This window comes from Ascaphus truei, chromosome 5 (assembly GCF_040206685.1).
Source record: "Ascaphus truei isolate aAscTru1 chromosome 5, aAscTru1.hap1, whole genome shotgun sequence".
NCBI classification, from domain to species: Eukaryota; Metazoa; Chordata; class Amphibia; order Anura; family Ascaphidae; genus Ascaphus; species Ascaphus truei.
The window spans coordinates 77107590-77251768 of NC_134487.1; the positions used below are offsets into that span (position 1 = coordinate 77107590).

Genomic DNA, 144179 nt, shown 5'->3' on the forward strand with positions numbered 1-144179 from the left:
CAATATGGGCTTTTCGGTTATTATAGAGTAACCAAATCAATATGTAGATCTTCTTACTGGAGGGACAGGATACTCCCAGGGAAGAAACAGAGGAGAGGACAACAGGATAATGCAGAAAACTTTGTAACTGTAACGCGTAGCTCACCGCAAATGAGGCGCGACCGCAGGGCTGAGGTAGGGATTGGTATAGAACGCTGACCACAACCGCGAGGGCACATCTAGAATGTAGGATGTCAAGTGAGAGGGGATTTGGCCCGGGATTAAAGGGGTTACACCTCATTTGGCCACCCCCTACTCTCACCTGGGAAGAAAGGGGTTAACTGGACTGGGGTCCAGTAATGAGTTTTTGCCTTGCTTCAGCCATCCAACTGTTTATTCCCCTGTATAAATATATTGTCTCATTCTAGTGTTTGCACCGACACATACACTAGGGTTGATACGGGAGGGAAGGGGTTAATGTTAATTTAGTGATTATAGCCCTTTGTTCCCTTTTCCCGCCTTTTCAGGCTCCATTTTGCAGCCTTCCATAGGTCGCCATTGAGACTCCGTGCATTCTAATGGCAGAAGTAGCGGTTTTGGACCTGTTTTCCAGCGATGACCAGCAGGTGGCGTCCGAAAGGAGGAGCGGCGGTTTCCCATTGTAAGTCAATGGGGCCATTGACTTCAATGGGCTCATTGACTTCAATGGAGATTCCTCGACGCCGGCCTCGAGGAAAAGGTTGGCAGCCATCCAAACCGCAGACTGCAAAAGCGGATACAATGTCTTTGAAAAGAGTTTAATCACTTCGGTCAAGTTCAATGACAATTGGCATGGGAATCTTAGGTTCTAGGGCACCTGGGAATAAAATTCTTGTTGCCCCTAGCCCCTAGGAACCCCCACACACAACCCCCACTGGGTCCAGGAATGAGGGACCCCCATAAAGGGTCGAGCGGAGGAGGGTCGCGCCATTGACTTTAATGGCGGAGCGGAGGTCCCATTGAATCCAATGGCGGTGTTCGCCCATGCATTGTCTATGGCGGCGCCGACCATTGATTCCAATGGGAAAAAGCCGCGTGGCGTGAAAACGGCTAAGTGTGAAATTATGACAAATGTAAGTCCATATCTCCGGTTCCGGAATGAGATGGGATTTGGGTGACATGTAGCCACAGTTCCGGCTTTAATGCATGGCCATTCCCAGCTCTCTCCGAACAACCAGACGGAGTATGGGCGAATGTAAAGATTTGTGGTTTTTCCCATAGACTTCAATGGCGGCGGTTTCCCCATTGAAAGTCTATGGCGGGGAACTCCATTGACTGCAACGGCGGAGTTGCTCCATTGAAACCCATGGCAGCAGAGCCCGTTGTTTTCAATGGGGAAAGAGTGAAAAGCAGAGATTCATTTTTAAAGGGACGAATCCTGTATTTTAAAAATGTTTTAAAGTGCATTTATGTATCTCCGGTTCTGGGGGTCACAGAGAGTTGAAATTTGGCCACTATGTAGAGTCACTGTAGGCATTAATAACTGGCAATGTTCGACCCACTGAACCCACCAGAACGGAACCTATTCATATGTGAAGATATTAAACTGTATATGGTATTTTGGATCTGCTCTGAAAATGCAGACCCCATCTGCTCTGCTAATAGGTCAGGAAGGGTAGCCGGATGGTTTAGCATAAGCCCTCTGATCAAAGGTTAAGTGCCCTGATTGTTTACACTAGGGCCAGGAATAAAGGAAGCTGAGTGGTTTGCAAGTGTCCTAGTTTACACCTGCAGGGGAAGAAGAATCTACATCAAAAAGATTTTGCTAGCCAGCTCGGCACCTAGGGTTAAGAGATGGTCTAGAAATTGTATTTAAACCAGGCTCAGCCCTTACTCATTGTCTTTGTGATTTTCAAGATTGCTGTATGAACTGCAAGTCCAGATTTGACTGTTTCATCATTCCATCTTAAGTAAGTGTCTATATTTTGTCTGTTATTCGAATATATCGTGTGTTCACCTTTTTCAAGGAATAAATTATATTTGATCATATCTCAGCCGTGTTCAGTTCAACCCAGGTATTTTTGGTGTAAATTATATCTTGTCATAAATTACCGTGACATAGGATAATCTTGCAACCGGTCAGGGTTATAGAGGACAGCGTAAACGTGGTACTTGCCGGGTCTAGGAGTGGAGAGTAGCAGATCGTTTGGGTATGTAGCAGGAGTCAGGATTGGAGAGAGTAGAGTCGTTGTAAAGCCAAAGCCAGTGCAGGAGAGTATCACAAAGTCCAAAGTCCAAGGCAGGGTCAGGCAGCAAGGTAAGAAGTAGGCAGGATGCAGTGAGGTTCAGCGTCACAAACAGAAGTTATGCTCGGCAATGAAGGAGAGTTCAGACAAGGTATTTAAAGGACCTCCAACCAATGGGAGGCATCCAGGAAGCAGAAGCGCCCTCTCTGATAGGCTGCTGGATCGTGCAGGTGCGTCCTATTACACAGCCGATTGTGGTAGAGGTCCCAGCCGATTGTGGTAGAGAGCGCACGTGCCCCGCGCATCACGCTGGCGACCCATTCGCGCGCCATTCGTGCGGGGGCCGAGACCGGAGGCGGGACCTGCGGAGACAGGGGAGGAGCGTGTGGAACTGCTGAGCCGCGTAGCTCTGACATCAGAGCGGGGGCGGGATGGGGAGACGAAGAGACTGCAGGCTGCCGCAAGTAGGAGTGCACCCTGGACACGGGAACTGCGGAGCCCGCGCGCTGCGCATGAGCACCACCGCTGAGATGCCCTCCTTGAGTGCCACTGGATCCAAACGAACAGGTGAGGGTTAAGGGGACAGACCCGCCAGAATGGCGAATCCTCACAGTAACAAATGGTAATAAAATATAAAACACAAGCATGTAAGCCAAATTGGGCAGTGGGACCCCCTGGGTCATGTAGTGAGGGAAAAATGTCCAAGAAGAACCCTTTGCACAGCAACCCTCGTGATGGCCCTCCACATCCAGCTGCTGCCTTTGGGGGTTCAAACATTCGTGGTATTCTTCCCCAAACCTCTGCTCCAATGGCTCCGTCAAGCTTCCAGTGTCGCCCTACGCGTTTCGTCACATGGACTTCCTCAAGGGGCATAATAATTAAGTCCCTAGTGTCCTCTCCTTAAGAAAGACCCTCTTGCCATTATTCCTATAGTGGGTTGGATCGAATCCACCCAAGTTGCAGCACCCATTACAGGACAGTATATATAATTTATACAATACCTACTGTTTTAATACACAGTATCTTGCGCTCGCACTGTTTTCATGGTTCTAAATATAATATCATATTCTTTGTAATCCTATTTAAAAACATCCATAGAAGTATAAATACACCCATGTAAACATTAAAAATAATGTAGTTCCCAAAAGATATTGAGGAAGACGCAGCGAAGGAGTTGCTGAAGACCCCACAGTGAGGCAACTTACGGCAAGACAGTCTTTGCTGATGTCAGTTTCGGAATGGAAGAGACGCAGCGTCTACAGGGGAAAACTCTTGTATTCCATTGTGCTGTATTTGTGAGGCAGAATGGCCCTTTTACACTTCACTGTATGTGAGTGGAATATATATATTTTTTATATTTAGTAAAAACGAATAACACTATATATTAATTGATTTTTTTCTGTGTCTTTACCCCGGCTATAAGGGACATTGGTAGGAGGAAGAAGGCACCTACCCTGTAAATCTGGCTGCAAACATTTAAGAATATAACTTTTGAGTGCATAACACTACAGTAACTTTGCTACTACTAAAGGGGTTGTTACACTATCACACTTTTTCTCTTTTCTGAAATGCACCCGCTGAACTTTTTTGTATGGACGTTTGTATAAAGAGGAAAACAAGTGCATAGTCCAGATTAGAAACACATTTTCCATTGAATTATTAATTGAATGCATACGTTTTGCCATCCGAACTGTACTTTTATTAAGAGATCAGCTACCTTCCTTGAAGGAAGGGCATCAAGGGAGCAGAACAACACATAATAGGGTCTATTAATTAGAAAAATAAGAGATTTGTTTGGTCTTTGCTGGAGTTTTTCTTGTGAATATGAATGGGAACGTGTATTTGTTTTGATTACATTTTATTGATAGGTCTGGCTATAGAGAAAGCAATTTTACAGTTTAAAACTATTCATTGTATCAATCAAAAGTGAAACCTGCTGTGCACAAGGAGATACCACAGAGAAGAAATAAGAATCCCTTCTTGTTAAGCATCCAGGATAATACATTGTGTTTCAAAGAAATTCATTATATTCTCTAAAATCATGTAACACGGGCCCAGGTAAAGCAAACACAAATTATGTGAAGTACTATAATTATGCTTTTCAATTATGCTATAGTTTTTCTAGCAAAGTTATTTTCTATTACTCCCACACATTCTTAGTCTTTATGATTATTTTCAAGACACATACTGTTAATACATTGAAAGACTCAGTATATTTATTGCAGATGCTTACAATGTGTCAGTCACTATTATCAATTCTATTTGTAACCCCAGGGTGCAGGCACAGTAACAGAGTTCCTGTGCTGTTAACTGTAGATTTTGACCTGGGCAGGATGCAGGTGGACTGAGGGCTGAGTCCAAAATAATCAAATCAGGGATTTGTTTCACAGAGTGCAAATAGTTAACAGCTTTTATCTGGTCAATGGACTCCCAAGTTGGGTTGTCCATGAGCACAGTCTTTAGGGTTGTGGCGGCAGAGATGAAATATGATTTCCTTTCTCTGTAAGAAAGCTGCTCAGCCGCCAGAGAAAATGCTTTTCTGTACACCGGTTTTTGCACTGCCACTGTTACTTACCCATGCCTGTAATGTATTGCCCTGCAATTCCTATATATCCCCAGTCCTTATCCGAAGCCCCCATGTTAAGTATAGGATCCTTAAGTATGGGCATGTCGCTTTGGTCTTTCGGGCTGGTGCAAAACATTTTCACACTTGGGAACCTGGCTGGGTGTGAAATCCTTGGTGTTACCCCAGACAGCCTGGCGCCTTTCTAATTAGGAAAAGGTGTAACTGCTGCCTTGGCCTGGGGCTTGTGTGTGTCCCTCTGTTCTGGTAACTCAGTCTAGTGACCCGTGTGATCGGGTTAAATGGGTGCACACAATCTTTGTAAAGACTGTTTGTCTCTTTGTCCTGGCACAAGCTTACACGCATGAAAGAAACACTTCTTGTTCAGGTACTAAGAAGACCCAAGGAGGCAAGCTAGCTACAGCACCTAGAAAAAACAGAAAAGTGTGCACAAGAATTCTAACTTAATAAAAAGTGTTATTGTGATAATAATTAAATCAAATACACCGAACCACGTGATAAAAGTGCATTAGGTAAATAAATAAATACCAATGTAGGTGATCGTCTGCTGCTATGGAAAAGGGCAGCCCAAGACCCTAGAATCTAGTAACAAAAAAACAAACAAAGCGCACAACACTCATCGTGAAAAATGTAATAAACAGTGTTTATATATAAGGTGTTTCAAGGTTATGCGTACATCATGAATGATTTTATCAGGCATTGAGAGCCACAATGTGGCAGTTACCAACAGCTGCAACCAGGAACCGCCGAGATTTCACTCCCCCTTCCACGAACTCAGGTCAGATGAAGATCAGACACACTACCGGATCATTGACGTTTCGTAGCTCAAAGGGCCACTTGAGCTACGAAACGCGTTGGAGAGATACCATTCAACCTATATTCTTTTATTATTTTGAATTCCAAGGTGTATTTTAATTTTGTTAAGTCTCTCGGTTTATTTGGAATACCGAGTTGATTTCCATTCCTCGGCGCATACACTGGCGACACACTTTATTCGAGCTCGGCTAGTCCCACGAATTCAGATATACCCGGGTGTATTGAGATTTGTGACTGTTTTCTGCCCGAGTGCATTGAGGTATTTTCCAGGCAGGGATTGAAGCATTTTATTCCCGCTGGCTGCAATACTGCACAGTATATATATATATATACTGCATTACAATTCATGAATTTATGCCATCTGGTAGACACGCGAAGCATTGCAGCCTATTAAATCCTAATCATTATCATTTAACAGATCAGCCGCCCGTCAGCCAGGCATAAACCCAGGCTGGGAAGGCAAACGCAACGGGGCTTGTCAGAGGTGAGGAGCGGCGCATTCCAGGTATCTGCCAGGTACATACTGGGTATTTGCTCGAATAAAGTGTGTCGGTGCAGTATGCTGTGACGTTGCTGGCCTCTGTGACTGTACAGTGAGGTCTGAAGGAGGACTGGCAAACGCCGCTACACAGAGTAGATTTGAACACTCTGTGAGCCTCATCGGGCGCTCTGACGTCACAGACGGGACCACGAGTCTACGCCATGCTGCTCGACCTGTGCGGATGTGCAGTGAGGTTTGCAGCAGGGAACCTGTATGATATCTGCGGGATAAAGAGAACCACACCCCAGGATCCACCGGGCGTACTGACGCCATATACTGGACATTGAGACTGTGGCAGAGACATCAATGATCCGGTAGTGTGTCTGATCTTCATCTGACCTGAGTTCGTGGAACGGGGAGTGAAATCTCGGCGGTTCCTGGTTGCAGCTGTTGGTAACTGCCACATTGTGGCTCGCAATGCCTGATTAAATCATTCATGATGTACGCATAACCTTGAAACACCTTATATATATATATATATAAACACTGTTTATTACATTTTTCACGATGAGTGTTGTGCGCTGTTTGTTTTTTTAGCTATGGCACCACCTTTCACCTAGTGAGGTTGTGTTCCCTATTGACCCCGTGTTGATAACGTATTGTTGTGCATTTATGTACTGTGTGTTTTTACTCTTGTCTCTGACTAAATAAACTAAGGATTGTTAAACCTCTGGGTTCTGTCTGGCAATTCAAAGATCCTCGGTAATCCGGTCAAACCTGAGGTACTGCCAAGTAGAAGCTTATCCCAGGGCCAGACAAAACAGATCTTTCAATAGTCAGTGGCATACAGCTCAGGGGCCCCCCTACTCTGAATCCACGCTGTGTATCCTACGCTTCCCACCTTGGAAACCGCTCTATTATACAGAGGTGTTTGACCTGGGGTCTCCAGCATTTTGTTGTCCCTCTAATTTTTCCCAATTAACTTAACACAGACACTACTTCTTATAGCCTAGCCTAAAACCACTCCCTCTACAGCTACAATTGGCCAGTATCCTACTGAAGAGAAACTATCCCCTTGTGTTGAGGAATTAATCCATTAGTACCCTAATGGGTGGCCACATCTTTTTAGAATACATTAATAGTGGTTTCTAAATGTTGCATTAGTAATTGTTTTACAAAGGAACAACTGTAAGTAAAGCACATTAGGGTGTACTAATCCTGAAAGTGTCCTTGCATTCACTTCCATTCTGAAAACCTTTGAAAAAAAATATGGTGCTTTTAAAAACATTAAACCCAGTCTATGACATTTTTAAATTTCCCGCCGGGAAACGGTTAAATGTGTCCCGGCTAGTGGCAGCCTCGCTGACTGTCCGGGCGCGCTCACAAATGCAGTCGGAGCTGCGGCGCATGGTACCGTGACTGGGTCGATCCAAGGACATTTAAAGATGGTGGATGGTGGAAGGTGACGAGGTGACTGGCGGCAAAGGTGACCTGCAAGGAATAGTCTGGCGGCGGAGAACCGTTTGGCGATTTGGTCGAGGCCAAACGTCCCATTCCACCTTCAACCTGTTTGTATTTACTGTGTCAAACGAAATACAAACAGAAAAAGAATAAAGACACGTAGTGCAGCTAAATGAATCGCTATAACAAATCCTTTAGGGCCATTTGGTTTATAGAAACATTTTATAGCCTATAAAATGTATAATAAAGTGCAATCTTTTTTTTTTTTTTTTATTCAACATCAATTAAAAACAATAGTACTGAGTGAAAAAATATACAGGGTAAAGAATGAAAGGTTATCATTGATTTTAATGATTCCTAACAAGATCTAATATGTTTGTAATAGTAATAATCCCTTCAGGAATAGTTAGGGGCTAGACAAACTTCATCTATGTACTGTACATAAACTAAGAATTTATGCAACTATTTAATTTAAAGTGCAAGATAAATAGTATTTACGGTAAGTGCAATGCAATTAAATTATAACTCAAAATACAAATACAATGTTATCTTTAACTCACATTCAGGATACAAATTTGGTAGTCTTTTGTGCAGTATTTGCTTTTTGAATTAAAATAAATTGGTTCAAATAGATTATTTCTGTTGTCCATTTCAAATGCATATGTAATATTCCAAGAGCAGAATTTGTTTTATTTCAGAATGATTAGCAGCCTCTCGTGTTGCTTTTTAGGGTCATGCAGATATTTTTTTCTAATAGTTCCTGGATTCTCAAAAAGGCTGCCACGTACACATTCTTTTCCCCCCACCCTCTTCATTTTGCCCATAAGAAAAATGTCTTTCTTGCATGAATTTCTCCTGCCTTCCACTCCATTATTTAACACAATAGAAAATATTCGTTTGAAAAATTATGTAGTCAAAGTTTTATGAAACCATATTATTTTAAAAATTACTGCCCCAAGATTAAGTCACATAGTGTACATCTTGTAGAATATGACTGGCACCATTGCCACAAAGAGAAAACACTACCAACAAAGCTGCAATATCCTATCACCAGCTAGTTCTTGACACTGCTCTTCCTATCAAGTTTTCATTTGCCTTCGTGCAGCTCATTCAACACAATTTGCTAGCTGTTGGATACACGTTCGGTTTCCTGGTCTTCACTCTTGTGATGACCTCTGGTCCGACATCCTTCTTGCTAACTCCACTGTGTCTACTCTCCGAAGTTCTGCGTCGTCTCCCCATATTTTTGATGATTATTATTTATATGGCACTGACATTCCACAGCGCAGTACAATGTGGAAATAAGGATAAAATCAAAACATAAAAAACATACAACCTAAAACATAACAATAGATTATTGAAGTCCCTGCTCATAGAATTCTTCAAGTTGATTACATTAGTCCACTGTGCTGTATTGGTTGTTTTCTTTTTTCTTCCATCATCTTTCCAACTTGTGCATGTCTCCAAATCCTTCAAAACTTATTTCAACTTCATTTTTTGAATGTCATATTGTATGATATTAAAAATCGTGAATGGTCTTATTTCCATTATTTCCCAGGTATAGCAGCAATCTATGGTTGCAGTAGTCACCTACTGCAGATGTCAACCAATGTTCATTGACTCCATGTACAAACAAAATTAAAAGCCAGACTGGAACTTACTCTAGCCTAATCTTCAGGAGTTTAGAGTTCCCAAGCCCAATGTTCTGACCTCCATGGTTCACACTTCATGTACTGCAGAAAAAGTGTTCTGGAGACCAGCACTCACACTTGCTTAGAAAGCAGAGAAGACTCACATATTCCTCTAGTCATCTGCTTTATTCCATCAATGAGCACAATACTTAGATAGACAACATGTTGCTGGAAAATAAAAGTTTTGGGGCATCCTCATATCTCGTCAGGCTTACTCACTAATGGCTGCCAAGAAGCAGCGCATGTGGGATATACAGTATGGCAGACCCACGTTAGTTACTTACTTATTTTTGTGACAGTTCAGTACTCAACCAGATAATCTTAAAGCTGCAGTTCAGTCAATATCCTGCATGTGTGTTTTTTTAAATAAATCAGTTCTGTACTGTGAGAAAATACTTGTAGCATTTTCTTTTTAAAAAACAACTTTGAAAGACAATTTTTTATGTATTCTAATGTAACGAGCATTTTTGTTTCTATAGCAACCCTTTAGAAAGGTACAACCCCTTCCTTTAATGTAACAGGCTCTGGCACACCCCTTTGTGAGTCCTGCCCCCTCCACAGCCGTGCACGAGCACAAATGTATCAGTCATTGCCTGGTCACATGATCTTCCCCCAGAACTGACAGAGCAGCAGAAAAGGAGAGTAGCTCAGAATTAATTAATTAAACATTATTCCATTGCACGTGTGTAGTTAATGTTAAATATTAACAACTAATTTAAAATCAAATCTGTATATATAATACTGTAAACAATATGTATATTTAATTTTATGTGAATGTGTACAATTCAATGTGTGTTATTAAAATTAATAATGGCTTGTTCTTGTATAGCGCTGCTAGTTTTACATAGCACTTTACAGAGACATTTTGCAGGCACAGGACCCTGCAGAGCTTAGGTGTGTATGTATGTGTTTGTATGATATAGATATATATGCACACGCACGCGCACACATATACATGCACGCACACATACATGCGCACATATACACGCACACAAACATGCGCACACGCACGCATAAACATGCGCACACGCACACATAAACATGCGCACATGCACACATATACATGTGCACACACACATGCGCACATATACACGCACAAACATGCGCACACGCACACATAAACATGCACACACGTATACATGCGCACATGCACACATAAACATGCACACACGTACACATACACACACACACAAACATGCGCACACGCGCACATAAACACACACAAACATGCACACACGTATACATGCGTACACGCACACATATACATGCGCACACGCACACATATACACACACACACACACAAACATACACACGCGCGCACACGCACACAGATACACACACACACACACAAACATGCGCACACGCACATACATGCACACACGCACACATATACACGCAAACATGCGCACACGCACACATATACACACACACAAACATGCGCACACAAACATGCGCACACGCACACATATACATACGCACATAAACATGCGCACACAGTGTGTATGTATATGTGTGCGCATGTTTATGTGTGCGTGTGCGCATGTTTGTGTGTGTATATGTGTGCGTGTGCGCATGTTTATGTGCGTATATATTTATGGTATTGCTTGACCTGAGGAAGAGGAAAATTCTTGAAAGCTTGTCCCATGACACAAATTGTTGGTCCAAATAAAAAAAAGGTATCAATAAATACTGAAGAACTCATATATTCTGGTGTGTGTGTATGTATGTATGTAATATATATATATATTTTTTTAAATTTATATATACTGTATGTATATATGTATATGTATGTATGGATATATAGCGAAGGTCAGCAGCCGGCGGCGGAGGGAGAGAAGGACGGCATCCTGCAGCGAAGCTCGGCAGCGGCAGAGGACAGCAGCCGGCGGCGGAGGGAGGGAGAGAAGGACGGCATCCTGCAGCGAAGCGCGGCAGAGGACAGCAGCCGGCGGCGGAGGGAGGGATGGAGAGAAGGACGGCATCCTGCAGCGAAGCTCGGCAGCGGCAGAGGACAGCAGCCGGCGGCGGAGGGAGAAGAAGGACCATGTGAATGGGATAGGAGCGGGGCAGGAGGGCGGTAGGGAGGAGTTACGCTGTAGCAGCGGCAGACACCGGGATACTTCTGTCAGACCGCTGACCTCTATCTAGACAACTCACCCAAAAATCTACTCGCCCCATTGTCCCACCTTTTAAAAAAAGAAATGGAATAAATTCCTAGTAAACACTAATAACATTTGTTTTTGACATAACCGTTTATTTATTAATTGTATTACATTTATACTTTACTACAACTAGTCCTTGTTACTGTACATAGTTCCTTACTAATCTAGTAAAAAAGGTGAGTGGGTGGGTGGGTGGGTGGGTGGGCGGGAGAGGGTGAGTGGGTGGGTGGAAGAGGGTGAGTTGGGTGGGCGGGAGAGGGTGAGTTCGGGAGTGGGTGGGTGGGAGAGGGTGAGTTGGGTGGGCGGGAGAGGGTGAGTGGGTGGGTGGGAGAGGGTGAGTGGGTGAGCGGGCGGGAGAGGGCGGGTGGGAGAGGGCGAGTGGGCGAGTTTGAGGGCGAGTGGGTGGGTGTGGGTGATTGTGGATGACTGGGTACTTGTGGTGACACACACACACACACACACGTATATACATATACACACACACACACGTATATATACATACACACACACACACACACACACACACACACATATAATCACACATACCTTGCTGCCACCACTGCTCCGGGACACAACCCCTCCCCCCCCCACGGGGGCAGCGCAACCCCCCTGCATCTCCCGCACGGGCAGGGAGGCAGGCACAGGGATCGGAGCAGAAGGGGGCACATCTCCCGCTCCCCCCTCCCTTCCCCGCCCCCCACGGGGGCAGCGCAACCCCCCTGCATCTCCCGCGCGGGCAGGGAGGCAGGCACAGGGATCGGAGCAGAAGGAAGACACATCTCCCGCACCCCCCTCCCCACCGGCGGCACAAGCCCCCTCCATCTTGCGCAGGCTGACAGCCACAGGGATCGGGCAGAAGGGGGCACCACACCGCGGCAGATCGGGAGCGAGCACACGTCACTGGGAGACTCATGAATATTCATGAGTCTTCCACTGACTGCCGGAGGCAAATTATAAACAAATCCCAGCTTTAAAAATGTCGTCAAATTTTGCCGATCAATATATGGAGAACGGATTGACCTGCAGATATACAGTTCTTTAGGTAAATAGAGATTGCGCACATGAAGCTATTGAAGTAAAAAAAAAAATTCAAAAAAAAAAAAAAAAAGACTGAACTGCAGCTTTAACCCTTACTGGCTCGATGCATATACAGGAGTTCAATGTAAAAAAGACAAATATAAGAAGAAGTCCCCCAACCCCCAAAATAAAAAATAAATGGGGAAAGAGGTGTAGGGCCCTTAGGTCTGGTGCATCTGTTTTGTCTTTACTCTGCACAGGCCAAGTCTCATACACAATCCCCCAATAGACATTATACACATATTTGTAGTAATGACTTTAAAACATATTAATCTGTACACAAAGGATGCAATCAAAATCCTAATCAAATACGTAGATCAAATTAAGACAATGAGATACAACAGACTCATGGACATTACACCATCTCCCCTGATACGTAGATCAAATTAAGACAATGAGATACAACAGACTCATGGACATTACACCATCTCCCCTGTTTTTCATGGGAGGGGAAAAAAAATACTAAATTTGTTACAGTACTGTTCTCTCTCTCTTTTTTTTTTTTTTACATTTAACTCACTTTTCTATATGGCATGTCAGTAAGGAAGGGGTTAAGACAATCTGGTTTCCATAGCTTCGGCAAAAATGCAGGACAAAACCATCACAAACGTGAGGGCACCGCTCACGTGGGTCCTCTGCCGTCCCCAATACTGAACGCCCAGGATACACGGGAACGCCCAGAATACAGGATCAAGGGGTATGACGGCCATTTGTGAGTAATGATATAGTGGCAGGACAACCTGATACGTTGCTTTTCATGCAACATGTTGTCTGTTGAAGGCTGCGCTTATAGTGACAGCAACGGCAGTTCAAAACAAATGCATTGCCGTCGTCGCGTGCCCTTATTGTAAGCTCGATGCGACAGAGCAACAGCTTGGTCGCGCTCACTGGAAGTCATCTCAATTTGATTTTTTCAGCGACCGCAGCCTGACGTCACCAGCACTATAAGCGTTGCCTAAGTATTGTGCATGTTGATGGAATAAAGCAGATGACTTAAGGGAATTAGTCGGTCTCCTCTACATGACCAGGGAGGTTGCCAGGCAATTCCCCTCTCCCCCCGCCATGTGCCCACATGTAACGTACGAATAAAGACAGGAAACAGGAACTGGAGGTAAAATGGCCGTGGCTATTTATACAGAAACCTAAGAGGGGTAAATGCCACTCCCTGCCAGAGTGCTCCTTTGACAGGAGGGGGAGGGGATGGTCAGCCGTCCCTCGAACCGCTGACCTCTTGTCCCCTACGCGAGTGGGCTCTCGAGGTCATGGATAACTGACCTTGCCCATTCGTACTCCCCCTGGGCTCAAACGACCCAGCTCCCAGTCTGGCAAGAACAAGCACCTACCCCCCCAAGAGCCGCCGCGACAAAGGCAAAACTGGTCAATGACCCCTCCTGCTCGGAACCTTGTTCCTTTCATTTTCAGCATTTCATACTGCAACAGAACATATAGACATTAACACCGTATACAATGAATATGTTCACCTTACAGGGAATACAATGGCACTGCTAAACATTTCGCTGCAAGTTGTTACATGATTGCCCTTCACTAGCTAAGGCGATGGGAGGGTGGGTATCGTCTGGCGGGAAGCAAAGAGGCCGTGCTGCCCGCCAGCCTGGCCTTACATGGAGCCTCCAGAAACTCCTCCCCTGGGCAGGGGAGGGGGGTATGGGGGTGGGCCAGTGAGGGGAATGCCAGCCCCCCCTGGTCATGAGACCCCTCCTCATGGCTAGGGGGCCGCTTGATCAGGGAGGCTGCCAGGCCGTTCACCGCTCCCCCCACCCTGTGCCCACATGTAACGTACGAATAAAGACAGGAAACAGGAACTGGAGGTAAAATGGCCGTGGCTATTTATACAGAAACCTAAGAGGGGTAAATGTCACTCCCTGCCAGAGTGCTCCTTTGATAGGAGGGGGAGGGGATGGTCAGACGTCCCTCAAACCTCCGACCTCTTGTCCCCTACGTGAGCAAGCTCTCAAGGTCATGGATAACGGACCTTGCCCACTTGTACCCCGGGCTTAAGCGGCCCAGGTCCCAGTCTGGCAAGAACAAGCACCTACCCCCAAAGAGCCGCCACCGACGGGCCTATTTAACCCCCCTTAAACTTGGACCGTATCGCCAACCACGCCAAAACCCTCCTGCAAACTGTTGTTAAACAGGTCTATCCCGATATCTGACATATGGACCCCATCTGCCCTGAGTAACACCCCCCTCCCCTCGAGTTAGAATCGAAATCCGGATGCCTGATTTCCCAGCCCCCGCACTGCGCCACGAACTTGCCTACTGCCCTATTCACCTTCTTCCACGCCCTGTCTACCGCGCGCGCCCTGAAGACAATGTCCGACCATATAACCTGTACCGCCGGCCGACAACAAACAACTGCACCAAGTCCTTCTTAATGGACTATTAGGTCAACTAACCGCACTGCCGCCACGTCGTTCCCTCCTGCGTGAATAAGCAGGATCTGCGGCGTCCCCCTGCCCAGCACCAAAAGACACGGGAGCAGCTGGCACCACCGGAGCCCCCTCCCCCGCCCCCCACCAGAACACTCTCGCCTGATCGACTTGCAAACCGTGGTTCGGTCCGCAAGGCCGCCACACCGCCCAGTGTATCAGGGAGATCGCCGATGATCCACACGTCTGCTGCTGCCTCTGCAGGGAGGAGAGGAAAGAAAATCATACCAGCCCAACACGACCCTCGACTAACACGGGCCTGACCTAGGACCGGTACCCGTTTGACTCCCAGCACCCAATCTTCTGGATCACCTCCCCTGCCAGCCCCGCACGCTCTGCCTGCGTAGCGGCCCCAATCCTGAACGAGTGGGTCCCGAATTGTGCTGCTTCCAACCCCAAATGCTGCATACCCGGAACACCCGTAAGAACTGGTACCTGGATAACGGAACACCATCCGCATCCCCGGCAGGTCACGCACTTAAATATGCCCTAAACACCATTGCTGGGCAAATCTCGCTTCCCGGCACACCTAGCAGCGGGACCCATGCTCCTCTACCCGCTTGGTCTGTTTTCGATCGACGGTTGTGAACCTGCAGTGAGCACAGCGTCCCCCGCCTGTAAGCCCCCACCCCCTCTCTTGGAGGCACAGACTAGCTCCCTGACCCGCAACGCCCCGAAGATTGCCAAGGTGAATGCTGCTTTAAACAGCATCGCTTCAAAAACTGAAGAAAAAAAACAGAGTACCTCGGTTATCTGACTAACCTTTCCAACATTGCCGGGGTCACTGGCATCCTGGTATCGCAAGGCAGGCCCCCCTCATCAATCCCGCCACTGCCCTCTCGACTAGAAAATGCCTTAGTGATATCTGACCTCCAACCTAGCTTCAGGAAGAATGATACCCCGCTCAGCTTCTTGCCTACCGACCTACCAGCCAGCCCCCTGCTTCCTAGTGCTACCACGAGTCCACCCCTTCTATGTCTCCCCCCCACCTCCCTTGTGAAGTCCGAGTACTCGCGCTATGCTGCTGCATAAGCCTCCAACGTACCCGGAGCCACAGAAGCCTGTATAAGTTCGTCACTTCGGGGTCCCCAGCGCCCATAAGTCTACCGGACAGGGTAAGCCGACTTGGTCCGCCTCTGGCGCCCACTTCCAAAACTGTCATCTGCAATCGTGACAAAGAATCGGCAGTGTTATTTAAGACCCCCGGCACATGGCGCGCTCTGAACGATATGTTAAAGCGCAAACAAGAGCACGAAGCTGCGCAACAGATTCACAACCGGCGCGTGAACCAAATTTATTCACTGCTTCGACCACCCCCATGTCATTCCAGAATATCACTTCCCTGTTCGCGAACAACTGTCCTCAAATTCGTACCGCGGCCAGCAACGGAAAAAGCTCCAGGAACGTTAAGTTCCTGATGTGCTCGAACTCGTGCCATCTCGCGGGCCAGCACTCTGTGAACCATGCGCCATTGATGTAAGCCCCAAAACCCACTGACCCTGCTGCATCCGTGAATAGCTGTAGTTCGGCGTTCCGCGAAATACGACCGCGCCATAAGGTCTGGCCGTAGTACTTCCCCGGGAAGTTCAGCCAGACATCCAAGTCCTTGCGTATCTCGGCAGTTACCCGGATGAAACGACTAGGACGCCTGATAGCTGATGTAGCTGCCGCTAGGCGCCTGGAAAAAACCCTCCCCACCGGCATGATCCGCTCAGCGAACACGAGGTGGCCCAATAATAACTGGAATTGACGCAGCGAGGCTTTCCTCAGGCCCATGAATTCCCTTAGGAGCTCCACTAGAGCCACCAGTTTGTCTGGCGGGAGCCTGTTCTCCATCCTTGCTGAATCAATCTCAATCCCGAGAAAGCTAAAATTACAGTTGTAGGTCTCACCGTTTATTCTTCCGCCAGCGGGACCCTGAACTCGCACACCATGGCCAAAAACTCAAAAAGCCACCTTGCACACAGCTCAGATCCTGCTGGACCTACGAGAAAGAAATCGTCCAGGTATTGCATGCACCCTGCAACACACCACCCATTCGAGGAACGTGCTAAAACTTTCCAAGTAGAAACATGGTAGCGCGCAGCCCATGGGCAAGCACAAGTCGACGAAGTACTGACCGTCCAGCATGCAACCTAACAAGTTAAAACACTCGGGGTCCTCCGGCAGCAACCGGAAAGCAGACTTAATGTCCGCCTTTGCCAGCAATGCCCCCCTACCCATCCTCCACGCTTGTGCCGCTGCCTGGTCGAAGCTTGCGAAACTATGAGCACAAATCACGATCTATACCGTCATTCACTGATGTGCCCTCGGGGTAGGAAAGGTGCTGGATTCTCCTAGACATCCTGCTCCTAGCCAGTTCCTTTTCTTGTCCACCGGGTGTGCTGCTGCTTTCTGTCTGCTCTGGGTATGTCTGTCTGTCTGTTTCCTCTTATTGCTCCTGTTCTCTGTCCTTATAGTTCCTGCTTCCTGTTTGGGTCCTTGCCTTTGCTTAGTGTCAGACTCCATGCCTATGCTTCTGCCGCAGCCTGTTCCTGTACCAGTCCTGTTCTGTATTGGAGTCCTGTTCATATTAAAAGCCCTTGCTATTTAACTAGATTGCCCCAGTCTGTTTCCTGCTAGCAAATCCCAGACCTGTCCCTGCTCCGTATTCTCAGTTCCTGCTCCCGTCCTGCTGCTGCCTTCATGTTGCTGAACCTCTGCATGTTGCCACGATGATCCTGCTTGCTGCCTGCCACTGACCCCTGCTTGCCCACGACGATCCTGCTTGCCTACGACGATCCGACTTGCCGCTTGCCACCAACCTCAGCCCGTGACCCCAACAATCTTGCCTGCTCCTGCTGTTCCGGCGACCGAAGTCCTACCCGCTTCTGGAGTCTCCCTCGTGACCTCCCCGGGTCTTTTTTGGGAACCACCCTCAGTGGCGAGATCCTCAAGTTGGGGAGAGGGCAGTAGGCGAATGGACCAGCCATCCTTCCAAACTCCCCCTCCTTACCTATTTTCTCCCTCGCTACTTCACTGTGGACCCTGTCCGATTTAAAATTCAACCCCGATCCCGCTTGGTGCACAAATTTTGGACGATGGCGTACACCCCTCCTGGCACTGCGTCTCCTGCTCCTAAAGCATTTTGCCTGGGGATGCGCCCCTCCACAAGTGGCGCACTGGTGCTTGCAGCGGCAATTAGCGTATGAGCACCGGTCGTCATTGAAGGCCCAGCACACCCCGGCCCAACTATCCCCCTGCCCGCACTGCTGGCCGGGTGCCCCCACCCAGACCCTTCTTGAAAGGACCCCGGCTTGTCCGACACGCCAATCCAAAAGGTCCATCTCTTTCATGTCCAATGCTATTTTACCTTTGTGCAACGCCATCTTCTGCCTAAAATTTACATCATAAGACCACCAGCCCATACCGCCGTGTCTCTGGTAGGCCTGCCCAATCATATCCTCAAACTTAAAAAAGGGCCGAAATTAAGTGGGGGGATTTCTCCCCTAACACTCCGGCCAGGATTCTGAATGCACGAGACCAATTGGCGAATGTGCGTGGGAAGAGACATCTCTCAACGTCGTCTTTCCTAGCGTCCCCTTTCTTGGATGATCGTGCAAATGCCACCCTGTATCTGGTAGTAGGGATAGGAGCTCTATGAATTCTCCTACCCAATTTTTTTCCCTCTCCTCAATCAAATGCATGCCTAACACGTTAGCAATACAGTGCACATCTGAAAAAGCCTCATCTGAGACCACCCCCCTCCCGCCAATGCCGGAGCAGCTGCATTGTCAACGACCCCGACGGTGGTTGAAGCTGGGTTGAGAATCACTGGTGTCGGGCCGGTGGCTGCTGGGGCGGGGATGGGATCCCTCGGGGGGGGGGGCTGACGACTGCCTGGGCTGAGGTTTGCTCTGGTGCCGCAACCCCAACACTGCTAGGAGCGCTTTGTATAACCAGTCCTGCCCCGCCCTGGGAGGGGATCCCTGTGGCTGCGCTGTGCTCCCCCCAACCTGCTGCAACTTCTAACGCTGCGCCAGTATCCCGTGTTCCCACCGTCGTCCCTGCGGGAACGGTGCACGTGTCATGTGAGCGCGTCGTGCGGCACAAGCGGAGGGCCGGAGCCAAGCTCCATAGGAACTGTGAAAGCCCTACGTGGGCGCTCTGTAATGTGCGTGGAAGGCTGCACAGCAGGAGGCGAGGAAGCACGCTGCGGGGGACATGCTCTTGGATCACTTGCAGCGGGATGCTGTGCAGCAGGAGGTAAGGAGGGAACATGCTGCAAGGGACGTGTTCCCCGATTCCTTATGGACAGGACATTGAAACACGTCTTATTAAAAGAAGGGCTCACTGGGATGAGTGTCCTGTGGGCACAACTGCACCAGGGCATTCAATGCCGGGACCTCGCATGCGCACCCACCACCTGCCCCGGGGGCAATTCGGGGGACCAATAGCCCGCCCGCATGCTCGTGCCGTGCACGTCTTAACTAGGTGGGAAAAAAAATCGGTGGGCAGCAGTGGGAGGCGGCGCCGCGCAGGAACCTCGCTCGCCAAAGGACGCCAGTCGGCCCCTTCACTGCAGACGCAGGATCCAAACCCCAGCTTGTCGAGGAGGCTGCAACCTGCACGACAAAGCGACGAGCGCCCCGCACCGCCCTGTGGACAGGATGGGGGGAAAACCAGCCCACCAGACCCCGCACCCCCCCCCCCCGAGCCCACCACCCACCCGGGGCTGCCGCCGCGGAGACCTCTGGCGGGTGAGGGACGACCCACAACCACCAAACGAGCCTCTACCTGCACAACTGCTTCCAAGTCTGGTCAAGGAGATCGGATCCCAGGGTCTTGTTGATCATCTGGCGGGCAGCAAAGAGTCTGGCCTTACATAGGCCCTCCAGAAACTTCCCCCCTGGGCGCGGGAGGGAGATATGGGGCGGGCCAGATCCCCCCCCCCCCAGTCATGAGACCCTTCCTCCTATGGCTAGGGGGCCGCTATCTATGCAAGTGTGTGCGCCAGTCACCAGAAAACTATGTTTCACTGCACATTAAAAAAATAGTAACAAACTAGTTATGTACTGCCCTAGATATTTTACAGTCTAATGCTGCCCCTGCTTAATAATCTGGGTCTAATCTAGTCCTGTAACTCAGGCAAGAAACCACTCCTAAGCCGCATTATAATCATCATTTATACAAACATACTTTACATCAGCCGGTTTGCTTTAGGGCATCAGGGCTGTTCAAGTCAGTCTTGTTCACCTTCGTTCTATCCCATTGTAAACTCTCGGGAGCAGAGCCCTCATTACCTTCTGTATCTGTTTGCACTTGTCTGTTCTTACTTGTGAGTCACTCAGTTTATGTGTATCACTCTGTACCGCACAGCGGAATGTCGGACTGTAAAGGATAATAATAATAAACATTGTTAAGTGTTGACAGTCTGTGTGACACAAACTACTTCAACAGAACACAGTGACAAAGTGGCGTAATGCGCGTCACAGTGAAGTCAGTTAACCACCCTTGTTTTTAATAACTTAATGGCAATAAAAAATAAATATGTAACAGTTAATCTGCGATGATTAAACATATTTTAATCAAAATCACAATCCATGAGCTAGTAAGTTATTTTTTTTTTTAAACTTTCTTTCCATTTCAGTATTTTATACATGGGATACAGAAAGAAAAGAGGGGGTTGGCAAAGGTAAGCAAAAAAGCATTACACTTTACTTGTACCACTTGTGCTATTAAACAGAGGATACATATCACATTTACATTTTCGTAATTATTTGTTTCCGTGCCTCAGGTCCGGAGCATAAAATATACTATCTGGACCATCATGGTTGACCCACTTACATATATTATATTCTCGTTTGGGGTATCCGGGTTTGTCTGCTTATCACTTCCAGACCGATGACTTGAGTATTAAAATATCCATCTGTCATATCTTGTGAAAGATTGTGTAACGGTGTTTCCCCCACCCGGTGGGAGATTTGGCCATTACTGATCGTGTGGTGCATGATACCTGCTGGTAACGGGAGGGCTGAGTCGTCTGCCGGTGGTAGTGGGGAGACAGGACTAGGCTTCTGGGGTTCATACCCTACATCAGGGGTGAGCAAACTTTTTATGCCGAGCCCCCCTTTTTATCCATGAAATTTCTCGGGCCCCCCTGCCTGATGTAATCAAAATCACATGAAAAAAAACCCTTTATTAAACGGTATACAATGTAAATACAAATATGTCTAAGGCCGCGCATATAGTGCCCGCGACGTCACCCGTCGCCGCTAGCGAAAGTTGTATTTCGCTTTGCGGCAGTGTGGGCGATCAGGCCATTGATTGGTTCAGGGGCTGTCACATGAGGCGACAGCCCCTAAAAAATCAAATATTGCCGGCTCCAAAAAATCGCGTCGCCACTTCACGCTTACTATAAGCACACGCGGCGGCAACAATACATTTGTTTTCGGGCGACGTCGCGTCGCCGGCACTATAAGCGCAGCCTAAATACTTACATACTTCAACAGCTCGCGCTTGCAAAATTAGGCTGCGTCCACGCTGCCGCTGGGAGCGGTGACATCACCAACTCTCCAAGCATGAGCACAGGGTGCCCTGCATCATTTTGCAAGCACGAGCGGGGAAGTGTTTACACTTTTTTTATTATTATTTCTGTACATTCATATTGATTGATATAGGTGCAGCCTACCCTTTCACTTGCAGAGGATCGCAGCGAAGCAGGTTGCCAGCGGAGGAGAGCAGGAACACAGCGCTATTGTAGGGCAGACACCGGAAGGAGGGACGTTTGACATCACAGCGCTGGGGCGTGCTCCTCCCCCGTACCTCCGAATCACGTGGCCCCACCTTGACTATTCTGTTTGGCCGCGCGCACACATCTTTTTTGCCTGCGCAGCCAGGTTTTGCTGCACGCGCCCCGCCTAAATAATCTTGCGCCCGGGGCGCCCCCCCCCCCTCAGTTTGTGCACCGCTGCATTCAATCACAACACCTACACACACACACACAATCACAACACACACACACAGACAACCAACAGGCACAGCACACACACACTCAAATCACAACCAACACAGCACACACTCAATCACTACACCCACACAGTCACAACCAACACTCACATAATCACCACCAACACACAACACTCAATCACAACACCCACACACAGACAACCAACAGGCACAGCACACACACACACACCACACACTGCAGTCCATATACACACACACACACACACACACACACACACACACATATATAAATGTATATACACACACACATATACACACACACACACACATATATATACACACACACCTACCTGGTGGGGGGAGGGAGTAACTAAACCTGCTCCGGTCCCCCCATTAGCTGCTGAAAACGGGCGGGTAACAGACAGGAGGAGGAGGGCTTGTCTGTGTGCAGGGAAGGCCCCGCAGCAAGGCCCCGCCCCCTCTGCAGGCAGACACAGCAGGGAACTGGAAGCAGCCTCTGCACGGAGCTTCTGGCCGCCCGTGCACAGCTCTGCCCGCCCCCAGGTTTCCCCGCACGCAGCCTGCGCCCCCTACATAATCTTGCGCCCCCCCCAGTTTGCGCACCGCTGCCCTACATATTCTTTAGCAGTGCAGCTCTGCAGTTCTGCCCAATACAGCAACTGTCAGCTACCACTGAAGGATGTTCCCTGGACCTTCACTACAGGCCAAGGGCACCTGCAGCAGTCCCAGCTCTTCACTGCCTCTCTAGCAGAGGCAAAGGTATGGTCAACACTCACTGTCCCCCAGAGGGAAGAGGACCAGAGAAGGCCCAATAATCAGGCTCTTGGCTGTGTAACCTGTCCCTCTCAAGTGGGTAGAGGCACTCCCGAATTTGGGGCAGCACTGCCCTTAAGTACAGCCAGGAGGAGGGCACCAGGTCTGTCTCATGATTGGTAGAGGTGAGGGAAATAAATCCCAAGTGGGTGCTCTAATAATGAACAGTGTAAACGTGGATCCTGTGAATAATCCAATATGTCCCAGATAGGGATAAATCAATGATGTGGAACATTTCTTAGGGTCAATAATCAGTAGCTCAATAACGTGTGATGCAGAAAAAGTATAATCACTTCATAAGGTGCCCGGAATATTTGTAAATGGGGATAAATGCAGCTGACCTTGTGTGTTATAGTGTGAGACCCGTGTCTATCTATCCTCCACCTTAGCCACTCCGTCTCCTCCTGTCTCCCCGTTGTATGCAGGCTTCACTGAAGAGAGCCTATCTGGCTCTATGCTGCCCGGGGTCCGAATAAGTGGGAAGAAGGGAATACCGCTGACTTTATCTGGAATAGCGTGAGGTCTGTGACCACTGGGTTCTCCTGCTGGGCTATGCCGTCGATCCCCATAATGCCGAAGTAGGCAAGCTGTCTCGGTGTACCACAGAACCTGTCCGTCTTCATATGATGTCTGTGTCTACGGCGTTCTCCTGCAGGGCTGGATCATCCACTCCCGCAGCTCCGAAGACGGCAGGCTTATGTCGGTGCACCACACTGGCTACAATATAGCAAACAGAGTCACTGATAACACATATAGGGGATATACTCACCTCCCGACCTTCTGTTCCTTGGCATGCTATCAATCCATAGACTAAGTAAATTTGAAAAGAAAAAGGAATGAGCACTGCAAGTATAGAGATTAGGCTGGTAGCAGGTACAAAATTATTTGTTGGGCACAACAGCCAAAATCTAAAAGCAGGAAAGGGATCCTCTGATGCGTTTCCCGCCTCTGGGGCGCTTTATCAAAGAGATTCATGTCCGGCATAGAATTCTATAAATAAGGTCCTCCCCGTGGACAGGGGTAACCGACACCGCCTCTAATTCACCTGATCCGTGAGAATCAGGTGCAACTAGATGTAAAGCTGGCTAATGAGGATCCACCAGCCCACTGGAAGTAATACTATCAGAGTATCATGGAACAAGATTTATATCTCTGTTCACCCCCCCCCTTCTTTGCAGCTTCTGCTTGTCAGTTCCTTAAAGTTCAGCTGCATGTATTTTGCTCCACACACACACACACACACACACACACACACACACACACACACACACACACGTCTCTGCTGACAGTTGATTTAGCCTGCCCCTATTCCTGTGTCACAAGCGGGACCCTCTTTCTTTTACTTCCTGACCACTGGCTGAGTGAGTTCCCCTCTCTGTTACACTACTCCCGGCAAGGCCTTATCCTTTTCACCTGCCCTTAACTACGAAGCACCTATAGAGAAGCACTCTCTCACAACACCATTACATCCACAAGTGCCTGTATATAGTGCTCCTTTCCCAATAAAGTGAAGAAAATATAACAGGACTTTGTGTGCTTTGGAAAGGGGACTGAGTTGAAGCTATCTGGGTCCATTCATACCATAGACATGACCCTGGGTCCAGAATACAGAGACATAAATAGAAAAAACGTAAACAAATAACAAACCTAGTGACACATTGTAATAATAGCTTTCTCAGAAGGCACTGCTATCTAATTGTCATAATAAAGCACTTGGAATACATAACCAATGTTAGTATAAACGCTATAACACATTCAAATGTGTGTATAAGGCCATAGATAGAACAAGCTCTCATTCAGCAGTGCATAAGAGAAAACATAATATCATAATAATACTGATATTAAAAAATGAACTTTGCAAGAGAGATATAACACAAACAAGAACTATACTAACATATACAGGCATACCCCGGTTAAAGGACACTCACTTTAAGTACACTAGCAAGGACATATCGTCCAATAGGCAAAGAGCAGCTCACACATGCGCCTGTCAGCACGTCCTGAACAGCAATACCGGCTCCCTACCTGTACCGAAGCTGTGCGCAAGCGGGGAGACTATTACAAATGCGTTATTTACATCAGTTATGCACGTATATGACGATTGCAGTACAGTACATGCATCGATAAGTGGGGAAAAAGGCAGCTCTTCAAATTAAGTACATTTTCGCTTTACATACATGCTCTGGTCCCATTGCGTACGTTAATGCGGGGTATGCATGTATACAATAAAATAGACCCAAAACAACCATAATAATTCACCATATAAGTGCAAAATAAATAACAAATATAGCATGCAGTATAATGGTGTTGCAAACAATACAACACCACCACACTAGAACATGCTGTGCAGCAAAAAGATACAAAATATATCTAAAAACAACAAATGCTGCAAATATTAGATAAGGTAACAGCCTGATCATGGCTGAATGATCAAATCAATATGACTCATTTTCTATACATATGATATGAACAGGAAAATACAGCATTTCCACATGTAAAAGGACCAGGCAGTCCTCGGTTATCCAACACAATGTGTTACTCAAAATGGCGTTGGATAGCGAAACGTTGTAAAGCGAAACACATTTTCCCATAGGAACACTGTTTAAATGAAAGGTTCCGTTGCTAAAGGCATTTTTAACACTAAAATACACAAAATATTTTACACAGGCAATAAGATATGCAGCACATACATAAATTATATAGTGTATATACTGTATTATATATATATATAACATAATAAATAATATATTATATAGTATAATATTATGTAGTATAATATTATATATATACGCTCTTACGACGCTTTGCAACGTTGTTTATGTGAATGTGTATATGTGTATATATATATATATATTATATATATATATATATATATATATATATTATATATATATATATATATATATATATATATATATATATATACAGTGTTCGACAAATCACCCAAAAATCTACTCGCCCAACCAAAAAATCTGCTCGCCACCTAGTCCCGCCCCCAACTCCGCCCCTAATCCCGCCCCTAGTCCCGCCCCCAACCCCGCTTTAAAATAAAATATATAAATAAAATACATTTAATAAATTCCTTGTCAGAACATTCGTTTTTGACAAATTTATTTATTGTATTACATTATACTACAATTAGTCCTTGTTACGTATGTGTGTGTGTGTATGTGTGTGTAAATGTCGGATATAGAAATAAAAGCCACAGGTGAATGACTAGTTTCCTGAACCCCTTAACCAGTGTCTGGATGCCCCCGCTTCACAATATCTAAAGCAGAAATCCCACCTGGGATCTTACCTGATCCGCAGTCCCTCAATGTCCAGGTACCCTCATTCTCGCAATGTTATACATTGGAGGGGATGTGTTCCCTACCTGTCTTCTGGGTTAGGGGGGTTCCGATGTCTTCCGTGTGAAGCTTGAGTTAGATCTGGAAGAAAGCAGTATAGGTTATTTCGGTGTAGTATAGGGCAGTTAAGATATATAGGGTAAATAAGAGATCCAGATCCAGAGTGTGAGAGAGTGTGGAGGAGAGAGAGAGTGTGGGGAAGAGAGAGAGTGTGGGGGGAGAGAGAGAGTGTGGGGGGAGAGAGAGTGTGTGGGGGGAGAGAGTGGGGGGAGAGAGAGAGAGAGTGGGGGAGAGAGAGAGTGTGGGGGAGAGAGAGAGAGTGGGGGGAGAGAGAGAGTGTGGGGGGAGAGAGAGAGAGTGTGGGGGGAGAGAGAGAGTGTGGGGGGGAGAGAGAGAGTGTGGGGGGAGAGAGAGAGTGTGGGGGGAGAGAGAGAGTGTGGGGGGAGAGAGAGACAGTGTGGGGGGGAGAGAGACAGTGTGGGGAGAGAGAGACAGTGTGGGGGAGAGAGAGTGTGTGGGGGAGAGAGAGAGTGTGGGGGGGGAGAGAGAGTGTGGGGGGAGAGAGAGAGTGGGGGGAGAGAGAGAGTGTGGGGGGGGAGAGAGAGAGTGTGGGGGGGGAGAGAGAGAGTGTGGGGGGGGGAGAGAGAGAGTGTGGGGGGGAGAGAGTGTGGGGGGGAAAGAGAGAGAGTGTGGGGGGGAAAGAGAGAGAGAGAGTGTGGGAGGGAGGGAGAGAGTGGGGGGAGAGGGAGAGAGTGGGGGGGAGAGGGAGAGAGTGGGGGGAGAGAGGGAGAGTGGGGGAGAGAGAGAGAGTGGGGGAGAGAGAGAGAGTCTGGGAGAGAGAGAGAGTGGGGGAGAGAGAGAGAGTGGGGGAGAGGGAGAGAGTGGGGGAGAGAGAGTGGGGGAGAGAGGGAGACTGACTGACTGGCTAGGTGACTGACTGACTGACTGAATTGGGTGGGTAGGTGACTGACTGACTGGGTAGGTGACTGACTGACTGACTGGGTGGGTGACTAACTGACTGACTGGGTGGGTGGGAAGTTGACTGACTGACTGGGTGGGTAGGTGACTGACTGACTGGGTGGGTAGGTGACTGACTGGGTGGGTGGGAAGGTGACTGACTGACTGACTGGGTGGGTAGGTGACTGACTGGGTGGGTGGGAAGGTGACTGACTGACTGGGTGGGTGACTGACTTAGGTGACTGATTGGGTGGGTGGGAAGGTGACTGACTGACTGGGTGGGTAGGTGACTGACTGACTGGGTAGGTGACTGACTGACTGACTGGGTAGGTGACTGACTGGCTGACTGGGTGGGTGACTAACTGACTGACTGGGTGGGTGGGTAGGTGACTGACTGACTGGGTGGGTTGGTGACTGACTGACAGTGTAGGTGACTGACTGGGTGGGTAGGTGACTGACTGGGTGGGTGGGAAGGTGACTGACTGGGTGGGTGGGAAGGTGACTGACTGGGTGGGTGGGAAGGTGACTGACTGGGTGGGTGGGAAGGTGACTGACTGGGTGGGTGGGTAGGTGACTGACTGACTGGGTGGGTAGGTGACTGACTGGGTGGGTAGGTGACTGACTGGGTGGGTAGGTGACTGACTGACTGGGTGGGTTGGTGACTGACTGACAGTGTAGGTGACTGACTGGGTGGGTAGGTGACTGACTGACTGGGTGGGTAGGTGACTGACTGGGTGGGTGGGAAGGTGACTGACTGGGTGGGTGGGTAGGTGACTGACTGACTGGGTGGGTAGGTGACTGACTGGGTGGGTAGGTGACTGACTGACTGGGTGGGTAGGTGACTGACTGGGTGGGTGGGAAGGTGACTGACTGACTGACTGACTGGGTGGGTAGGTGACTGACTGGGTGGGTAGGTGACTGGGTGGGTAGGTGACTGACTGACTGGGTGGGTAGGTGACTGACTGGGTGGGTAGGTGACTGACTGGGTGGGTAGGTGACTGACTGGGTGGGTAGCCACACACACACACACACAATGTCTGTCACACACACACACAATGTCTGTAACACACACACACACACACACACACGTTAGCAGCACCCAGACTAATAACACATACACCAGATAACCACTAAGACCACTACATGCACCCCTCAGGGGTAAGAGCAACACCTTTAGGACCACTTGCATGCAATGAGTGACCCGACTCACCTCCTTGATCTTGTCCCTCTGCTTCCTCACTGCTGGGTCCTCCGGCTCCTTCCCCACCGCCCCCACCGGCGGCCTGAACACCATGCCGGGCAGCTGCTTCCCTGCCCCCGCCGCCCTCGCCTTGCTGTCCTGCGCCAGCCTCTCCTTGTCCCTGCGGACGTCCCTGGGCTGCCGGTGGGGGGTGCCCTTGGCCTCCCTGAGCGCCCTCTCGTGCTCCTCCCGGATGCGGGCCAGGCTGCCTCAGAGCTGCTGCTGCTGCTCCTCCCCGGCGGGCTGCGCTGAAGCGGGGGCTGCTGGAAGAACACGACGCTCAGCAGCTTGGGCGAGTCCGGCAGGAAGAAGATGGCCCCGAAGCCTCTGAACACCAGCAGCAGCTTCTCCCCATAGCTTCCGCGCCCCCCGGGACCCCCTGTCTGGCAACAGGCTGCCGCCCGGCATCGCTCACACGGCCACCAGCTCCACGCTAGGACCTGCGGCGGTGGCGAACCGCTAAGACTCGGGAGGGGGGACACGTGTGCAGCTGCCGGACTCCGGTCCAAGCCACTAGAGATTTGTAGGAGGAGGGAGGGCGCGCGGGTGTATCGCTGCTCGGCGGCGCACCGCTATGACCGGCACATGTGTGCTCTTCTGGGGAGTAGCGAGACCTGTGTAATTACATGGGAGAGCGACACCTTCCAGCAGATATGTGTAATAACACCAGGAACAGAAATGCTTCAGATAATGGCTGCTACTCTAAATTTGAGCGCGAGCAGGGAAAATTAAAAAAAAAACACGTGCGCTGCTTGGGCGGCCATAAGGAGCTGCTTGGGCCAATATTTACTCGCCCGGGGGTTAAATCCACCCACCCCGGGCGTGTAAATGAATAGGATTGTCGAACACTGTATAAAAATTAACATAGGTATGCATTGCACAGCGTTGGATAAGCCATTCGTTGTAAAACGAGGACTGCCTGTATTGTATAAAGATGCACAATGTAATTCCAACCTACAGGTTGCCTAATTTTAGATACAATATGTACGATTTTGAATCTCGTACCATTATAACCTGTAGATATATATAAATGAAACAATAATGTAGCGTGATTAAATGATACCATAATATTAAGTATCCACGTCCATCCCCCGATGTACCCTGACAACCACAGCATAGACTAGGAACATATGTAAGTTATGGCTACAACAGACTACATCAGGGATCAAAGTGGTTTGAAATCTAAAGAGGAAAGAAGTAACCACCAAACACATGATCATACATACTGTATCTAACAAAGATATTATCCATAAGTAAACTCACTCTAAGGCGCAATCCAACCTGGAGGGATGAGTACTAATATGTAACATGAATATCATAAGACCATAAATCTTACTATGGAAGGACACAAAATCTACTATCTATAAAAAGTGTGTGAGTTCCAATCCACATTGATACCCATCAGGTGCAAAGAGTCCAAGCTAAATATCCAGAACATTTCTCATTTGTTGAGCCTGTTCAGTCTGTCCCCTTTCTGAATGGGGGCCGTGAACATGCCCAACACCCGAGAAAGTGAAGCCCCGGATACCACCCCATGGACATTCAACAAAAATGCCTAGAGACTGGGTATAAAAGATTACCCTTCTTAATAGCACGGACATGTTCCATGACCCTCTTCTTGAGGGGTCTGATCGTCCGCCCTACATATATCTTCTGGCAACCACATCTAAGCATATATACGACATGGCTTGTGTTGCAAGTAATGAATGTCTGCACTGTCTTAGGCCGCGCTTATAGTGCTGGCGACGGCGACGCGACCAATGACGTCACCCGTCACCATCGCAACTGGCGAAAGTTGTAATTTGATTTTTAGCGACGTCGCTGGCGACAAGGCTATCAACCTCATCCAGCCAGCCAGCCTTGAGGGCCTGGCTGGCTGGCCTCTCTGTCACATGGAGAAGAGACAGGCTCCACACCTCCACTCGGTTGGAAGGGTGGGAGAGAACTAACTAAATTTAGCACTGCCTCTCTGAGGAACCAGAAGGGGAGGGCTCAAGGTCTGTACCTATACCTGATAGGCTATACACAGGCCATGAGTCACCACCATACTTCAGTCACTCAGAGAGGCGCATGAGGGGGAGGGGAGTCAAAAAGCCCACAAGATAGCCTGTCACAGCCTAGACTGCTAAGGACTTATGTGAAGGGTGAAAAAGAGAGGTAGAATAGACTAACTATGTTACATAGTATTATATTTTTAAGGAATAGGTCTTTGTTCCCAATTTGACTATAGATCCCGTAAAAAAATTTCTAAGTGTTTTCATCATTCCTTTTTTTACATTATTCCCTGTAAATTTATATATTTTTCTGTATCATTTAATATTTTCCAGGATATTCTACGTGTTTATATAGGAATCAGGCCCGCCAAGAGGAAGCCTCAATACACATGTATGCAGATGACACAATCCTATATGCACACAGCCATAGCCTCTCTGACCTTCAACACATACTTCAGTCTGACTTTTTGAGACTCGAAAACTGGATTTCCCAAAACAAACTGTTTTTAAACACTGACAAGACTGTAACAATGGTATTTGGGACCAAGACTAAATTTTTAAAGCTTCCAGCGACTGATCTCCTGATTAGAACCAACGCTAATACCACCCTAACACCTGTCACTAGTTTTAAATACCTGGGCTTATGGTTTGACTCCCACTTAACATTCGGGATGCACATTGATACCCTGACAACCAAGACCTATGCCAAACTAGGGGTACTTTACAGGAACAAATCCTCCCTAAGTTTCCTGGTCAGAAAGCGTATTGCACAGCAGATGCTAATGCCAATTATTGACTATGGAGACATAGTATATGGCTCGGCTCCTCAAACCCACCTTAGCAAACTTGACATCCTCTACAATTCAATTTGTCGTTTTGTTCTCCAATGCAACTACAACACACATCACTGCGAAATGCTCAAAGAACTACTGTAGATTGGTCATCACTAGAGTCTAGGCGCAAAGTTCACCTTTCCTGTCTCACCCTCAAATACTTTCTGGGCAAGCTACCCAGCTACCTGAACAAGCTCCTCATCCCTACCACATGCAGTACCTATCACCTGAGATCAGACTCCAAAAGACTGTTCATGGTCCCAAGGCTCAACAAAGTATCCGGACGTTCCTCCTTCTCCTTCCGTGCACCCCAAAACTGGAACAACCTACCAGAGACTCTCATAGCCACCACCAGCTTAAGTTCTTTCAAATCTAAGGCTGTCTCACATTTTTACCTGGTCTGTAACTGTTTCATACGCTCATAATATATATTTTCTTTAACTGTGCACGCAATGTCTTGTATATATTGTATACCCTGTTCATTTATGTAACTGTATTTGTAACCATGTATTATTTGTCTTACTCTGTGCCCAGGACATACTTGAAAACGAGAGGTAACTCTCAATGTATTACTTCCTGGTAAAATATTTTATAAATAAATAAATAAATAAGGGGGGGACAAAGGGCACTGGCGTCCCGGGCCCGTGTGTCAGGGGGGCCCGGAATCCCGGGCCCCCTGCGCCAGTTAATTTAAAAAAGCTTCCGGTGCACCAGCGGAGAGGGAGGCCTGGCGCATGCGGGAGCAGCGTCGGGGAACAGGTGCTTGCCCCACAACATGGCGCCCTCCCCCCCCGCAGAAACGTCACCCTCACCCCCCCCGCAGCAACGTCACCATCCGTAGTGCCGCTAGGCTGCTCCAGCCCCCGCACCAATCACCACCGTGGCGCCCCCCCCTCCCAGCACCGCTAGGCACCGCAGGGCCCCCGCAGTGCCGCCAGGCAGCTCCTGCCCCCGCAGCTCACAACTGTGTACCCCCCACCCCCCCCAGCGTCGCCAGGCCCCCGCGGTGCCGCCAGGCTGCTACCGGACTCCCCTCCAGCACCGTCATCCCCCGCGGCCGGCAGCCTTCCCGCAGTACGCCAGCCACCGGCCCTGCCCCCCGCAGCAACGGGCTCCGACGCCCCCCCCCCCCCCAGTACAGCCAGTCACAGCCCCCTCCCCCCCCCAACAACCAGCCCTCTGCAGCCACCGGCACACCCCCCCCTTCCCCCCTCCCCAGCCACCAAGCCTGACCTGAGACCACCCCCCAGGTAAGTCTGATTTTTATATATATTTGGGGGGCGGGGGTTGGGGTATTTTTTATATGTATTGGGGGGGGGGGGGGGTTGGGGTATTTTATGTATGTATTGGGGGGGGGTGTCGAGTATTGCGAGCGTTCGGGTATTTAATATATGTATTGCAAGGGCTGGGGTATTTAATATATGTATTGCGGGGCTTGGGGTATTTTATATATGTATTGGGGGGGGGGGGTTGGGGTATTTTTTTATATGTATTGGGAGGGTCTCGCATATTTTAGCATTGTGTCCAGTATTTTTGGACAAGCCACCTGGCAACCCTAGCTTAACTAAGTATGGTAAACCCCATCCTCATTGCTTCATTGCATAGCCAGTTAACCAACCCCACACTGATGAGACCCATTAAGGTCGAAACGGCTGTCTGTGGGTGAGTTTTCTGGCTAAGCATCTTAACCCTGGCTGTGCTTAAAGCTCTGACCATGCAGCAAGCTTAAGCCTATAGGGAACCATGTTAAAAATGGTTTTGAATCAAAAGGTGACACTGTGTAACCATTTGCAAGTCATTTCCCAGAATCCCTTGCTGCAGTGGAAGTGCTGTGTGATAATGGTAAAAGGCGGGGTTGCAGACCTGTCTTAGACATGCAAATGAGCATACAGGAATATTTCCATTTGATCTATATCTATATATATCTATATATATACATACATACATATATATATATATATGTAACGGGTATTCCCCCATCCCCAATTGCATATAGAGTGCATGTGAGGGGGAACCTATATGTTACCAGGTGTGGTGCGTATACGTGCAGGTTCACAGGAGGCCCGAGCCTCCGCTGATGGGAACCTGGTGTGCTTCTCTGGAACGTTCTCTCGTCGGTCAGCGCCTCCACCTATGTAGGATTCTAGGAGTGTAGAATGTACCCCACACAGGAACTCACCCAGAAACCACATACACCAGGGTTATGGCTAAAAGGTTTACTGAACGAGCAACACAACACAGAGTATCATACTATAACAGTGCAACATCATCAGCATACACAACCATATATATGCCACCCTCTGCCACTAGCTGGCAGCTATAACCTTGCCCCTACTGGGCTATACCCTTACACCCCCTTCCCAACCCCGTGTCCAGATAGTCCAAGCCCACCCAAGTGTGTGAACAGGCCTGTCACATGTGAGTAGCAAGGTAAAGTTGGTGCACGTGTGGAAGGTTGTAAATACCTGCCCAGGTGCTCCGGCACCTGGGTGTCTTCGCAAAGGGTCTACCGTCGCCGCTTGGTCCAGCGCTGATCTGTACCTCCGCGTGGGATGGGGTCCCGCCGGACGTCCCACCGTAAGGACAGTCTCTGGATCAGCAACACAGCTTACAGGAACATGCAGCAAACCCTTTCACTGGGTCCCTGCACTAAGGAACTACACAGGGTCTCTCCCTGCTCTAAGGAACTGCACAGGGTCTCTCCCTGCTCTAAGGAACTACACAGCTGAAGGGGCACAGGGTCCTTACCTAAGGGCCTGTCCCTATGAACACCCACCCTCACTAGTGGGGAGTCAGGGCCTCAACTCTAGCCCAGGGGATTTCTGGCCTAGGGCAGAAGCTCGCAGCCCCCCTTCCTTCCCCCCACTGTCTCCTTAGCCTAAGGCCTCGTTCAGGGTGCCAGCTGCAGGACTCGGAGGGATGGCGTGAGGGAGGCAGTGCTGCAGTTTGCTGGGCGATATGTGTTTATCCCCCAGCAGACTTTTCAGCATTGGGGAGGGGGCGGGGTTACACACAGCAGGGTAAGTATCCAAGTTGCAGTCATGAAATCATTCTGAAGAATGATTTCATTGGCTGCCTTGGTCCCTGTGACGCTGCTGCAGCTCCAAAAAACGAAATTTTCGTTTATTGAAACTGTAGTCAGCTTCAACTCCTGGCTTCGGAGACAGGGCGGTTGCTACCTTGAAAACCAGTATTCAAATTGAATACTTTGTTTCTCACGGCAGCACGCTCTCCCTCCGAAGCCAGCACCCTGAACGAGGCCTAACTGATTCATGTGCTTCACAGTCTGCTTCCTGACTCTGCACACAACAATGTATCCTTCTCCAGCAGGAGAAGTTGCAAGCTCTATTGGCTGTCTGGCTGCCTGTGACCAAGGTGAAAGGGCAGTCCCCAGAGGCTGCTGGGAATTGTAGTCCTTTATGGCCCTCTTTAACATTGGGGCCGCGTGCGCGCACTATAATGGCCACCGCTACTCTCCATGGAGCCTGTGCAAACCTGTAATGGCCGCCGCATCGCCCTAACTGCGCATGCGCGACTTCTAGGGGTCCCTGCACTATGGAACACCTCTTGTGCCAGTTCTTCCCACAATAAAATGGCCACTGTGTCACTCTCGCGTGGACATAACAAAGATGGTGGTGCCCTGCCTCCGACGCCACCGGGAGACGCGATCGCCCCCGCAACTGCCTTCTCACACACACACGAGCCAGGAGGAGGGGAGACAGGATAGAATGAACCAGCGAGCACTACCAAAATCAGCTGAGTGGATTGTGGGGGGATATTGTGGGGGGATGAGGTGGGGGGATGAGGTGGGGGGATGACAGGGGGGGGGGATGACAGGGGGAGGGAGGGGGAGGGGATGACAGGGGGAGGGAGGGGGAGGGGATGAGAGGGGGGGGATGAGAGGTGGGGGAGATGAGATGGGGGGGATGAGATGGGGGGGGATGAGATGGGGGGGGATGAGATGGGGGAGATGAGATGGGGGGGATGAGATGGGGGGGATGAGATGGGGGGGATGAGATGGGGGGGGATGAGATGGGGGGGGATGAGATGGGGGGGGATGAGATGGGGGGGGATGAGATGGGGGGGGGGGATGAGATGGGGGGGGATGAGATGGGGGGGGGGATGAGATGGGGGGGGGGATGAGATGGGGGGGGATGAGAGGGGGGGGGGATGAGAGGGGGGGGGATGAGAGGGGGGTGCCGGCTGTTTAGCAAGCCAGGAGTGGAGACAGGGCAGAGGGAACTCACCTGTTAGTCTGAAGAATGGTCTCTGTCGGAGTCGGGGAACTGAACAGCTGCGGGCAAGTTATTGAAATGAAGTGATTCCTCCTGTCCTGCTGTGACTGTCTGTGTCCTCCTGTGTTCCCCTCCACAGCGTGCTTGACCAGTCAGCTTCTTCCATCCCCCCCAGATGCGGGGCCGCGAAGGTGAGAGAGTTGGCGGAGTGCCCAATTGGGCGGAAAACTAGCGGACCTGGCAACACTGGCTCAGGAGACTGGCAATGAGCAAACTGCTGCCCTGAATATCTTGTGGGCGGAGCTACAACACTTCGGTTTCTGGCCTCTCCGCCTTTCCATAGTCAGCGGGTCACGTGACCAGCCGAGCGGAGACAAGCTGTTTACACCTCAGTGGGAGAGCGGCCGCTGCCGGGCCCGGGCTCCTGTCAGAGGCTGCGTGACGAGCTCGTACACCGCTGTGTGAGTGCTGCGCTTCTGTTATAGGCGTATTATCCCTTTCTCTGCCGGAGGAGGCCCGTCAGCATGAAGACGCTGCTATTGAGGGGGTTTGTGCTTCTCTTGTATAGCAATGTGTATGTCGCGAAACAAATGAGAACAGGAGTGTGAGGCTTGTCTGCCATTGTCATCTTGGTTCAGTGATGGCCTATGAGTGTGTAGCTGGGCATAGCCATGCCAACTGCAGCCTCACCGCGCGCTCATCAGCGGTCCTGGCCCGAACCGTACAGTATCTCCATGCTATGCTGACTGTAGCCTCTCGGTAGCCCCCGGGAAAGTCTGTCACCGCGCAGGGCCTGCGGGGTACAGGAGAGGGAGGGGGGTACAGGGCCTGCGGGGCTCAGCCTGAGGCAGCGCGCGGGGTACAGGAGAGGGAGGGGGGTACAGGGCCTGCGGGGCTCGCAGCGCGCGGGGTACAGGAGAGGGAGGGGGGTACAGGAGAGGGAGGGGGTACAGGGCCTGCGGGGCTCAGCCTAAGGCAGCGCGCGGGGTACAGGAGAGGGAGGGGGGTACAGGAGAGGGAGGGGGGTACAGGAGAGGGAGGGGGTACAGGGCCTGCGGGGCTCAGCCTGAGGCAGCGCGCGGGGTACAGGAGAGGCAGGGGGGGGGGGGGGCAGGGATGCGAGGAGGAATCCTATACTAGCATCAGGTGATCGGATATCGGCACTAGCAGAGGCTGGCATTGAATATAGGACATACAGTAACGGTGCTGGGTCTATAGACCCTATATAAACTCTATAGACCAGACCCCACACTCACGGTGGCCCATATTTACTAAGCAGTGCTATTCCACAAGACATCCTAATCACCCATTTACTTGAATGGCCGATGAGCTCTCTTCCGGTGTCTTGTGGAGTAACACTACTTAAAAGATATGGGCTAGTCTCTGCACCCTCACGTGTGTCTGTATACAGGGGTGGGGGGGTGTTTCTTATCTTATTAAACTTAAAATAAATGACTATTGTTTGGAAATACAGATTCTTTGTATATAGTTTACAATTAATTATTTATTCTAACAGTATGCGGGCCCCCTCATGTCGCTCTCTCCCTTTGCGCTCTGTGCGCTCTCCCTTTGCGCTCTGTGCGCTCTCCCTTTGCGCTCTGTGCGCTCTCCCTTTGCGCTCTGTGCGCTCTCCCTTTGCGCTCTGTGCGCTCTCCCTTTGCGCTCTGTGCGCTCTCCCTTTGCGCTCTCCACGCGCACTCTCTCTCCCTTTGCGCTCTGCGCGCGCTGTCTTTCCCTTTGCACTCTGTGCGCGCTCTCTCTCCGCCTTTCGCGCTCTCTCTCCCCCTTTCGCGCTCTCTCTCCCCCTTTCGCGCTCTCTCTCCCCCTTTCGCGCTCTCTCTCCCCCTTTCGCGCTCTCTCTCCCCCTTTCGCGCTCTCTCTCCCCCTTTCGCGCTCTGCGCTCTCTACTCTCTTTTCTCTCTCGCCCTATCTGCTTGCTCTGCTCTCATGTCTTTCTTTTCCCTCTTATGTATCAAATAAGCTTTATTGGCATGACGAAAGAGCATTTCAGTATTGCCAATGTGTGAATAATAGGGGGTGGTGTACAATGATTACACATTACATGAATTATAGGGGGTAGGGTATAATGATTATACGGTACATGGGTAAGTTACACACAGGGATGTGGGGGTTAGTGGGCGTCTCCCAGCCTGTGGCAGGTGCTGATATAGTGTGCAGCCAGTTCTGCTGTGGTTTCATCTCTCCCCTGGGAGCATCACTATTTTTTTGTTCTCTTCTATATTATTGAAGTTCTGGATAAGAGCTGTGAGTTTCTCCAGGTGGGCACTCCTTACTTCAGAGTACTGTGTGCAATGCAGTAGGAAGTGTGTTTCATCTTCTATCTCTCCTAGCTCACATCGCTGGCACAGTCTCATCTCCCTGGGCTTCCAGTTCTGTCTGTGTCTACCTGTTTCTACTTCCAGGCTGTGGGCACTCATTCTGTACTGGCCCAAGATCTCTCTGCTTTGAGTCTTTTACCTTCAGTAGGTAGGGTGCCAGAGTGTATTCTTTCTGTAGGCTGTAGTACAGGGGTGGGCAACCTATTTTTCAATGTAGCCACAGGTGTGGCGAATTAGAAGTGAAAATAGCCACACCATGTAAAAATTGAGGTATTATGTTGTGCATGCGAAAATTTTAAACACACTGTTTGAACAAGTTTATACATTCTCAGTGCCGTTCTATAGTGTGTGCGCCCGTGCGTGCACGTGACGCATGCTTTTTGTGTGTATGCTGTGAGCGAGTGAGGTGCAATGTATGTGTGTGTTATAAATACGTTTGAAATAAATAAAGAAATACTTTAATAAATTATTTATTAACATTGTACATACACGCACACACACATTTCAGTGGCGGTAGCGGCGCAAAATCTTTATTTTCCTCATCTTCCCCCTGTCAGAACACTCACTGCCTTGCGCGTGGCACCATTATAGAAAGGCTGACTAACCTCAGCCAACTATAACTGCTGCGCGTACGGCGCAGCAAGCGCACGGACTATAGAACGGCCCTCAGACCGCAACCCTCCTTATCCTCTCACGCCACCACCAATACCCTCCTCATCATCATCTCCTCACCATCTCATTTAACCCCCCTCAACACCTTCTCATTTAACCCCCCTCATCACCATCTCCTTTAACCTCCTCATCACCTCCCCCCTGCACCCTTCATCTCACCCCTGCACCCTTCATCTCACCCCTGCACCCTTCATCTCACCCCTGCACCCTTCATCTCACCCCTGCACCCTTCATCTCACCCCTGCACCCTTCATCCTCCCCCTGCACCCTTCATCCTCCCCCTGCACCCTTCATCCTCCCCCTGCACCCTTCATCCTCCCCCTGCACTCTTCATCCTTCATCCTCCCCCTGCACTCTTCATCCTTCATCCTCCCCCTGCACTCTTCATCCTTCATCCTTCCCCTGCACTCTTCATCCTTCATCCTCCCCCTGCACTCTTCATCCTTCATCCTCCCCCTGCACTCTTCATCCTTCATCCTCCCCCTGCACTCTTCATCCTTCATCCTCCCCCTGCACTCTTCATCCTTCATCCTCCCCCTGCACTCTTCATCCTTCATCCTCCCCCTGCACTCTTCATCCTTCATCCTCCCCCTGCACTCTTCATCCTTCATCCTCCCCCTGCACTCTTCATCCTTCATCCTCCCCCTGCACTCTTCATCCTTCATCCTCCCCCTGCACTCTTCATCCTTCATCCTCCCCCTGCACTCTTCATCCTTCATCCTCCCCCTGCACTCTTCATCCTTCATCCTCCCCCTGCACTCTTCATCCTTCATCCTCCCCCTGCACTCTTCATCCTTCACCCTCCCCCTGCACTCTTCATCCTTCACCCTCCCCCTGCACTCTTCATCCTTCACCCTCCCCCTGCACTCTTCATCCTTCACCCTCCCCCTGCACTCTTCATCCTTCACCCTCCCCCTGCACTCTTCATCCTTCACCCTCCCCTGCACTCTTCATCCTTCACCCTCCCCCTGCACTCTTCATCCTTCACCCTCCCCCTGCACTCTTCATCCTTCACCCTCCCCCTGCACTCTTCATCCTTCACCCTCCCCTCTTCATCCTTCACCCTCCCCTCTTCATCCTTCACCCTCCCCCTGCACTCTTCATCCTTCACCCTCCCCCTGCACTCTTCATCCTTCACCCTCCCCCTGCACTCTTCATCCTTCACCCTCCCCCTGCACTCTTCATCCTTCACCCCCCCCTGCACTCTTCATCCTTCACCCTCCCCCTGCACTCTTCATCCTTCATCTCCCCCCTGCACTCTTCATCCTTCATCTCCCCCCTGCACTCTTCATCCTTCATCTCCCCCCTGCACTCTTCATCCTTCATCTCCCCCCTGCACTCTTCATCCTTCATCTCCCCCTGCACTCTTCATCCTTCATCTCCCCCCTGCACTCTTCATCCTTCATCTCCCCCCTGCACTCTTCATCCTTCATCTCCCCCCTGCACTCTTCATCCTTCATCTCCCCCCTGCACTCTTCATCCTTCATCTCCCCCCTGCACTCTTCATCCTTCACCCTACCCCTGCACTCTTCATCCTTCACCCTCCCCCTGCACTCTTCATCCTTCACCCTCCCCCTGCACTCTTCATCCTTCACCCTCCCCCTGCACTCTTCATCCTTCACCCTCCCCCTGCACTCTTCATCCTTCACCCTCCCCCTGCACTCTTCATCCTTCACCCTCCCCCTGCACTCTTCATCCTTCCTCTCCCCCCTTCACTCTTCATCCTTCATCTCCCCCCTGCACTCTTCATCCTTCATCTCCCCCCTGCACTCTTCATCCTCCCCCCTGCACTCTTCATCCTCCCCCTGCACTGTTCATCCTTCATCTCCCCCTGCACTCTTCATCCTTCATCTCCCCCCTGCACTCTTCATCCTCCCCCCTGCACTCTTCATCCTCCCCCTGCACTGTTCATCCTTCATCTCCCCCTGCACTCTTTATCCTCCCCCTGCACTCTTCATCCTCCCCCTGCACTCTTCACCCTTCATCTCCCCCCTGCACTCTTCATCCTTCATCTCCCCCCTGCACCTACCAGATTGCAGCGCGGCGGTGACTGGCGGGCGGGCGGCAGTGACAGACGGATGGGCGGCAGTGACAGACGGATGGGCGGCAGTGACAGACGGATGGGCGGCAGTGACAGACGGATGGGCGGCAGTGGGGGCAGACGGGCGTCAGCGCGTCACGCTGAAGCGTGTTCGGGGGGAGCGCATCACGCTGGAGCGTTCTCGTTGGGGAGGGAGCGCGCATCATGGAGTGGCCTCGGAGGGGAGGGAGCGCATGTGTCACGCCACTAGAGAGCGCTCCTTACCAAGGAAGGGGAAGGGGGGGTGTTTGAGGGGGCCGTTGCGGGTCGCACAGAGTGTCCCGGCGGCCCTGTTCGCCACAGTTTTACTGCCAATTCACCACAAGTGGCGAATGGCGACAGTGTTGCCCACCCTGGCAGTAGTAGATCTCCAGCTTCTTTGAGCGCTGGACATCATTTTCCCACATAGTCACATAATTCTCCTTCATTTCGCTGGCGATTTGATTTTTTTTTTCCGGCAGACTGTTGATCTGTGTGGGGTTTTGTTCTTGGAGTGAGAGGATAAGTTGTTTGATGGCACAGGGTTTAGTGAAGAGGTCCTGGCTTTTCATTGCTCTGTAGCAGTACGACTGTGGATGGCTGCTTAGGTGAGCCCAGAATGTATTTCTCTCTTGTACTTAATTTTCTCTTTGTGTCTCTTCCTGTATCCTTTCCTTTTCGTGTCTGTTTTTACCCCTGTGATTTAACCCTTCCCCTCCCTCTCACCTTTCCCATTCTGTCTCTCAGGCTGCCGCTCCAGCCCCGCCCACTGACTGAGGTTTCACTGTTACGGTAGGGGTAGCCGGCCTTCATAAATAAAGGTGAAGCCCGGCTGGCTGCCCCTAAAACCGTATGTCAGGGGTTGAAGTGTCAGCTCTTGAGTCTAGCATTGTACCCTAATATGTTTCCCTGTACCTATGTTCCCATTATACTGTTCCCTGCAGAATTAAAAGCTACGGATACCATGTGGGGTTAGGGATCCCTTAGGAACTAGCTGCAGGAAAGGGACGTTGGGAATGGAGGTTTAAGGGCGGATATTGGGGGGCAACTAATAGCAACTCTTCTGAATCTGAGTTGCAGAGGCCTCACGCGATCCCCCGGCATTTCACTTAAATGCCTCGGGGTAGAGCACGCGACCCCCCCACCCCCCCAAAAAAATCCCGTGCCCCCCACTTTGCGCACCTTAAGTCTATGCAGTCAGCCCGGGCATCTACATACGTGCCGAGATGTCTGCATAGACATCGGAGTTCAAAGGAGGGAGGATGTCCAGAGGTAACCAAACCATTTGGTGAGCGAGGAAGGACGATTTACCAGGTCAGGAGAGCAAAGGACACCCCATTGGGATACCTTTTTGAGAAACTTCCAGACCTGGTGGAGCCTGCCCAGCGGGTGGCAATGGGTTAGCTGGGGGAAGATGCCGCTGTGACGTTAGGGGGTAGCCAGCCTTCATAAAAAAAGGTGAAGCCCAGCTGACTGCCCCTAAAACCATGTCAATGGCTGGTGTGTCAGCTCTTGGGTCTAGTAATGCACTCCGTTATGGTTCCCTGTAATTTTGTTTCCATCCTATTGTCCCCTGTAAGCTCCATAGCTAGGGATGCCATGTGTGGTTAGGTTACCTGGTAAGAGATGGCTGCAGAACAGGGACTTTTGGAACGGGAGTCTAAGGATAGATATTGGGGGGCAAATAGACTTACTGGTATTTTACACGCAAATCACGTATGATTTGCAGAGACCCTTCTGTTGATGAAGACGGGTATAACATCTGTTTCTGGGACGGTGTTAAATGACAAAGGGGCCAATCCCATATATAAAGGACATGCTGCAACCCTATTCTGACCACTGGTAGGTATTTTGGTATTTTTGGAAGCCGTGGAGGGGGAAAGTTCACTTAACTGTAACTTGGACAGATAAAATATATATACACACGCACGTAGTTTGGTTATATTCTGTATGACATTGAATATGTGACATCGCTTTTTTCACAATTTTCGAAAACGTATCCTCGATAAAAGATGAATCTTATGGGTTTTTTTTTTAATGAATCCGTTCTGTAGTATTAGATAAGTGACTTTTTTTAAATTCAACTATTAATGCCATTTTTAATGAGTTTTAATTTACTGATTATACTTTGATTTCTGTAGTAGGTTTTAGCACACTTCCCAAGCAATGCAAGCTCTTGGTAACATTTTCCTGTTTTTGATAATTTCCACATTCCCCAGCAGTTTTGGCTGCAAACTGTAACATAGATAATGTTACCTTCGTAATATCAGGATACATTGTAGCTGCTGAGTTACACTGACTGACTGATGGATTGATTGGAACTTAAAGGTGGCTGTTCTGTTAGGCAGACAGACAATCAGGATTGTGACAGATTTATAACAGGAGTACCAAACAACGATTGTCATCTTATGTAAGCATGTAGAATTCTACATTGTCACATGCTTTATATATACAAATAAGAAAAAAGGGAGAATGTAGTATTGCTGCTTAAGGCTGCGTCCATAGAACTGCAGCCGTGCTGAGGCGCGCGGAGGCTGAGGGAAAGCGGGTGCTTTCCCTGGCCTTAGTCCGGGGCGTGTCGGGGGGGGGGAGGGAAACCGCTCACGTGACAGGCCCTGCGCTCCCTTGAGCGCTTGAAACTAAAATTTGTATAAGACCTACGCTTCTGCACGCTTGCGGAAGCGTGCACGAGCCCCTGCTAAAGCCGCTCTCATTGCGGCTGCAGGGGCTCACTGGTAAGTGAGAGCGCGCCTCAGCACGGGTCAGCGCCTAAGCGCTGACCATGCCCGAGGCCTTAAGTGCTCAGATTTAAAAAAAAGACTGGACGAATCCTTCCTGATACAATCATGAGTAAAAGAGTCTGGTTTCCTGACCCTATTGAAAAAGAAGAGGGTCAGGATGACGTGGTGTTAGCCACACACTGTGCTCTAATTGGCTTAGAGTCTGGGGAGTGTCTGTTCATAGATAACTATATGTAGAATGTGCATCAGGTTTCTGATAGCACTCAGCTGTCTACTGTAAATAAATGTAAGTAGATGAGTTTAAATATGACCTGCAAACCACAAATGACTACTGATTTACACTATTTTTATACATTTGCAAACAAGTAGCTGATTTGTAACTTTATTCTAACTTGGTAACATTACCGTTCCTCTTTATTATTGTTGCATTTGTAGTAGTAATCAATACATAGTACATGATTTTCATTACAAACATTTACTGTGGATCACTATTAAAAGTAGCATAAGTAATTTACCATAGCCAGATTTCACGGGCCAAAAAACAAAAATGCATACAGTACAACATCCAAAAACTTTAAATACATGAATACTTGTAAAAATTAACTTAAAATAGTTGTAGAAATGAAGACCATTGACCAGATGCATTAAACTAGTGCAACACACAGTCCTCAAGAACTACCAAAAGGTCAGGTTTTCAGGATATCCCTGCTTCAGCACAGGTGGCTGTCAGCCTCTGAGCCCCATTTGCTGACGCTGGGATATCCTGAAAACCTGACCTGTTGGTAGCTCTTAAGGACTGCAGTTGGCCACCCCTGCACTAAACCATGTAATGGCATGGGTTACTAAATACACTAATAATGTTGAAGTGAATGAAAGCAAACCCTCTTGTTAAGAACGTCTTGTCGGGTCAGGCAATGTTATGCATTTTGACCGTGTACGATTTAACAAAAGCACTTCACAGAAGACTGCATTCAACAGGACACTCATGTTACATTTGCAATGTGTGCAGTGCATGCCCATTGAGGTCACGTTCACTGATAATCTGATGGGCGATGAGACAAAGGAAAGGCTCTTGTGACTCGTGAAATTACATTGACAGCAGTTAAAAAAAAAAAAAAAAAAAAAAAAAAGTTGGGCACTGCAAAAATGAAATCCCTGTCCTGATCAAGAACCGGGCTGTATTACAAAGTTACCGAGTAACGAATCAATTTCGTGTTAAATTTCCCCTTCGTGATATTGCAAAAAGTTTGTTCTTGATTTCAATGGCGTTACTCAGGATATTAAAGAGTATTGGTATAGCGAAGCAGACATGTTTTACTGGCCCTAGGGGGGGTAGGGAGCGCTGTCTCTTAGAACTGGCATAGCTTTAACGGAATCAGACATTTGGTCATGGCTGTTTTGCCGTGACCACGTCTAAACCGGCGTTTGACCTCCCAAGGACCCTACACAGCCACCGCTTGACACTCAGTTGCCGGCCACTTCGCCAGTAAGGTAAGTTTAATTTTAAGGTTTTTTTTTTTTTTTAAACGGTTAAGGATACGGTTTTTAAGGTAAGGGGTTGGGGGTAGTGTTAAGACTAGCAGGTTTTAGGGTAAGGTTAGGGGTGTACCGTGGCGATGTTGCCGGTGGAGAGATGTCTCTGCGGCGAGGCGAGTGGTGGCTAAATGCCAATGGCGACTTTGTCGCTGAAAACCGACTGCGACCAAATGTCCTAGACCGCGGGTTTAATATGCTTTCCAGCGTATCTATACCACGTCAGTTCACTTGCAGATTTTGGGGGGAAATGTGCAGTATTGCACAATGCTTTCTAATTACATTTAATTCAGACAATCATTTTATTTTTTATAATCTGATCTGTGTGTGCAGTGTTTTATAGCATACTAATAAAGACAATGTAACAATCAAAGCAAGTACATATACATTAAACAGATAGGAATCGCAGCCATATAAGAAACATTTTAGGACGAGAAGCACTGGTGAACCTCTTGACTTCTAGCTCTTATCTCAAAAGAATATTTTCAGTATAATACTGGTTTATTAAGGGTATATTTTATTGATATTACTTTTGTTGGTAATTTACTTACATCAGGTTTCTAATGATTGTGCCATGTGTTGTATACTATTGTGCTATTCTGGGAAACCTGGTAGGGTTATGCAATATATATGTGCATTAGGTATTGCAATGCAAACAGGGAGGATGAGCAAGTCGTTGTGTGAATGGCTAGTATAGTTATTGTTGCTTCAGTGAAGTTTTGTGGGAGGCTGCAGTAGGTGTGATGGGGGGGTAAAATGGTCAAGCCTACAAATGTAGAACATGAGTATAGAGAGTAGTGAGATCACCGAAAATTGTCCTGTAATATTCTCACACACATGAAGTTGCTGGAAAATCCCTGAGGTCCACCTCTTGTCTAACACTTTCAGTCCCAAATGTGCCCACTTGAAATGCTGTGCGTCCCCCTCATGCTGTCTGCAGAGTTATACTCAGTCACATGACCCCCAATAAAACAGTCTAATTGCATTACAGACTGGATAATTGGCACACTATTTAATATAACTTCACCCCAACACCTAACATACCAGATTAAACAAAAACCAGTTCAGGAAGGGGGTTGATTTTTGATCAGAGGGGTTCTCGGGTGAAGTAAATTTGTTTAAGATACTTTAGTTGATATGCCCCATATTCGCTAGTGATTTATTCAGGTGTGCATAATATTTATTGTTGAAAATTGGTCACACTCATTCTGAGACTTTAAAGCACTTAATTGAAGCAAGATTATTATAAAACAGCAACTTGTAATCATATCACAATCAAAACATGGGTAGTGTATTAATATCAATTAATCTTTCTGTAGTACAAGTACATCACTGTTTAATTAAGCACTAACCCATAATGCAAGCCACCGTTCATTCTATAACTCAATATATTGACGTTTCAATAATGTGACATTTCCTCTACTTCCACTTCTAACATGTGCCTAAAATTTTAGGTTATGGTTATTGGCTTTTCAAATTTAGGGCTGAAGGTCTAACTCTTATGAGCAAAGTCGCTAATGCCACCTTCTATACAATGCAAGCTGATTTCATCAGGTGCTTGCTGAAAACAGATGAATGTCCCAGTAACCAGAGTTGAGATGCTATTAAATACACACTCGCTATTGAGAGGCCCTACAAATATTATTTTACAAAAATATTTCTCCAAATTTGAGACCCACTGGAGGATTTCCTGATGTAATATGACCGGGGGAGAAAGATAAAAGTAAAATCGGCTTTAAAAAATATATGAAATATATAGACAAGCCAAGTAAGACTGAGGCTTTAAAAGGCCTTTGTGCAATTACTGGCACCAGGGGTCCTCCGTTTTGAAATGCACAGGGGAAATGTGTTACAATAATGAAAGTGAATGAAGTGCAAATTGCACTAATTTGCATATCTGTATCCAAATGGCTAATATCAACACTTTGGCTGCTTGTCTGTATGAAAAGTGTGATGCTGTGTGTGTCTTTTTTTTTGTTTTTTTTCCTTAAATACAAAGAACAGTTGAGTAAATCTCCACTATGATTTAAATAAGTTGGTTTATTGTCCATTGTTTCGACCTAAAAAAAGGTATTTTTTTCTGTTTTTATTAATTACCGAAACATTGGTCAAATAAGGTGGTTTATTTCACCATTCTATTCTGGAGTTCCACGCAATTATCTTTTTTTTGTATACGTGTTGCCGTTTAATCAGTGGTGGTGAGCTTGACAGTCTCATTGTTACATAGCCTTATGTATTGTCACAACGGACACCTGAGAAACTGTGACTTGTGTGTGAAAATGGTTAATACTGTCTGCTGACTTACGGGGTCTCTAAAATGAACTAGGTCTCCCCAAAAACCATCCCACTACACCTCCATTCGCTACCTCGACCAAGAATAATTTCAGGTTATACTTGCAGAGTCATTGGTCCCTGTTTACATATGTTTCCGAATAATTTAACACAAAACACAATGTAGCAAAATGTGTCCTAAAATGCAGTTAATCTCTTCAAAAGGTGTTCGATTCATTTAGAGCCCAAAGACCATGCTTATTCAATTTTAGATTTAATATACAAAAATATTAGTGCTAGGTTATAGAAAAAAGAATATTAAAGAAACATGTAATATACAAATGCAGATACTGTAGTTCATAAAATAGGGTAAAACGTCAGAAAACCTCCATATGTTGCCACATAATATCAGGTTCTTTAAAGCGACTTCAAGGTTAAAATGAGACTCCACGTGTGTATTGGCAAAACACACCCTCTGTTAAATTCTAATTTCATTTCCCAGACAGGCTTTTTATAAAAAATAAAAAAACACTGTCATAGGAATAGAATGAGCCCATCTGGGGCGTGTCCTTAACTCTCACTCAATCTTTTGACATTTATGATGGGACGACAGTCTTTATTTTTAAACTTAAAATATCTGAGTAACAACTATCCTATAACTTCTCCCCATAACTCCTAGCAATATTACCCACATTATTGCATTCGGGTGATCAACATACATGTTTAGACATCTATCTTGTAATTTTTTTGTATCAATTTAAAAAGTTGCATTTGTCAGAAATATATATTTCATATTTTGGGAGGCACATCATGTGAATTATGTTGTATTTTGTAAATCTGTAAGGCAAATGCAAAATCAACTTTGTCCCTTTTGGCTCAGGAGAGGCAATAATGTTTTACAATCTGCCTTTGAGGACGTGCCTGGCCGATCAGTGTGTCTCTATTTTCTCTCCCATTCAGAATTGCCCCATACATTTCAATCATGTGGAAAATTTGATACTAAATCATTTTTGCAGGATTAATGAAAAACGGCCACCTTTATAAATATTGTAATGACCATTTAGAACTTTGGTGTAGCAATTTTAATGACACATTAGGAAGAGCAATCTTTCCTTGTGCTCATATGAAGCATGGTTGCCCAACTTACATATATAACTATTCCAAGTATCTTCTGACTGATATACCAAGCATATGGGTAGCTCTGTTGGCTGGTACTATACATCTCGGATACACAGACCGTGGCCCCTCACAGACACACCATAACACCCTCATAATGTAAGTTCTCTCTAATTGCCACATAGGGCCTCATGCAGAGAGCAGCGCTATTTACAATCTCGCCATTTTCCGGAGAAAATCGCGCTAAAAACAGCTGAAAATGGCGAGGTAGGAAAAAAGCGCCATTTTTTTTTTCTATTTGAAAATCTCGCTGCGCGGCTGGCGAGAAATTACATCTCGCCAGTCTGAAAAATATCCGAATTCAGAAAGGCGCGCTCGCCATCTAGCGGCTGTTTTTGGTGCGATTTTCTCCAATTTTCTCCGCCAACTAAAGTTGGCAAGAAGCAGGAGCTCGCCGGCTATAGGGAAACAAAAAAAAAATGCGCGATTTTTTTTTTTCCCTTTCAGCTGCGCGCATCTCCTCATTTACAATTCTCCACATGCAGTAATGCTAAAAATAGCGGATTTTGCCCATTTCTGCATATGGAGAATAAAACTCTCCATTAAATCTAGTTTTTCTAAAACTCTCCAATTATTTCTTCCGCTGCTCTCTGCATAGGCCCCATAGAATGTAAGCTTTTTGGGTCAGAAACTCGATTCCTTTTGTTACTTTCATGTCTGAAGCGCTTATTCCCATTTTGTATTATATTATGTCACGTGTATTACTGCTGAGAAGCCCTATGTTCCTGAATGGTGCTATTTAAATAAAGATATACATACACTTTTTTTTCTGTACACACAGCTGTGTATGTTTTCAGTAACAACATTGACATTCAAATGAACAGTAACTGCTCAAAAAAATATATGTATTTACTCTTTGGGAAAAGACCACACGTTTTTTTTTTTTTTTTTTATATTCTGAAATTAAACCGGGAACTGTAGACTTTACCCCCAGCTGGCATGTAAAATCAACTTCAAGTAGAGTAATGAATTCATTTTGTCCTGCCTCCGCATTAGATTAATATATTAGAGCAGGGGTGTGCAAACTTTTCAGTCTGCGCCCCCTTACCTTAGTAACAGTGAACCGTGACGTTCACAAATCCAGCGCTCAGAGGTTAATCTCTGGAAGATGGGTAAAATCCTGTGTTGCCATGAAACAGGAGAGACCGCCATGCAGGCTGACCTCCAAATGTAAATGTAAACACGTGAGTTAACGAATAGTCTTAGGCAACTGGCTTAAGTGTAAACTCTAGTGTTGTTGATAATAACTCACGGTTGTAAGGAGGGTCCGGCGGTCTCTCAGGGAACTTGATAATCTCCTCCGGTCCTCTTCACCACGATCTGACTGCGACTCCTCCGTCGCAATGGGTGATGGGATCTCGGCGTTGTCTGTGTCCAACTGTTACCCCAGCAACCCGGTGTGCTACCGATGATGTCTTGGATATCTGTAGTGCTCCTTCTGCAGGAGGAAAGATCGATGCACCGCCGAAAATTAATGCAGAGGCTGATTAATGTGACTTAGAAGAATCTTTATTGCAGCATGTAAACTGGAGCTCTGGCGGATCCTCTAACGCGTTTTACGCCGAAGCGCTTTGTCAAAGAGCTTTGACAAAGCGCTTCGGCGTGAAACGCGTTAGAGGATCCGCCAGAGCTCCAGTTTACATGCTGCAATAAAGATTCTGCGCCCCCTTACCTGTTCACCGGCGTCTTTTGATGTCATGTGACCCTGCGGCGACATTTCACGCTGCCTGAAAAAAAGGTAAGGGGGAGTTAGAGATCTCCCGCCCGCTCCCCTGTTTAATTTAATTGCTTTTGGGAAGGGCATGGGGCATCTGTTAGCGCCGCACTCCCCCTCCTCACCCAGAAAATTTTGCGCGCCCCTGCATTTGAGTACATGTAGAATTTTTAGAATATGCAGGACATCCCCTCATCAGCATGTCCTTGTGTGTTGGGAACAAATGCTGCTCCTGTTGTCTGAGCCTGTTAACACTGTTAAATTACAACACTTTTTTATTTGCATAGGGAACCAAAAACACAAAGTTGTTGTTCTGTGCTAAATGAGGCTGCCACTTTAAGTTGTACTACAAAATATAAATGTTAATGTCACTGCTAACTGTTGAATGTCCCTTGAATTGTATTTTTTCTCATTTCAGATAAGACCGTAAATTCTTGTGGCACAGCCAACAAACCAATGAAAAAAAAACATACTGCCAAGTGATGTCGGTATTCTTGATTTTGGATACATATTTGTACTTGTTGACTACTAAAAGGAGTATCTTGAGGAAACAAGATTTCAGGCATATATATTCCTGTTGTAACAATTGTAATATTTACTCAAAGGTCAGCTTTATTCGTCTTTTTACACCATTTCAGCAAAGTAAACAGCTGTACAGAAAAGCTGGAGACGGGACGGTGAATGTGAATGGTGTTAAATATGAGCAAAGTGTTTTTTCTCGTTCCAGAATTTCTAAACTTAGCACATCTTCTTTAAAGGGAATAATAGCAGCAAGCACTTCTATGTCCCGAATTAAGAACACTTTTGACTCCTTCTCCAAGGCTGTTTCTACCACTCATAATGAGTTGATTGCACGTATTTTACGCCCAAAGCCAAATCCCGACGCTGTAGGGAAGGAAGAAAACCTCCAGATGAATCTGGATAATGCAGCACAGTCTGAAATTACTGATATTAAAACTTTGGAAAACTGCAAAGATCCTCTAATTACTGAGAATTCGGAATCAAAGTGTAAAGCAGATGCTACCTCTGTTGTAAGGAACGGCTCTCAATATTCCCTCCCAAAAAGCACCGATCCGAAAAGTAGCCTGTTCCACGCCAGCTATTTTACGACAAATTTTGGGGAGACTTACAGCTTTTTGGCCAATCACATCAACTGGTACTTTGGTGGTGAAACCAATATGGAGAGAAAAAAACCCTCAAGGGATGAACTGAGCAATAAGGACTCCCCAACTTCAGCTGTGCTAGTAGCAAATGATGCTCCATCTTCTGCCAAGAAGAGTTTCTCACACTTTATTACAAATCCATCCAATAGCATGCAAGCCTTTGTGGATAACTACTTTGGTGGACGGGTTCCGAAGCTACGAACTGAAACCAAAAGCGCCTCGGAGGCAAAGAGTGAAGAAGAATGTAGAGGGACCGAGGACAAAAGTGACCAGGAAACCAGCAAGGAGAGTAAAGAGCCAGAAGAGCGAGCAAAGCGGTTGTCTCTTCAGAGAGAAAAGGTGAGGTCACATCTGTTCTCGGTCTCTGTAATTTATTGATGAGCAGCACATTGCAGTCTGCTTGTTGTTTTTCTGAGATTGGCTACTTTGTAATAGCAGCATTTCCTCTTGCCTGATTATTTTGTTTTAATAAATGCAGCAGCCTTTACAGCAATGCAATTACAGTATCTAACCTGCTTCTATCCGTTCTTCTGTGATCAATCGGTGAAGATCCTGCTTCCCAGGGCACGCAACATGGCAGTCTATTTCAAAAGAAGTGCATTTGCTTCCTAACTCATTGCTATAGCAACACAAGTAAGCTTCATGCATTAAAAATCATTACAATAATGCAGTATTTTATACTATACAAGGGATTTAAGCTTTTTTCATTTACATTTTGTTACTTATGAGGGTATTTATTTTTAAAATGTTTTACCAGGAAGTAATACATTGAGTTACCTCTCGTTTTCCAGTATGTCCTGGGCATAGAGTTAAGATGACAATGCGTGGTTACATAAGTGAACGGGGGTATACATTATATAGAAGAAAAAGAAGCAGCTGGTTTTACACTTTCTTATAATATAGTGCTCAGAGATATCGGCGTCCAAGGACCAAAACCAGGGGATTTGTGCCAACATTTTTTTTTTTTTAAATTTTTAGTTAATGGGTTTTGTTTGTGACACACTAGAAATTTGAGGGCACAGATGCTGTAAAAAAATAAATAAATAGTGAAATTCAATAAGGGTATACATCCTGATTGTTTGCGCTCTGTAGCCTGACATTATGACATCACCGCAGGGAGAGCGTTTCAGCAACATGAGAGCACTGCATTTGTCATGAAGATCCAGTTAAAAACAGGAATAAAGAGGATTTCACTTCTTATCCTTATTTTATGGCTGCACATTCTGAATGTCAATAGAACACTGATTTATTTTTTATTTTTTAATTATTGCAATTAAGGGGCTGATTCTGTATGTGCCAAAGCAGCTGATTGGGCTCTTATCACCAAAATTCCCTTTTGAAGTCAATGGGGGAAACTTCTACCGAAAACGTCTCAATCGGCACGTGTAGAATCAGCTCACAATACAGAATTAAAGACCGAAGATTATTCCCAGCATTGTTTCACACTGCAAAACACCCAGCACAACATCTGTTCTATAAATCAAATACAACTACTTCTGCTTTATTTGCGCTTTTTTTTAAATTTTCTTTAATTATGTCCCTTGTGAGTGTGAAACACATAACCAGGGCTAGTATCAATGGACACTAGCACACCACACACACTATTTATCTTCCGGTATCTCCATTTGGGAGATATAAAGTGCCGACTAGCCAAGCGTGTTTCCCAAATATTTAGGTATTTAATGAAATGTCGAATATAGCATCTTGTAGACCAGTCCCAAGGATCAATAATTAGGATTTTATTTATTAATAAGAGATGGAGCATATTCAGCAGGTGCTGACTCTATTATTAGGGAGACCTCTCAGACATGCTGTCCTGTCCTTTTTGGATTGATAATTGCAAATACATAAATCCAAGAAGTTCATTCATAAAGTTCTGGGCAAAATATGTTGGCTTAAAAAACCCAAAACAAAACTGGACTTGGAAGTTGACATATGAGAATTCCCATGTTCTGGACATAACACTGTTACATTCTAGCTTTTCATACACAAATGCATAGGTTTTTTTTTCTATGCCCAACCTTGTTTGTCACAAAGCTAAACACCACCTTTTTGTTGGTGTGTGATTTACCACACATCAATCTCTTGGGACATTTATGGCTGGAATAGAGTTTGTTTGCTTTTTACATTGAAAATGGCAGAGAATAAAATACCCCATAACTCTCCCTGTATTTCCTAGAATAATGCCACCCTCGCTGTTGCATCTGTAGGGTTTAAAATGCACGTTTAGACATCTATTTTAATCTTTAAGGAACAATCTGATATCTGACAGGTAACTTCAGGTTTGGTATTGTTTCAAACGAATAACCTGGCCCGTCACAAATATATATTTCCTATCCTTGTGAAGTCCAAAATAGGTGCACTCACAACACCGGGGAACTAATCGCCACGGGTGCACCACAACAATGGTCCGCTGGATGCAGATCCACAGGTAGATCAAAAATAGGGACTCCAATGGTCTTCCAAAGATTATAACATTTATTGCACAAGATCAAAATTTCGGTCCGCTTGCGAACCTTTGTCAAGCGGATCGAAATGTTATTGCTTATGCAGTAATTTAAAAAAAAAAATTTTGGAAGACCAGTAGAGGGTCTCCTTTTTCTATTTTTGATCTATCCTTGTGAAACATCATATTTAAATAATCTTAAATCTTCTTATGGGGAAGGGCTCTCTGGAAGTGTGGCACCCCCCTTAGAAAATGTCGTGCCCCCCAGTTTTTGCACCCCCTGCCCTACACCAACCTGTCTGGTTAGTCTTGCCTTGAAATACTTTCTGGGCAAGCAACCAGTCTATCGGAACAAGCTCCTCACCCCTACTACATGCAGCACTTATCATCTGAGATCTGACTCCAAAAGACTGTTCATGGTCCCAAGGTTCAGCACTGTATCCATGATGTACAGAAAAAACCCGGGCGCTACCTGGTACTGATTGCTAATGGGGTGATGTAATCAGTATGATAAATAATACAACCTTAAAGGGTACTAAAAGGTCCCCTCTGATTCCGAAACTCTTCCTGCTGCTCAAAAACCCCAAAAAGGACCTATCCAGGATCCTTGGTACATGGGAAACAGACAAAAAATGGGGGAGCACAGGTTGACGGACTGTACAGACTTGTGGTGTACTTCAATAGTGTGAAACTTGGATGTGAGATAAGGTGTCAAATAACATAAACACTTACACGGCCTTGTGTAAATGCTTGCACATCAAGGTATCTTTGCTTTAGATGTCTCTCTCTTCTGTCTTCTTTCCTCTTGTGTTTTTCTTCTCCTCTTGTGTGCTGTAGAGCGTCTCTGGTTTCTTCCACAGTCGTGGGTTGTGACGTTGTCCTGCTGGTATCAGGGGGCCCTGGATCTCCCGCGATGACATGGGGGATAACAGGACAGGCTTCTGGGGCAGTGCCCGAATTCTTCTTACTGATGCAGCACCTCCATCTAGTGCTGCCTCAAGTAGTATGGGGTGAAGTATCTGCCCCTCAGCACTGTATCCGTCCGCTCCTCCTTCTCTTACCGTGCACCCCAAAACTGGAACAACCTACCGGAGACTCTCACAGCCACCACCTGTCTACGTTCTTTCAAAACTAAGGCGGTCTCACATTTTAATCTGGTCTGTAACTGTTACATACGCCTATAATATATATATATATTATCTTTAGCTATGCATGCAATGCCTTGTATATAATGTATACCCTGTTCACTTATGGAACTATGTATTTGTAACCATGTATTATTTGTCATTATAACTCTATGCCCAGGATATACTTGAAAACGAGAGGTAACTCTCAATGCATTACTTCCTTGTAAAACATTTTTATAAATAAATAAGAGTGAACGCCTTGTTCATGCAGAGAATAAATCTTTCAGTGAAATAACTGCACTTAGGGCTGGGACCCGCTGCGCCCGTGTGCGCGGGCGGCGACGTGAGCTCAACTTACCATTCCTGTTTGAACTCACGATCGGGTCCCAGTCCCTCCTCACTTCTAACTTGCTACATGCTGTGACGCGGTAGCCAGCAGGAGACACGAGAGAATGGTGTTCTCTTGCTGCAACGCGTCACATGGTACGCGAAGGGGCCAATCATAGACTGGCTCCCTTCAACGAATGGCAAGCCAGCTATTGTGTGCTAGTGTGTGGAGCTGCTGCAGTGCTGTGAGCCCTGCTTTGTTTTGGACCCCGCCCCCCTCCGTCATGGCCGCGCCCCCTCCCGTCATGGCCGCGCCCCCCCTGACCCGTTTGGCCACGCCCCCCCCGCTCCAAGAAAAGCAGCCTGTAGACCGCAGATCGCGGTACAGCGAGTTGCACGCGCCGCCGGCAAGCAAGCCAGCCGTGCGGACGCGTGCAACGGGACCTCAGCCTTAGAATCCTTGTTGTGCTGTGTTTCTTTTCTTCGTCTCCCTCTTTCCCACTGTGGGGCCTTTAACAAACATTTTTCTATTGAAATATATTTTGTTTGTCCATCTATTACCATATTTCTTCACCAGTCCAAAAATATTCCAGGAAAGCTTTTATAGTTCGTTATATTTGCTGTTGGGGAGATGCAAATTCTCTAACTTTCATCTGCAACAGAAAGAATTTGGTTCGAACTAAAGCAAACATGGCTCTTGTGTTTTATTTAATAGTGGTGAATGTGAGACTCAGACTTTCTGATCAGCTATGATACTATAGAAATGTACAGTACAGCAATAATCACACTGTGTTGTGAAGATTAATTGAAATCCTAGCCTTGATCCTTGCTGAAATAAAAACTGCTTTATAGAGATTCTTTAAAACGGTATAGATCTCCAATACACTTGTAATCCTCTAATATATTATTGCCAGAGCCTCCTGTAGGTTATAAACCTTTTTCAAAATGTGATAGTCTTCAAAAATATGTTTTTTAAAGTACAAGCAGATGAGAAGGCATTTTATACCATAATGCATGGTTTCAGGACAGTTAAAGTCCATTAAAATATTAGCATTTTTTGTGTCTTCAAATGTCGTGTTTTACGTTTTTATATAAAATAAATGCTTGTGTTTGTATTATCTTATGTGTTTTAAGAGTTTTATGACTGTGATCTTTCTAACTGTCCCAGATTATTGCCAGAGTGAGCGTGGATAACCGGACGAGAGCTTTAGTACAGTCCCTGCGAAGAGCCTCTGATCGTAGATTATGCATCAACCGGGTGGAAGAGTTGAGTTGTCACCTTCTAGAATTCTCAGATACCAGAGGAGTTGCTGTCAAGGTGGGGTACTAATGTCAAGATGTATTAGCTATTTCTAAATCGTTTTAATGGATCATTATGCATGCCAAATAAAATAACAATAGAGCATTTTATTTATGTTTCCTATTAGAACAAGGTGTCCCATTTAATCATGGTTTCTTCAATTTGATAAATTGATGAAAAAAGTAAACAAATGACATATATCTGTTAAACTTTGCCAGGGCATAATCAACCCAATAGTCTTCATTGCATTTACGGCAGTATTCAGGTGAGGTGGGGGTTTCCAGGCACGCACACACCATCGGCTTACCCATTGGACTCCATAATCCAAGTATCATTTATTTTGCATTATACCGTTTTATGGACATATATTTTTCTTCCTATATGGACTTCCTTGTTTGGTGAGAGCATCACCGGGGGGTAGTTACCCCTATTTTCTATTCATTGCATTTAAAACATGCTTCATCACCTGGTTTGGGACATAGCAAAGAGCACGATTTTCCTTTTACATAGAATTTTTCAAATAAAGAACAACTTGGCCCACTTAGTTTTCCCATTTTCCCATCTTAATATATAAAATCGAAAGGTTAGTGCTATCTGCGGTGAATCTGATTGGTCCTCAGCCTCTGGCCAATCAGATTGGTGGCTCTGACGTCACCCAACTGCCACTCTCTTCCCCCTCGGCCACACACACACACACTCTCTCCCTCTCTCCCTCTCTTCCTCTCTTCCCCTCTCCCTCTCTTCCTCTCCTCCCCCATCACACTCACCTCCCTCCCCGGCGGGGGAACAGGCAGTGGGCAGGCAGCCTCGCCGAGTGGCTAAGATGGCGGCACCCAGAAGGACCCCCTTCCTCCTGCAACTGCCTCGCGGCACCGAGTGCCTAAGATGACGGCGCCCGGAAGGACTCTCCTCCCTCCCCGGCGCTCACTTCCCTCCCTCCCCGGCGGGGGGGACAGGCAGTGGGCAGGCAGCCTCCGGAAGGATCCCCGCTCCCCGGCGCTCAACCACTTCCCCCCACCGCCCAGAGCACGCTCTCTACGGCTCACCCCCCACCCCCACACGCCGCTACCCCGGTCAACATCCCCGAGGAGCAGGAGGAGGGCGGCAGGGAGTTGCGGCCGCGCAATAGCTCCTTTGTGCCACCGGGAGTCGCCGGAGGACACAAGGGGGGAGAGAACCACTGGCAGGCCGAGGAGCAAGCACATGCTGCCAGGTGAGGAAATGCAGGGGGAGGAATCCATGCCTTTGACGCCCCCCCCTGCCTTTGACGCCCCCCCCCTGCCTTTGACGCCCCCCCCCTGCCTTTGACGCCCCCCCTGCCTTTGACGCCCCCAACCCCCCTGCCTTTGCCCCTGCCTTTCACCCCCCCCTGCCTTTCACTCGTGCCCCCCCTGCCTTTCACGCCCCCGTCCCCTCCCTGCCTCCGGGCAACGCCAGGTATATCAGCTAGTCTACTATAAAAACTTTTTTGCTGACCTATATTAATTTCTGTTGGCATATGCTGTGCTCCTTTTGAATGGTGCACCATTATTATAATGCATTGCCAATTTCTCTCATAGTAAAAGTTAAAGACCACTTTGAATCTTTTTGTAAGCACTTATTCCCTGAAAGTGTATTGCTAGGTGAAATAAATGTTTAATGTGGTTCACCATTAGCTCTCATGTACAGGTCTTGAGTTATCGAATTATTGTTGTGAACCCCCTCCTTTTTTTTTTTTTTTTTTTTTTTTTGTGCCCTCTTTTCTGGCCCACCTTGGATATGGTATGTATGTATGTATATGTCCCTTAGGATTTTCACATATTTCAAACCTAAAATATTATTAGAACTTAAGTCCTAATAATAGATAAAGGTAACCGGAACAAACAAAAGACACAAACATTTTTATTTTTCAACATTTAGTTATCCACAAATGATTCAACATTCAATATCCATGTGTGAAAAAGGTATGTGCACATTTAGATTCAGTATCTGGTGACACCCCCTTGAGCTGCACTGACTTCAATTAAGTGTTTCCTGTAGCTGCTGGTCAGTCTCTCACACTAGTTTTAAGGCATTTTGGCCCATTCCTCTTTACAGAACTGCTTCAACTCGGTGACATTTTGAGGGCTTCCTTGCATGGACAGCTTACTTCAGTGCCACAACATTTCAATGGGGGTTAGGTCCGGACTTTGACTAGGCCATTCTAAAATATGGAATTTCTTCTTCTGCAGCCATTCTTTTGTAGATCTGTTTGTATGTTTAGGATCATTGTCTTGCTGCGTGACCCACTTTCGGTTCCGCTCCAGCTTACGGATGGATGGCCTAACATTCTCTTCTAGAATCTTCTGATACAATGCAGAATTTATGGTTGTGTCAATGATGGCAAGCCATCCAGGTCCCGAGGCAGCAAAGCAGCCCCAAACCGTCACACTTCCACCACCATGCTTGACCCTTGGTATGCGGTTCTTCTATTTGGTGGAGCCCCAAATCCTTAAAAATTGTTTTATTACCCTTTCTAGACTGAAGAGCATCAATACCTACTTTTATGAGGTTCGCTGAGATTTCTTTTGATTGTGGCATGATGTGTTTACACACCTATTTTATGGTGAAGACCAAAATCACAGTTTTTTTTAAAGATATATATATATATACAGTGCTGCCCCCCAAACGCATCCCTGAAGATCTATCTAATTATTTAAACACCTGATTCTAATTATCCCCTTTAATTTAGCTGATAAAACCAGGGTTTCACTTACATTTGCACGTACCGTGACTCTTAATGACTCGTTTGTCTAATTCACACATCATTTTGTTTCAAAAGACATGGAATTGGTTAATATATACCCTGTTGGATATTTAAGAAAAGAACCTTTTTGAATCAAAATTAGTATCATGGAAAAACCCGTATTTCCGTAATTCTCATTGGGATTCACAAACTATGTATGTGTTTTTGTCTCCTGGCGAAGCTGTCTTTGTGCAGTATTTGGATGTGTTGTTTACAGTGTAGGTGCTACAGTAGTTTATATTGTGATGTACAATCTTTTAAACTTCGGATATACTTTAAAAATGGCAGTAAAAATTTACTTTGTGCTGATGTTCATATTTGGATCACACTTTAAAGCAGCGATCCAAGCGCTGCTATTTAATTTTTTAGCATAGGTTTCGACCCTCTGCTTTTGGAGATACTTACCTCTGTAGAGGATGTAGGTAGCCGCGCCGCTCCGGTTCAACTGGCAGGGATCACGATGTTATGGGCACTTTTCAAAGCTCCTGTGGGCCAATAGGAAGTCGTGACATCATCGTGACATCACTTGGTGAGGCTTCCTATTTGCCCACGTGACCGGGGCTTTAAACTTTGCTTGGATACCGGAACTTCCTTTCGGAGCTGACATTTTCTGTCATCCTTCCTGACATTTTCAGTGACCATGCAATAGTGTACTTTGTAAGAAAAATTAAACCGCCCCAATCAAACCCTAAAGTTCTCCTAACTATAACATTTAGAAGCTTTAACAGTTTCTGGCTGATCTTACCAACTGGCCTTGGCAAAGATTCAATTTAATTCCCGACCCCTGATTCTGCGCTCGATTATTTCCAATCCGAGTTCTTAAAACGCTGTGATACCCATGCTTCACTATGCAGAATAAGGGTACGGGGGCCCACCTTCCGGTTACAACTGACCTTATAGCCCTTTACCAGTTCAGGGATGCCTTGTGGAAAAGCTACAAAGTAACTGGCACTGCCAAGGATCTCAATCACTACAGATGCCTGCGGAACATGTGCACAAGACAAACAAGACACGCAAAAGCACAATATTACTCTGACAATCTCCTCCAGAATACATCAAACCCAGCTAACTTTTGGAAAGTTATCAACAATATATTCCAGCCTTCTAACCATCAACAACAAAGTTATATCACTAAGGGGGATATTGCTCTGACAAATCCCACTGACATTGCAAATTAATTCAATGATTACTTTGTGGTGTGCTACTAACTTATTAGCAAAACGCAACACAAACCACAAACATGAATTTCATCCTGGGAGTACCCATATAGCCCCACCCTCTCCCAACACTGCCCACAATTTTCAATTTGGCCCAGTATCCGAAAATGAGATTACACAAGCGCTCAAATTAAAACTAAGCAGCCAATGTGGACCTGACTTACTACAATTGAAGTTCCTAAGACTTAGTGCCCCAGCCATTGCCAAACCAATTGCTTCCATAGTCAACTCTATCCTGTCTGCACGCCATATCCCCAAGACCTGGAAAACTGCCAGAGATGTCCCAATCTTCAAAAGTGGGGACAAAAACACTGTCTCAAACTACAGGACAATCTCTATTTGCCCAATACTATCCAAAGTCATGGAAAAATGTGTCCACTCCCACTTAAGCGATTACTATACCAAGACAAATTTCCCTAGCCAATTCGAATCTGGCTTCCGCCCAAAACACTCCATCGTAACTACCCTGCTAAAAGTTTGCAATGAAATCCAGTGTGGAATGGAACGGGGACAACTCACTGGTGCAGTATTCCTAGATTTTGCAAAGGCTTTTGATACTGTTGATCATGTTATCCTGCTTAACAAACTCCAGTGCTCTGGAATAGGGAAGCATGCTTTACACTGGTTTCAGTCCTACCTATCAGGTAGATCCCAACATGTGTCCATCTCAGGCTCTAACTCCAACCCCCTGGATATCACCTGTGGCGTCCCACAAGGCTCGGTTCTGGGGTCCCTACTCTTCTCAGTGTCCATCAATGATCTTCCCACAGCTTGTAAGGAAGCTTCAATACACATGTATGCAAATAACACAATCTTATATGTACACAGCCATAGCCTCTCCGACCTTGAACACATACTTCAGTCTGACTTTTTGAGACTCAAACTGGATTTCCCAAAACAAACTGTTTTTAAACACTGACAAGACTGTAACAATGGTATTTGGGACCAAAACTAAAATTTTAAAGCTTCCAGTGACTGAGCTCCAGGTCAGAACCAATGCTAACACCACCCTAACTCCTGTTACTAGTTTTAAATACCTGGGCATATGGTTTGACTCCCACTTAACATTCGGGATGCACACTGATACACTGGCATCCAAAACCTATGCCAAACTAGGTGTACTTTACAGGAACAAATCCACACAGCAGACGCTAATGCCAATTATCAACTATGGAGACATAGTATATGGCTCAGCACCCCAAACCCACCTTAGCAAACGTGACACCCTCTACAATTCAATATGCCGTTTTGTTCTCCAATGCAACTACAACACACATCACTGTGAAATTCTCAAAGAACTAGATTGGTCATCACTCGAGTCTAGGCGCAAAGTTCACCTTTCCTGTCTTGCCTTCAAATACTTTCTATCTATCTGAACAATCTCCTCACCCCTGCCACATGCAGCACTTAGCATCTGAGATAAGACTCCAAAAGACTGTTCATGGTCCCAAGGCTCAACAAAGTATCCGGTTGCTCTTCCTTCTCTTACCGTGCACCACAAAACTGGAACAACCTACAGGAGACCCTCACATCCACCACCATTTTAAATTCTTTCAAAACTAAGGCTGTCTCACATTTTAATGTGGTCTGTAACTGTTTCATATGCCCATAATACAAATTATCTTTAACTGTGCATGCAATGTCTTGTATATAATGTATACCCTGTTCACTTATGTAACTATTTGTAACCATGTATTATTTGTCTTAACTCTATGCCCAGGACATACTTGAAAACGAGAGGTCACTCTCAATGTATTACTTCCTGGTAAACATTTTATAAATACATTTTAATGTAGTTTGGCTCTGGAGACCCTCTAGTTCAAACCTGTGTTCAAAAATAATGAATAAAAAAGTGCATTAATTGCTCCTTTTAACAGTTTTGCTGCCTGACAAAAGTCACTTCAAACACAAAATATGGGATTAAAATTATGGGTTTTCGTCTGCATTCTCTATGGCAGCCAGAAACTGCTTGGTTAACTCCACTTCCAAGCTGGCATTGGATAAGAATTCTTGAGACGGTATAAAGGAGGTGTTGTCTCCCCTCTGGTTAGTTATTCTTCTCTTCCCTTAGCTGGAGAAAGGATGCAGCCAAAGGGAGAGAATAATACTTTATACCAGGCCTGCACAACTCTAGTCCTCGAGGGCCGCAAACAGGCCAGGTTTTCAGGATATCCCTACTACAGCACAGCTGGCTCAATTAGTAGCTCAGTCATACTGAGCCACTAATTGAGCCAGCTGTGCTGAAGAAGGGATATCCTGAAAACCTGGCCTGTTTGCGGCCCTCGAGGACTGGAGTTGTGCAGGCCTGCTTTATACCCTCCCTCTCCCGGACCTGGCTGCTCTCTACCAGCCATACTGTGAGCATCCCTGCCATCCCTTACCATTTGAAGTAGTCTCTGTAGGGAAATCCTATTATGGTGCAGAGGTTGGATGATTTAAGCAGTGGGTGCGCAGCAGGGTTTATCCAGTCCGTCCTTCTTTAGTAGTGCACGCTCAAACGTTCTACGTGGGTAAAACAAAAGGACAAGCGCACGACTCATGGTGTAGTATATTAAAAGATGTTTTGTATTGTGAAAAAGGTAAGTATTGCACTTACAGAATAGCAGTTCTTTAAAGCATATCATATGGCTTACTTATAAGGGTTACCGCAGCACTATTCTTTCAGAAATCAAAAGTCGCTTCAATAAGTCAAGAATTGCAAGTTATCAAGGAAAGGCCGAAGCAATACAACAGTTGCTGCTGGTTCCAGCAATTCAGCCAGTATCTCCAGAGCAGGTGGGTAAATGCTTCTATTCCATCCTATTTCTGGAGCACCAAGCATCAGGACCATCTGCAGTAATCTATATGAGGGCGATCAACCACTTTCTAAACATCAGATTCTTCAAGATGGAAACATTAGGAGCGGTGGTGACTGCGTTTCAAAGAGGAGATTATCTGGCATCTGTAGACCTCAAGGATGCATACCTCCATATTCCTATCTCCATCTGTAATAAACCTCAGCTGCCATTTACCTGCCCAAGTTTCCAGTCTATCCGAGTCCTTCTGGAGAGAAATGTCATCCTGCTGATTTTACTGCCTTACACAATTTGGTGTCATTAGGCAAGCTGGAAACTTTGCTGACTATGCCAACCTCAAGGTAGTAAAAAAAACAGGTGTCCCAGTACCGATCCTTGAGGTACTCCTCTTACTTTATTCCAATCTGAAATGGTTCTTTTTATGACAACTCTTGTCTATCCTTAAACCAGTTTTTTTTCAATTCTGGTTCAAATTTTTTTAACAAGACCAATTTCCTTTATTTTGAACACTAACCTTGTGGCGCTTTTGCAAAACCCTGATCTAAATTCCTACTTGCCTCCCCAAACAAAGTAATAAGGTTAGTTTGAGGCGACCTATCCTTCATAAATCCATGCTGACTATTCCTAATAATTTTGTTATTCATTAGGTATTCCTGGATATTATCCCATACTAAATCTTCAATTGGCTTCCCCACTATTGATGTTAGACTTACAGGTTATTGATCTATCTTCATTTTTAAATATAGGCACCACGTCTGCTTTACGCCATTCTTGTGGTACTGTGCCTGTGGAAATGGAGTTTTTGAATATTAAATATAACAGTTTGGCTATTGCTGAACTTGGCTCCTTCAAACCCCTTGGTTGCATGTCATCGGGCCAGGTGCTTTATTTACTTTAATTTTATCAATTCCCTTATGCACTTTTTCCTCAGTTAACCAATTGTTTGTTAATATACTGCAGAGCTTGTGGCTTCCTCCTGTTGCAATATTTTGCAATTTATGCAATTGCAGTTGTACTGATTGCTTCATATTGTCTGAGAAGACCGTGGTTTGCAGAGCTAATAAGCCTCTCAATCGAGGCCCCTTGGCAGATTCCTCAGTCACCAACCATGCTGATGCAAGGACCAGTATGCAATCTCAATCCAGGATTCCTGCAATTGACTCCATGGAGGTTAAACGGAAGTCATTAAGAACTTTAGGAATGTCAGATTGCATAATATCAATGTTCATACAATCCAGGAAACGAACCTTTTTTTTATATATATATATAAAAAAAGGTTCGTTTCCTGGATTGTATGAACATTGATATTATGCAAAGAAGGACACTAGAAGCTACTCAAGCATCAATTCCACAAATCCTTGACCAGGTAGGATTTGAAAAGGATTAAGGCCAGCATGCTTAAAAGTACAGGTAGCATCTTTAGGTGACTTATTTAACTAACAGAGTGCAGTTGATCCCATGATGGCAAGGTTCATTAAAGCAACCTCCAAGATCAGACCCAGGATCAGAACTTGAATTCCTGCATGGGATTTGAACCGCGTAGTGGGCCACTTGAGCCACTACAAGATCTTTTGAAAAAAGGTCTAACTTTCAAAGTTGTCTTTTTTTACGGCAATTACTTGAGCTCGTAGAGTCGGACAATTGCAAGGATTGTCATTTAGAGACCCTTATCTGCAGATTTGCCAAGATAAGATATGAGTACAGTGCCCACTTTAGGTCTTTAGTTTCATTAGAATTCCCTATGAATCAGGATATTGTGGTTCCTTCATTCTGTCTGAATCCTGTTAATGACAGACAGAAGATGATGACATAGCCTAGTTGTAAGTAGCCTTTGAGCGCCCTAACAAAGATTTAGAAAATCCTCACAGATTGACCTTTTTTGAAGGTACGAAGAAAGGTAAAGCTGCCCCTGCAACAACTATTTCAAGATGGATTACATCTGCTATTCAGAAAGTGTATAGAGGTTCAGGAAAAGAACCCCTGCAGCAGCTGATGGCACACTCAACAATAGCCATCCTGGGAGGAGATTAAGCTTCTACACAAGATTTGCCTAGGAGTAACCTTGTCTTTCATACACACATTTGTCAAGCAAGCATTACTGGTTGGCTTTTCAGGCCTCAACGGAAGCCAGATTCGGTGGTGGTACCAGGTTGTCCCACCCAATTAATATGTTCTCCCGCCCAATAAATATAATTGCTCTTCTTGCTGCCATAGAGGACGCTGAAGAAAATAGGAAATGTAACCTCCTAAGTCCTCTATAGCAGCATACTTCCCACCCTTTTTTGTGTTTGTTTGTTTTTTCTGTATGTTGTATGTCTGTGCTTATTTGCCAGCTTTGATAAAGAAATAATTCACTGGTGGGGAGACCACACCTCCTTTCATACCTGTGAATAATTTTTGTTCTCCCTCAGCTTGGGTGATTTGTTATCCCAAGTGTTTCTGGCTGCAATAGAGGACTTGAAGAAACTGAAATATTGGAGCTTATGTCCTAATAAGTTTCTAATAATGAAGAGACCACCAGTGTTGGAGAAATCTATCACTGAGAAAAGCTGTGGATATTGGTAATCAAAATATATAACTGCTCTAGAGTCCTTGCCATTGAGGGAGAACGGAACTATTCACATTACTAGGTAGTTACTCCTGCTCTCAGGGAACCCCCTGTTTAGGTAACATTTTATTAAGAAGGACCGATAACTTAATAATACTTGATAGACTAGTAGTCGAAATTTATTTATCTGTGCAGCGATTGTCTGTTTTTGCAACGCACAAGTTTATATAAAGGTCTCCACCGAACATTGGCAGTGGTAATATGGAGGTGGGTTATTTTGGTGTTGTATGTTTCATAGTCCTCCAGTAGTTCTCTGGCCTAATAGTAAATTGTGCTGTAACATATATAAATAAAATTCAAGGAATATAACTGCCCACACAATGAAAAGTAAAATATTATGAATAAAATTAACTCTTAAGTGGTAGTTCTAATGAATGGTGAGCCTCTATATACACAACTGTTTACCATATTTCCGAATTTATTGTAACAATAACTACTGTAAATGAAAACTATTATTCTTGTCACAAATAATTAGCCACATTTTTCTTTCCATTTCACGTCAGGAAAATGCCATTCCTTGTTTGTTGCGGCTCCGACAAGCACATGATGAAACCCTCCAGGCTGCTGTAAGAGAAGCTTTAGCCTTGATTGGTTATAACAACCCTGTTAAAGGCAGAGGAATTAGAGTTCTTACTATTGATGGTGGAGGAACTAGGTATGAATTAATAAATTACTGACTTTTATTTCCAAATGTTGCACATGCAGATATTTTGTTTCTTTTAAAATGGTTTAGGTTATAATTTGAACACACTTGCATTATAGTACCGTGTTCAAGTTTTTACGTGGATGTTGGAACCACTGTATTACAAATTGCTACTCCAGAAAGCCACATTTTGGGGTAGGTGTGGAAATTATACATGGAAATATACGTTATTCAACGCTAATATTTATTATATTTGGCTGATCGACATAAGACCTTTGCTAGAAAAGTTGGAAGCTATAACATGAATGCTTGAAGCTGTAACACTGATTTTATGGAACGTGTGTGTATCCCCCTTTACCTTGCCTTATGGGTTAACTGTGTTGGCCCACACAGAGTAACTCCCTTTTCCCATTATGTGCTGCTGGGATGTGTCGGCAAATGTTAAGCTTCGCTCACAGCTGCCGGGAAAGAGACACGTCGTGATGAGAAAAATAAATAAAAAATAGATATCTATTAGATATTCCAAATCCCAGGAGGAGAGGAGGTAGTGGGATCTCGCTGGTAATAGTGTTTATATGTACATATGTATAGGTTAATGATACCTTTTGTTGTGTTGTAGTTAGGGACAGTGCCCTGTTTTAAGTAGCATCCCACAGAGATGGCTCCCTTCAAATATAAAGATTTCCGGAGAGGCAGCCTATGCCCAGAGGGGGCTCAGCAGGTCGTAGCACCGGGGCATTGCTGGACCAGCCCCATCGGAGAGTCGTTAGCTGTCCCCACTCCAGATTGCCACGTGGTGATACGAAGTGCCCGATGGGGGGGCGGGGGAGGAAGGGCCTTCTCACCGACAGAGGGAGAATAGAACCACGCTGGGAGTGGCCCATATGAGATGGAACTATACCAAAGTTACCCAGAAGAGGGCTTCTGTAGGTAACTAAGGGGATCAAGCCCCAGGACTTCCCTATTGGGCCGAAATAGGGACAGTAAGGAAAGAAAGGTTCAGACAGCATAAGGGAGGATGTAATTATGTTTATACCAAGATCACTGTGTATAATGACGTGATAATAAATCTGCTGCTAAATGAATAAAGTGCCTGTCACTCATCCTTGCTATATCACCGCCGAGCCGCACGCATCCAACACCCTGACAAGATAAGCACATCTGAAGAAGCCAAGATAAGAGACATTGATGTAAATTCCCTAGGAGCCGGACAGGGAAGGTTTTTATCCCTCTTCCCCCTCTCCCTCTTCTCTTCATTTGATCTTTTAATTAAATGTTTATTATGTCTCTCTAGCAATTTCTATTCGGTTTCAGATTTGACATTCAGTTAAACAAGAATTGCACATTCTGGGACATTTTCAACTTGTCTCATGTTTGAATAAATATTGAAATCCATACGTATTTTCAATGTAATATATGGGCTAGCATTACCTTATTTAAGTATATATAAAACCATAATTGTCTTTCTTTTATAATTCATTGCAGAGGAATCGTAGCTCTACAGACGCTACGTAAATTAGAAGAACTCACCGGGAAACCAGTTCATCATCTTTTCGATTACATTTGTGGAGTTAGCACAGGTAAAATCATTTACTAGATTTGTGTCTAAGGCAATAGCTTGGTTTTAAGGGACTAGCTTTCTTACCCATGTTAACATACCTAGAAATGTTCCTCCACTTTAATATAAATAAAATGTTTTAAGAAAATGCATGTATTTTACATTGACCGTCCACAAAGCCTTTACAAAACAATGATGACTTTTGCCTCAAACTTACTGAGGGTCCAGAGAAAATGTTTGCTTAAGCTTCCTATGGCAGGCTAGGGTATCTGTTCAAGCTCTTGTTTTTGTTCTGTCCAACATGAGGACATGCCTGGTAAGCCATCCTGTTAGCATCGTAGAAGCATCTGAAATTTGGAGTAAACATTAGTCCCTTTTATACTAAAACTTTAATACGAGGATATGGAACCTGCTTTTTGCAAATACTGGGGCTGAACTGGTTAAAGCAGAGGTTCTCAAGACCCCTCACAGGTCAGGTTTTAATGATATCCCAGCTTCGGCACAGGTGGCTCAGTCTTCGACTGTGCTGAAGCAGGGAGCCACTGATTGAGTCTCCTGTGCTGAACATGGATATCCTGAAAACCTGACCTGTTAGTGGTGGGGCGCCGGGGGATCTTGAGGACTGGAGATGAGAACCCCTGCGTTAAAGAGATTGCCTTCCTAGTAGCGTTCTGCAAGCTCCAAAAGAAAATTAAGACCAAGATTGAAATGTCCCTCACTACTTCTTGTCACGCCATTATTTTATTATTCATGCCTTCAGATAGAAGCTCTTCTTTCCTCACCGCAACATTTCTCATTTCACCTCTTCAAATGCACATACCGCCCAAGGCAATTTTCTTGCTCTTAGGTGAAAATTGTCATCAAGCGGAAATGTATGATGAATAAGTTCATTAGTCATGTACTGTATAGATATATTTATACACTTCATTACATTTTCAGAGTGGATATTTTATAAATGGTACTCCTTTTACATCCTGTAACTCTGACGTCTACTCTGTACTTTACACGATGGAACACATTTACAAATCTTGCTCTGAGTTGTTTACTGTATATATTTTTTTGTTTATAACAAAATATTGTTTGTAAATACCAACTATGTAGCAATATCGTTGCTTATTGTATATACCCGTGGGGCTTGGAGATTGTGTTTGTGTTCGTTACATTGCTCTGCAGCATATTCTTCATTTTAGACATCTGTCCTCTTACCTAGAAGGCAATCCCATCTCGCTAACATAAAAGAAATGTTATAAGGTACCTTGTGAGCTACAATTTTAGTTTTTGTATAGTTGATTACATTATGGTTTTGCAGACATTTTTGATCACTGTACAATGCACAACAGTGGAGCTGTGATATATGACACCAATACAAGGCCCTTTCATTATTTACCCTATAGTAAGTAACCGGGAAATATTGACAGATCTCTGTGGGTTTAACCCAGTTTCAGAGCATCTTCTGCCTCTCCAGAGTGTTCCTATAGACGGTTACATTGAGAAGGATTTTTTGTTTTAAAATGTTCTGTGCTGTTTAAGATTTTATGGGAACTGTCGGTCTATAGAAATGCAGACCCACTTACATTTTAAGTTCTGTCATTAGGAAGATAACTAAATGATTCTGTTCTCCAAGCATTGCCAACTCAAGTTAAATTATACAAGTGTTTGCAGACATTTAAAGACCGCAGGAAAGTTTTGATTGTGACTGGAAATTACAAGTCCACACCAAAAAAAAAAATTTGAAGAAAATAGACGATTCAAAGCACCAGACTTCCACCAAAAGAATCAACCAACCACAACAAATCAATTAATTGCTGAAATAAATGTCTGTTTATTAGTTTATACATGCACGCACATCTATATACGCGGGTTAAATATTACTAGCTATACAAAGAAGAGTTCCTTTTAATGCTTTTTTTGGGTGTATGCAAATGAGTTTGCATATCACTACCTATTTATTGCATACGTAATTTTTAAATACGGGAGGATTCCCCCAAAATTTTGAATTCAATCCTTTTTTTTTTTTTTTAGAACGTATATGTTCAACGCAGCAATATAAACATTTGGTAAATCTAGGCCAACTATTTTGTAATCCTAATGGCTACTCATACATGTGCACACTAGATGGCACTAGAAGAGCTGAATATTCCTTATTCCTTAAGGAATCATAGCATAGAAACATTATGAATTGCAATCATAGGGTTTACCATAAATTCATCACCAGCGTAGCCATCTTGCCTTTTTGATCACATCAAAGGGAATATTCTGAAATATTTAGAAAAAAGGATTAGAGATCTAGCCATGAATGGATTATGTTGCTTGCTTTTAGCTGTGCGACTGTGTACTGCATCATTTATATAGTTTGTGCATCATTTATATAGTTTGTACGGGAAAATTAATATGTAATTATAAATTTTATATATTTTTAAAGATTATACAGTGAAGCAGTGTAACCTCCTTTGTATATGCTGGTATTATGGAACCTATTTTGGCAAGTTATATTTCAGATAATCCGATTTTTCTATCTTTTGATTTATAAGACTACGGGTGGGATTCACTAAACTCCGATGTGAATTATCGTAGCGTAATCCCACAAATTAATAGCATCCTAAAACTGGATAATAGCTCTGCTGTCTTGTAAAACTCTTTCCTCCATAAGAAGAAAAAAGGATCCCAAATATATAAGAGCACTCAGTACCCTTATTAAACTTAATGGTGGAATTGATTAAATTAAAACGTAGTATTTTAATAGATCATTTTTAATATAGTGGGCGAAAATATCCAATTTAATTTGGTAATTTAAAATGTTGCTAGGGTCTGAATAACTATAGGTATATGGTGGTACCGTATATCAGTTAGAGGGTTAAATAACCAAATGGAAGTATTTTTGTATTTAGTATATTTTTTTAATATTCCAAACTCTTTCCTCACCGAGTTTATTTTAATGTATATTTGCGAATATTCCCCTTTGTGTACAGTCAGTATGTTACTATCGTTCCTTGCTGCTCATGGCTAGTAACAATTCTATTATTTCATTGCGGGAAATAATTTAGAAGATACACTGGTGTTATACTTCAATCATTCATGCCAGATTGCGGTACGTATCTGCTTAAGAACATACAGAGTATATCATTTGTACTGTGCAACTGTTTTCTTGTCTTTGCAGGTGCTATATTAGCATTTATGTTGGGATTATTTCAAATTCCACTAGATGAGTGTGAGAAAATGTATCGTAAATTGGGAAATGACGTGTTCAAGCAGAATGTCATTGTTGGAACAGTGAAAATGGGCTGGAGCCATGCTTTTTATGACAGTGAAATGTGGGAAAAAATGCTTAAGTAAGTATTTTGTTTTGCCTCTGCAATACACAGACTTGTAAACTTTTATTCTGTCACCAACACATTATTTTCTGGTAAAAGGAGTCCTAAACATTTCATACGTTGCTTGTACGAATGAGCCCAGGAGCCAACCCCTTTTGACTTATTTTTTGCAGGCCCAATCAGTTATGGAATGGAACAACGTGGCAGAAAAGATCTTTCATGTTGCAATTTTTTTTAATTTATTTTATTATTTACCATCTCTGTCTCTGTGTAATTTATTTTCGTCTCCTCCTATTCCCACTCTGGTTTTTTTTCTCTCCCAGTTTATCTGATCTTTTCCCCATTTGTGTAATCTCTCTGTCAATGTCTGTCTTTTTCTGTCTTCCAGTCTGCCTTAACTGTTTCTTCCAAGCACACATGCCAGGCCCACATAGTCGTACTCTACCTCCGAAAGCCCAGAGGGTCAATAGAAAGGGGTTGGTATTTCCATGTTTGCCGAGAAGTTCCCTACCACACACCTAGGTAAAGAATAGGGAATTGGCCATTTGGCATCACTAGATGACCTTCTGCTCTCAATCTTTTGTCTGGAGTATTCCATGGTGATCAGGACTCTCTGATATGAGATCACACGAGTCTCCCCAAATGGTATCTGCCGTTTGCTGCCGTTTGCTGCCGTTTGCTGCTGTTCACTGATGTTTGAGATGCTTTGTTACAATTCCCAAAAACATATATTGTCTTGAACTGTCCGTGAAATGTCTGGAAATTGTGTATAACCTCTTTGTTTATTTAAAGGTGCAATCCAAGAATTTATTTTTTACTTTACACATTTATTTTTTTGTAACACTGGATTGAAGCAGGGGGTCTCTGGAGCTGACCCCCATTCATTTCAGCTCGGGGAACCCCATACTTCCAGAGGTACTTACCTCCCTGCTTTTTAAAGCTCTATATCACGTGGACCCATAGGAAGCTGCACCGGGTGATGTGGCGGCTTCCTATTGGCTCACAGGGTGCGGGAGCGTTGAAAATCGACTATAATGTGTACCCTGCAATTCAGCCGGAGCGGCTGCAGGGGATCCCCGAAGCTGAAATGGGGGGAAAAAAACAGCTCAAACCAAAAAAAGCGCTTGTATTGCTTCTTTAATGTAACCATGTATTGTCATCATAACTCTATGCCCAGGACATAATTGAAACCGAGAGGTAACACTCAGTATATTACTTCCTGCTAAAACATTTTATAAATAGTGTTCAGTCCTCGTGCTTACAGACTGCAAGAATATATATTGCGTTGTAAATACCACAGAGTACACTGGAAAGATGCTCTGCAAACAAGCAGCAGAATACTACAACATGTTACTACCGTATGTTGCCAAAGTGACCACCAGTAAAAAGGAGTCAAGGTTTGCCGAATAGTTGCATAGTAGATGAAGTTCAACCTATGATAAATGTTAGACGACAGATACTTATCCCATATTTGTATTTACAGTATTAGAATTTTTTTTCTTTAAAGTTCTGTACAGAGGTGATTGAAAATACTTTTTGAGACTTCTTTAAAACATCTGCGGTTGTTCTGCAACCCCATATCTAGCACATAGGTTCCTACCACTGCCATAGAATGTATGGTTTTCTAACATACGTGTACAATAGAAAAAGTAATGTCTGAGTGTATATATATATCTAGATAGATATAGATATATCTCACATTGTGTTTTATTTTATGTCCACATATTGCTTTTTCTAAAATACTGCACCACACTGTACCTGTTACATTTGAGAGGTAATGCCTTTTTGTTATAAAATATTATTTTAACACCTGTAAGAGTTAGAGATTTAAAGGCAGTTATTTCCAGCACCATTAAATTAACTGAACCTGCCCACCAAGTTATTATAAAGCAAAAAGATAGCCCCCTTAAGTTCTCTCTTCATATCTAAAGATTTATGTCAACTATAATATTCCTTTATTAATCTAAACCATTGCTCTATCCCTATAAGTAATTAATTTGATTGTGTATCTTTGTTAAACTTTTCATATACATATCTGTAAAGCTCCATTCCAATATTCACCGCTTTTTCTGAACTAGACCATGAGAAAATTGAAAATTTTACTACGTTTACTCTTACCTGTTGTAAAACTTTTTTTTTAACAAATGTGCAATACATCTCTGTGGTATAGTATGGGCCATACTGTATTTTTTGGCACAGACACCTGACTAAAGGCATAGCATTGTGTCATTTATATGTCATGCTTTTGCTTATCCTCCTTGCAAATGTGAACGGGGGGGGGGGGGGGGGGTGGGGGCACGACAGCTGAATATTATGTTTATAGATATTCCACCGTCTTAACAAGTGTTTTACAGTGTTGGTTATCACTATATCAGTGTCACTTTGTTTTTATGCCTATGCAATACTCGTATGTGTAAAGCACAATTTATTTATTTTTCTTCTCTCTCTACCTTCAGGGAAAGAATGGGGTCTGATATCCTGATCGAAACTGCACGAAATCCTCTGTGTCCTAAAGTAAGTATTTGTCCTATTGATGTCAAAGAACTTAATCTTGCAATTTAAATTTTTTTTTAACAGTACCCTGCTTTTGTCCATTTGTGCCTATTGGAACTGTAGTATTAATTTTTGATCTGAAACATATTTTCTTTGTATTAATTATGTTTTAATTTATGTTGGGGACGGAATTGGACAATGTTTTAGTCTTGTTTGCTACACCCCTGTGATAGTTCACGTATGTATGTAAACACACCAACTTTATTTCTATGCAGAGCTAAGGGCAAACTCACCCTAAAGTCATATCCGTGTTTACATATGTTTTCTAAATCTAACTGCACGATCCGCTTATGATTAGATTTGAATGTCTGACTATATAGTAGGGTTGCAAGTGTTCAGTATTGAACCGGACTGTACTGTATTTGAACACTCGGTATAGTAAAAACAAAAATTAGAGGTAATACTGGACACGTATGTGTCTGGTATTACCTCTCTGGACATAGTGACCTGACCGGTTTACAGGGGACACTGGGATTTCCCTGAGCAGGAAGAGAACAGGGCTGCTGCTTGGGCACTGGGCAGCTTCCTCCAGCCCGAGTGGTGGCTGCTGGGTAATGCAGCCAATCGGGAGGAGTGGTAAGGAGCCTGGGGCCACGTACAAGAGGAAACGGCATGTGTGTGTCGAGTGCGTCAAGTGCGTCACACCTTTTTTGCCATTGTGTCCAGGATTTTTGGGGAAGCCACCTGGCAACACTATATAAAAGGTGCACGAGAACACAAGGAATCCCTAATTCCTATAGCATACAATAAAGCGTCCCCGCCAATCAAACCAAAAAAAAAAAATAAGTATTCACAGGGGTAAAGATATACTCTCAAAGCCAAAATGATAATATAACAATAAAAAGCTGAATAACTAACGCAAAAAAAAAAAGTAAAAAGTAATCACATTGGAAAATACAACCAATGAAAGCAGCAGTTCAAGCTGCTTTTTTTTTCTTTTCTTTTTTTTTTTTTTCTTCCCCTATTCAATATGTGCATCAATACAATCTGCACACTGACAAGTGATCAGCTAAATTGCTAATCGATCCGTTCTCCTGTGATCGATCGGCAAAGATTCGGCTCGGTGGTTCACTAAATCACCGCTAGTGCTGCAGAAGAGGACCCAATATGCAAAGTTCTGTGAGGAAGATCATGTGACCAGTCAGGCACTAGATACAATGGGTTCACTGCTAGAGAGAGGACAAAGGGTGTGCCAGAGCCTGTCTCAGAAGAGGAAGGGGATGTGACTTTGTAAATGGCTGCTACATAAACAAAAATGCTTGTTACATTAGAATACATTAAAAAGTCTTTAATAATAGGTTGTGTTTTTTTTTTTTTTTAAATGCTACAAGTATTTTCTCATAGTACAGAACTGATTTATTAAAAAAAAAAAACACAGGATATTGCTTGAACTGTCGCTTTAAATAATTTGTAATTTAAAAAAGTGACAGTTTAAACTTGGTAGTATAAGATAACAGAACTTCAAATTGAAAGTAAACATCCGCATAATACTTATGTAGCCCCCTTTCCCCGTGACTAAGGGAACTACGCATGCTGAATACCTGTTTGGCTTACAGGAGGCATAATCCTCCACCACTGGGAGCCTGGGTGATCGCGTTCTATCAGTATACAGCGCCTCCACCTGAGAGGGATCCTAGCACTGCAGGATAACCCCTCTTCAGGACCAATGCAGTAATAAATAAAGATACACACACACACACACACAAACTGGTATGACTACTTATCTTTATCAACACATATCTATAATAAAATAACAATACAGTCCCACATACAGTACCCACACCATATACTCGCCCCGGTGAGATTCCACAAAGTACTGAGGTACCCTGGGCACCCAATCACCCGGTGTCCACAGAGCCAAGCTCACTCAAAGTGTGTGGAGTAGCGCTACCCCCTGTGTGTGGCTGTTTGTGCACGTGGGTACCTTCCTGGTCTCCGTCCAGATCAGGGTATATGGAGATGATGGAACCGCACAGTGATCCCACGACGCGGTCTACTGGATCCTTTCTCCCCACCTTCTGTGTCCACCTCTTGAGGGAGCGCCGGTTTAACGTTATCCCTTAATGTCTATATTGTGCCTGTGGTCTGGTCCACGACCGCAGACAACACACACCACGGGTCATACGTACGACGGTGATACTCAATACCACTATCAGCACTAATGTAGTGACTATGGGGAAGTGTCCCTATCTGGGGGCCTTCCCTACAGCAACCACAACCTAGAAGGGACTTAGGGCCTATCTTGGGCCTAATCCAGGAGCCACTGGCACTGGACACTACCTTGTCCCTTGGTGTTCCTGCTCCAACTGTCAGCAACATTCTATCCTGCATGCATGGCTCCTTGAGCACTATTGGCTCTCCTGCCCATGTGGTATTGCAGCTGCTGAGACTTGCTCTAAGATGGCCACAGCTTGCGGCCGTACTGCGCATGCGCAAAACTGCTACAGTGCATGTGAAGCAAGCAAACAAGATGGCGGCCCCCGCATGCCGGGTGCGCAGCGGAGCTCCGGCAAACCGAGCGCCACACAGCCTTGCCCCTGACAGCCCGTAGCCTTACCGGAGTGCTCCCTGCACCTATGCCGGGTCCACCTGCTGCGCTTGCGGCACACTGGTAGATCTGCAGCCGTCCCCCCACCCCACAGACCTGAAGGTAGGGGACCTGGCTACACTTATTCAACACTTTAGTAGGTAGCCAGAGAGCAGTAGCTAGTGCTTAAAAAACATGATTAATGAACTTTGAGAATATCCCAAAACTTGGAAACAGAATCACAATGGGGGCAAAACACTGACGGGCGGGGAGAGCACCCTAGGGCTAACTGCAGGCACAGAACAAAAATCGAAGGCTGGGGCAACGTTTACGGGTAATAGGCCTGTTCCCACTTATTCCTAAAGGGCAAGGGTACTTCCCTTTCGGATCCCGATAAACAGGGTTTTAAGAGAGCCGTCCCTTCAGTATCTCCCTTGTTCAGTGGTAGCCTTCCGGGATTTTGCACGGTAATGTGTGTGTGTTTACAGATATTTCAATGATAAACTTATTATATATTTTTTATATTTTTTTTAAAACAACTGAGTTTTGAGTCGTCTAGATTTTTATTTTATTTTTTGCTAATAATACTTTGGTTGGTTCCTTCAATACTATGCTCATATCACTATATAATGTAATTGGTAGAACTATCACTAAAGGCCCCCATATAGATTATTGGAACCAGGTTACTGAAGGTCATTGTCTGTTTGTCAGAAGAAAACTGGTGATTGGTGCCTTTAAAGCATCCATTGTAGATGTAATTTTCGTTCACAGTATATTTGAATGCCGTTTGTTTGAAGTGTCACCCCAAGGGCCCTTATATCACACACTGTGTGTGTGTTTGGGGCTATACTTGGATTCCCTGCCCGATATCCAGAATGAAAACAGCATCACGTGATTGCACCGCAGAGTGGTCACGTGATGCGGAAGTGCCAGAGAGTCTGTGTCCACGGACATGACCATGAAAGGGTTAAAGCGTCGGAAATGTTACATATACCTCTTGCAGTGCAGCCATGTCAGGTTTGCTTGTCATTGTCTCTCCACTCCTCTCAAATGTCAACAGCCAAGTACCATAACCTGTATACATTCTGGGGATTTGGGCCAATAATGGTATTTGAATTGAAAATTGTAATTTGTCAGTGAGACCCTATATAGGAATCTGAGAGCACTTATTCTAAAAGTCTGTTAGACTAACATCAAATCATTAAAGACTCACAGAAAATCTGTGAGTTGACAGGTCTGCCCTCTGCCCAGTGAAATAGTTTTAGATCAAAAGTAAACCAGTTGCTGGCACCGCCACTAATTAATTATTAACGAAATTAAAAAAGAAAACATTTCCCGTGAAAAACAACATCGGTAGAATTGGTTAATTAGTACTAACCTATATAAATAATACGATTTGATAGTATCTCATTTGAAGTCTTAAACCTTCAGATGTAGCAGCTAAACAAGCAAAAGGCTGCGACTCCGGAGGTGGTGTCTGCTGCAACATCGCTGTGTGGTATCCATACTTCTGGATCAGGGCACCGACAGCAATAATGCTCTGGGTCTGGGGTGGTCGCAGTCATGCAGCTCGCCCTGGTGCTGGAGAGAGGAAGGAATGCTACATCTGTACATTGCTACTTTCAACTATCATTAGCTCTCTTGACTTTCACAAATTCTCCCTTTCATTTGCCTTTCCCAGCAACATGTGTCACTGAAAAGGAGAATTATTCAAAGTGCAGCAACAACCTCCCATTCCCCTCTACCACCCCCTGTTTCTCTTTGTCCCCTATTCTTATTACATTGTTAGCAGACCTCTAGACATTTTATATCTATAGCAGTTATCCAACTTTTAGGAACTGATGTCGTTATGCATGTTTTCAATTAATTATTTAATACATGTTGTACATTCCTGGTTGTAACTCATCAGTATGTTGTAATAACCAGCAATATATCTGCTCATTGGATTTCTAGGGTTTCTGTGTGTGTATTTACATCTTATTTCTGAGTCTTTGCTTTTAGAGCTACAGTTCCATATTAATAGATTGTGAAAGTAAGTTTCCCTGTTTTAGGAAAGCATCACTTACTCTAAGTGGATCAATTATTCAGTTAGAATAATACAACTGTGGGCCGGGAAGTGTATTCACTGCGATATATCTGCTGATGTAATGCTGTTAGGCATGTGTAAAACACAAAGGCCACTTTATAAACTGTTGCATTGCAAATAGTAATTCGATTGACTTGGGCAGCAGACATACTGTTCTTCTGAATGTCAGCAATGCTGTGTGTATCACTAGAAAAGGTCTTGATAATTCTTTACCATCATAAAAGATCCTATATGACTAAGCAGTCCTGGCCGGAAGTGTTTTTTCAGCATGTGAATTCTTGTCTTAACCTTTTTATAAAATGCTGTGGATTACAATGGTAGTGCCACTTAGTCAAGTTAAGATACGTTACTATGCAAGTAGAACTAAATTAACAGATTGGGAACTTTGTTCTTCTGGGTTCTAAAATGTTACATCTTTGCATAGTAGATGAGGTTGAAAAAAGACATGACCATCTTGGAAGCTTTTAGGATTGGGTATTTGGTAATGCCTAGTGTATGACCTGTTTAAGTGAAGGCACTAAGGAAACCTAGCATGTAATGGGTTCAAGCTGTCTTCTTTTGTATTATGTTGAAATTGTAAGAACAGTTTTGTACAAGAGAGAACTGCATGCTAGAACGTATGTTAAGAACATTGTAACCTATCCTGCTGTTTCTCTTGTACAGGTATAATCCAATAGGGAAAAATAGTGATGCTATCCCACAATATCCCGGAACACCAAGCAAATAAAAATTAAAAATGTTATTTAAAAAAACAAACAAAAAAACAACCTTAAATAAGGAAATGTGGCAGGAATAATATAGTACCCGACAAGATCGGCATTCCAGAAACAATCTTATAATAATTTCTTATCACAATGTGTACTTTATTCATGATTCTAACATTGAAACATAATGTTAAATGTTTAAAACATGACATTTTGATCTCCCTGATCTCTCAATCATTTTTTTTAATGTGAAACAGACATGTAAGAGTAATCCAAATCTCCAGTTTTCTATAGAAATATGGTTCAAATTAAAATACAAATCAAATGGTTAAAAATATATAATGATACACCTGTATTTATTTCCTGTTCTGCAGGTTGCCGCAGTGAGCACCATTGTTAACAGAGGGACACCTTTAAAAGCATTTGTGTTCAGGAACTACAATCATTTCCCTGGTGTTAAAGCACCATACATTGGAGGATGTCAGTACAATCTATGGCAGGCAATTAGGGCTTCATCTGCTGCGCCTGGCTACTTCCAGGAGTATGTTCTGGGAAATGATCTACACCAAGTAAGTTTAAACACTGTATTTCAGCGCTCCAGTGTTATTGGCCACAGCATGGGAAAATACTTCTTTGTATTTTCTGAGTATAATGATTGGTTATCGGTAGTGATCAGTTTCGCTTTTGACAAAGATGCAATAATATGACTCGCCGTCCAGGGAGCTCACTACAAAACATATAGATGAGACCTAAGTTATTGTATTCTTACCTACAGCAGGTGCCTTTTACATTTTATTACTGAATACTGTAACGATTTATATAGGTACGTCATATTTGTAGCCCAATCAACTTTGTCCTCTTCCTGTGCTCCTTTAGCAACAATTTACCAAAATCTGTAGTCGGCAGTGTATAATAAAAACCCAAGAGCAACATACAACTGTGGAAGACAACATTTTATTGTGAAACATGGCTAAATAATTTACATTTGTACTTTGCTGCAACTCTAGTGTTCTTTGCTAAGTGACACTTGTGCTTTATTGAAATGTTATTATTCCAGTCTCATAAGATATAATTCATTTTGACAAACAAATGTATTGAACAATAAATGTATTCACATGTATGAGATTACGAGGTCGCATTAACTAGCCGTTTTCATAATATAATTTTGCTATACCAAATGGAGCAGCCACTTTGTATGAGCTACAGTATGTACACAGTATGTGGTGTACTGTAGTTAAACCATCTCAGTTGAAATAGCTTGTTTGTGAACTTGCCTGAGGCTTGCTTGGTTATCATGTGAACCACATCTTCTTTTTCAGATTACTATTTCTTTGTCTGTACTCTATAATTGACCGAATGCCTTAAAAACAAAATAGAAATATAAAGTGAATGCAAAAAATCCTTTGGTAACTGACAGCCATGACATTAAACGAAAAAAAAAACCTGATTGAGAAACAGAAAATCGTGCCTTCTGGCATCAAGGGCTTAAATTCTTGATGCTGTTCTTCCCTATTTAACCCCAACAACAACGTAGAACAATGTCACCCATCATTGAGCAAGCCTGCTCCTACTCACTACTTCACAGCCACTGTGCACATTGTTATTTCTCCAGAGCCTCTGTACAAGTAAAGTATGTAAAATCATTGTCTGCAATAATGACATTCACCCAGATTCTCCATGTGGCAGCCCCAAGGGATCATCTATTGGCTATAATGAAGCATGCATCACATTAGATTCCGTCTTAAAATGGCAAATAAAAATGCAAGCTAGAGATGCATCTGAAAGCCTGCATATCATTTCTATAAAATCTTACATTATTCATTTTTGACATCCGTGTTTTTAACAGAAAATATTTAGATACATTAAAAAAAATCTAATTTCTTTTCATCCCATCTTTTTTTGAAGCACATTTCAGTACATTTGCTATTTAGTCTGCTTAAATGTATGTTGTAATCATATAAAGGGGAGAAAGGGGATGACTTTGCTACACCAGCAATTCAAAGTTTAATGCACAAAAAGGTAGCTGAGAGAAAAGTGATTCCTCTTAATTGGTGCTCACGATAATTCATTCCAATGATATAAATATCATGTAAATTAATTACTTTGATATGATGCAGTGTTCCTGTGAGAACACATTAAAATATACCTTATTGCTATCTGACTCTAACACACCACTATTTCTGGCATAGCCAGAGTGTAGTGCTCTCATTACTAGTAACAATCACTTGGAAAGCGGACCCCTAGTCAACAGGCAGGTGGCCTTCCTGACCAAGGGGCTAGTCTCTGCCTCTCGGGACTTCCCCTAGCCGTGAAGGGGCTTTACGTTTGCTACTTAAAGCCCAGCTGGCTGGAGCACGGCCTGTTTGCAAATATGATGCTGGGACCTGTGCATACATTGATCTCAAGTTCTGGTGTATGGGGTGCAGGGTTCTAATCCTGGGGCAGGCACGTTTTGTGCAGGAGGGGGATCGGACCCAGTAGCCCAGATATTGAGGGTAATGCAGAGAGAAGAGAGGGACCTGTTTTTCTCCCCCTGCAGTTTTTCTGTTTACTATTGATTGCAGGTTCCCTTATGTCCCTGCAGCTGCCAATACAATAGGGAAGGGGGTTGCGTTTACTGTTTACTGCGGGTTAATACTTTTTTGGCCACCAAAAATGAGGGCTTGGTTGGTTTTCTATATATAACAGATCGGTAATCAATTTTGTCATCTGCCACCAAGGTAGAAATAAATTAGTCTATTACAGGGGTCTCAGTTAGCATTTAACAAAGCAGTAGTTGAATGTGATGTGGGGTATAGCACTGGGTGGGATAACACATGCTACAACAGCTTGACACAGATGGAGCTCGCACTCGCAAGCAAGCGAAGTGCATGAGCTCAGCCTAAGAATAAAGGTGTGGTCGTGAGTTTTACTGTATATAACACGATAAATGGAGCTTTGCGGGGGGTGATTTTGTTGTTAACCAATTTTGTTAACCAAGTAAGGTGTATATACAGGGAGAAGGAGTGGCTCAGTGAGTAAAGACACTGACTGGAGTTTGAAGCAGGGGAGCCTGGTTCAATTCCCTGTGTCGGCTCCTTGTGACCTTGGGCAAGTCACTTTATCACCCTGTGCCTCAGGCACCAAAAAAAAACATAGATTGTAAGCTCCACGGGGCAGGGACCTGTGCCTGCAAAATGTCTCTGTAAAGCGCTACGTAAAACTAGCCGCGCTATACAAGAACATGCTATTATTATTATTACTCTGTCGGCCTCCGTCTCTCCCACTCCTTAAGCTGCGGCCAGGGTGGGGAGACACGCGCTCACGAGGCTTGACGTCGGCGTCTGCCCGAGCAGGAGCTATTCGCTGTCCTGCTCACTGGGTAGCAATGGTGCTAGCATTATCTGAACAATTTAGTCTGCTCCAAGCTGAGGCGTTGAACCATGAAGAGGGCTGGTTGGACTGCAGCTAGACAGCTTGTTCACAAACAGACGAGGCCATGGTAATGGACAAGGCCGGTACATTCCTACCACTTTGCGCGCTAAACCATTGCAAAGGGGCTTTGATTGGCTTTACGCGCTAAACCATTGATGAGGCTTGGTCACGAAGGATGTGGCAGAAGGCCGCACCAGGCGGAAGACAGGGGCCGTAAGCAGGGCGGCAGCCTCCGAGCCGCAAGACAGGGTGTCATAGAGTTGCACTGGACAGGGGCCGCGAGGCAGGGCGTCACGAGGGATGCAGGACGGCCACCCGCAGCGGTTGCAGGCGGTGTGGTTGGCAAGAAGGCCGCCTGCCGGGAGGGCAGAACAAAACAGCCGCACGAGAGCAAATCGGCCACCTGCAGCAGTTGCAGGCGGCATTCAGGAACTAATGTAATTGATACTACCTTTAGATAGCTCATCTAGCCAAGGATACACAAATGCTTGTACTATATAAGGTAAATGATTCATACAGCTGTCTGACCGTAAAGAACAATAATATCTAGAGTCTAGGATGCCTGAATAATGGTGTATTAGACGAGTAATTCAGCAGCTATAAATACAGGACAACAGAGGAAAGCAAAGAGAAGGTAAGCCCTAATATCATTATCGTTCGGTACATTCCTGGAACAGTTCTACATCAGGGGCACCTAGGCACTCCGGATAGAATATCTCTGTGCACCTATTTACAGCCCTCTAGCTCATGCAACATCTATGACGGCTAGCGTGTAAAACACAATGCGCATTTCGCCACTTACTGGCTTCCTCGGGGGTTGCAGTGTCTTCATAGACCTGCTGTTTAAATAGTAGTGTTATTGGCAAGCTGTTGCCATAGTAACCCTGCAGTGTCTCGCCGAGACAACCAGGGCTGTGGAGATATAGTTGAACAGGAATATTGCAGGCTGACAAAATTCACAATTATGCAGTTTGGACTAATCCAGAGGACAAATGAACATCTATCTGTATCATTTTAATAAATGATATTCGTACTGTACGAGTCAGTGTGTCCTTTATGTATCTGGCGTGGATGACTCTAAACCTAATGGTCACTCTGCAGAGTTTGGATTTAGGAACAGAATTAACTTAGTTCCCCGACTCCAGAGTCCATGGGTGTTTAAGATGGATGTGCAGAGTCAAGTACTGACCAATCATTACCACCCTAAAGGATGTCTGCCAGTGTCGATTATAGACATATCTATTTAGGAGGTACATGAGTCTCACTAGCTATGTCCCTTTCCCCAAAATTGGTCTAGGATCCATTCCAATCTATTCAACTGTGTGCAATTGCACATATTGGAATTGTTCCTGACAAATATGCAGGCAAAAATTAAGAACACCACGTATCACTAACATTGGGTACATTTACCCCACTACAACAAAAAATCCTTTATGGTTGTAATGAGTGATCAGTACTTGACTCGCTGATCCATTTTAAACTTAATTCTATCTTTCACAGATATATTTTGCTCTTGGGGTTTTTATTATACACTGCTGACTGAACATTTTGGTAAATTGTTGTTAAAGGAGCATAGAAAGAGGACAAAGAGGTGATTGGGCTACAAATATGACTTACCTATAGAAATCCTTTCGTTACAGTATTCAATAATGTATTAGGGAGGGCACCAATGAAGAGGAATCACTTTTCTCTCCGCTAAATAAATGTATGTAAAGAAAGCTAGACTTGTAAAGCCAAAATATTTCTCTGTTTTTGGTCAAACAAAATAAACAACTTGGTCATACAGTATCAAAATGTTCACTGTTAGAAAGCTAGGTATTGGTAGATAATTCACTGTTTCCTACACTCATTGATGGTCAACAAAGGAGCAAGTCTGTGAAAGTAACTAGTAATGCAAAGCATGTCTGGCCAGGCAGTGATGTGAAATGGTTACTATGGAGTCAAAAGACCTAGCTCCCAAATATGGGTGCTGGATCTGCCAAGTCCTATATCTTTCAAGGCCGACTGCATTATCCTGCTCACTTTATTTAATGGAATCATAGCATGTTGTAAGCTTGAGTAATACAGCAAAAATGTGAATTATTTTTGAAGAAAATCATTATAACATGACAAAACCACAACATTAATCACTTGGATATAGTTTGTCATTTTTTAGTTTGTATGGAAGAACAAAACACACTGTTCATGCTCCTGTAAGCATAAAAAAAAAATCATCAAATAAAACAAAAATGTACCCTACCTTTATTCAAATAATGGAAATGCATCAAAGGTGTACCAAATCTACACTATTTTCTTAAGATTTTGTATGAGATTTGAAATGTTTATTCTTCTAGCTTGGCAAATGTATTTCCTTTAATTGTGTAGAATAGTATTAAATCAGCAATATTACATTCCCCCCTCCCACATTTTTTCTTTCTTGCCTTGTTTTTATATGTAAGCATGTGACCATGTATAGTTCTACACTCTTACTTAAGATGACAATAGTTTGGTGCTCCTGTTATAAATCAGTCAAAATCCTGATTGTGTGCCTAACGAAATGGCCACCTTCTAACTTTGTGCGGTCTTCTGTATAATGTTGCAGCTGATATGTAACATATTACCAAGTGTAACACACTATTGTTACACCTTTCAGACTAATAGACAGTCTGCTGTTTGGAATACAGCAACAGATCTGTTCGTGATACTTTGTTGCCAAAGGGCAGAGCTTACAAAGGTGTGTGTGTGTGTGTGTCAGTCTGTTTCAAAAGAGGAAGTGGATATGACTTTCTAAATGGCTGCTGTAGCAACAAAAGAGCGATCAGACATTATTAAAATCATTAAAAATCTTATTGGGAGTTAAACGATAATACAGATCGTATTATCCAATACTACAGAACTGATTTATTTAAAATAAGAACATAGTATGCCCACATTTTGCTGCTTTTTAAGATGAGGAGAATGTTCCATAAAATTATTTTAGTCAAGCTGTCAATTTAATCTTCAATAAACACACAGAATCCCAGCAAGCTAAAAAAAAAAATATATACCATATAATATATGTATATGTGTCAAAAGGAGAGCTACTGAGTGTGGCCAAATGTGTACAACAAAAGACAGAAATACCCAATGCTACAAATCCCCCCCCCCTCCCTGCCCCTTGGGGTTTAAGCTCGCCCCTCCCCACTTTCCATGTTAGCAGGTCTTTTTCATGTTACTGGGTTTGGACAGATTCAATGTGATCATTCTCCCTCCAAATATAGAGTGTGATGCCCACACCACGTTGCAGTCTCTCTAAGTCCCAATTTAAGGCAGGAAACACTGTATTTCTTATATGGGGTTTATTTACAGGGATTAAATCATATGATAACAGGCCCACGGTCCCTTTTAAGTCAAACAAATCCGAAATAAAATACCTATTCCTGTTGGGGCTGAAGCCAAGTTGTTATTTTCCCTTTCTAACCACAGCTGGCCAACTATACTGGTTAAAACATGCCCTGGCATATGAAACTATGTATACAGTCTCTGCACAATAATAAAGGGTTTTCCTTATCTGTTAGTCCATTGGAGCAGACATCCCCGCTTCGGCACGGTCTCTCCTCCTTTCCTTCCTTAAGGGAACATTTCTGTCTTTCATTTAATCTTCAATCCAGAAAAATTCTTAGTCGTTTGTAGGTGACGGTTCCAGATGACATGGCAGTAAAGGTCAGTAATGCCATGGCAACTGATGGCCATGTCCTCTGTTCTTTAGGAAGCAAGATGTTTGCAAGATTGTTGCTGCTCTCTAAATGTTTGTCTACAATAATATATAATAAAGATTAATTAGGATGCTTTTAACCCCAAGCTTCTTCATATTAACACATCCGTCTTTGAATGTCATTCTGTATATCAGATCTGAGAATCTTACAAATATGCACGTACAAAAAAGTAAACCCATTCAAGTGCTGGTGTAGATGTAACATTCACACAGCATAAACACATGCCAGTAGATAATCCATCTTGGCTAAACCATTAGTGGTGCAGAGCATGGCTGAACTGGAGCGCTTAATAAGGTACTTTTATACAGTAGCTTATTCTATATATATTTTTTAATTATATGAAGGGATTATGATCTTGCCACCTACCTTAAATGTTGTACTACCCATTATATGTTGCCCTATTTAGTCATTAATGTTTTTATCGCGTTTAATACCTATTTGGTGTGCAACTGTTCTGAAGCCTTTATAATGTCAGTTTACAGTTTTCTCCTCATAAAGCATAACCTTCCTTTCTTACAAATATGGGAACATGAAAAAATATATATCGGTAGCTCTCAACTCTCTTGATTTTCATTTGTTTCCTGTCATGCTATGTAACCTTTTCCTTACTGGTGTCAAGGTGTTCTATGCCTCTCAAATTTAAACCACTGTAAAAGTCTTTCTGCTTAGCAGCTCTTGCAACTTATTTGTAGGCCTTTTTCAAGAGCTTTGGAAGGGCGTAGCGCACATGCGTGTGTGTTCTTGCTTCTGAGACTTTAGTTTTGCTAGTAAATAATGAAAAATCAGTTTTTTGTAGTGGTCTACCCATACATGCAAAATAGTCCATGCACTATGGTGCCACTATACCCTATTTTTATCAGCTTTTGAGTAAATAAACAGTATTATACTTCAACCGTTGCATACTAATACATCTAGACATTTAGAACATCCTTTCACAATTACCCTATTCTCTGTGTTGTCCCAGCCTTCTCCTAGCATTCTACTTACTGGAAAGGCTTTTTAGTTTCTCGCCAAGATAATGTACAAACAAGCAATTCCAGTCATCATCCAGCTTTTTAATATTGATTCCCTGTAGCCTTCTGGTCAGAAATTACTGTGTGGGTGTATAAATGTATAAATGCATGTTGTGTAGGGAAGTAAATTGTGCGCAAATTGTTCTCTTCCATGAGATATAAAAATACTTTTGTGCATGCTGAGAGGCTATTCCATTTTGTGTAAGACCAAATGCATTTGCATGGGTACTGATTTTTTGCTTTCAAATCACTTAAAATGAATGTAATGTTATTACAAATTATATACATCCATATTTACAACTGTGATTTGTTTTCCTCCCTCTAGTCTTTAACCCACCAGTTTTGATAGTGTTAGTCTATAAATGATCTACAATCTCTGATGTTTTTACAAAGTCTTAGAACATGTAATGTTTTGTTTACTATCTTGTGTAATTGCAGAATCTGTATTACTTTGTTTTGTGAAATAGGAGGTTTTTTTTGTTGCTTTTTTTAAACTAATTCTGGAAGTGTTTCTAGTTTCCAAAAGAAGTTATACGAACGACTGAATGAAAAAGCTTCCCTATTACTCTGCCCAATTTAACATTACTTATTTATCCATTCCAGCTGTAGTAAAATGAGATTCTTCCCAGTGTGAGCAATATAAATTATTTAGCACTGATTCACTCTCTCGAGCTTTTCTTCAAAAAGAAATCAAAAGATAGAACCTGGTCTGCGGGAAAGAAGCGTTACATTTCCTGCATCGAATATAAGCACAATTTCAAATTACTTGGGAGATGGTGGGAAGTCCCCAGAATCTCCCCAATTAGTCTAGTGCTAAAATTAGATAATTTTATTTTAGATGAATAGTACTGTAGGTTGCGTTAAAGAGGGGTAATTCTAGGGACGATATAGTGGAGGGTACATGGTTTTTGATTGCAACTATGCTTAAAGGCTATATTCAATGTTTATTTAGATGGGTACTGCGGAACAATCTTTCTTTAATTTTATTGATTTTTAATATTAAATTGAGTTTACATAGACAAACAGATAAAGCCATAATAGTGTTATTTGCATTTTAATAACATTTAATAGTGAGTATAGCACGCTACTTAATCAAATGGGGGTCCATGTTTCAAGTTCCACCTAACCATTCATTACAGCGTCATTTTATTTGTATGTAGCCTACAACTTTATTTATCTAGCTCCATTTATGTACCTAGCTCTTCACAGCAGTAATAATGTAACATAATATAACACATAATAGGAATAAGCGCTTGAGGCATAAGTAACATAGAAAAAAGGAGTCCCTGCCCCAAAGAGCTTACAATCTAAGTAGTGCATAGGAAGAATGTACAAAGATAGTAGGAAGGTGTTCTGGTAAGTGCGTCTGCAAGGGGCCATGGTCGATGTACAGATGCAGCTGTCGGTTTTAGATTACTTGCTTTGAAAAATCTGTGGCTATTTCGCAGTAACTCATGAGATGGTCCAGAGCAGGCTGAAATGGCCCATTGGATTAACACAGCGGGGGTCCCTGCGTTTGAATGGGACTCGCAGCCCGGTAGGATTCACACAGCGTGAGTCCCATTCAAATGCAGGGAACCCCGCTGTGTTAATCCGATGGGCCATTCATCTGGCTGCAGAAATCTTGCAGCGTTACTACTAGAGAGCCACAAATTTTCCATGGCAAATGAACTAAATACGGCGGCTGCAGCTGTCTAGTATCAGCCATGGAGCTACCCATATGATTTGATAAATAGGTGTGTTTTAAGATGAATCTCAAAGGTGGAGGGTGTGCTAGTCGGATATTGAGGGGAAGGGCATTCCAGAGGTGTGGGGCAGTGAGTAAGAGAGGTTTTAGGTGGGAGACGGCTTTAGATACTAAAGGGGTAGAGAAAATACATCCTTGAGCAGATCGCAAGAGTCGTGATGGTGTATAGACAGAAAGTAGGGGTGAGATGTAAGGAGGAGCAGAAGAGTCTATAGCCTAAAAGTGTTTAAGAGAATTTTGTGCGATACAGGATTTGAATGGAAGCCAGGAGTGGGATTTCAGCAGGTGAGAGTAAAGTGATTGGAAGGTAATGGGGTAGAGAGGGCATGTGATAGAGGGTGAAGAGGAGATTATCCGCTGTCACGGAGGAGGAAGTGTAGCTGCTAAAGAGTGGAGGAAGGCAGGAGGAGAGTTGGGAAGAGTCGAATTTGAGGATACAGAGGGAATGTCTTGACTAATGGCTTTTACTGTACTTTCTTGTAACTCCTTTCCATTGCAGTTGATTTTACTCCCTTTAAATGACCTTACAGACATGTTTGCAGTCTATGTTCTTAGAACATGACTTCCAAGTTAAGTTGGCCGGCTTCATTCAGACTTCTAACAGTCTGAAATACATTTTCACTCATTCTAGTAAGGATCAAATCATTACAGACTAGATGAAATTATGCCTGTAAAGTCTGTTTCCCTCAGCTTTGTCCTTCGTTGAAATGTATAGAAAATGAATATAAAGACAATTAAATTATTTGAAACCCTTCTGTTTAATCCTGTAATTTTATTTTGCAGGATGGAGGTTTGCTAATCAATAACCCCTGTGCTTTGGCACTGCACGAGTGTAAGGGTCTGTGGCCAAATGTTCCATTACAATGTGTAATCTCACTTGGTACCGGACGCTATGAAAGTGCAGGAAAAAGTACTGCAACACATACAAGTCTGAAAGACAAAATTACAAATGTTATCAGCAGTGCTACTGACACAGAAGGTAAGCATCAATCAAAAGTATAAAGAACTCCCACTCGTCACATTTTAATACTTTTTTTGGTGTGTTTTTATGAAAAGTATCAACGCAGCAATCCCACCTATACAAACAATTTTTTTAAATTATTTTTCACATAATTGGAAACCATGTGGTCATTCAGAGCTGGACCAGGATATTATCAGCTCATGATTTAAACACTCACAAATTATGTATGTATGTGTATACAGTACCTATGTATCTCTCATTTACTAAGACCTGTTATTAGCTTCTCTATTTCCCTTAATGGTTATGTACATGCAATTGGTAATTGTAATACACTTTTTAAAATGTCATATTTTAAGTTTGTTGCCTAGAAGAGCTAATGTTCTTTACAGATATTCATGTCTATAAATGTCCTTGAGTAGTTTTCACATTTTGATATTTAAACTGACAGTAAAACAATAAATATTTATTTGAAACAACTTGTATAACTTTTCAGTACATTTCATCCATGACTACGGTTTCAATTTTTCTCACTAACAATGATGTTGAAGCTATTGTTAATCTGCAGGTTTTGTGCTGCTCTGCTTGCTCAGCCTATCTAGTAGTTTAGTGGAATGCAGTACTGAGCGTGGCCAATATTTAATTCAGTTAAAACCTTACTCTGATACGCATTGCAGAGCTGGCACAGAACACATTGCTTGCAATGAGAGGATTCCCTTTAGTGTATGTGCAGAACTACAGCACTGCTTTAATCATTACTTAACCTATAAAGTCTACTGTGCACATTGAACACAATAACTGTTTAATTGTTCTCAACATTTGATAGTGTTGTGCATTGAGTATAGCCTCTATATTCAAACATCTATAATTCGTTTATAATCATACATAAAAGGAAACTTACTGCCTTTCAGTCATAAAAAGAACAAGACCAATTTGATTATTTTTAAATTAAAGGTAATTTAGATTTTGAATCTATATGTACAGACAGGAGCACTTTTTTTTTTGTTCCATGATAACTAATGCTTTTTGACTTTTTTTTAACTTAAAACAGAAGTTCACAAAATGCTTGATGCCTTGCTACCATCAGATACTTACTTCCGCTTCAACCCTGTCATGAATGAAGATATAACCCTTAATGAAAACCGTGACGAAAAGCTCAACCAGCTACAGATGGATGGCATGCGTTATTTAGACCGAAATGAAGAAAAACTGAAAAAAGCTGCCAAAATATTAGCACAAGAGAAAACAACACTCCAATCTTTTTGTGACTGGGTTAAATTAAAAAATGACATGTACGAAGGCCTTCCAATTATTTCAAAACTATAAAAATGAGGGTCATGATAACGTTAAATGCTAGGAAAGGGTTGTTTTTAGGTGTGATAACCAGTACAGATAAGACCTTGACTGCGAAAGGGGGGCTGTTGTCTGTAACACATTACTCAGTAGCCAAGGGTTAAAGGGAACATTGTTCTTGAAGTCACTGTAGTTTCTCCTCTTCAACATGATTTGGAACAGACACTTCATTGAAAACAGATCTGCTTGTGTATATTTTATTTGAGAAAAGGCATTTATGTATGTTGTTAATATTTTCTTGACTTCTTACATTTTTATTGACCTACTGAACTCCTTCGGTGCAGGTTTATATGTAATTATTTATTTAAAACACGCTATTGATTTATGCTTGCTGCACCACTGATCTATTATCAAGCACAGCATTTCTTTGTAAATTCCGTCCTCACTAATGCTACCTAATAAACCCAAATTAAATGAAATTGTGACCATATTTTTGAGCTGTATGTGAAGCACTGCATTGTAGTTGATGCTGCCTATGAAAGCTGTACATTTTATTTGTAAGTGTGAATAAAATGTTTGTAAAATAACCTACAGTAGATGTGTACTACTGACATTCACAGAAATATATCATCTTTAATATATCGCAATTTTGCATATGCAGGGACGCTTCCCTCTGTCTTTTCATTGTGGAAAGCTACTTAAAATAAATAAATATATTTACAAAAAAATTAATGGTGTACTGTATCGCAATCTTTCCAAACACATTAGCAGAAGAAATATGCATTTCGTTAACTTTAAATCCATTATTCAAATCATTATTGTTAATTTTATAGCAAGCTGGTATATTGTCATTAAGAAAGATATATTTATATTTAAACATTATACATGTATCGTTACGCTGAAATCTGTTTAAACCAATAAACAGACATGATTGTTAATCCACGCAATTAGTCTGGATCTTGTCAAAAACTAAGCATGTATTTAACGCTAAACTAGAAATATTAGAGCGGAGTCAAAAGCAACTGATTAATTTAGCACAACATACAGTACCTTGAGTATCTTGAGGAATGCTATTATTAGAACAGGGGCGGTCAACTCCAGTCCTCAAAAGCTGTCAGGTTATTAGAATATCACTGCTTCAGCACAGGTGTCTCAGTCTTCGACTACTAGACTCACCTTGCAGATTACTGTATACATACCTTTCCCACTGGAGTCCTAGGGCAATATTTACTCAGCAGTACTAATTCGTTTTTTACGACACATTCACAATTTAGCAAATCTATTCTTCATCTTTTCAGCCTCTCCTCACTGAATAAGGGGGAGCAGCCCATCTATAAGCATTGTTATTCGTATTGCCATTTTCTGCACTGCTGCTACTCTGTGTGTTTTTTGTTTTTTATTATTGAATTTATAAGAATTGTACTTGATATTGTAGCTTTGTAGGCACATTTTATACAATTGCGTTAGGCCTTTTTCTTTATATTCCAAGTCTGTGTTGTTTATTCCTAACATTTGTATTTTACTTTTTGGCTACTGCTGAACTTTTCAATGAGACATAATTTCAATTATTCCAAGATATCTTTCTTGGATCATAGTACTTGATTCAGATCCCATCAGTGTGTCTCTATTTTGGATAGTTGATATAATAATACAAAATTGTTTACATGTGCACAGTGCTGTATACAATGTATCACATTGTTGGTTAAAGGAAATGCAGCATTTCAATACAAGATCATATACTTTAGTCATAAATGGAAATATTGGGTAAAACCGTCTTTGAATCCTACAGTATCTCTCTAAATCACCCTTTGCTGTGCCAATCTTAGTGAATTCAACTTCTACCACCTGGGTAGGATAACGGTCTGATTAGAAATACTATTTGTTGTTGTGTTTCACGTGTGCTAAATGATCTGTCTGGGTAGAATTTAATTCAGTCAAGTGACTGAATATAGCTATAGTCTGTATAGCTAGAGGCAGACTGGGGGAGCAGCCTACATGTAAAGCAGCCCATCTCTAAGTGGCAAGCAGTGTGGGTTGAACAGGCACTTCAACAGAAATGAAACAAGTGGACAACAGAACACCTACTGGCCCTGAATCCTGGATTTGAACTACGCTGGAAAAGAGGACATTATATATCCCAGACCGCACATCTCAACACTAAACACTTGCTGCCATGCTGCTGCTACTATTTATAAATTGCTCTGACCTCCCTTTTTTAAAATGTGTTTCTTTTTACCAGCCTCATTATGTCGCTAATGTAGGTGAAGTGCAGACAAAAAAACGGGCGCTTACCTTAGGATATTAGTACAGGGTAGAGAATACAGTAAAATACTTATCCTAAAACCAATGATGTAGTCTTTCACAGTGGGATCCGTAACTTGCGATGAGTTCCTCTGCTCGACCCCAGAGAGGGGTATCCAAACCCTCAGGGTATAGGAGAACGAAGAGAAAAAAAAGGGGGAGCAAAGGATTAGAGGAGATTGACCTATATTAACAGTACTAAGATGACTTCATAGCATATCTAGCTGTTTAATAAAGGTGTGGTGATGAAATGACAGTAGTTTGTAGTCAAATACTCACACGGCCCTGTGTGAGCACATATGTGTAAAGGTATCTTGCTTCTGGTAGCTACTTCTTAGCCCAAAAGACTGATAATGTTCAGATGTTCATTATGTCGCTAACTTTATTCATATATCTCCATCTCTTTCGCCACTTCTCAGTTCACAGGAATGCCTTTCTAACCTGTGCCCTCTGACACAGCTATACCACCTGCACTAAAACACACCATACAAATCATCCAAACGCATTCTCTTTTCATCCTTCTCCTTGATTCTGGGGATATCTTTCCCAATCCTGGCCCATGCCTTATTCCTACGGGCTCTCTTCCTTACCTCCCAAATGCAACTTCTACTCCTTCTGGTGTCAACCCCTCTAACCTCATCCACATCCCCTGTCAACCTCCCTCCCTTTCTCCTGTGCCATTTGGAATGCCTGCTTCCTTTCCAACAAGTTCCTCTCTGCATGACTTATTTTTCTCTCATTCTGCGCCTCTGCTATAACTGAGACATGGCTCACTCAGTCTGACTCTGCACTGGAAGCTGCCCTCCCTTATGGAGGCCTTTCTCCCACAATCTGCCCAGATGGCAGGGCTGGAGGCATGGGGCTCATCCTCCTCTATCTGCCGTTACCGTACCCTTCCAATTCCTAGCTCTCTTTCTTTTCCCTCCTTTTGAGGCTCACACTGTCCAGCCTTTCTCCTCTTACTCGACTTCTGCAGCATTTGATACTGTGGACCACGCTCTTCTTCACATTCTCCATACTTAATATCCGTAAGAAAGCTTTGTCCTGGATCTCTTCTTTACTCTCCCATAGTACTTTCTGTGTCTCTTTTGCTAACAGCTCCGCCTCTATCGATCTTTCTGTGGGGGTACCCCAGGGCTCTGTCCTTGGATCTCTTTTCTCTTTACGTACTCTCTTGGTGACCTAATCACATCTCTTGGGTTCAAATATCACCTCTATGCTGATGACACATACATTTACTTTTCAACCCCATACCTTACACCTGCTGTGCAGACCAAAGTTTCTGAATGTCTCTCCGCTATATCATCCTCGATGGTGCTCCGCCGACTTAAATTTAACGTGGCAAAAATGGAACTCATCATTTCATCCCAAACCTGGTATTACTACCTCCTTCTACATTACTGTTGGAAGCACTATCATACACCCAGTATCACAAGCATGCTGCCTAGTGGTCACACTCAACTCCTCTCTCACATTCTACCCTCACATACAAAGGAAGCTAAAACCTGTCATTTTTTCCTCTGCAATATTACAAAGACACCCTTTCCTCTGTCTCTACTGCTAAAACTCTGACACCGGCCCTCATTCTCTCCCGTTTCGACTACTGTATTCGCCTGCTATCCGGCCTTCCTGAATCTCACCTGTCAACCCTACAATCTATCCTTAACGCTGCTGCCAGAATCACTCTACTCTTTCCTAAATCTGTCTCAGCGTCTCCCCTGCTGAAATCCCTCTCCTGGCTTCCTATCAAATCCAGGACTACACACTCAATCCTCCTCACTTTTAAATCTTTACACGCTTCTGCCATTCTTTACATCTCCGTCCAAATTTCTCTCTATACACCATCTTGACTATTGCGTTCTGCTCAAGGATGTACCCCTTTTGTGTCTAAAACTTTTCTCACTGACTGCCCCACACCTCTGGAATGCCCATATCAACAAAATCCGACTAGCGCCCTCTATCCACCTTTAAGACCCATCTTAAAACGCACTTCCTTATCGAAGCATGAGTAGCTCTGTAGCTGATACTTTACACTTCATACATCGACCTTGACCCCTTGCAGATTCACTTACTAGATCACCTTCCTACTGTCTCTGTACGTTCTTCCTACTTACCAATTAGATTGTAAGCTCTTCGGGCAGTTACTCCTTTTCCTAAGTGTCACTTTTATGTCTGAAGCACATGTCACAAGTCTGAATGTGTTATTTATATGATTGTCATGTGTATTATTGCTGTGAAGCGCTGCAGGTGCAGCCATGAGTATCCGAACACTTGCCTTGGAAAATCTGGGGCAATCTCCCAGTAATGCTGCAACATTTCTGTGACATTTCTGCAGATAGACTAATGGCCCATCGGATTAACACAGCAGGGGTCCCTGGCAGTCCCATTCAAACAGAATGTGTTAATCCGATGGGGCATCAGTCTGTCTGCAGATATGTCACAGAAATGTTGCAACATTAGGCTGCACTTCTAGTACATATGTATGGCAAGATACAGTGTGGTTCAGACACCTCTCTGCCTTCAGAAGTGTAAGGGACCCAACACTGATACAGTGTGGTTCAGACACCTCACAGATCTGCATAACGTCCCGGAGAAGGTAAAATGATGGCCTTCATACAGTGCTTATCAGGCACCTCTCATGCAGCAGCGGGTGGAGTTGCATCGTGAGCGGATACCATCGGGGGTACCCCGCTAGCAACCAAATAGGAACTCTCCGGCCTCTATACAGTGAGTTCATTCACTTCTCCTTCGGCATCTTTTCCAGCAATTCTGTCTATCCCTGTTGCTATTGATCTCAGCAGCTCCTCCAAATGTAGCACCTGTTCCCCCCTGCCATGGAAGATCCAGCCACTACCTGGGTGTTTTCCCTGGGTACTGTAGCTCATCTGCTGTTTCAGGAGGTCTGAGTGGCTCCGCAGTTGAAATTTGGGAGCAGCAACAGGGCAGGCTTTCTCTTGGCTCTTACTGTGCAGCGCCTCCATCCGATGAGGCTGATGCAGGATGGTCCCCACAGGCAATACTCCTTTCCAATAATCACACACCGTAGTTGGTCCAACACCAGTTTTATTGCATAACAGCATGATCATCCTCCAGCCCCGAAGTTGACCACGGGCTTGAGGCCCCAAGAGTCCCTCCTAATCTCCTTGACCCTCTTGTAGGGAAAAGGGTATCGCACGCTCCCATAATCAACCACACTCAATTTGGTGGAGTGTCAGCTTTTATACCCGGGGGAAGGGATTGTAACCCCACCCCATAACAGGGCAGGTCTAGGTATTGACAGGCATCATACCATATACATGTGACCCAGTCAGTACCCTCCCCAGGTATGACACTCTAACGGCCGGTTTAGGCCTGCCCCTGGATAAAGCAACATAGTACCCATCCAGGCTGCAACTGCAGGCTAGGCCCTGCACAGGAGTTTAACCCCAACCCGGCCTCTTCTTACCAAGACTTATAGTGTTGAAGCCAGTAGAAAGCTATAGCCAGGGGCATTTGGCTACATCCGCCCTCTGGTGAAAATCCTCCTCACGACCCACATGAGGAGCATAATTATGCACCCCCAATAATTGTGCCGGCCCACAGAATTATAAAACACATAGCATTACAATAAATGGTGGCATAATTGGTTCCTCTTAGCCAAGAGAAACTTTCGCCCAGGTGCAGTACTGTTCCTGCTGAATACCTCCTGACTCATTATGCAGTATATCCCTGCAGTATCTCCCTTTTCAATTTGCAGTACCACCCCTGCTGTATCAATAGTAATGGTCAGGGTCTGGCTTCCTGACAAGCTTACCCTCCTTATCGGTCACTGTTATAGAGTAGCACCTTTTGTTGCCATACTCACTAACGTATTCTACTTGGTGCAGATGAATATTGCATCCCACCTGCCAGACCTTAACCAGATTTTCAGCGTGGCCTGCCCTAAATACAGCTGTATTACATTTAAGAGCCATATACTCAATCACTGCCATCCTTACCCACTCATCCCTATTAGCCTCAGCTACTCTCATGAGTTCTTCAGGGAGATAAGGGTAATCATAGCCATGGGAACACCTAAAACGCTGGACTAGAACTCTCTCTGCACAGCTCTTTATTAAATGTACAATTTCCTTTAGTGTTTCCAGGCATTACTCCTGATTTTTCCATTTTATTTTTCCCCCCACTGTTTTTTCCATCTGTACATCAGAACTCTCAACTATAGTATATTCAGCTGTTTGCAATCGTCATTAGACACAAGTATGCTGCACAAACCTTTCCATCTGCAAACTTTGACATCTTGCTGTTGATGAAGAAATTAGCTATTCTGCGGATGTGTTTGGAGTACAAAACATATCATTGATAGTTTTCTCATGCTAATGTTTGCACCCATTTACAATTTTGACATTAGTTAGCATTCATGATGGTCTCTTGAATTTGAATGAATTATTCATTTTCTTCCTTGAACTTCTTTAATAACTACAGTGATTATTTTGTTAAGTACTGATTCATTGAAAACATCTGAGCAGCAACACCCACTGCTTGGTTGATGAAGTTATCTCCCCCTTCTTCACACAGTGTATATATATATACTGTAACTAGTACATTTCTAATGGGATGGCGCTTAGGTACATGTAGCACACTTTCCCCCACCCCCTGGGAGATGTGTGGCTACAGTGTGTGTGATGCGGTGCTTTACCTGTGGCTCACAGGAGGCCTGAGCCTCCGCTGCTGGGAACCTGGGGTGTACCTGGATTGATGCTCGATAGCGCCTCCACGTGTACGGGATTCTATATGTAGAATAACCCCGTTAAAGGACCCACATGCAATAAAACACACACTTAGTAAAAAGATAACAGTTTTACTACAGGCAACATAAGGAATATATTTAGTCCCACGAACTAGGCACGCATGGCCTTTCTCTACAATACGCAGTTCCCCACCCTGGAGTCACAATCCCCCAAAAGTACCTGAGGGGCCCTTGGGCACCCAACCACCCAGGTGTCCACAAGATAATACCCCACCCAATGTGTGGTACAGCGCTGCCCACTAAAATGTTTGTTGGTGCACGTGTTGCGTTGGGTACCTGCTGGGTGATTCCACACCCGAGCGCACAGATGATGCCGGTTATGCAGATGGGATCCACGGATCCGTTGGTGAACCGCAACGCTTCCGCTTCGATGGTGGGTGGGTCCCTCGTGGATGGTACCACCTGTAATAGTCTCTGTAGCACTGATGGATGATCTGGTCCCAGATCACCCTGATCCAGGATGCAGCCGTATCTTGGCTTTGTCCCTATGCTCTGGTTCTACAGGGGCAGTGTCCCTATCTATGGGCCTGTCCCTGCAGCAACATCAATCTACACTGGGGAGTTGGATCCTAGCTGGGGCCTAACGGGTATCTGGCCTAGTGCAGATGCCACTGACACCTGCACACACAACCTACCCCATCCTTGTCCCAGCTCCGACTGACGTGGCTCACAGCGCGCCAAATGTATCCATTCTGTGAGCAAGGAATCTCTTCAGCCCTATTGGCTGATGCGCGCCATGTGCCGTGCAGCCCTATTGCCTTCTGGGGGCTGTAGTCCCCTACGTCACTCCTCTTGTAATGGCCACAGGGAGCTCTTACTAGTGCGCATTTGCAAGGCTCTGCTAATGGCCGCCACACTCTGGAAGTCACTGCGCATGCGCGAGCGCTTGCACATTCAAGATGGCGGCGCCCTGTGTCGGGAGCCGCCGGGAACCTCCGGCAGCCTGGTCACCTTTCCTCCTGCCTGCACGCCCCCTGCAGCCCTCCCCACAATCTCCCCAGCCCCCGCTGCCGGTCGCAGCTGCAGCGGAAGGTAAGGAATGAACGGGGAACCAAGGTGGGAACAGTCTATACACATGCAAAGATGATGAATAATTGATTTTCTAGGCACAAAATAAGGTAAATATGTTAAACTGACCTTCTCAGAGGAGATACCAAATTTGGTGAAGTTACATAGTAGATGAGGTCGAAAAAAGACATGTGTCCATCAAGTTCAACCTATGCTAAATTTAGACGATAGATACTTATCCTATATCCCTACTTACAGTATTTTGATCCAGAGGAAGGCAAACAAAAACCCCAGTGAAATATCATCCAATGATATCTCATAAGGGGACAAATAAATTTCTTCTTGATGCCAATAATTGGCAATCAGATTACTCCCTGGATCAACATCCTTCCCATGTTTACTCATTTGATATATCTCTAAAATCTTTCTAAAAAGGTGTCCAACCTTTTTTTTTAAAACAAATATATTGTATCTGCCATCACAGTCTCAATGGGTATTGAATTCCACATTTTAACTGCCCTTATTGTAAAGAACCCTTTCCTTTGTTGCTGGTGAAACCTCCTTGCCTCCAAATTCAAGGGATGACCCTGTGTCATTTGTACTGCCCTTGGGATGAACAGTTCTTTTGAAAGCTTGTACTGTCCCCGAATATACTGCACCGACACACTTTATTCGAGCAAATACCCAGTATGTACCTGGCAGATACCTGGAATGCGCCGCTCCTCACCTCTGACAAGCCCCGTTGCATTTGCCTTCCCAGCCTGGGTTCATGCCTGGCTGACGGGCGGCTGATCTGTTAAATGATAATGATTAGGATTTAATAGGCTGCAATGCTTCGCGTGTCTACCAGATGGCATAAATTCATGAATTGTAATGCAGTATATATATATATACTGGGCAGTATTGCAGCCAGCGGGAATAAAATGCTTAAATCCCTGCCTGGAAAATAACCCAATGCACTCGGGCAGAAAACAGTCACAAACCTCAATACACCCGGGTATACCCGAATTCGTGGGACTAGCCGAGCTCGAATAAAGTGTGTCGCCAGTGTATTTGTATATAGTTATCATATCCCCTCTTAGACGCCTCTTTTCTAATGTAAATAAATCTAATTTAGCTAGCCTCTCCACATAAGTTAGATTGTCCATCCCCTTTATTAATTTGGTGGCTCTTCTCTGCACTCTCTTTTGTAACGTAATGTCTGCCCAAAATTGTACTCCATATTCAAGGTGTGGTCTTACTAATGCTTTATAAAGGGGCATAATTATGTTTACTTCCCTTCCATCCATTGCCTGTTTAATGCAAGTTAAGATCTTATTTGCCTTAGCAACTACTGCATGCCCTTGGGCAATATTGCTAAGTCTGCTGTCTACAAGCATTCCTAGATCCTTCTTCATCAAGGATTCCCCTAATTTGTCCCCATTTAATTTGTTTCCCAAATGCATAACCTTACATTTATCTGCCATTTACCTGCCATAGTTTCCAGCCTCTACAAGTCCTTCTGGAGAGAAATTACATCCTGCTCTGATTCTATTACCTTACACAATTTAGTGTCATCAGCATAGATGGAGACTTTGCTCTCTTTGCCAACCTCAAGGTCATTAATAAACAAGTTAAAAAACAGGGGTCCCAGTACCGATCCTTGAGGTACTCCACTCACGACTTTAGCCCAACCTGAAAAAGTTCCATTTATGACAACCCTCTGTTGTCTGTCCCTTAACCAGTTTTCAATCCAGGTGCATATATTATTACTAAGTCCAATTTTCTTTATTTTGTACACCAACCTCTTGTGTGAAACCGTATCAAAAGCCTTTGCAAAATCTAGGTAGACCACATCAACTGCATTACCCTGGTCTAAATTCCTACTTACCGCCTCAAAGAAACAAATAAGGTAAGTTTAGCATGATCTATCCTTCATACTGATGGGACGGACGTTATTCCAACATTTAACGCGGTATGTAGATCGGAATACCCATTAGATGGCGTGCAATTTATTTGAATCATGCCGACTTAAACATGCGGCTTGTTTATCGTTTTGTCCGGGTCAGAAAAGGGCATTTTAGCGTTGTCTGCAATACCGTTGAGAAACTCAAGTGGGCAATCGCGAGTTGTTGTCATAAAAATCCAATAGCAATTCAATATCTGTATTATACAGTACAGAGAGCAGCGTGTGTACAGTATAATCTTCCCGAGCATGGCCTTATAGCACATTCCTGCGCATGCGTATATAGTACTGTATGACTTCCCAATAGCAGTTCAAGTCTGAAAAAAAAGTTTTTTTTTTTTTTTTGTTACAGTATTTATTTTTATTTTCTCGACATGGGCTTGCATAGCAAGTATGATATTCAAGTTTTACAAATGCAGTATATATTTTTTGGGGGTTATCACCATGGGCTTGCATAGCAATTATGGATATTATGAGAATCAAACAGTACTGTTGCATTTTAATTTTGTTTTTTATTGGTTATCGCCATGGCTTGCATAGCAAGTATGGATATTCTGAGATTCAAGTTTTACAAATGCAGTATATATTTTTGGGGGTTATCACCATGGGCTTGCATAGCAAGTATGGATATTATGAGAATCAAACAGTACTGTTGCTTTTTAATTTTGTTTTCTTTTGGTTATCGCCATGGCTTGCATAGCAAGTATGGATATTCTGAGATTCAAGTTTTACAAATGCAGTATATATTTTTTGAGGTTATCACCATGGGCTTGCATACTGTAGCAATTATGGATATTATGAGAATCAAACAGTACTGTTGCTTTTTAATTCCACACTAGTCATGTACGTTCTTTCTGAGGTGGGTGGCATACTGTAGTACTGTGATTTTTATTTGGGGGGGGTGTGGGGAGCAAAACATTATGATGACCTGTTGAGAATATGTCTTTGAACTAGCTTGGAACTTCATACAGCTAGCACAGCTCGCACCCCCCCCCCTCCCCGCACACACACGGCTCAAGGATTTCAACCTCTTATCAACACCTCTGACAAACAATCCATTTTCAAATGCTTGGCTTTGTGGTTGCATTAATCTTCCCGAGCCTGCTCCACAGTTCTGTGCCTGCGTGTAATTCTCTTTGGTTGGGACCTGGGACCTTGTTGATTATTAATTGTTGATTATCAACACATCTGACAAACCATGGCACGCATGCGCAAGTGTGATAAGATAAGCCCTTCTAACTTGCCTTTTCTTCAACACAACACTCCCCCCCACTAGTAATAAGATTAACATGCTGTGTGAGATAAAGGCCTAGCTAAGCAAGCCCTTCTAATACTGCTATTGTACTGTAACAAAACAAGTCCACTTGAAGTTCAAAGCTTATCAACAACACAACAACAGAGCCCTCCAACATTGCCATTAACGTAAATGTACTGTTGCGTGATTATCATGAGCTGGGCAAAAGACATGTTGGATAATCCTTAATGCAGGAAAATAGTATTTTTCTATAGAATTTTATTGCATTATTAACAGAAATGATTGATTAAACAATAAAAATATAATAATTTTTATAAAGCATTTTTTTATTTTATATATCTTTTTTCCCAAACTAATGTGAAGTGCAATGCTTTGTTTCTTGAACTGTTCATAAGAATTTCAGGTCTGCAAGAGGGGGTCGGTTTAAAAAATAGATTTTATTTTTTAATGCAAAATACAGTACAAAAATACAATACAGTAGCTCTTGTCTTTCTCTTCGTTATGGCATTGCGAGATGGGGAGAGAGGGGGCTCTGAAAATAAAGTATTTCACACGATGTTTTTTAAAACAATTTATTTTTTTTGGCAAACACGAATTTCTATACAGTAACTACTGAGAGAGGTGGGAGAGGGGGGGGTTTGTGTAAGATACAGGCTGGTTTGTACATGAACACGTACTATTATCTTACACATCCCCCCCTTCCTTTTTTCATTGCTTGCTGCAGTTCTGAAAATGAAAAGAAACAATAAATGCAGACATGGTTATTTTTAGTGCCAAACTTACCTGTATCATACCTACCTGTGCCTTATTACTTTCCCGAGGCCTGGCCATTACGTTGTATAACAATAGGCAACACAGTCGCAATATGATCGATATATTTTCTACATCTGGCTACGGTGAGTATGTTGTTCCAGAAATGCAGTATCCCTTTCTCCAATTCATCCTTTTTTGACAGTTTCCACACTTTTCTGATATAATCCTTCAACTCATGCCATACCATTTCGATGGGATTAAAATCTGGTGATCTGTAATACAGTAGGAGGGGAGAAGTAAGGAGATATAAACTGTGTAAAACAATGAGAAATGGTTAGCCAACTTACTCCGCTGGCGTCTTAACCCAGTTGATACCGCTGGCAAGAAAGAGAGCTGTTGACGCGGTGTGTTTCGGATCATTGTCCTGGAAGAACCGGTGACCAGATGGGAAATCATTCCTAATGTATTCGACAACATGTGTAATTATGTGATCTTGGAAGAACCTTTATTCATGATTCCTGGAAACAAGAAAAGAAAAATGCACAGTAACATTAGGGTGCAAAATACTGTACGGTACAGCTGTCCAGTGCATGAGGCAAGGCCACAGGCACAGCATGTGTATTTGTGCATTATTTTATTTTACCCTCAAAGATAATGATGCATCTTGGTCCTTGTCTAGAGATGAAACCCCACACATGCATCTTCACTGGGTGCTTGGGACGCGTCTTCAGAGATAGGCGTCCTTTTTTGTAGAATGCAAAACGGGCAAATCTCTCAAGCTCTACAGTTGTCTCGTCAGTAAAGATGACATCCTGGAAAGTCTCGCCACTTTTGATCCATGCCCGTGCCTGGTCCACTCTTTTTATTTTGTTGTCTGTAATGACAAGGAATAATGTTAGAGGTACTAAATACTGGAGATACAGTAAGTATGATGGTTCCCAGCACTCAAAAAATGAAAAAATAAGACAAAGACATCTACAGTAGTGTACAGTATAGAAAACTAACAGTAATGTATTGAAACAATACAGTATACTGTACAGTATGGACAGTATTACATACTGTACAGTTGGCCAACCCTATTGTACAGTAGGCTAGGAGGGAGCCTAACATGAAAATAGAGGGCTAAACAAGAACTGTACAGTACTTACTTAACACGCCCATATTTCCATTCCAATTTCCGTCTCATCTGCCTGATGCTGGTCACAGATGCTTTTATTTTGTGAATTGCCTCTAGTGCATGTCACGAGAGCTTGTGACAGGCTGTAATTTACACCAAAAACTATATATATAAATATATATATATACCTGGGTTTGAACTGGGACGAGACTTAAGATATAATAAAGTGATTTTATTCCTTGATAAAGGTGAACACAGCAGATATGTACAAATAACAGGCAAAATATAGACACTTACGTAAAGATTATGGCAAGAAAGCCATCAGGATTAGAGACTGGCCACTTCTCCCATATTTCAGTTGACATCACAGCAAAACAGGCAGGATACATGCATGCATGAAGATCATTTGCATGAAGAACAATGAAGAACTTTGCATGAACAACATGAACAACTTTGATAGAGGGTGGACAGCTAGTTTATATACCGTTTGTCCCTCTATCTGTAACCTTAGGTGCCGTGACGGCTAGCAAATGTCCCTTTCAAGCTTTTGAAGCTTGGTTTGGACTTCCAGCACCCAGTGTAAAAAGTTACACTTACTCTGGTTAATTTCCTTTTGGTCAGCTTGGGCCAAGCATAAGCAATTAGCCTTTTAGCCTTTGATGGCCAGGTAATGTGAGTCCTAGCCCTTCCGGCTCATTATCATAACAGGGGGGTTCCTCAGAACTCAACCAAAATTTCATATTTACTGCAAATCACCTCATAACTTGAGTTCAGTAATACATACAATCAGGTGGGATATATTAATGCATTCTGTCCCACCTGTCGCTCGCAGAGAACAAAAATTACAGTGTAATATGAAAATTAATAGAGATATTAATATCTGGCATTTAGCAGCAGGTACATATACAGTGTTTATACTCCCAAAGATATGCTAAATCCCACGATTACAAATATGTAACTCTTATCCTTTTCAGCCAAGGACATCTCATAATATTCTTATATTTAATAAGGATACCAATTCAGATATCCTGTTTGGGGTAGCCCCCTCTGGCCCCATCAATAAAACCTTTTGAAGCAGGCTTTTGGCGTCCATTGTAAGTGTGAACTGTTACACTTAACTATTCCTTGTGCCTGCCTCCCGCATAAACAATTAGGTAATTACTTCTTTGATCAGGATTATTAACTTCAATTGTAAGTGTGAAGGACCAACACTCAGTTTCTTGGTTCTGGACATTTTAAAAACTGCAAAAAGTCACTTTATCACAAATATATGTCCCTCTTATGACAAAGTTATATTTTTAATATGTGGGTACTTGGGGTTTTTCCCTGAGGCTGCATCTATCATGTGGGGTTCTAAAACCTTCTCTTCTCTAAGACACCAGCTCAGAATACCTTGCTGGCAGGCAAGACAGGTTAAAATATTTCCCCCCCTTTCCCCTCATGCTCCAGACATCCCTGCCCTGCAGCTATTTCTCATAAGAGGCCACCCATACAAGGCAATCCACTTACACGCTGGCACAGGCAGTTGCAGGCCCATGAGGCAAAGGGAATACACAGATAACGCATTACTTAGCCCACTGGGCTTTCACAGTTAACCCCTTAAGTCCCAGTGTGTGTGTTATGCAGACACTGATTAACCCAGACATTACAATGGGACAGGGGAACAGGGGAGAATACATTTACACAGGGGAATAAGCATTTTCATGTTATTTAACAAGGGTTAAGTCACAGTTCTGGGCCTCAGCCCAGTTAACCCCTTGTCTCCCTGGCGAGGTTAGAGGGGGGCCCTTGGGGGGTAACCCCGTTAATCCCGGGCCAAACCCTCCCTACCGTCACACCTCCCCTGCTCAAGGGGCCCTGGTACCCCAGCGGCCTCCCCATGGCCCTGGGATACCACTGGCGCTCTTGACGCACTCAATACGTCCTGAGGGATTGGCCTGGCAAAATTGTCCTCCGGCATTGACCAGTACACAGTGGATTGTAAAGTCCAGTTCCTGCAAAGCCGGGCATTCTCCTTTGCCTCCCTCTGCCCCCCACCCAGTGCCTTGGGAACCAAGTCCAGGGTGAAAGGGGCTCCTGTGCAGACTATGCTGCACATTGCCCCAAAGACTGGCATATCTCTGCACCAACAGGAGACCAGCTATCCAGCACAGACCGTCGCTTTCCTGTCAACCAAGTCTGGGAAAAGGTTATGTCACTATTCTGTAGGGACCCTACCTGCCCTGGCTCAGTGCCACCCTGTAGCTGCTCCGCTATACTCCTGACTCTCCTCCCTGGCTGCCTATCTACCCACAGCCCCTCCTTTGGGTACCCGGGGGAATCTGTCAGGGGGGTCACTCCTGGCCTGTCAGAGCAAGGGACTTTCTGCCTACCTAGCCCACCCCTAGCTTCTGCCAGCTGCCTGACACCCCACTGACTTCCTATCTCCCCCTGCTTCCCAAGGTCTCCCTGCCTAGCCTCCCCTAGGCCCAGCACCTCAGCCCCTGCTGATGACTCCTGCTGCTTACCTCCCTGCAGCCCACCTGCACTCCTCTCCTCCCTGGGCAATCCTAACCCAGACCCTGGAACTACCTGAGTGCACCTACCTCCCTGACCTTGTCTCCCCCTTACCAGGGATGAGCTCAGGGGCACTTTTCCAGATGCAACCGCCTTAGCGCTTGGCTGGCAGGTATCCCTGGGGTGGCAAAAACTGGCCACTGCCCATGATACCCCCAGCCCATAGCCAGGCTGCAACAGGGGGTTGCTGATCTGAGACACCCCCTGAGGCTCTGCCAGGGTAGCGGGGAAAACTGGCTGGCTCACTTGCTGCCTTCCCTCCCCGGTTCCCACTGGCCCACCCAACCCTCTCCCAGGCAATCCTACCCTAGAGCTGGGTGCTAACGGGGCTAGCCCCTCTCCCTGAAGCTGTGCCCCCATTACCGGAGGTGAGCTCAGGGTTGCTGGTGCAGATGCACCCACCTTATCTCCTGGCTGGCAGGTAATCTGGGGGTGGTCTAACTGTGCCACAACCCCTGGTACCTCCAGCCCATAGCAAGGCTGCAACAGTGGGGCTCTTAACTGAGAGTCCCTTTGCTGCTCCGCCCAGGTAATGGGGAAGCCTGGTGGCCCTACAAGCTGCCCTTCCTTCCCCTCCCCTGCGAACTGATGCTGGCTACCTACCTGCAGCCTCCCCTCACTCCGCTTCTCCCTAGCTAATCCTAACTTGGATCCTAGGGACACCTGAGTGAGGCCATCTCCCTGACACTGTCTCCCCATTACTAGGGATGAGCTCAGGGTTGCTGGTGCAGATGCACCCACCTTAGCTCTTGGCTGGCAGGTAATCTGGGGGTGGTCTAACTTTGCCACAACCCCGGACACCTCCAGCCCATAGCAAGGCTGCAACAGTGGGGCTCTTAACTGAGAGTCCCCTTGCTGCTCCACCAGGGTAATGGGGACGTCTAGCTGCCCTACAAGCTGCCCGTCCTTCCCCTCCCCTGGTACCCCTATCTCCTGCCACCCCCCGGTCACCCCTATAGTGAAACAACAGGGTACAGTCATAGGGAAACATAAGTCAGAGTCAGTCTGCGACTTGGTCTGGCTTACCTTGCTGGTCCCCGCAGAGACCGCCGCCTTCGTTGGTCCCAATTGCAGGGGGACTGGAGCAGCTGCCGCCGGCCCCATCTGGGCTGGGCAGCACCGGTCCGCTGCCGCAACAGCGCCCGGGTTGGGTACAGGTAAAACGGTGCAGGACAAGGGTCCCAGGTCTTTGTGGAGGAACACAGCTCCATGCAAACTTGGTAAAATAACCTCCTCCCGCAAACCCTGTCCCTCCCCCCAAATAAAACTGCCGCCGGCAGGATGCCGGAGTGGCGGCTTCTTCTCTGCCGCCGCCGCTGGTTCTCCGCCGGGATCAGGTGGATGGCGGCTGCTCTCCGCCGCTGTTGCTGATGCAGCCCGTCCAGGTTCTCCAGGAGACGTCCCGAGGAGGGTTGTCGCCCCGGCTGGGCGGGAGCCATCAGAGGATGCCGCTAACTGGGTCATCTTTTCCGCAGCTCATGAGCGTTGGCCCTGAGGGGCTTCTTCGCCTGACCGCACACGGTCAGGGCACTGGGCATTATTGTGGCCCATTTGTTGGCAGTGCCGCAGCAACTGCCGGTGCTTCTCCGCCACCGGTGGACTAACCCAAGCAAGGGGCAACGGAGTCCAGAGCGGAGTTGCTGGAGAGCCGGGCGCATTCCAGAGCTTCTCCGCCGCCGGTGGACTAACCCCAGCAAGGGGCAACGGAGTCCAGAGCGGAGAGGCTTGAGCGCCGGGCTCTGGGAGGGGATAAGTGGGTCGGATCATCGCCAGCTTCAGCTGCTCGAGCCGCTCTGCTGGGGACATCTCTCCCTGCGCAAACATCAGGGCCAGCAATTCTGGGTAAAATGGACTGGCCGCCGCAACGGCCAATACCTCTCCTGGTGCAAGACCACCCGCTCCCTCCACATTTCTGATGGTTACAGCAGCTGCAGCTGTGGATCTTTGCTCAGCCTGCTGGGTTTCATGCTCACCGATTGCTGTCTCTCTCTCAGCCTTGCTGGCTGCTGGTCCCCGCGCCGACTTGATGCACTCCTCCGGTCTCAGTGCCCGGCTCCAGTCAGACGGATGGCCGGCACTTTGGTTCTGGAGGCAATGCTTCTCACAAGTAGGGGAACAGTGAGGAGGTGCCATATCTTGTGTTATATGTTGTACACTGTGTGTTCAATATCTTTAGTCCCAGGAACTTGCAATTACCATCAAGTTCCCACTGGATCACAGTACCCCGCAGAATACTGTAATCCAGGTCCAGTTCAGTCCCGCCAGCTGCCACCAGTTAATTACAAGCTTGTCACGGTAGCTTGTGACAGGTTGTAATTTACACCAAAACTATATATATAAATATATATATATACCTGGGTTTGAACTGGGACGAGACTTAAGATATAATAAAGTGATTTTATTCCTTGATAAAGGTGAACACAGCAGATATGTACAAATAACAGGCAAAATATAGACACTTACGTAAAGATTATGGCAAGAAAGCCATCAGGATTAGAGACTGGCCACTTCTCCCATATTTCAGTTGACATCACAGCAAAACAGGCAGGATACATGCATGCATGAAGATCATTTGCATGAAGAACAATGAAGAACTTTGCATGAAGAACAATGAAGAACTTTGCATGAACAACATGAACAACTTTGATAGAGGGTGGACAGCTAGTTTATATACCGTTTGTCCCTCTATCTGTAACCTTAGGTGCCGTGACGGCTAGCAAATGTCCCTTTCAAGCTTTTGAAGCTTGGTTTGGACTTCCAGCGCCCAGTGTAAAAAGTTACACTTACTCTGGTTAATTTCCTTTTGGTCAGCTTGGGCCAAGCATAAGCAATTAGCCTTTTAGCCTTTGATGGCCAGGTAATGTGAGTCCTAGCCCTTCCGGCTCATTATCATAACAGGGGGGTTCCTCAGAACTCAACCAAAATTTCATATTTACTGCAAATCACCTCATAACTTGAGTTCAGTAATACATACAATCAGGTGGGATATATTAATGCATTCTGTCCCACCTGTCGCTCGCAGAGAGACCAAAAATTACAGTGTAATATGAAAATTAATAGAGATATTAATATCTGGCATTTAGCAGCAGGTACATATACAGTGTTTATACTCCCAAAGATATGCTAAATCCCACGATTACAAATATGTAACTCTTATCCTTTTCAGCCAAGGACATCTCATAATATTCTTATATTTAATAAGGACACCAATTCAGATATCCTGTTTGGGGTAGCCCCCCTGGCCCCATCAATAAAACCTTTTGAAGCAGGCTTTTGGCGTCCATTGTAAGTGTGAACTGTTACACTTAACTATTCCTTGTGCCTGCCTCCCGCATAAACAATTAGGTAATTACTTCTTTGATCAGGATTATTAACTTCCATTGTAAGTGTGAAGGACCAACACTCAGTTTCTTGGCTCTGGACATTTTAAAAACTGCAAAAAGTCACTTTATCAAAAATATATGTCCCTCTTATGACAAAGTTATATTTTTAATATGTGGGTACTTGGGGGTTTTCCCTGAGGCTGCATCTATCATGTGGGGTTCTAAAACCTTCTCTTCTCTAAGACACCAGCTCAGAATACCTTGCTGGCAGGCAAGACAGGTTAAAATATTTCACCCCCTTTCCCCTCATGCTCCAGACATCCCTGCCCTGCAGCTATTTCTCATAAGAGGCCACCCATACAAGGCAATCCACTTACACGCTGGCACAGGCAGTTGCAGGCCCATGAGGCAAAGGGAATACACAGATAACGCATTACTTAGCCCACTGGGCTTTCACAGTTAACCCCTTAAGTCCCAGTGTGTGTGTTATGCAGACACTGATTAACCCAGACATTACAATGGGACAGGGGAACAGGGGAGAATACATTTACACAGGGGAATAAGCATTTTCATGTTATTTAACAAGGGTTAAGTCACAGTTCTGGGCCTCAGCCCAGTTAACCCCTTGTCTCCCTGGCGAGGTTAGAGGGGGGCCCTTGGGGGGTAACCCCGTTAATCCCGGGCCAAACCCTCCCTACCGTCACAGTGCATTCTTTACCCTTGTGGCACATGTCTCATCATTCTGTTCACTCATTTGGTCCACCAGAAGTTTTGTCGCCCTACAGTGTAAAGAAGAACAGAACAATTTGTTACAGTAGGCAAATTAAGCATCCCTCCCTCAAATAAAGCATCCCAATAGACTCGACTGTCACACACTCAGTCACTCCTATTGTACCACCCAATCACTGGCATACTGTAAAAGCTGGTGACATACAGTACAGTACTGTACTGTTGATGCTTTGGGGGTGTGTGTGTACAGTAAATGCAGGATTATTAGTTACCACAGGCATACCAGTACAGAACACACAGGCAAACACAGGCATACAGAAAAGTACACGCCATTGTTAGAGTTACTGTACAGTATGGTAGACAAGAAGTACTACTGTACCTGACGAAGTACTTGGTACGAAACGTGTAGAGGTCACGACAGGTCATCCTGCGTGTGTATGCTGGTAAGCTGAGACGGAGCCTGCAGGAGACAGCAGCGGCGGTTTTATCCATCTCCGCGGTGCCGAGATCCGGATCCTGTGCAGACACCGCGAGTCTGCTGACTGTCTCAGTGTGAGTGTCTGTTTCCCCTTGCCAGTGCCCAACCCTATGGCGGTTTCTATACAAATCTGTTGATAGGTTGTTTTCATGTTTGTTTTTTTTCTTTCATGTTTTTTATATAAATTTTACTGTATTTGTATACTGTGCAGCTTAGGGTTTAGTCACCATTAGGTGTTCTCCTTGGTAGTACTTAGCCGTCCAGCTGCACAGCTGTTCTGAGGTGGGGTTGGATCCCCTCAGTTTTTGTGTATTTTTTAATCAATTACCTTCCACTAATCCCTGGTGCGCATTTGTGCATTTTTTATTATCTCGTATTTCAGGGTGCCTTCCCCCCTTTCTAAGGGGGGTTCACCTAGATTTGAGAGTTTCTGGGGAGACGCTTTATGTACATGCTGCAAAGGGATCATCCACACCATCACACAGCATGAGCGCTGAATATCCTGTTTTTTCTACCTTGTAGTACAGTAGTACTTTACTTACTCAGTAGTGATGGTTGGATTTCTTTTGACGTTTTTGGCCTTCCCATGCGCATGATAACTAACGGTGCTTTTTGCCAAAACGAAGCCCAAAGCAAGTAACCAGCAATGGATCTGTAAAATGCGGTGTCCATTCTGGTACATATCCTTTATTCTCAAGCTGAGATCTTTTGAAATTCTTTTCTTTGGCATCGCTGCTGTTAGAAAAAAAATGCGAGCACACACAGAGCAATTCGATGTGAATTCGATGTGTATTGAATGTGCATTGAAAACACAAAATGGATGGTGTATTTATACTTTAATTTAATGTGCCTCAATGTCACTCGACAGGATTAGTACCCAGTACGCCCACTTTTAACACCTGCACCTCGTGTCCATGCCCGTGAAAAATTTCAAATAAAAGGTGAGACAAATTGCATAGATTTTCACAGACTGATCTCTATCTGAACTTGCTCTTGTCCAGATACTGCATTGTGCATTCGTCCTTCTGTTTCCATAGATCACCCCCGATTCTACGGACGCAGGAACCTGCTTGCTTCTGCCGTGCCGGCCAAGCGAAAGGCGGAAGCTGTTTCCCAGCCAAAACCAAAGCAGAATAAAGAAAATGTTCCGAAGGCTCCAAAGGTTAAGACCCCTGGGCCTTATTTTGTGAAGAAGAAATTCAGCGCCCTTAGCACAGTGCAAGTCCTTCCTGCGAGTTCCTGTCCCTGTACCAGTATGTCCGACGCAGGAGCAGGAGGGTGACCTGCATGATGTGACCTTCACGCTTCCCTCACCAAGCCCCCCACGCTCACCCCATCCATCACCAGATCGTCTGTACCAGTATGCCTTTGATGACGAGATGACAACTCCGGTACGGCCACGACAGGAGGAAAGTATCCTCCCAGACCGCCTACCCTCGCCCGCTTCCAGAAGTACATCAGCACCCAGGATTGTAACGCTGCCGGACATCATCTTGACCGACCTGACCCAGCACGCCCGGGAGAAATATAAGACTGGAAGTGCTGGTGCAGCCCATAAATTTGCCCTGTCAATATTTAAACACCACGTCAGTTTTGAGATGTACAGTCGTTGGACCCACAATGTAAATTATGAAGGAAACAAAAGAAAGAAGGCTCTGCCAGCAAATTTAAGAAAGACCATTTTGAATGAAGTGGAGCGTTAGTTCCGTGTTACCCCAACCATTATGAGAGCTGTGAGAGACACTATAAATGGCCTGTTGAGGCATACAAGGGCTCGTGCTTGGAATGGCAACCCTTTTTCGAACTACTTTTCCCAAACTCTACTGTAGTGCAAAAGTTTACCAAAAAAAACATGGATTAATGGTTTAATGTGTTTAATAATTTTATTTTTTATTTTTATTGTTTTGAAATATTGTTATTGTTTTAACCATTTATTTCTGTTAATCAGGCACAGGTAAGTATGAATTCGTGTTTGCCAAAAAAAAAAAAATGTTTTAAAAAAAATCTTTTGAAATAAATACTGTATTATTATTGTTTTAGCCATTTATTTCTGTTAATCAGGCACAGGTAAGTATGATACAGGCACTTTACTGCACTGTACTGCACCGACACACTTTATTCGAGCAAATACCCAGTATGTACCTGGCAGATACCTGGAATGCGCCGCTTCTCACCTCTGACAAGCCCCGTTGCATTTGCCTTCCCAGCCTGGGTTCATGCCTGGCTGACGGGCGGCTGATCTGTTAAATGATAATGATTAGGATTTAATAGGCTGCAATGCTTCGCGTGTCTACCAGATGGCATAAATTCATGAATTGTAATGCAGTATATATATATATACTGTGCAGTATTGCAGCCAGCGGGAATAAAATGCTTCAATCCCTGCCTGGAAAATACCTCAATGCACTCGGGCAGAAAACAGTCACAAACCTCAATACACCCGGGTATACCCGAATTCGTGGGACTAGCCGAGCTTGAATAAAGTGTGTCGCCAGTGTAACTACTGTATGGCACTCAAACTAACCATGTCTGCATTTATTGTTTCTATTCATTTTCAGAACTGCCGCAAGCAAGGAAGGGGGGGTGTTTAAGATAATAGTACAGTGTTCATGTACAAACTAACCTGTATCTTACACAAACCCCCCTTCTCCCATCTCTCTCAGTAGTTACTGTATAGAAATTCGTGTTTGCCAAATAAAAAAGAAAAATTGTTTTTAAATTTTTTTTGTTGAAATACTGTATTTTCAGAGCTGCAGCCCCATCTCTCCCCATCTCGCAATGCCAGATGTATTGTATTTTTGTACTGTATTATGCATTAAAAAATAAAATCTATTTTTTAAACCGACCCCCTCCTGCAGACCTGAAATTCTTATGAACAGTTCAACAAACAAAGCATGGCACTTCACATTAGTTTGGGAAAAAATATATATAAAAACAAAAAATGCTTTATAAAATTATTATATTTTTATTGTATTGTTTAATCAATCATTTCTGTTAATAATGCAATAAAATTCTATAGAAAAATACTATTTTCCTGCATTAAGGATTATCCAACATGTCTTCTGCCCAGCTCATGATAATCACGCAACAGTACATTTACGTTAATGGCTCTGTTGGAGGGCTCTGTTGTTGTGTTGTTGATAAGCTTTGAACTTCAAATGGACTTGTTTTGTTACAGTACAATAGCAGTTTTAGAAGGGCTTACTTAGCTAGGCCTTTATCTCACACAACATGTTAATCTTATTACTAGTGGGGGGGGTGGGAGTGTTGTGTTGAAGAAAAGACAAGTTGGAAGGGCTTATCTTATCGCTCTTGCACATGCGTGGCATGTTTTGTCAGAGGTGTTGATAATCAACAATTAATAATCAACAAGGTCCCAGGTCCCAACCAAAGAGAATTATACGCAGGCGCAGAACTGTGAGAGCAGGCTCGGGAAGATTAATGCAACCACAAAGCCAAGCATTTGAAAATGGATGGTTTGTCAGAGGTGTTAAGAGGTTGAAATCCTTGAGTCGTGTGTGTGCGGGGGGGGGGGGGGGCGGAGGGGGGAGGTGCTAGCTGTGCTAGCTGTGCTAGCTGTATGAAGTTCCAAGCTAGTTCAAAGACATATTCTCAACAGGTCATCATAATGTTTTGCTCCCCACACCCCCAAATAAAAATCACAGTACTACGGTATGCCACCCACCTCAGAAAGAACGTACATGACTAGTGTGGAATTAAAAAGCAACAGTACTGTTTGAATCTCATAACCCCCAAAAATATATATTTGTAAAACTTGAATTATAATAATAAAATGTATTTTTTTACCGACCCTCTATTGCACACCTGAAATTTTTTTTTGAACAGTTCAACAAAGCATTGCACTTCACAAACTGTAATGTAATGCAAGGGCGTTTCTCTTACTGTACCTGTTATTAAAAATATGTCAAAATGAGACAGACATACAGCACAGTACAGTACACGCATGCGCATACCAGCAAAAGAAAAACAGTAGTACTGTTGCAAAAGTTGAAAGCATTGAATAATAAATAATAAATACTGTATAGAATAAAAGATATACATTTTTATTTTTGGTGTTTATAAGAAAAGTTGTGAAGATGACAGTACTGTACAATGTAAAAAAAAGATTTGAAGATTTAAAAATCAGCATACTGTACAGTATAAGGTTTTCTATAAAGCTCACAATTGTTATTATAATAAAAATGGCACTGTCACTAAATGTTTGCCTACATGGCAAAAAATGCGCAAGCAACTTTGTAAAAAAAAGCTATATTGGAGGTCCTTCCAAATCCCTTCTTTTGTCTTTTTCCGCTTGATGTCAAAGTTTCTTTTCTGGGGAAAAATAAACAAATATGCAATTATTACCGGTATTGCGCATGCGTCAAGTGGTGTCATTGGGAATTAAAGCAGCCGTTCAAGCAATATCCTACATCTGTGTCTGTAGGATGAGAACAAACTTCTGATTGGTTCTGACTCTTCAACCCCACGCTCTCCCTACATTTTTAAGCTGCAGCGTCACGTACTTCGACGGCCAATCAAATCATTCTTCAAAGTGCCCTCAACAGAGAAACATCCCCTTAGCTCGCATACAATATTGTATTGATGCACTGTAAAGTACGTACAGTATTGTTTAAAAAATAATTTTGTTTTGACACACAAGCTTGAACTGCAGCTCTAAACTTACAGTAATACTGTCATGTACTGCACAGTACAGTATAGTGTAATACAGTGTAGTACATTACTGTACTGTATATTTACCTTCATTATAAACTTTTCCAAACGGGAGGTGATGACTCACTGTGACTCCTCAAGTCTGTATTATAGTTGCCAGGTGACAGCTGACCTGATACACTTGTAGTTGACAGCGGATGAAGCTGTAAATCATTTTGGTACTGGTAAATGCAAGCTTGCTGGTACCTGTACGCAAAATCATGCTCAGGCTGGAAATTTTCCAAGTATTCAGGTGGGGACAGGTACAAAGGATTGCCGTTCACCAGGTTATCACTGACTGTCGGACCGGCTGGTGGTGGTGCTGTTGCCGGCACATTGCTGGATCGGGATCTACAATTCTTATATGGGTTAAAACCGACCTTTCTTCTTTTGAAATTGCCATGATCAAACATACTGTGAAATTCTGGCATGACACCCCAATACCCGCAAATCTCTCCGGCAGGAGGGGCAATGCGAAAAAAACACTGATCGTTACTTAAGGTTTTTCTTATTGCACGCTTCCACCCATGAACGTCTGGTGAAAACTTGTAAAAAATCATAGTTCGAAATTAAATATTCATATATTTCAGATACAGTCGCCATTTTATCTGCTGCAGCATTTATTGCCGAATATATTAAAAATGCATAACTACAGTCAGGTTTTTTATACGCCTGTGGTGTAGCATAATGTCCACTCAGCTCAGCAATTGCGGGGAAAGAAAAATGCACACATTGAGTATTTAAAGCTTTTTTTATTAAGAACGCCTAATTTGATAACGTCTTTGAAAAATCAAGGTCAATTCACAATGGGCCACTTTATGTATGTGCCAGTATAGACGTGGGTGCTATCTGTTTTAAACACCTGCAACCTTACATTGTAGCAAAATACTGTATACTGTAGCACTGTACCATGCACATTACAATTCAATACAATTCATTAAATGCATCCATTTCTGCCACCTGGCGGAAACACAAAGAATAGCAACCACATTATAATTCATTAACTTCTGCCACATGGCGGATATGCGAAGAATTGCAACCAAAGAAACAATAAACCATTAAATTAAACAGATCAACTGCGTGTGGCTGCCCGGTGCCGGATTGCGCGAACGCGGCATGAATAGTGGTCAAAATGCGGAAATACCGAATGGAATACAGCGGTCAACACGAAAACTGATTTGAGATCCGTTCGAAATAACGTCCGTCCCATCAGTAAATCCATGCTGACTATTACTAATAATTTTGTTTTCCAGTAGGTATTCCTGAATATTATCCTGTATTAAACCTTCAAGTAACTTCCCCACTATTGATGTCAGGCATACAGGTCTATAATTCCCCAGTTGTGATCTAACTCCCTTTTTAAATATAGGCGCCACATCTGCTTTACGCCAATCTTGTGTTACTGAGCCTGTGGAAATGGAATCCTTGAATATTAAATGTAATGCTTTGGCTATATGTGTATGCCTATGGTAATAAAAACTCTTGTTTTTTCATTCTCTGTTTAGCTCACAAGACAAGAGTACAGGTATACAGTATATGGCAAATACATTTGTGCAACTTAACCCTTTGAGTGTCGGAGGGGCCTTCCCTTAACCTGGAAACTGAAGAGGGGTCCTTTTTAATTTCCCCTCTTCAGATTGAGTCCTTAGTGTCTGTCATGCTTTTCACAAGTGCTAGCATTATTTCAAAGGAAAATAAAACACAAAGAATGATGGAAGCAAAATTAGAAAACATCTTCAATACTGGTAAAAAATGTGATCCGCAGAGATCACAAACTATGGTGATCCTCAGTGGAGCCACAGGAACAGTCTCATATCATTATATGAGACTGTTCCTGTGGCTCCACTGAGGATCACTGTTACATCCAATTGGACATTTATTTATGGTCTGAGTATTAGTAATTGTTTTAGGCACCAGGTTTTTTTGTTCACTATCTGTATGTACTAGTCAGCTATTCACTTAGCAGCCTGGCCTTATATTTGTTTTTTTTTGTTTGTTATTTATCAGTAATTATTGGTAAGCAATAGGTAGTATTTAGGCTTTAGCGCTATTATCACTAATCTTTGTTAGTCAGTGTGTGTGTGTGTGTGTGTGACAGTGTGTGTGTGTGTGTGTGTGTGACTGTGTGTGTGACTGTGTGTGTGCGATATGTGTGACATGTGTTTGAGACGTGTGTGGGTGTGACGTGTATATGTGTGACGTGTGTGTGGCATGTGTGTGGCATGTGTGTGTGTGACATGTGTGTGTGATGTGTGTGTGTGTGTGACATGTGAGTGTGAGAGAGAGAGGGAGGGGAGAGGGAGGGGGAGTGAGGGAAAGGAGAAAGAAGGGGAACAAGAGAGAGAAGGAAGAAGAGGGGAGAGGAGAGAGGAGGAGGGAGAGCGAACACTGTTCTTTTAATGTAACCATGTATTTTTATAACTCTGTGCCCAGGACCTACTTGAAAACAAGAGGTAACTCTCAATGTATTACTTCCTGGTGAAACATTTTATAAATAAATAAAATAAATAAATACTGCACCTCATCCATATCAGGGCCATACTCAAACTCGATTGGTCCAACCCAGGGTTGCTGAAAATACAGTGCCACTTTCAGGTGATTGCGAATACATTGCGCAAAATCTTTATGCACATAGGGCTGCGAGGGGTCATTAACGATAGTGACAGGGGGTGAGGCCTTGGGCTCAATAATGTCTGGGGCAGAGTCCTTGAACTTTGCAAGGCCACGACCTGTCACAGTTGATGCCTTCTTGTAAGCTGGATCTACAGACTTCCGTTTTCCTCGGCCCATAACCTGGCAGGCATAGTCATCCATTTCTTCTCTGGAGGGGGCAGTACTTATCAGAGCGGTTGCAGCACAGTCCCAGTCCGCTCCGGCGGTTGCCTCGGAAGGGATGATATCAAGCGGAGACATTGTGGGATCTCGGTACAGGTCCAAGTCCCGCACCGGAAGTATGTCACACGCAGGGTGTGGTTCCGGAGGGTCGGCGCGGTCCTCTGCATGGAACTAAGCACCGGTCAGGGCCTCTCCACTGGATTCGCCCGTCGCCGCCTTCAGGGAGTAAGGGGGTGGTGGGTGCCTTTCCGCTGGCTCGAGATGGGCGTTGGATTGACTGTAAACGCCGTAGGTACTGCTTCCTCTGCACTGGGTACTGCCGTGGCCATGGGACTTCTCCGTGTTTCTGGGCACACCAGCGCTAGCTGCGTGGTGGTTTCTGGACTCAGTCTCTCTACTTCAACGGTAGGTGGCTTTTTTTCCTCAGCGTCTCGACATGGTTCGCCGGTTGGTGCATCACCACGGATCTAGAGCTGTTATCGTCCGAAGTTGTTAAGGACTGCTCTACCTGGGACAGGTACATTGGTACTGCACCCTCGCTGGTGGCAATTGGTCTGAAGCCGTCCGCTCCGATGCTGACAGGGGACATGCTTGGGTCTTTCCTACGCCTGTCACCTCAGCCAGTGGTCTTTGGGCTCCCGTTTCAGGAACTGGGGTGCCCGGACCCCCTGGAACGTCTGTTAGGGCGCACGGGCCCTCCATGGGGGTAGTCTCAAGGCCTTCCACCTCGATTAGTGTAGCCGTGGGGCTTTCAGTCTGGACACCGATGCAAGCAACAGCACTACCGTAGTACTGGGCTCACGTCCGGGTGTTCTGCATTGCGAGCACAGGCACCCCTGAAATTCTTGGCCCACCACCTCAACCACCAGGAACACATGTTTTGCAAATCATTTGCCCATGCAGGTTAAAGTTAACTCAATGTTCTTTCAAAAATAGCATTTAACACTGTGTTAGTCAGCTATAAGATGCACATCAACACTTAATGAGATGTTAACTTAGGTTAACACGTTAAGTCAATAACAAAGCTCTGTGGATCACCTGAGCCTTAAAGTACATTTTGGATACACCTCAATCTAACATGAAAATTGAAGCTAACTTCAAGTTGATCTAAAAGCCCTTTACATTCAGTAGAGGGAAAATGTGTAGTGATGACACTGACCTTCATGTACTGTACAAGCACGTGGGGAGCTCTCCATGGAGAACTGAGTGAGACTTTACACCTTGGTGGATAAGCAGATGTATGAAGAAATGTTGCAAGATTATGACACTCGAAAACAGCACATAAGGGAAAGGATGCGATAAAGCAGGAGAACTTACTCCTTATGCTTTCTCCACATTAGAGGCAGAAAAGTAGCAATCTCCCTTGAGAACTTGTAATTTGCAAATGCTTCACAAATCAATACATGCATTCCATTTAAAAACGTGCACCTCACTGCAGCCAGAGCACTGGCTAGTAAAAAAACAAAACAACTTATAATGTAAAACGGATGTCAAAAAAATAATGGAAGACCAGCAGAAAGAAAAACAATCTACAATTAAATGGACTTTCTTAATCAGTGACTGCCATTTGTAACTTTTTCAACAATGACACTTGATGCAAACAGGTGTATGAAATAAGTAACTTTCTGAATGCTCATGTCTTTCGCCCAATGATTAAGGCACATCAGCCTTGGCAGATCAGATTGAAAGAAAAACTACATCAGATACAGCTGCAAACTTTGGTACTCCCGATTATACTGCTGTATTGAACATGGAAACAAGAAGACACAGCTCAAATGTTACATTGTTAGCATCAACTTAATGGCATGATGCCAATTTGCAGCCACAAATTCATAAACCTCCTTTGCTATTGGTCGACGGCGAGTTTTTAGTGGGGGCAAATTTGAATTGTAGGACTTAACATATTAAAATCAAACTCTTTAAGTGCCTTTTTGTTTCTCCTGCGCAATGGATATTTACAATGTAGTGTTGGTTTGGACAGCACCCCCAAAGATTCGAAGAAACTGGGAGATTAACTGTCTGAAAGGGAGAAGCAAACCGTGGTATCCAGTGGCTGCCAGGATACACATACAAATCAAACTGCAGTGTCTCCTCTGTATGATAAAATATCAATCTAAATAGGATTTTCTTTGCAAATGATATGTTAACACTTTTTCCTCTTTTTTTGGGATGGAAAAAAAGCATGACTTTATTTTTACCAGCAGCTGTCACACAAATATTTTTATGTGATCATTATGCTTCTTGTATTTTGGATGGAAAACATGGCCATCAGCAAAATACTGCCAGGAAAGCAATAGATATAAGGGACATCATTATGAAGACCAATATTCACCTTGTTCAGTGGTTTGAAGGCAATTATATTGCTGGAGCCATTTTTTTAAACCAAAAGTACTGAGGAAAATAATGACATATTTCCTATACCATAGGGAACCTGTGATGAGCCTGAGGTGTTCATGTTCTGTGAAACCTTTCATGGGTTTAATAGAAAACAATTTGTTTTTAAGAGGTTTTTTTGTTTTGATATTTTTACGTTATGTTATGGCTTTGTCATTCTTTTATTAACAACTAATTTCATTATACTGAACACCTATTTATTTTCACTATGTCTGCTTTTCGATATTTCTGCAGGGGTTGTTTCCTCGTGATATTCTGTAAATTGTATTCTCCTTTGTGATAAACTGAAATGCATTTAAGATATTTGCACATGCTATGTTGAAAACCTCGGAAGATTCAATGTGCACCTAAGAACATACAGGCATACTCCGGTTTAAGGACACTCACTTTAAGTATACTCGTGAGTAAGGACATATTTTCAATAGCACCATACCCCTGTGTCCGTACGCTAGCTTCGTGAGTACGGACACTTATTCTGCCCTACAGACCACCAAAATAGTGACGCGCTGATTCCCCTCGCCCAATAGGCAAATGGCAGCTCGCGCATGCGCCTGTCAGCACGTCCTGAACAGCGATACCGGCTCCCTACCTGTACCGAAGCATTGATAAGTGGAAAAAAGGTAGTGCCTCAATTTAAGTGCATTTTCGCTTTACATACATGCTCTGGGTCCAACGCGTACGTTAATGCGGAGTATGCCTGTCGTAGGTTTAAAGAAAAAATAATTGAACACATTTTGTACAATTAGTGCTGCTATGTGACTAGAAATTAACAACATACTGCATATGTACAGATCTGTTATTCAGGAGGAGCGCTCTGCAACTGACTCCTTGAGCCAGAATTTGTCTTCTTGAATGTAAAATTACTGTCATATAAATGGAACAAGAATGGAATTTCCTCAGTCACCAATGTGTATGTAAACTACCTGACAAAGATGAAATAGAAGGTAATGCTGCAGTTTCCTCAACACAATTAAACAGTATTGCTGCTATTTAAAGGCATATGCAGGTACACAAACAAGATAAACCCCCCACTTATTAGCACATTCACGTATCAAACAGGTCCCAAATCTGCCTTAACCATAATCACACAGCATACAGTGCTTCCACTACACCCAAGATAATGACATGCAAATGAGCACTCAGTGCATCACTTTTTGATCTTTACCCATTTTAATGTGGACCCTTTATGCATATGCCCGCTGTTTGACACAGCTTTTAAAGCAAAGTGTAGGTCAAAGAAGTGCATGACCAGCAATCCTACTCACAGACAGCTATTTCGACCTTTGGATCGCATCAGTGTGAACGTGGCCCTAGGCCTTGCAGTGTGAAGCTTGTCATGGTTATATACCAGGCATGTATACTAGAAAGAGAAAGAACCCCAATCGTGAGAGCACTCTATAAAAGTGAATGTCATAGAACAACCTGTACAGGTTGAGATAAATGGAGGGGCTAGGAGGGACTCGAGAATGCCCAGAGATATGGTGACAATATTAAAAACAATTTATTGGTGAGCTATGCACAAAATGATAAAATAAAGTTTGGACACAAAAAACAGGCGAGTCTCAATTTGTTGTGAGTAATGGACTCAACGAAATGCCTGGACGAAGAAGCGAATTAAAACATAAAACTCGGCAGAGAGAGTGTTTGGAATCTCATTCAAATCTAACAAACCCACACCTGAAGGTACAGTTATGGCTGGTGGAGTAAATGCAGCTAGTAGAACTAGCGAGTATAGATATAGTCCTGCAGTATCCAATGTATACGCCCCTCGTGATCGCCTACTCTATTGGATGTTGAACTTGCTACTGTGTGGTGTAACAATACGTGGGGCAGAATGGTTATGCGCTCGTCTCCTAGGTCATGGAGGTGATGGTAAACACATGAATCTCGTAATTACTAAATAGGTCAGGTTTAGCTATAGCTCGTGCAGTATCCATAGATGAACCGGTTGTGGAATCTCAATATCAGGTAAGTACATGGTATAGAGTATCACACATGTGCTTAATAACAGCTATAGCCCATACACTTAGTGATGTTAGTAGGCATCTGTTCTCATGTCCAGTCTGCATACATGGGTAACCGAAATCTGGTTTACCAAATGTCCCTTCATGACCGCACAGACATACTGACACCTGGTCTAAGAGGCCAGTGTGGTTCCACATAGATGGTATTAGTGTCAGACTAGTAGAGATGAGATCAGCAAGCTTCAATAATGCCGGTTGTTATTCCCTGTGTTTATTGGACTCTGCAGTTGTAGTAGCTACTGGAGGGTACAGGTATGGACCGAGGGATAGCCTAGTAATGGTTAACCCAATGTCACTATTAGACCATACAGAGGCATTTACAGCACCAATGAATAAATATCATTACTGCCATTCATACTCATGTGTTCTTAGGCTTTATAGCCCTAATGAAGCAAATACACGGTGTTCATCTGGATAGAGGGATAGCCTGATAAGGGTTAACCCAGTATCACTATTCGACCATATTTGGACAATAAAATGCCAAAAGGTGATTGTCAATGTATATCGGAGAGACGGAATGAGCGCCACATGCTGCGTTCAGGTTATTACATAGAGGTAAATGGTCTGGATTGAGGGTTAGCCTGGATATGGTTAACCCAGAATCACTACCTGACCAAAGGTAATTAACATTGGATAACAGAAAGGGCTTGTGAAAGCCACAATTGAACTCACAGTGCTGCAGCCTCCATAAGGAGAACACAATATCTGTAAGAAAATATGTACGGAACGGTAAAATGTGCAAAGCTTCTTTACGAAAAGGTGCCATCTATTGAACAATTTATTTTTCTGTATACGAGTGAAAAGTGACCAAAATGCAATTTTTAACCATCTTAAATCCTAAAATTTGCCATTTTTTTTTTTTTTTACAGTTTCAAAGAAAAAAACAGCCTATATCTTCTTCCAAATTACCGAATTCATTATTTAAATTATGATTGTGAAAAAGTTATAATCCAGTAAAAATAGCAGTGGAAATGGCAATGGAGAATACGTTTGCTTAAACATTACGTGCTATATACTGTTTCAACACTGTATGTATGGCATGGTAGTGCACATCTATTCTGCTCATTAACACTCCTGTAATACATTGATCTTGACATATTAGCCATACCTACTTTAATGCAAATTATTTCTCCATGCACATGAGTTCAGATGAGTATCTCCCTTTTCTTTGTTCATATGCCATTTTGCTCATGTAACATTGCCACAACACAGTTCAACATACAATGTGTTGATGGTATATCTTATACATTTCTTGCAACATAACATTGAGATTGTATACTAAATGATTATTGTCCTTACTGTGGCTTTCTTAGAGAGTGAATGCACTTTATGGTGTTTGTTGTATCACTATTTCTTTGGTCCTTTCTTTTTGCATGCTGGAGACAAGTATTTAGATAGACTGTATATTTAGGCGTGTAAGTGAGGACCCTGCTGTTCTGTGTGCTCCATACTCTACACATTTTATTTAATCATTGGAGTTCAACTATTGTTAATCCAGGTAGTGTAAATAATATTTGATAGATGCAGCTGATGATCTTTAGGCCTTCCAGTCAAATGATTTGGTAAGGTTAGACTGTTCATGGTTGAGATTGATCAAAGTGAGGAAAATAAACATAATATGTATGTATACATATACATAATAAGTAATAGAATAGAGTTAAAGGCAGGTGTAGTATTCATATTTTCAATGGAGTTTTCAATCTTAAACTAAATTGTCAACAATTAATGGTGTGTCCTGATTTACCTGAAGGTGCTATGAATTGGAGTAACGTGCACATACTATGTTGTACCTAAAACAGGGGGATAAAAACCCACATATCAGTGCATAAGAGCAAAACTTAAAGTAAAGTTCAATACATCTTCAAAAAGGTAATTGATCGAACAAAATCTGAATAAAGGATATATAAATCCTATGCTTCCCTTAGTTGAAGTGGTGAGTAATATAAAATCTCCACATGCCTATAAACCATATGTCGGAAACAGCCACATAAAGCCAATAAGCACAGCATGAGTCTCACTAGCACAGCCTACTGAGGGATTAGGAACATTGACCCCCAAATGGTGGACACTGGAATAAAACGTCCCAGAGATCAGGTAAGCCTCTCCCCCCCACTCCTCAGATAATGGGCAAATGCAGAGTCAGCCGGGTGTGCAGGCAAAAGGGCATATTGGACGAGACAAGGAGAGAGAGTACGAGAGAGTACTCACAAATAAAGTCCACAGGGAGCTCAATCGTGTGCATCCGGAGAAGAAGATATCAGGAATAACAGTAGGATGAGCGGAGCACAGCAGCAAGAAAAGGCAGCCAGCCTTAAAATTAATAAAACATATATACTTTATTCGGCCACAGCCATATGTAGAAGGCAAGAAAAGCCCCTGACTTTTTTTGCACCTACCACCTACCATGGTACTTATAGTGCAGACGATGTTATTCCGAGGACCTAGGAGTTTTTACACTTGTCATGCCTATTATTTAAGAATGGTCATCTTTGCTGGTTCGAAATCTGAACTTCGCAGATTCAAACAAAATACAAGCCAAAACTCAAAAAAGGCGCATCTCCATATTTTTTTTTGTTTGTTTGTTAATAAAATGGTCATGGCTTTTCGGAAAAAAAATACAAACATTTGTGAAAGAATTAATGTTTTAAAAAGTTTAACCAAATTCCAGATAATTTAAAGCCAAAACACCCCAAAATTGTATTTTGGCAAAAGCAAAATAGGAAAATTGTTTAGAACCAAAGTTAAAACCAAACAGCAGTAAAAGTGCTCACCCATACTATTATTAAAACAACATGAAGTACATTTAAAGCATTGCTTTAAACAAACTTTCACAAATATGTTTGCTGATGTACATCCCATAATAAAACTAAAGCGCTAAAATGTCAATAAATATTATTCAGGTATTGTGTCTTTTCATTTATTTAGATGTCTCCTGCATTTATTTCTGTAAAAAAAAAACTTGGGCAATAATACAATATTTATGTGGCTCCTAATGTGAGCTGACAGTATGAAGGTACACACCTGCTGTTGGTGACATTATTGATTGTGAATATGTCACAGCTGATGAAGATGTTGCTATGTCCATTAGTTATGCTGGAGGTGCCTTCTAAGGAAGAAATAACATAAGGTAATGGAGCAGGAGGCTGCGGTGTTGGTATAACGCTGGAAGTAGGAAGCATTTGTGAAGATATAAACTTGTCATGGTGATGGAGGAGAAGGAGAAACGGGGTGAATATACAGTAGTAACATAGAAGGAGATTACTTCTTAGAGATATTACTGTAGAACAAGGATCCTGGTTTGCAGTGAAATATTTGTTTGAATGACACTAAAAGCAGATATAGTTTGAGCAAGTAATTCATTCTTTACGTAAGCTTAAGATAAAGAAAATAAATTATATTTTTAAATGAAACTAGGTTATCTATATGAAGTTAAAATATGTGAGTGAGAACTTTAATAGTATATACTACCTTATTTGTTTGGATTAACATAATACATTTTCACGAGATTGAAAAGCTTTATTCTCTTCCTCGGGTCAACAATTAAGGATATTCAAATAAGGCTAAAATTATTGTTTCAATTAAAATAGTAGGGTATAGCTGAAAAGAGCACACAATAAACTTTTCTAGGGTGCTCACTGGGTCTGTTCCTAAAATACTGTATGATGCAAAAACAAAGCATTTAACACAAAACTATAGTTGCTTTACTCACATATTCTTGATGAAAATGAATATATATAGCCAGGTCACCTAATGGCTACTATTCTGCCCTTGTGCTGGCAGTAACCCTAGTACAGTCAGGCCTTGCCAGTAGTTGATATGGGGTTTCCCCCCTCTGACGAGCTGCACTTGAGTGACAGCAGGAGGCGGTGACATCAGGCCTGGGCACGACCAATCATGGGACAGAGCTGATGCCCTCCTGCTGGCTGTACTTAAGGGCAGGTACCGCCCAAACTTAGCAATGCCTTTCCCCACTTGAGGAAGGCAGGTCACACAGTGGAGAGGCTGATTATTGGGCTTTCTCCAGTCCTCTTCCCTCCGGGGGAGAATGAGTATGGACCATACCTCTGCCTCAGCTAGAGAGGCAGGGAAGAGCTAGGATGGCTGCGGGTGCCCTTGGCCTGTAGTGACAGTCTAGGGACCATCCTTCAGTGGTAGCAGAGAGTTACTGCATCAGGGAGAAGCCTTGTTGTTACTGTGCTGTACAGAAGAGAGAATAAATCGTTCCTGTTGTTATACCTCCTGCCTGGTGCATGACCTTACTGGGGGGAGAGGTAATAAGTTCTACCGTGGGAGATCACCTTTAGTTCCTGGAGCCTACGGCAGATGGAGGCGCGGCATTGCTAAAGAGATATGTAGGGTATGAATCCTAGAAGCCTAGTCCTGTGTCCCCACTATCACCGGCGGATGACTCAGCCCTCCTGTTACCAGCAGGTATCATGCACCACACGATCCGTAATGGCCAAATCTCCCACCGGGTGGGGGAAACACTGTTACATATGTAACGGGTATTCCCCCCCACGCAATAGCAGATATAGTGTGAGTGTGGAGAACCTACAGTTACCAGGTGTGGTGCTTTACCTGTTAGGCTCACAGGAGGGCTGAGCTTCCGCCATGGGGAACCTGGGGCAATTATATTAGGAGTAACCCTGTACTCGGTGCAGCGCCTCCACCTGCGATGGTTCCCGGCAGCGTGGGAATTGGTCCTCGCAGGACACATACAAATAACCAGCACACCGTATGTATAATAACCAATAATGCTTTTACTATCGTGACTGTACTCAAGCTTAACACTCAATAATCAACAGGTGTCCCTCCCTAGAGGAGACACTAACTCACGCGTCTCGCAGGACGCTACCTTCCCTTACACTCCCACCAGATGATCCCACCCACTGTCCAGTAACCCCACACAGTATTACCCCCCACTTCAAGTGAGATGTGTATGTGTGACTGCGCAGCCACTATGTTCCGCCATGGGGAACCTGGGGCAATTATATTAGGAGTAACCCTGTACTCGGTGCAGCGCCTCCACCTGCGATGGTTCCCGGCAGCGTGGGAATTGGTCCTCGCAGGACACATACAAATAACCAGCACACCGTATGTATAATAACCAATAATGCTTTTACTATCGTGACTGTACTCAAGCATAACACTCAATAATCAACAAGTGTCCCTCCCTAGAGGAGACACTAACTCACGCGTCTCGCAGGACGCTACCTTCCCTTACACTCCCACCAGATGATCCCACCCAGTGTCCAGTAACCCCACACAGTATTACCCCACCCTTCAAGTGAGATGTGTATGTGTGACTGCGCAGCCACTATGTCCCGTGTGAATATGAGAGGACTCGTTGGTGCACTTGTGGATTACCTGCCGGACACTCCGGTGCCCAGATCTGCCAAGGAACTTCACAAAGGATCCGAAGGCTGATGTCGGCTGAATGCAGGAGCTACCGTCCGGGGCGATCCCACCCGGATGGCTACTGCAACGACAGCGAAGGTCTAAGCCCAGACCTCGGGATAGATGCGCGGCGTCTGCTGTGTCCCTAACTGGCTCTGGATCTGGATAGTAAGTGACAGGGTCCCTAACCTGGGGCCTGTCCCTACAACACTCAATACTACTGGGTGGATCAGGGCTATCTCGGGCCTTGGGGGCTGCTGGCCTAGTGCAGGGAGTCACTGACTCCTGCACCCTACCTCCTTCCCCTGGCTGCTCCTGGCGCTGACTGAATAGCGTGCTGCAAGCCCGCGAAATGTATCTAATCTCCCCTGCAGGGAGATGCTGCAGCCCTATTGGCTCCCTGGCATCACGTGGGGCGCTCCTGAGGCTCATGGGAGATGTAGTCCCTTCTGTGAGCCCTCCACCGTTTGGCTGCCTCTCGCACGCGTCTCCTGCGAACTTCCCTGCTGGCCACCGCATGCGGGGACTCACTGAGCATGCGCGAAGTGCAAGAATATGGCGACACCCTCGCCGCCCTGCCGCAGGAGCGCCGGGAGCCCTGCAATGCCATTGCGGCCTTGGTAACCGGCCGCACGCGTCCCCAGCAAACCCCGAGCAGGATCCTGACCGCCCTCACTCTTGCGATCGGCTGGCGGGGCCGCCATTGGACTCGGCGGCACCCGCGATCGCCGGCAAGGTGAGGGGGGTGCTGACAGGAAGGGGGGACCTGGCTACATCCTCCCCCTGGTGAAATCCCAACGACCTCGCTTGGGTAGCCGACATAACCATGTACAAGCGTTATAGAATCAAAATGCAGTACATAGAAAATACAACTTATCACATGGCAATTATATGACTTGGTACACCACATAACACCCACAGTAATACCCGAGGCCAGCTGAGTGATTGCTGTTTGCTGAGACCATTTGTGGGGTGCCCCTAACTGATCATGTGGAGGTACCTCACTTTAACGTTCGTGAGCCTCCCCCGGAAGAATCTCTTGGAGAGCACGCTCGAGGGCAACAGTCACAGGGTCCTTTATTACTTCCTCCCCCTGGTGGAAGGAATAGTACCATGTCTCTTGGCCAGACCTTTACCCGGCCATCCGTGGCATGGATGCAGTAGGCCAGGAGGTCTTGACCTTTGCCACGGTCCACTACATTGTGAATGGAGCGCTCCTCTTTGAGCTTAAAAGAGGCAAGTTTTTACTAAATCCCTCGCCACACAGTCCTTGTCCCTACGTACTTGCGAGGCTTGCACTGGGAAGCGAGCAATTGACAATGTCTCTTTCCTCAAAATCTCTGGTTCACCCGGCAGGGAGTAAAGGGTAGATAACTTACCACTGCGGTGATTCACGGTGGCCAACAGGTCATCGGGGACGCTGTCAGTTCCCACCTCGGCTGTCTCGGGACCTGCCCCCGGCACTTCTGGGGCAGTCCACTTACTTGCTGGAAACTCGGGAGCGTTGGATCCCAGACCTGGGACCATTTAGGTCGGAGCGTACGGGCTCATACTCAGGTCAGGAGCCTTAGTTCGGGCCTTTTTCACGGCCGCCTCCATCGGAGACTGTGGGGAGTTAGGAGGTTCCTCACCACTCCGCTGGTTTGCGATGGGTTCCTCTTCATCTAGAACACTGTCAGGTACCATCTGTGTTTCACTGGACATCACGATGGGGCTGACTTTTCTCTTCGCCTGGACGATAGGCGGTAGGTACTGGTCCACTCGCACAACTGGACAGCTGGCTGCTAAGGGAGACACCTCCGCCAGGACGCGATACTGAGTTGAGCCATTCGCCCTGGTGGCCAGACTTAAGGAGCTATCGTGCTCCGCGGTCACCTGGAGGCTCACACCCGACACCCTTGGGGCAGTCAACTCACCCTGGTATTCGTTAAGTACTGGTCCCCAGCCTAAGACCGATGGTACCATTGGAGTAGGCCGGACTGGCCATTGTAGGGCTCATGGGCCCACATCCGAGCAAGCGGCAGCATCTACATACACCTCATCTAGGGCACACAGACCCATAGCAGGCTCTGTATTTGCCGAGATAGTTGGCTCGGTGACTTCACTAGAGTTGTCCGCCGGCAGGCGCATCACCACGAGTGGTTGGTCGCTGAAATCACCAAAAGAAGATGGGGGTATAGACACCTTACCCTGTGGTTCCGGAATCTGCTGGTCTGGGCTCTGTGGTTCCTGCTAGGGAACCGGGTCTGGAACCAACATCTGGGGTTCCAACATCGGTAGCTTGGCCTTCGGCAGCTCCGGCTCAGGACCTGAATCTAGAATGTCTATTTGGGCACACGGACCCTCCACAACCTCCACCCCCGAGGTAGGTGGACTATCAGCGGCGTTGACCACCAGGGTAGAGACATCAGGCGCCTCTTTCTCCACGGTTTCCGTCATCAGAGGTTCCTGCTCTACCACTAGGACGTCACCTTTGAGAGGGTCTGGAACCGTGGGTAGAATGCTCAAGTCCTCCGAAATTTCTGTGAGAGGGGTAGATTGGTTATATATATTGACCGGCTCCGTATTAAAGTCGACCGCTTCTTCCCCAGCGGATTCTGCAGGCTGGGGCATAATAGGCTTCAAAAAACATATCCCGCAGCGGGCACATTCGGGCTCCCACGCCAGTTCGCCTCTAGAACAGTCACAGGTGGTACTAAAACATTGTATACAGGTTTCTCCTCCCACCTCGGTTGTCTTGAAGCCTAGCGAGGACTTGGATATGTCGACTCCCTTGCCACAGACTTCCTGAAGGCAGGGGCACATTAGCACGAGGGCATCTATTCTGGGCAATTGCCGGGCCGCATACGCGTTAGAGTGTAACTCCTTGCAGACTATTTCATTTCCAGGGGGAAAATAATGTGTTTCTGCAACAGTGTCTGGAACATCACTTTGGACACACCGGCCCCGTGGAGCCTTGGGGATTAAGGCAGACTGAGTAGCATTGTAACTCCCTTCAGTAGAGAGGTCAGGCTCCTCTTCCTCTGCTGGTTCTGCAGCCCACAGCAGCACGGATTTCAGGAGCTGTATCCCGCAGCAGGCACACTTGGGTCCCCAGGCCAATTCACAATTCTACTATTTGCTTCAAGGTGCCAAAGTCCATAATACCAGACGAACTAAATAATTTTGGTAAGCACTGACACAAAAGAAAAGATACGCTCCCTCCCTTAATCTGCCAGACGCCATACGACTGAGGGTGGTTTTCTCTGAGTCCAGTACTTTCTTTGGTGGAGACAGCAGTTACTGGTGGAAACTCAATGTTCTTGCTCCCCCTGGTGGAATTTAAAGGAGGGGCGGCATACTCTTTCAAGGAGCGTTTCTGGCTTTGCACGGTGCCACTCCGTTGGCGGGGGTGGGGCTTAGGTTTTCCCGCCAATCCCGGACAGTTTTCTGCAAAGTCATTCTGCGCCGCCTTGAGCGCAGCACCACGTGCACGCTGCCAACTTGGGGAAAGTTGCCATGGCGCTTAGTCAGAGTAGACAAAAGGGTAACCCTCAGGGGGGCACCCAGGCATAAACAACGTGGACGGTGCCTCTGACAGGCATATATCCCACGTGAGGGTCACCACAAAAAGTATTGATCTGGACGTGGGGTCTTGATCTTCATCTAAAATACAGGCGTACGGCCACACGGGGATTTTACGCATATGACTACAGACCTCCATATCTGATATATTTGCGGGAAGGCCTCCTACCGCCACCACACGGCGGGGGCTAAAATCTTGCCTCAACGCCCAGGCAAGAACCTCGCGTCCGGACTTTACAAACATGGTGGACAATTTGACAAAAAAAATGGAACAGGGCACCCCAGTTTTGGCTCTCAGCAGTGCCTCCAAATGTAACGGGTATTCCCCCCCCATGCAATAGCAGATATAGTGTGAGTGTGGAGAACCTACAGTTACCAGGTGTCGTGCTTTACCTGTTAGGCTCACAGGAGGGCTGAGCTTCCGCCACGGGGAACCTGGGGCAATTATATTAGGAGTAACCCTGTACTCGGTGCAGCGCCTCCACCTGCGATGGTTCCCGGCAGCGCGGGAATTGGTCCTCGCAGGACACATACAAATAACCAGCACACCGTATGTATAATAACCAATAATGCTTTTACTATCATGACTGTACTCAAGCATAACACTCAATAATCAACAGGTGTCCCTCCCTAGAGGAGACACTAACTCACGCGTCTCGCAGGACGCTACCTTCCCTTACACTCCCACCAGATGATCCCACCCAGTGTCCAGTAACCCCACACAGTATTACCCCACCCTTCAAGTGAGATGTGTATGTGTGACTGTGCAGCCACTATGTCCCATGTGAATATGAGAGGACTCGTTGGTGCACTTGTGGATTACCTGCCAGACACTCCGGTGCCCGGACCTGCCAAGGAACTTCACAAAGGATCCGAAGGCTGATGTCGGCTGAATGCAGGAGCTACCGTCCGGGGCGATCCCACCCGGATGGCTACTGCAACGACAGCGAAGGTCTGAGCCCAGACCTCGGGTTAAACGAGCGGCGTCCGCTGTGTCCCTAACTGGCTCTGGATCTGGATAGTAAGTGACAGGGTCCCTAACCTGAGGCCTGTCCCTACAACACTCAATACTACTGGGTGGCTCAGGGCTATCTCGGGCCTTGGGGGCTGCTGGCCTAATGCAGGGAGTCACTGACTCCTGCACCCTACCTCCTTCCCCTGGCTGCTCCTGGCGCTGACTGACTTGCGTGCTCCAAGCCCGCGAAATATATCTAATCTCCCCTGCAGGGAGATGCTGCAGCCCTATTGGCTCCCTGGCATCACGTGGGGCGCTCCTGAGGCTCATGGGAGATGTAGTCCCTTCTGTGAGCCCTCCACCATTTGGCTGCCTCTCGCGCGCGTCTCCTGCGAACTTCCCTGCTGGCCACCGCATGCGGGGACTCGCTGAGCATGCGCGAAGTGCAAGAATATGGTGACACCCTCGCCGCCCTGCCGCAGCAGCGCCAGGAGCCCTGCAATGCCATTGCGGCCTTGGCAACCGGCCGCACGCGTCCCCGGCAACCCCCGAGCAGGATCCTGACTGCCCTCACTCTTGCGATCGGCTGGCGGGGCTGCCATTGAACTCTGCGGCACCCGCGATCGCCAGCAAGGTGAGGGGGGTGCTGACAGGCAGGGGGACCTGGCTACATCTATATAATAAAAAGAAAACACAACTCCAATATGTATATTCAAAATTAAGTCTAGGGCAAAGAAGATGTTAATATATATATATATATATATATATTGTGACAAACGGCTTACTCCGGGGCTCCGCCGTCTGTCCGGGACTGTTAGAACACGGTCTTTTAGGGTAGGTTAAATGATGAGACGTCACGTACTGTTCCTTTAAACAGGCTATGCCTGGTTTATTCAGTCCCAGGCACTGAGACTGCCACAGTTTAAACAGAAAACAAAGCCAAACAAAAAGCTGCTCGTCTGAGCGATAACTTAAACTTAGATGTCCCTGACTCAGAGTTGGAAGTGGCTTGTCCACTTCCACCAACAAAATAAGTACCTTTGCAGTCTTTAGACAAACTAACAGAATGAATGAAGCGATTTGGGAAAGAGGCTTTCTCACCCCTCTGCAGTACAGCAGCCTTCCAGGCTCTTGGGCGGGGGCCCAGAGGAAACAGGAAACAGGTCTTATATACCTGAACTCTAATCAGCATGACAGGTGACAGAAAACAGGCAGCAGACAAACTGTGGAATGGAGTGCCTGTACCACGAGGCTGCCCTGTTCAGCTTAGACAGGACAGAAACTGTTCAGTATCCTGGGAGCCCTGTATATGGAGTTTATTACCAACCCCTGGTTTCTGTCACATATCCTCCCCCCCAGCTCAGACCTCGAGGGGTGAGCGACCATGGATATTAGGGAGTGCATCCTTGACAATCCGTCGGCATTGCCATGTTTGTGCCCCGACCTGTGTTCCACAGAAAATTTAAAGGGCTGTAGGCTTAGGAACCACCTGGTCACCCTAGCGTTCTTCTCCCTATTTTGACACATCCAGGTAAGGGGTGCATGATCTGTGACCAATCGGAACTTTCTCCCCAACAGATAATACTTGAGTGTCTCTACAGCCCACTTTATTGCGAGACACTCTTTCTCGACTATGGAGTAATTTTTCTCCTGGGGATTTAGTTTCCTACTTAAATAAAGGATGGGGTGCTCCTCCCCTTGAGACTCCTGGGAGAGTACCGCCCCCAGCCCTACCTCAGATGCGTCGGTTTGGACTACGAACTCTTTGGAGAAGTCAGGTGTGACCAACACTGGTTGGGCACAGAGAGCTTCTTTCAGGCTTCTAAAGGCCTGTTCGGCTTCGGGGGACCACTTTACCATTAGCGGTCCTCTTGCTTTTGTGAGGTCGGTTAGTGGGGTTGCCTTAGTTGCAAAATTGGGAATAAACCTCCTATAGTAGCCAATTAACCCCAAAAAGGTCCTTACTTGTTTTTTTGTGACTGGCCTTGGCCAATTTTGTATCGCCTCTACTTTGAGTGTTTGTGGTTTGAGTAACCCTCTACCAATAGAATACCCCAGATACTTGGCCTCCTCCAGACCAATAGTGCATTTAGCGGGGTTAGCAGTTAGTCCAGCAGACCGAACTGCGTCGAGCACAGCTTGGACCTTTGGAAGGTGGGACTGCCAATCTTCACTATGGATTACCACATCATCCAGGTAGGCGGCAGCGTACCGAACATGTGGTTTTAAAATTTTATCCATCATTCTTTGGAATGTGGCGGGAGCTCCATGTAAGCCAAAAGGCAGCACCTTATATTGAAAGAGGCCGTCTGGGGTTGAGAAGGCTGTTTTTTCTTTTGCCCTTTCTGTGAGGGGAACCTGCCAGTACCCTTTTGTTAGGTCTAGGGTTGTGAGATATCGGGCTTTGCCCAGTCTCTCTACAAGTTCATCCACCCTGGGCATAGGATAAGTATCAAATTTTGACACCGCGTTTAGTTTCCGGTAGTCATTACAAAACCTTGTTGTACCGTCGGGCTTTGGGACTAAAACTATAGGGCTGTTCCACCCACTTTGGGATTCCTCAATTACGCCTAGTTTTAGCATTTTTTTAACCTCTAAACTTATAGCCTCTCTCTTGGCCTCTGGGATTCAGTACGGTTTAAGGTTAACTCGGACCCCCGGTTCAGAGACTATGTCATGTTTAATTACGTTAGTTTTACCTGGCTGTGTAGAGAAGATTTCTTTGTTCCTTCTCACTAAACTCTGGACCTCTCGTTTCTGATGCACGGACAGTGTTTCAGCTATGCTAACCTCTGGGTCAGTTTCTTGATTCTCTGACGGACCTGGGGGTACTAGGGTTAACAAGACCTCTCTATCTTTCCAGGGCTTGAGTAGGTTTATATGGTAAATTTGCTCAGGTTTCCTCCTACCTGGCTGCCTTACCCTATAATTTACTTCTCCCACTCTTTCCAAGACCTCATATGGCCCATGCCATTTAGCAAGGAATTTACTCTCCACGGTGGGAACCAGAACTAGTACCCTATCACCTGGAAAAAAAATTCTGACCCTAGCACCCTTATTATACGTATTCCTTTGTGCTTCTTGAGCTTTCTCCATGTGTTCCCTCACTATGGGTAGGACTGCAGCAATGCGGTCCTGCATTTGGGCAACATGCTCTATTACACTTCTGTAAGGGGTAACCTCGTGTTCCCAAGTTTCTTTGGCTATATCCAGTAAGCCCCTTGGATGTCGGCCATACAATAGTTCAAACGGGGAGAAGCCTGTGGATGACTGGGGAACTTCCCTAATGGCAAATAACAGGTATGGTAACAAACAGTCCCAGTTTTTCCCATCCTTATCGACCGCCCGGCGTAACATGCTCTTTAAGGTTTTATTGAACCTTTCCACTAAACCATCTGTTTGTGGATGATAGACTGAGGTTCTGAGATGCTTGATTTTTAGGAGTTTACATAGCTCTTTTGTTACTTGGGACATAAATGGTGTTCCCTGGTCAGATAAGATCTCTTTAGGAATTCCGACCCGGGAAAACAGAAGTACTAACTCTTTTGCTATGTTTTTAGCAGAGGTGCTACGTAGGGGAACTGCCTCCGGATATCGGGTAGCATAATCTAATATTACCAATATATGCTGATGTCCCCTAGCAGACTTTATTAGGGGTCCTACTAGATCCATAGCAATCCGGTCAAATGGTACCTCTATTATGGGAAGGGGTACCAATGGGCTGCGGTATGCTTTGAACGGGGCGTGATCTGACATTCTGGGCATGAGGAACAATAGTTTGTAATTTCTGCCAGAACCCCAGGCCAATAAAAGCTTCGGAGAACCTTTTCTTTTGTCTTTTCCACCCCTAGGTGTCCCCCCAATGGATGACTATGTGCGAGGTGTAATACTACGTTACGGAATGTCCGTGGTACCAACAATTGTTTAGTTGTAACTGATTTTCTTTTATCAACCCGATATACTAGGTCGTTCTCTACCTCGAAGTAGGGGTAAGCAAGTGACCTATCTGGTTGGCCATGAGTACTATTCTGGTCCCGTATATTTCCCCTTGCTACCGCTAATGTGGGGTCCTCCCACTGGGCCTTCTTAAAACTCCCAGGACTGACCTCTAGGTCAGCGAGGGTCTTATCCTGTACTGGGGTGGTAAGTGCCTGATCAACATCTTGATTTGGGGTATTCCCTACCAAAGTAGTGATGGGGAAGGGAATTTCACAGCACTCCTCCTTTTCCCCTTTCTTATTTGGGCCCTCGTCAACCTCCATTTCTGAAAAAGGGAAAGGATTTGTTTCTTCTAACACTTCGTTATGGTCTGCTATTGAACTCTGGGCGCTATTCTGAGCTGGGGACCACATTTTTAGAAAATGGGGAAAGTCGGTCCCTATTAACACATCATGTGCCAGTTTGGGTACAACACCCACCTTGAAATCTAAAGAACCAAATTCTGTTTCAAAAAAAACATCAACAGTGGAATATTCATGATTATCCCCATGTATACAACAAATTGCCACTCTTTGTGAACTGTTTACCTCTTTCTTCTTAATGGGCAATAGGTATTCGGACACTAGTGTGACCATACTCCCAGAGTCAAGAAGTGCCCGAACCCTCTTACCATTAACCTTTACAAATGCCCACAGATGGTTATTCAAGGGGTCCTCTGGGCTAGGGCCCATACATTGGGACAACAGCGAATAAGGTTCCACGCTGTTGCATTGCATGGGCTCATCATTTAGTGGGCAGATTTTTGCTGTGTGGCCCCTCTCATGACAATTTACACATTTAGGTACATAGTCTGTGTCCCACTTAGAGCCTTTTCCCGGCTCCCCATGTTGGCTATTGCCCTTAGTGTGCGAACCACTGTTGCTGGTGCTGCGTGAAGGTGGTCGCCGCTCTTCAGCTCCCCTTAACCCCGGTACCCTTTTACCGTCTCTGGAAGAGTCCTGGAACCTCGGGTAGTGGGGTTGCTCCACGACTGTGGGTTGCGGGTGCTCTCCTGCTGCATTGTACCTTTCTACGAGGGCCACAAGCTCATCTGCATTGTGGGGGTCACTCCGACTGACCCAATGGCGTAAGGCAGAGGGAAGTTTCCTCAAGAACTGGTCCATGACCAACCGTTCCACGATGTGGCTTGCTGAGTTGATCTCGGGTTGTAGCCACTTCCGGGCGAGGTGGATGAGGTCATACATCTGGCTTCGGGTGGCTTTATCCATCGTGAAGGACCATGCGTGAAACCTTTGGGCGCGAACAGCCGTGGTTACGCCGAGGCGGGCGAGGATCTCGAACTTCAATTTTGCATAGACGTTAGCTTCGGCTGGCTCTAGATCAAAGTAAGCCTTCTGGGGTTCGCCGCTTAGGAAGGGTGCGATTAGACCAGCCCACTCAGCTTCTGGCCATCCCTCTCTCTGTGCCGTGCGTTCAAACGTGAGAAGATAGGCTTCCACATCATCCGAGGGTCCCATCTTCTGAAGGTAGTGGCTTGCCCTGGTCATTTTCGGAACTGGGGCTGCCGCTGCCAGTGGAAGGTTACTGATAGTCTCCCTCAGGATCTCGAGTTCCTGCTGTAAGCCCTGAGCGAACCGCTGTTGCTCCTCTTTCAGCAAGCGGTTTGTCTCTTGCTGGTTTGCAATCGCCTGTTGCAGGGCTTCATTCGCGTCTCTCTGGACAGCGACATTGCGTACCAGCGCACTCACCACGTCTTCCATCTTGTTTGGAGAGAGAGAAAAAAAACCTTTTTTTTTTTTTTTTCTTTAAAGTTCTTTAACCCCCAGACCTTTTAGTGTTCTGCCCGCATTCTCCACCATATGTGACAAACGGCTTACTCCGGGGCTCCGCCGTCTGTCCGGGACTGTTAGAACACGGTCTTTTAGGGTAGGTTAAATGATGAGACGTCACGTACTGTTCCTTTAAACAGGCTATGCCTGGTTTATTCAGTCCCAGGCACTGAGACTGCCACAGTTTAAACAGAAAACAAAGCCAAACAAAAAGCTGCTCGTCTGAGCGATAACTTAAACTTAGATGTCCCTGACTCAGAGTTGGAAGTGGCTTGTCCACTTCCACCAACAAAATAAGTACCTTTGCAGTCTTTAGACAAACTAACAGAATGAATGAAGCGATTTGGGAAAGAGGCTTTCTCACCCCTCTGCAGTACAGCAGCCTTCCAGGCTCTTGGGCGGGGGCCCAGAGGAAACAGGAAACAGGTCTTATATACCTGAACTCTAATCAGCATGACAGGTGACAGAAAACAGGCAGCAGACAAACTGTGGAATGGAGTGCCTGTACCACGAGGCTGCCCTGTTCAGCTTAGACAGGACAGAAACTGTTCAGTATCCTGGGAGCCCTGTATATGGAGTTTATTACCAACCCCTGGTTTCTGTCACAATATATATATATATATATATATATATATATATATATATATATATATATATATATATATATATATATAATATGGAAAAAAGAACAAAAAAGAAACAGGCGCACACCTAGTGCATTACCACAATAAAAATGTATTGAATAAACATAAAATCTAACAAATGGCCACTCACAAGGATACAGCAAATAAAAGCGTTTATGAGATAGGCTCTCATGTGCCTTGCAGCTCAATCACCAGCATCCGTCCGCAGTCAGTGGCGTCGTCACGTGGATCACCTTCGTGAACCGGAACCGGAACCGGAAGAGGGATCTTTCACCTTCAGTGCTCCATACCATTGGTCCCTCCGGGAAACAGGCACCTCAGATATAATATGTATAAGGTAGCAGGCCGGGAGAGCAGCACACGGGAGCCAAAAGTTCTCAGTCAATCTGCATCAATGTTTGTGGGCAAATGGCGGCCGGATTCTAGCCACGCCCTACGCGTTTCATCATCAAATGACGACTTCTTCTTTTCCCCTGAAGAAGTCGTCATTTGATGACGAAACGCGTAGGGTGTGGCTAGAATCCGGCCGCCATTTGCCCACAAACATTGATGCAGATTGACTGAGAACTTTTGGCTCCCGTGTGCTGCTCTCCCGGCCTGCTACCTTATACATATTATATCTGAGGTGCCTGTTTCCCGGAGGGACCAATGGTATGGAGCACTGAAGGTGAAAGATCCCTCTTCCGGTTCCGGTTCACGAAGGTGATCCACGTGACGACGCCACTGACTGCGGACGGATGCTGGTGATTGAGCTGCAAGGCACATGAGAGCCTATCTCATAAACGCTTTTATTTGCTGTATCCTTGTGAGTGGCCATTTGTTAGATTTTATGTTCATTCAATACATTTTTATTGTGGTAATGCACTAGGTGTGCGCCTGTTTCTTTTTTGTTCTTTTTTCCAGATATCACTAGGGACTGGTGACCCCTTTGGAACGGGCTGCAAGAAACCAAAGACATTTCCACTGGAACAGGACTTTATGTATTGAAGGTTTTTTACTATATATTTTTATCTTTTGAAAAAAAAATTTATACATTTTTTATTAATAAATACATTTTTTAGATTTTTTAGATTTTTTCCCTTAGGGTTTTGTCAGGAGATTGTATTGCTATTTGTAATTTTTATAAAGTTTTATCATAGTGTATTAGCCCTATCTAGCTGCCCCTTCAAGCCTATCCAATCAGCTATTGTCTCTCCTACTAATATCTATAATTAACTGGTTATTTAGCGGCGCTACTTCATATTGTTTTTTTGATATATATATATATATATATATATATATATATATTTACCAAGCTTGTAGGTACAACACACTGTAGCTGCACAAACTCGGCTGGTAAGCTTACTGCAGTAGAAAGGGCGAGATTTGTTTTGTTAGAATTATATACTTTTCCCTTTGGATTTTGTTGAAGGGACCATGAAACTACCAGTCAATTACAGCCCTTAAATTATTATTGTGATTTGTATAATATGTGCTGTAAGCTTCAAATAAACTGCTACAGTCCCTTTTCTGCCCTGAGCATTTTGTACTTCCATTTTCTACTTAAATCCTTCCTGAGTTGGGCAGCCGTTCAAAACAACCATTTTATAAAATCTTTTGGACAATAATAAAAAATGGGGAAATTAAATGTGCTGGAACCGGAGACTAGATTAACTCGCTGATACATGCATAGTGAATTTAGCTATGTTTGTTTTTAACTTTACATAAGCAAAATTACATACATCTATTAGCCAGGTATATTGCAAGATCAAAGTATGATCATTAGAGGTGAGCGAATGTTTTGGTAACATTTGATTTCACCACGAAAATTGCAGGTTTTTGTTTTTTTTCTTAGCATTTTCAAATGTTCTCGAGTTAGGGAAAGAAATGGCAATAGCTTTTTTTTTTTAATTGAATACTTGGGTAACACCCCTGCCCCCCCCCAACCCCCCCGACGTGAGATTGAAGGTAAATAGGTGTTGCGGTGTTCACCTGTAGGTATTCCAGGAGCCTGGGCATCCGCAATATAGAGGGAGCTTGGGGTTCAGTAAGATGATCCTTATGTGTGCAGCACCCCCATCCTGCAAGAACCCAGCCAGAGGCAGGGGTGACCCCTCACAGTAAACTCTTAGTAGTAATTCAATGCAGGAACAGTGCAACAGGGATTGATTGGTTGTACTCACAGCATACATAGTGCAGGTCATCCATAGTCCTTCTCTTGCAAGAGGCAACACCTTCTGGTCCCTACTTAAACCAGGGTAGGTAGAACCCTTGCAGCTTGCTTTGGGACTTGCTAGGATCAAAGTCTAGCTCGCAGGACCCCTAGTAAGGACTGCCTTCCTATGACTATGCATCCCAGGAGCTTGAGGCCCCCAGGTAGTCTGAACATATTCCTCCCTAGCCCATGGCTAGTACAGAACTGGAATAGAACTGGAACACACTCTTACCCCCTAAGGGGCAAGGCAGAACTCTCAGAACCAACCAACTAACTGAACAAAGAGAAACTGCAGGGGATGGCTGACAGCGCAAACACGAAAAAAGTCACTCACAGCTCACCGAGTGTTACAAAAATAAAAAATATTTATTAAACTACATAATTAAAAAAGACATACTAGGGACAAAACAAAGGGGTTCTCCTCCCACGCGTTTCACGCATGCAGGATATCAAGCAGTTCTATGCGACACCGGGACCCTAACAGAACGGAGAAAGGACTTCCAGATAGAGCGGGGTCATAGAGGTAATTCATTATTTCCCTCTACTCGGTTACCTTTGCCAGTAGTCCATATAGAGCACTATAGCTCTGTCCGTTTTAACATTGTGAAGGTCCGTATCTTCTACCACAGAGCACCACATGAATATTATGCATTTCTGCATCTCAACGCTGCTGATAACACATTTACTATTGGTTTCTACATACTACTGAACTCTTTTGTTCTGTTCTCATATAACCAGTTGCCTTTGTGAGCTACGATCTGTTGCATATAACTAACTGAACAAAACTCAACAAAAGTCCCTTTTTATACCAGGGATGTGGCTAACTCCTCTGCCCCATAAACTGGGCAGATCCCACTAGTGCATGCCCACTCCCCTGGCATATGCCTCCAACTGTTTTCAGGCAACTGCCTGCAAACTGAAACTTTGTAACTTTAGGGAAGTCTGACTCACTTGCTAGGCCATGTGAGAGGGGATTAACACTGCCAGCCATTACCAGGACTTACAATACTAGGACAGAGAAATAAAGCAGGGGGCTACATTTGAATATGCAAGAATTAGCAAAACCTGTAGATGAACATTCGCAAGTTTGCATGGAGAACTTTCACTTTTAAAAGTGCACAAACAATATAAATGGGAAAAAAATTGCACCATGTTCGCAAATGTTCAAAATTTTCCTGGAAAATTAACTATTTTCTAATGTGGTCTGTAAATGTTACAAACGCCTATCACTTATTTTATCTTTAGGCAATGTCTTCATATACAGTATAATGTATATCCCTGTACACCTAATGTTATGCAATGTCTTTATACATAATGTATGACTCTGTTCACCTAATGTAACCATGTATTTGTAACCATTTATCTGTCATCATAACTATATGCCCAGGACATACTTGAAAACGAGTGGTAACTCTCAATGTATTACTTCCTGGTAAAACCTTTTATAAATAAATCAAATAATAAATAAATAGTCACGTTAACAGTGGAAATATTAAGAATACTGGATTGTAAAATGATTGAGATGTGCCACACTGTTGATGAAGTTTGCGAACCAGACAAATCGGCAAGTGATATAAGAATTTGTCAAGCATTAAAAGACATTTGTGCAAGGTCACGTGGCCCTTTTTAGACTGCTGTTTTTGCTAAATTCTGGGGATAAGGGAGATATTGGTGAAATTGAGGTGGTCCCACATCCACGGTCATTAGGCTGCAGCACATCCTGGCCCTAATCTTATGAACTAGAGTTAATATTGCACAAGAAAGCTTTTAAAGCTTTACACTTTTCTGCCCCTCCTTACATCTCAGCCCTAATTTCTCGCTATGCACCATCCCGACTCTTGCGTTCTGCTCAAGGATGTCTTCTGCCTACCCCCTTTGTATCTAAAGCCCTCTCTCGCCTTAAACCTTTCTCACTGACTGCCCCTCACCTCTGGAATGCCCTTCCCATCAATACCCGACTAGCACCATCTCTATCCACCAACTTTAAGACACACTTGCTTAAAGAAGCATATGAGTAGCACCGTTGCTAATACTATACACGATACATAAAGCTTGACTCCCTGCAGACGCACTTACCAGAATGCCGTCCTACTAACTCTGTACGTTCTCCCTACCAATTAGATTGTAAGCTCTTCGGAGCAGGGACTCCTCTTCCACAATGTCACTTTTATGTCTGAAGCACTTATTCCCATATTCTGTTATTTGTATTATTTGTTATTTATATGATTGTCACGTGTATTACTACTGTGAAGCGCTATGTACATTAATGGCACTATATAAATAAAGACATACATACATGCATAGATACAGTTGTACTATTAAAGTTCCTGGCACCC

General features: G+C 44.6%; 1 protein-coding gene across 3 annotated transcripts; it reads left to right on the plus strand.

Moving 5' to 3' along the window:
- Positions 1-35627: 35627 nt before the first annotated feature.
- PNPLA8 (patatin like domain 8, phospholipase A2) lies at positions 35628-91835 on the plus strand. Of its 3 annotated transcripts, none has more exons than XM_075600037.1 (10): positions 35628-35775; positions 50238-51321; positions 56051-56200; positions 66070-66221; positions 67695-67789; positions 70925-71096; positions 73535-73592; positions 79323-79517; positions 89640-89835; positions 90866-91835. In XM_075600037.1, the coding sequence occupies exons 2-10, from the start codon at positions 50302-50304 to the stop codon at positions 91138-91140; spliced, it is 2313 nt and encodes a 770-aa protein (XP_075456152.1). In that variant the 5' UTR covers positions 35628-35775; positions 50238-50301; the 3' UTR covers positions 91141-91835. The 3 variants fall into 3 exon arrangements, with proteins under 3 accessions (XP_075456152.1, XP_075456154.1, XP_075456155.1); XM_075600039.1 differs by having other exon boundaries at positions 35650-35861; XM_075600040.1 differs by lacking the exon at positions 35628-35775 and having other exon boundaries at positions 50288-50424; positions 50547-51321.
- The last annotated feature ends 52344 nt before the right edge of the window (positions 91836-144179 follow it).

Bases quoted from the DNA above. Each gene is read 5' to 3' on its own strand.
- PNPLA8 (XM_075600037.1), top strand. From the start codon at position 50,302: ATGTCGGTATTCTTGATTTTGGATACATATTTGTACTTGTTGACTACT. The intron at 51,322-56,050 runs GTGAGGTCACAT...TAACTGTCCCAG, and splicing joins TGTCTCTTCAGAGAGAAAAG to ATTATTGCCAGAGTGAGCGT. The intron at 79,518-89,639 runs GTAAGTTTAAAC...TTTATTTTGCAG, and splicing joins TGGGAAATGATCTACACCAA to GATGGAGGTTTGCTAATCAA.